The 144,179-nt window shown below is 31.4% G+C and overlaps 14 protein-coding genes, 1 long non-coding RNA gene and 1 pseudogene across 19 annotated transcripts in view; 6 read left to right on the top strand and 10 right to left on the bottom strand.

Annotated features, from left to right (window-relative positions):
* Positions 1-2,101, bottom strand: part of LOC100814971 (dnaJ homolog subfamily B member 5) — a 2,448-nt gene extending 347 nt beyond the window's left edge. The window contains exons 1-2 of the mRNA XM_003517862.5: positions 1,494-2,101; positions 1-319 (exon numbers count right to left, since the gene is read on the bottom strand). The exon at positions 1-319 is cut by the window's left edge and continues 347 nt beyond it. Coding sequence (XP_003517910.1) covers positions 1-319; positions 1,494-1,879 — 705 coding nt within the window. The 5' untranslated portion in view covers positions 1,880-2,101. The remainder of the gene's footprint in view (positions 320-1,493) is intronic.
* Positions 2,102-8,582: 6,481 nt separating this feature from the next.
* Positions 8,583-10,552, bottom strand: LOC100813905 (uncharacterized). The gene is made up of 2 exons (NM_001253143.2): positions 9,815-10,552; positions 8,583-9,141 (listed from the first exon to the last, which is right to left on the bottom strand). The coding sequence occupies exons 1-2, from the start codon at positions 10,363-10,365 to the stop codon at positions 8,727-8,729; spliced, it is 966 nt and encodes a 321-aa protein (NP_001240072.1). The 5' UTR covers positions 10,366-10,552; the 3' UTR covers positions 8,583-8,726.
* Positions 10,553-12,728: 2,176 nt separating this feature from the next.
* LOC100811752 (uncharacterized) lies at positions 12,729-21,665 on the bottom strand. Its single transcript, XM_003517858.5, has 5 exons — positions 21,257-21,665; positions 20,823-21,128; positions 14,801-15,409; positions 13,801-14,080; positions 12,729-13,160 (listed from the first exon to the last, which is right to left on the bottom strand). Exons 1-5 carry the CDS (start codon positions 21,572-21,574, stop codon positions 13,126-13,128), a joined length of 1,548 nt encoding a protein of 515 aa, XP_003517906.1. The 5' UTR covers positions 21,575-21,665; the 3' UTR covers positions 12,729-13,125.
* A 10,805-nt stretch (positions 21,666-32,470) lies between these two features.
* LOC100789977 (tetratricopeptide repeat protein 38) lies at positions 32,471-38,444 on the bottom strand. Its single transcript, XM_003517713.4, has 14 exons — positions 38,175-38,444; positions 37,919-38,071; positions 37,704-37,802; positions 36,189-36,290; positions 35,405-35,548; positions 34,925-35,019; positions 34,720-34,849; positions 34,530-34,634; positions 33,907-34,013; positions 33,773-33,824; positions 33,472-33,561; positions 33,301-33,385; positions 33,154-33,218; positions 32,471-33,046 (listed from the first exon to the last, which is right to left on the bottom strand). The coding sequence occupies exons 1-14, from the start codon at positions 38,265-38,267 to the stop codon at positions 32,957-32,959; spliced, it is 1,410 nt and encodes a 469-aa protein (XP_003517761.1). The 5' UTR covers positions 38,268-38,444; the 3' UTR covers positions 32,471-32,956.
* Positions 38,445-44,198: 5,754 nt separating this feature from the next.
* On the bottom strand, positions 44,199-45,744 carry LOC547576 (glutathione S-transferase GST 5). The gene is made up of 2 exons (NM_001251698.1): positions 45,389-45,744; positions 44,199-44,737 (listed from the first exon to the last, which is right to left on the bottom strand). The coding sequence occupies exons 1-2, from the start codon at positions 45,707-45,709 to the stop codon at positions 44,354-44,356; spliced, it is 705 nt and encodes a 234-aa protein (NP_001238627.1). The 5' UTR covers positions 45,710-45,744; the 3' UTR covers positions 44,199-44,353.
* Positions 45,745-48,604: 2,860 nt separating this feature from the next.
* LOC100789446 (glutathione S-transferase U17) lies at positions 48,605-53,408 on the bottom strand (annotated as a pseudogene).
* Positions 53,409-53,456: 48 nt separating this feature from the next.
* Positions 53,457-55,144, bottom strand: GSTU1 (tau class glutathione S-transferase). Its single transcript, NM_001248839.2, has 2 exons — positions 54,679-55,144; positions 53,457-54,088 (listed from the first exon to the last, which is right to left on the bottom strand). The coding sequence occupies exons 1-2, from the start codon at positions 54,997-54,999 to the stop codon at positions 53,702-53,704; spliced, it is 708 nt and encodes a 235-aa protein (NP_001235768.1). The 5' UTR covers positions 55,000-55,144; the 3' UTR covers positions 53,457-53,701.
* Positions 55,145-56,484: 1,340 nt separating this feature from the next.
* LOC102662102 (uncharacterized) lies at positions 56,485-57,063 on the top strand. The gene has a single exon (XM_006573887.1). The coding sequence runs from the start codon at positions 56,485-56,487 to the stop codon at positions 57,061-57,063; it is 579 nt and encodes a 192-aa protein (XP_006573950.1).
* Positions 57,064-65,573: 8,510 nt separating this feature from the next.
* Positions 65,574-67,318, top strand: LOC100788392 (wall-associated receptor kinase-like 15). The gene is made up of 2 exons (XM_003517711.5): positions 65,574-66,658; positions 67,004-67,318. The coding sequence occupies exons 1-2, from the start codon at positions 65,830-65,832 to the stop codon at positions 67,057-67,059; spliced, it is 885 nt and encodes a 294-aa protein (XP_003517759.1). The 5' UTR covers positions 65,574-65,829; the 3' UTR covers positions 67,060-67,318.
* Positions 67,319-69,729: 2,411 nt separating this feature from the next.
* Positions 69,730-75,052, bottom strand: LOC100803219 (hydroxyproline O-galactosyltransferase GALT6). Its single transcript, XM_041005138.1, has 7 exons — positions 74,278-75,052; positions 73,023-73,255; positions 72,646-72,936; positions 72,419-72,547; positions 72,135-72,305; positions 70,557-70,664; positions 69,730-70,358 (listed from the first exon to the last, which is right to left on the bottom strand). Exons 1-7 carry the CDS (start codon positions 75,050-75,052, stop codon positions 70,149-70,151), a joined length of 1,917 nt encoding a protein of 638 aa, XP_040861072.1. The 3' UTR covers positions 69,730-70,148.
* Positions 75,053-75,300: 248 nt separating this feature from the next.
* LOC100787854 (exocyst complex component EXO84A) lies at positions 75,301-87,233 on the top strand. Its single transcript, XM_014772852.3, has 8 exons — positions 75,301-75,354; positions 81,284-81,427; positions 82,401-82,498; positions 83,623-84,673; positions 84,954-85,433; positions 85,610-85,798; positions 86,080-86,216; positions 86,677-87,233. The coding sequence occupies exons 1-8, from the start codon at positions 75,301-75,303 to the stop codon at positions 86,801-86,803; spliced, it is 2,280 nt and encodes a 759-aa protein (XP_014628338.2). The 3' UTR covers positions 86,804-87,233.
* A 1,804-nt stretch (positions 87,234-89,037) lies between these two features.
* LOC100799647 (probable leucine-rich repeat receptor-like protein kinase) lies at positions 89,038-90,954 on the top strand. The gene has a single exon (NM_001254170.1). It carries the CDS (start codon positions 89,038-89,040, stop codon positions 90,952-90,954), a length of 1,917 nt encoding a protein of 638 aa, NP_001241099.1.
* A 5,505-nt stretch (positions 90,955-96,459) lies between these two features.
* LOC100787325 (uncharacterized) lies at positions 96,460-102,104 on the bottom strand. Of its 3 annotated transcripts, XM_041005135.1 has the most exons (11): positions 101,524-101,947; positions 101,371-101,414; positions 100,989-101,232; positions 99,774-99,854; positions 99,251-99,664; positions 98,846-98,981; positions 98,533-98,695; positions 98,218-98,346; positions 97,706-97,900; positions 96,707-96,829; positions 96,460-96,621 (listed from the first exon to the last, which is right to left on the bottom strand). In XM_041005135.1, exons 3-11 carry the CDS (start codon positions 101,176-101,178, stop codon positions 96,514-96,516), a joined length of 1,539 nt encoding a protein of 512 aa, XP_040861069.1. In that variant the 5' UTR covers positions 101,179-101,232; positions 101,371-101,414; positions 101,524-101,947; the 3' UTR covers positions 96,460-96,513. The 3 variants fall into 3 exon arrangements, with proteins under 3 accessions (XP_040861069.1, XP_003517757.1, XP_006573085.1); XM_003517709.5 differs by having other exon boundaries at positions 101,371-102,104; XM_006573022.4 differs by lacking the exon at positions 101,524-101,947 and having other exon boundaries at positions 101,353-101,446.
* Positions 102,105-116,480: 14,376 nt separating this feature from the next.
* LOC100786247 (myosin-11) lies at positions 116,481-120,922 on the bottom strand. 3 transcript variants are annotated; one of them, XR_001386961.3, is made up of 13 exons: positions 120,847-120,922; positions 120,725-120,769; positions 120,529-120,627; positions 120,318-120,428; positions 119,595-119,769; positions 119,426-119,482; positions 119,147-119,283; positions 118,984-119,043; positions 118,817-118,894; positions 118,306-118,379; positions 117,959-118,030; positions 116,885-116,978; positions 116,481-116,638 (listed from the first exon to the last, which is right to left on the bottom strand). XR_001386961.3 is itself a non-coding variant. In XM_006573021.4 (12 exons), exons 1-11 carry the CDS (start codon positions 120,916-120,918, stop codon positions 117,979-117,981), a joined length of 960 nt encoding a protein of 319 aa, XP_006573084.1. In that variant the 5' UTR covers positions 120,919-120,922; the 3' UTR covers positions 116,481-116,978; positions 117,959-117,978. The 3 variants fall into 3 exon arrangements, 2 of the variants coding, with proteins under 2 accessions (XP_006573084.1, XP_014628230.1); XM_006573021.4 differs by having other exon boundaries at positions 116,481-116,978; XM_014772744.3 differs by having other exon boundaries at positions 116,481-118,231.
* A 12,314-nt stretch (positions 120,923-133,236) lies between these two features.
* On the top strand, positions 133,237-135,064 carry LOC100785733 (auxin-responsive protein IAA27). Its single transcript, XM_014777762.2, has 3 exons — positions 133,237-133,463; positions 134,266-134,495; positions 134,623-135,064. The coding sequence occupies exons 1-3, from the start codon at positions 133,237-133,239 to the stop codon at positions 134,766-134,768; spliced, it is 603 nt and encodes a 200-aa protein (XP_014633248.1). The 3' UTR covers positions 134,769-135,064.
* A 385-nt stretch (positions 135,065-135,449) lies between these two features.
* Positions 135,450-136,726, top strand: LOC106794545 (uncharacterized). The gene is made up of 4 exons (XR_001382610.3): positions 135,450-135,551; positions 135,870-135,924; positions 135,999-136,266; positions 136,461-136,726. It is a non-coding gene; the product is annotated as an uncharacterized lncRNA (long non-coding RNA).
* The last annotated feature ends 7,453 nt before the right edge of the window (positions 136,727-144,179 follow it).

The raw sequence follows: 144,179 nt of genomic DNA, 5'->3' as shown, positions 1-144,179 counted from the left end.
GCCTTCATTTAAGATCACCAGCTCATAGCCAGGTTTCACAATATCAGCCATTTGGATTGTGAGATCTCTTCCATCCAAGGTAGCCAAGTTGAGAGTCTTTCCTATGAGAGCATCTACAAGTAATATCTTCTGGATCGCCACAAGATCATTTCCATCCCTCTTGAAAATAGCATGAGGACTCTCATCCAACACAAATATTAGATCAGCTGGAGCAAATCCTGGTTCTTGGTTGCCTTTCCCAGGAAAAGTGATTTTTGTGCCCTTCTTCCAACCAGGTTTTATGTCTATCTTCAAAATTTCTTCTACAGACTTCAACTCTCTGCCAAAACAAAAAAAAAAAAAAAAAGGGCTCCTAGTGAAAATGAAATGAGGCAAAAATGAAAAATCTATATGCTCCAACGTTTATGTTTTAGATACAAATTTGATCCAAATAGCCAAGTTCAACAGGAAATAAGCCTTATATTCGAATAAACCAAAGAAACATATTTTACAAGCCTGATATTCACACAAACCAATGAAACATATTTTACATACTAACACATAACATCAAGGGGGCAAACGCAAATCCCCAAAACAATTAAATTTCACCTTCCTCTCTTCACTTGTGGGCACAGAATACAGATAAATGTTTAGGTATGCGTGACTGCACAAACGTGCATGATCAAGCCAAATAAGCGTAAAGTCAAAAGAAAAAACCTACCAAAACATAATAATAATGAAGACGACAATAATAATAATGACAACCAAACAAAATGACAGACACCCAAGGCATGGCTAAAGGGTCATCCAACTACCATGTAAACTATCCTAGATTTATCGTACAACAAAAAAAAAATTATATTGTCTTTAATACAATTCCATACTAGCAGCAAATTTTCCTCTTTTTCCAGTACATACAGCTTTGATAACAGTAACACAAAAGTGTTTTTAGTTTTAATATTAGTAAGACAAATACTAATCAATACTTTAGGACATTGATTATGAAATTAAAAGAAAAAAGGTTTTTTTATTGGAATGTGCAAAATTGTAATGTTCATAACTTTTTTTACGATAAATATTTTCTGTTTTAGTTCCTTAACCATTACCTTAAGTACACAGGATAACAGGATCCTATTATTAATATCTCAATTCAAATGCTACCCTTGAAGCCAACACAAACTTGCAATCTTAATCAATGAAAGTAGTCGTATGTACCAGGAATTTACATCGGCCCTTCCAATTCTGTTATGGACAAAGCTTAGATACAGTTCATCAGGTGTTTTTAGTGTTATTTTTCAATCAAAATTAGAGCTTCACCATGCTAATTCACGAAATAAATGTTCATATTAAATGTCAACATAAATTTTATGAAACTTTTCAATTCTGATTGAAGAAGGGCACCAACATACCTAAGAATCAGTATCTAAATTTTGTCCACAGAATTCTGCACCAACAAAAAACACAAATCTCTGCATGCAATGAACTAATTAGAACGGCATGGATTAGTTAATTACCCGAATTCATCAGGAGCAACAATCCTTGAGACCTTCAACTTCTTTTTGCAACCGTTGTAAAGTTCTTCAAGGGTACAAAGCAAGCTGCTTTCAACCACCCCTGCATCCTTCATGTTCCCACCACCATATTCCTTGGTGAAGCGTTGAGAGTTAAGGGGATAGTGACCGTACAAGTCATAGATCTGGCGCTTCTTGGGGTCACTTAGCACATCATAGGCCTCAGAAACTTGTTTAAACTTGGCCTCAAACTCTTCTTTCCTAAGAGGGTCTTCAAGGTTCTTATCTGGGTGCCATTTCATGGCCAACTTTTTATAAGCCTTCTTCAACTCTTCATCCGTGGCATCATGCTTCACCTTCAGTATCCTGTAGTAGTCACCAGCAACCATGTCAATGAATGAAACAAGAACAGAACAACTAGCTCTGCGTCAAAATCAGTGCTTTATGAGGGGAAGAGACTTTGTATGGCTTTGTCAATGACTTTGTATAAGTGGCTGCAAAAGGGTAGGTAGGTAGTAGCGGAAATCACGCTCTGGAAGAAGAGGAGATAAACACTGAAACCACACTCAGACGCGTACTTTCAATTTTCTCTTTTTTTTCGAATTATAGTTAAGAAAACAGTTGCTAGCTGTTAATGCTATTTGATGCTTCACATGACAGCATGTGCAACAAAATGCGTCCAATACACGGATAATGACTGAGAATAATATATTGGTGAAATTACTTACTTGATTCTTTTTTTATTTTTTTAGTTTAATATAGTTTTTTCTCTTTTAAAAAGTTTAATTTGATATTTTATTTTTTTAATTCAGTTTAGTCTTTTATTTTTAAAAAAGATTATTTTGATCATTTATTTTATTTTTTTAATTTAATCATTTAATCTATTTAAGATTCAGGTTGCATTTAAGAATAATTTTTTTTTGGTTAAAAATAAAGTGAAGGAAATGATTAATACATCAATTTCATTAGGAAATGATTGCCTTTTAACAATACATTCTAAAAGGATAATTAGTCGAAAACAATCTTAATTAAATAAATTGAAGAATCACAAACTAAAAAAAAGTAAGATAAAGAATTAAACTAAATCAAAAGATTAAGATAAAAAAACCAAATAATTTTTTTAAAAAGATAAGCTATTAAATTGAATATAAAAAAAATAAAAAATTAAATTAAATTTTTTAAAAGATAAAAGATCAAATTAAATAAAAAATAAGATAAAAGAAATCAAATATATCATTTAACCTAACGCAACTTGATAAGTCAATAGTTGAAATCTTGATAGAATACAAGGGTTAAAAATTGTGATACAATGCTGTTATTTGTTATACAGAGAATGACCGAGAGTAACGGCATGGTTTATCACTATTATTGATTTTTTTCTCTCTCACTATTGTAGATTTTGCTTTTTTGTGTGTGTGAATTAGGGTTTATCCCGTGGTACCACGATCTATTAAACGAATTGACATTTTTCATGCATGAATAAAAATCAAATTTTTAATTACATATTTAAAAAATAGGATAATTTTAATTGTATACTTAAGAAATAAATTATCTGTTAATCACGTTATATTATGGTAAATTTTACTTTTACTTTTTTTAAAAAATTTCAGGAAAGGTTCTCTAAAATATCTAGTGTAGCCTTTACGCGTTGTAGAGTAATTTTGATTTGAAATATAAAGGCATACATAGTATTTTATTTTATGATGTGGAGTATTATTTAATAAGAACCTGACACATGACAATCAGTATTACTGATTAATTAACAATTAATGTTTAATTGTGGTCTAAAGAATTAATATTATATGATTTTATAAAATAAGAGATCAAATTTGAGAATTAAATTATTGAAATTAAATTCAAAATTAAAAATAAATTGGGAAACTAAATTTATTTTACCTTTATTAAATTGAGACTTTTTTATATAAAAATATATTAAATTGTCTGAACGTACAGATGTACTTTGTATGAGATAGACTAAGATACTTTCTAATATTAAAGAGAGTTGAATGAAGGACTGACAAGATAGAATTGAGTCAACTATTTTTTTTTTCACATACTATTTCTGTCCTTTTATATAAAAATATTATATAAAATTAAATTATAACTAGTAGGCAGTTGTAAGGGTACACGCTTTACTTTGGAATTTCTTTTATTATTGACCTGGTTTTCCGTGTAGTGCACTACAATAAACGTACAGTAACTTTTAAGACAGTATTTTTTAGACAATAATAATAAATTTAAAATATTCCTTTTATTATAGATTCATTGAATTTATTTTTGGTTAAATTAATTTTTTAGATTCAACTTGGTCATCTAGTTTTTTTTTTTTAATTTGATCCTCAAATTTTTTAAATTGATCCAATTTGATCTTTTAATTTATATTGTAAGAAATTTTTGTGATGGTTTAAAATCACACTAAGTGATTTTAAAGTGCTATAAAATACATATTTTTTAAAAAAAAATTAAAATTTAGAAGATCAAATTAAACTAAAAAAAACAAAGGAATGGATTTACCCTAAATAATAAATTAGAGAAATAAAAGATTAATTTAACCTTTATTTTTTAATCACTAGTGTGTCATAAAGAAATTTGGTCGATTGAAATTTTAAGTATGTTTTTGTGTGAAAATAATTTAAAATTATAATTAAAACAAATGATATGAATATTATAAGATGTTGAAAGGAAAATTTTAACATAAATGTAGTAAAAATATTGAGTAAATCATAGTTTGATACCTACGGTCTATATATATAAAAAAAATCCTAATTTGACACAGAATCCTTAGGAAACCAAACTAAATAAAAAAAACATATAATATTGTATAGGAACATGTAATTTAGTAAATAAAAAATAAAAAAATACCTTAAATAGGAGAATTTCTTAAATTTTCAACAACTTGCCTCTAGTTTGCATAAAATTTTCAACAAATATTTATAAGAAAAAAAATAAAGAGATAAAATCTGTCAACCATCTTTCATAAATTAAAATCAACTTATATGTATTAATTTTTATAAATTCTAAATGATAATTTTTTTGGAAATATATTATTTTTTTTTTTTATAAATATTTACTGATACTATTTAATATTTATTTAATGCAAAAGATCTGCTTCTGCCCAAGTTCATAGTTCCCCTTTCCTCTGCCCGTAGTAAAGCAAGAAAACAATGGTCCAATTCGTCGCCCAGTTGTTGAGGAGCCCATTTATTGTTAGGTCTATTCGGCCCAAACCATAGCTCATTGATAAAGTGCGTTAAGATAACGCTTATCTTTAGGGACATGCTAGGTGTACCCAGCAATGAACATTGCTGGTGTACCCAGCAATTAGGTGAATGGGTAAAATTATCCTTGTGTCAAAGTTTGAAAATAAAATTAATTTTAAAAAAAATAATTCCTTCTTTCGGAAGAAGTTTCTTCCGGTAGAACAATTTATTCTACCGGAAGAATTTGTTCTACCCGAAGAACCTTCTTCTGGAGAAGCTACCGGAAGAAGTTTTTCCGGTAACTTCTCCGGAAGAAGATTCTTTCGGATGAACAATTTATTCTACCGGAATAACCTTCTTTCGGTAGAAGCTACCGGAAGAACTTCTTTCGGTAACTCCTCCGGAAGAACACAAATTGTTCTTCCGGAAGAAGCTTCCAGAAAAACCTTCTCCTGAAAGAAGAAATTATTTTTTTTAACACAAGGGCAATTTTATCCATTCACCTAATTGCTGGATGCACCAACAATATTTCTGGGTGCACTAGCATGTCCCTTATCTTTAGACATAAAATAGAATAAGGCTTCTCTCACATTCAGTGTCGTTTTCTTTTTTTACTTTTTGGTTTTCTTCCCTTGGTCGTTGGTGTGACAAATACAACGCACGCTGCTAAACAGTATTTAAGTTTGGTAAGTTCTAATTTTTTAACATTGAGATATTAAATTGCTTCATCCATATCTTTGTGTTTGTGAAATTGCACCTGTTTCCTTTTGTGCAAAACAACAGAGAATTGTTCTTGTGCACCTTGTAATTGGACTAGTGCAACAGTTAGTTTATGAGTGGAAATGAAATTGAAGTTGAGGTGGGAATAAATGCATGTTCACTATTTGAGGTGCTTGGAAGAAGACGACGGCAATTTTGTCCAAGATTTTAATTAAACAAACATGTTCATGACACATGATGCAAGAGATGGGTTTAAATGACTTTTTTTTTATTCATTGGAATAATGATAATAACAATTTGTCCTCGCTATTTTAATAAAATGGCTTAAATGTTTTTTATTTTTTATAAATATTCAATTTGTATATTTACTTTTTTAAACTTTTGTTTTATGTTGAGTCTCTTATAAAATAATAATTTTATTTTTTATCTTTGGCATTTTTTTAGTTCCAGATGAATTGGCAAATTTTATGTTTATTTCTTTATTCATCAAGGACTAAAACAAAATATTAAAGAGCAAAAATAAAATTTTTATTTAATTAGAAAGTCAACACAAAACAAAAATTTATTAAAAAAACATAAAAATTAAACATTTATTAGGGATAAAAAAATGTTTAAACCTTTAAAAAATTATTTGTTGAATACTATGAATATTACCAATGACATTATGTTTTGTTGCACAAATTGAATATATTGAAATGCCGTAACAATGCAGGGGTACTGCTGGCACTCTTCAACGTAATAAAATTTAGTTTCTGCGGTGAAAAAGAAAATATTAAGAAAATCCTGAATGTCTTCAAATTAACGAAATGCTGTTGATATTTAATGTTTTCATCGTACTTCAACAAAATACTTTGCAAGCTTCTAAACAACCATATAAGATTTCTTTTCAATCTTTTATGTATTTAGTTATAACTAAGGGGGAGAATGGAGGAAGAGTTTAACCGCTCACACTCTACTCAACTCCTTAAAACATGGTATGGTCCAAATCTAATTAAATCAGTGATGGCTCTTTGTGGGGGTTAAGATTAGGCCTAAGCTTCTTGCACTCCGTGAAAAAAACAAACACCTCATTTATAGTTCGATATGTAAAAATTACATTTCGAATTAGACTTACTGGAATACAGAGAGAGTATTGTTTATTTTATGGAGTGCAAGAAGAAATACCCTTAAGATCAAATTGTAGCCAGGCATGAAGGCCTAACTGAAGAATTTAGTCCAAGAGGAAGATTGAAAAATTTGAGATCAAAAGCATTGAACTTCTTCACAGTCACGTAAAGCATGCATGCATGCATGCATGCATGATTGTTTCGGGGGATGAGTAAGGAAGTGAGGGCAAGTTTATCAGTATCCATATTTCTGGAAACCCTCTCTTCATTGGTAAGCGGTTTTCCATAAGAAACCTTTTATATGCTGAGGACCAGGCCATTTCCAAATAGATTGGAAAATTATGAGCTGAAGAGGCAGAGAAATGAAGAGAGGAAAGAACATTGTTGAGTGATGTGAAAACAAAATCCAATTCTTTTCATGTTGTCATGCATGGTTGAGATATTATACAACTCTAGATTAACATGTAAAGATCCAAAAAGAACTTTTGAAAAGACCCGGCCTTACTGAATCAAAGAAATGTAAGTTAAATACAAAACAAGGAATATATAGTGTAAATTTAAATGCAGTCCCAGGTATGAGGACATGCCCAAGTTACCCAAGAAAAGTCACGATAGTATAATTGCTCAGGCATGTGATTATCCCATTCTTCTTCTGTCTATTCCTGATTTTCTGTGTTATTAAAGATATTAAAACCTTCCTAGAGACTGAAATAGAGGTTTTATGTGTTTTAGCAGCCCTCATATGACTCCTTGGCCTAGTGAAGGACTTGGATATGTGAAGTCATACCGAGTTGGGTTTTGCTAGATTGAACCTAACAGGGTAGACTAAGAATGGGCAGAAACCTCATTCATAGAATTTATCTCACAATGTCCATGGCTTTTGCCAAATATAGAGCAGTAGTAGCACCACATGGGACTTTGACCAAAGTCAATGATAATAATAATTTAGACTTATCATAAATTTCACCAAACTTTTGTTCTAAATCATGAGAAAGTAAAGTTTCTTTAACCTTGTTCTAAGTCTAAAATTCACGATTCACAAGCAGCTTATATATTAGGAGCTGACAATAAAGTTTCAACATGAACATATTAGACATGGATCTACTGATAAACAAAATATTATACATGGATCATGGATATTTTTCTTTAGAGAGGGAGATTCTGAGCAATGGGCAGAAATAATACTCAAATCAGTATCCTTATAATACAACCATAATTGTTAAAAGAAATCAACCTTTACATGTATTATCTCCAAAATCTCCCTAAACTGTTAACCATGATGGAGATTATCAAGACAAAACTTTTCATCCAAAATACAATGAAGTCTGGAGAATCATTGTTTAGAACAACATCTCGGGCTTATTTTATTCACAATAGAACAAAACACTTGGAACATGAACATACCTTAAAGAACTTGAGATTTTGGGATACGGCAAAATAAATATTTAAACAAAAAGTGGAGGTACTTGTTCATAATACTACATGCATATAGGAAAAATAAGTGGACAATTGAGATGCAGAAATTTGATGATTATTCAGATTAGAGATTATTTATCAAATTCCCAACACCAGTAGATCAAAGAGCAAAATAGACTTGAGAAAGATTTAACTTTCGTACACTGTAAATGAATAACTTCTTAACACAGTTGTCGGATAACGTGTGGACAAATCATTAAAGGACTCTGACTATCAGAAAAAACTACCTAAGAGGTCAAACTCTGCCAATATTGCATCAACATACCATTGGATGATAGTGTAAAAAAATTTAAAATAACAAAGGACTAAATTTAGAATCAACTATTCTTTCCTTGACAAATGAGGATGTATTCAATCAGTAATCTACTTTCAAAGCAGAAGACGCAAAGTTATAGCTTAAAGATACTCAGGCTCAGCTTTAATTTAAAGAACAGGATATGGTGTGATCCATCTTAATGCACCACAAAGTTATAATTTAATTAGTTCAAAAGCTTCCCAATTGAAGTTATACTCCACATAAGAAAAGAAAAAATCTCCAACAAGGAATATCAGTCAGCCCATGATTTTTAAAACATCAGAAAAAGGGTATATACAAGACATAAGCCTTTTCATTTTTACATATCACTGAACTAGGATGCTCAATTATGAAAATATAAGAAAATGAAAACCAAGAGAATGAACAACAAAACTAACAATTGTCATCATGTTGGTAAAGGAAAATCAGACATTTCACGTCAATTTGACGAGCTCAAACCTTTTTTAAGATTTCTAAGGACACTCCACATGAATGTGGAAACAAAGAAAAGGATGACACCAGTAATGATGGCATACTTCAGACCAAGGTTCACTAACAAATTTACTAGCAACCCAGCAAATACAACACCAAAGAAATTAGCAGACACAGCAGCCCAAAATGGCATATCAAGAATGGATGCTATAAAGGCTCCGGTCCATGCTCCTGTTCCAGGAAAAGGAACAGCCACAAAGAGCATCAGACCAAGCCACTGAAACTCCTCCACTGGACCAGCCTTCTCTTTGGCATTCTCGAACAGCATGTCAAGGAATCGAGACGCAGAAGGGCTCCTCGCAGCAACGAAAGACGCAATTTTTTTAAGGTAGAGCACGATGAATGGCACAGGGACCATGTTCCTACATTAATTACTCAAAACTGGTTCATCTAACCATGGGAAAATCCCCAATATTACCAAAAGACAATCCAAATTACATCAATGGGCGCTAAGGAAACATCTTCTAAGCTCTAATAGGCCAACAACAAACCCTCTTCTCTCCATGAGTCAAAATTACATAGGAAAATATAGGGCTTGTTTGATTCACTTCTCACATTTTGTTTTAAAAAATGTTTTATTTAATAATTTACACTACTCGGTAATCAAATTCTCATCCAAATTCTACTAAGTCTTGAAATCTGTTTCCAAAACAAGTGTTATAAAAAACAAAAAACAGAAACAACTAGGAGATGTTTTCTCATTCTCTTTTTCATGTGCTATGTTCAACTGTTCAGAGGACAAATCTTTAGAAAACAGAAATGTGTTCATGGGACAAATACTTTCATATATGTTGAGGGGACAAACAAATTTTAGAAAACAGAAAACTGTTAGACCAAGTGAAGGTTCAATCTCTAACATAACTATTCCAAGTGAAGGTGCAATGCCACAACAAGGCAAACACATTAACCAAGAGGGATTCTAGAAAGCCAAGTAAGCAAATGGGTATCATGATTGCAGTGAATTCAAATAGTATCTCACATAAGTCAGCCAAAGAAGGGTGTACTTAAAAGAACTTGAAGAAGAAAAATACTAACCCCAGAATAGATAACACTGTTAAAGTTACAGGGTTAAGTTGCATCCAGTAACCAACAGGTATAGCCCCACGAAGCTCAAGCACAGGAAGAGTGGCAAGGGTGAACACCACAACCCAATCAGGCCAACCCAATTTCCTCAACGAATTGGCAATGTTGAAGCCAAAGCCAGAGGCTTTGATGGAGGATTCAACAGCAGCATTAGCATCCCTTGAAACAGCAAACCAAGCCAGGGACAAAGAGGCCCAAAATATGACCCAGAAAGCAAAATTAACTGGTTTTTCCTCAGAAAGCAGCAACCTTTGGGCTTCACCAGCAGGGTCAAAGCATTCATCAGAGGAAGAAGCTCTTGTTAGGGTCAGTGTGGAAGGAGCAATGGCAATAGGGGGTCTGAAGTGGGGGGAAGCATTCAGGGTTGAGAATGAGAAGTTTGATTTAAGAGATTGTTTACCCTTTTGGATGAGAATGAGAGGATGAGCATTGAGAGGTGAAACCCTGTTGTGGGGTTTTCTGAAATGGAATGGGGATGTTAGTGACAAAGCTGAGGCAGCCATTAATCCAACAAGTGGGGAAAGATGAAAAATTTGTTTGATAAATGATAAGAGAGGGAGTGGGAACTTATGAGTGAGAAAGCTTGGTATTCAGATTCATCGTTAGATTAGAGTGAGTGATGAGGCTGAGGACCTGAGGTTAAATGCTCTCTATGTATACCCACTACTACCCTCCTGTGTAACTGTAAGCAAATATTTTCAAAATATTTTGTTTGAATTGAAGAAAGAAACACATGAGAAAAAAAAATAAATGTCATGATGCATTTCAGTTTTATTTAATTAAATACAAATAAAATTTAGAAATTTTATATAGATAACTATTTAAATTTAAAGTTTAATGTATTGATAATTGGAAAGCAACATTTATTTGAATTTTAAGGTAATTATTACGAAAAATAATATATTTATTTCGTTATCAGATATGTGTGAGAGTTGTTCATTTAAAATATTTTAAAATCAATTTGATAAATAAACTCACACTGTCTTTGGATCATATGTTGCAATCCACCTATGTTTTCACATCCAAAACTCTCATGACACGGAAACACAAGTATTTTTTTTTTTTTTTTAAACTTAGTCCACGTTGAAGCCAGCAAATACCAATCCAAACATGCTATTAATAAAGTTTAATCTAAAAATACACTCAATGATATGTAATATTTATTGAGTTTGGATAGTTGGTAAGAAATTCTAAGATTTGAATCTTCTTGTTGTTTGTACACTAAAAATCTTTTCACTAGTTGTTTTTAAATTAAATTATTTTCTTTTCCAAATATCCGATTAGAAGAAAAAGGGATGTTATCATAGCTTTTTCTTTTTCGCGACATGAACCGATCTCAAATTTCTCTACACAAACAAACAGTTTCGAGGAATTAAAGGAAATAGTAATTAACAAGGATAAATCTTAGATAGACACAAAACGCAATCATCAAGGGGTATTACGTTACAAACAATGGGAGGACTTATCAAAGTGGTTTTTCTGACTGCTGATTTGTTAATATACCTTTTGGGAAGCATAGTTCGAGTGATGTCCAAGAGAAGATTGACCCTTTGATTGAGATGCGGAAAATATTGGGAATGGTCACTGTACAATCAAGTTAAGTTAGCTATCCCTACCAAAAAAAAGTTGAGTTAGTTATTCATTTGTATTTTGTTAATTGCAAGTTTAATGTAGTTTGTATGAAATGATACTACTATAATTTGAACATTTATTAAATTAAATTTATTCTACTTTATGTAACATTACCATGTTAAGAAAAAAAGTGGCAACACAGCTAGAAATTGCTTTTGATGGCATCGCACGATGGAAAACGGTGTCGAACGAAGGAAGAGTTTAGATAAGATGTATAGGATTCCTAATAATGTGCACTCTAGATTAATTCAAAAGCTGTTAATAATAGTACACCATGAGTCACATGGAGTAGTGATGCACCGTAGAACCCATCACAAGTTACTAGTTATCACTACTCTTTTGTAGTTCATTTCGTCCATTTTGTTTTTTTATGATGGATTCAAGAATAATAAAGCATAAATTATATGCATTCCAAGTAGCAAGGTATAAGTTTGAACTTTACACTATTTATGTACATGTACATTATACATTTAGTGTGAGTTTAGATTGGTGGTGAGTGAAACTCATCATGATTTTTTTAAATAAATAAATAAAATCATGATGACTTCATCACAAAAGCAACTACTTGTTGCTTTCAAAATAATAATCATTTAAAACCACCATTAATCCAAATATACGTATACTGAGATTATAAAAAGTAATCGTGAATCCTTTTATAAGTTATTTCAAGAAATACCACCAAAAGTAACTATGAATTAACCAAAAATGCACTCTTTTGGTAAAAATTATTTCCTAGTTCTGGAGAATCGGTTCAGTGTAGGTTTCCCTATTCATAAATAGAAGCATTCCACTTTCATGTAGTACATCTACTAAAAGCTGCTACTTTGAAATGAACTTTGAATAAATATGATGAATGTGTAATGAATAGGCTAACTCCTTCATAGAAGTGAAGCATAGTCCTCAACCAACTACTTTCAAACCTAGATAGTAGAAACATGCTCAACAGAACAATATGCATTCATTATTCTTTTGGGCCAATCTCGATATCATAGTTTTGTAAATTAAATTACCGTTTGGTTACATCGGATGTTCAAAATATGGGTTGTAATGCATACAACCCTTTTGGAATTATCTTCACGTATTCTCTGTTTTGAGTTGTGTAACTATCAGTCATACCACTCACTTCGCTTGAATCCACAAATTTCATTCAGAGACAACTAAGCAAGAAATAAACTCTGATTAAACAAAAATGTTTCTAAATTTCTGAAGAATATTAGAAATTTATATTTATATCTGATAAAAGAAAATCTTCTATTGCTGACAAAACTTATACTATTTACATGCGGTATATCCACCTAGAGAAAAAATCATGAACAAAAAATTACATAAACCATCAAACAACAAAATTCCCGGAATCCACATGCAACACATGCTTATATTGAAGCTGGAGTTAATGAAAAAGAAGCCCCAACAAAATCCACCATCAGAATCGCCTATAACACATGTCATTGATGAAAGGACATTGCTGTTTTGATCCATGCAATGACAACTCTAAGCTTCCCTCACAGGACCATGATGAACTCTGCTTAATAAATGAAATGGACTAGAACATATTCCTAAATTCTGAACTGGCTTCGATCAGTACATAACTACATATACGTAGGCTTTCGTTGCAAAACTCTAAAGGCTTCTCACAGTAAGCCTTGTGCCTCAAAGTCTCTTGCCACTGAAAAGGAAAAGACAGCAAATGTTATTAAGGTAACAAGATAGGACATTTGAAGGAGAGGAAGATATAGATTGGAACAAACAGAAATATGATTGATGTCTAATGTGAATGCAATGCCAGAAGTCAAAGCAGTAACACCAAAACTCTTCTCAAAGTTTAATTACATGATATGTTTCGTAGAAGCTAGAGATGCAAAGTTCTTATTCATCAGGTGCGGAAATTAATCGAATAAGATATTAATTATTAGTTGCATAACATTTCTGACAATTGACGAAGCTTCGCTTAACTAGTTGGTCCACCACGAAATTACCTCTTTCTTCTAATCACTTGGTCCTCCGCACCACAAAACATTTTTCTATGTATGAAGGTTGATGTATAATACCAAGGTGGTGTTCGAATTGTAGTTGGAAACTAAGATTTGTCCCAAAAGAAAAGTAACTTTCTTTCACTTCTCACGAAACATCGTGATCATGTCTAAATACCATTCAACCATAATTTTGACAAATATGAATAAAACAAAGTTTACTTTCTCCAAACTAAAATTTAGGGTATACAATCTTACAAGCCAAACATGTAATAAGCAAGTGAGCATCCAGAAGAAGGAAAAATTCAACAAGAAGGAATAGAAAAGAAAACTCACAATTTGACATGGGAAGAACCAAAACAACCCGCATGGTGACAGTGTTTGGAGGAAGCTGCAAGCGAAGAGGATAAAGCTTTCCATTCAAAGGACTCCGATTACACACAATGATTCCCTCTAGCCCTGTCTCTTCCTCGAACTTTCGAGTCAATTCTTCAACTCCATTCCCTTTGAAAATCAAAGAATACCCCTGCACACCTTCATCCAGCACCTCTCCATTGTCTTCAGCAATATGGTAGTATATAGTTCTCCCTTCCACCTTCGGTGATAAATCATTGGGCTGCAAACAAAACCAAACACAATCAACACCCACACACGCAAAAAATAATAATAATAAAAAGTGACAACTTAGGTTATTTTAATCATAAAAGAGAAAATGCTAATGAACGCATCAATGCTAATGAATCCATTATCGACTCCTTGATTAGCTAATACCAATAAACACTCTTTATGTAACAAGGTCCTCCTAAAATATACGTATTTATATAAATTAGTCCCCAAAAGATAGTACTCACAAACAAATTCATCGTATCAAACTCGTAAACAATTTCATCCCTCAAATAGATAACCAGTTCCTTTCAGATTTTGAATCATTTTTGGTATTATTCATTGTCAATATATTTAATACAAAACTTCATTATGAAAATCAAGGTTCTAAAAAATAATCCACAACTGCAATTTCATATTATGTCAAGAATCAGGACTAAACTGCAACTCAGATCACAATTTGAAACCTTGATGCAAAATTCGCCTGCAATTTCCAGTCATGTCAGGGATTGCGAAAAAACTGCAATCGCGATCACAATTTAAAACATCGATGCAAATTACTATAATAAAACTCAAATTCTGATTAAAGAACACTACTATTTATGAATAAAAGAATAACACCTAAAAAAATGATATGAATTTTGATCATTATGTAATAATCATGCTAAACCAAAGCAAGGACAACCCCGACAAAAACATCAAAGCTTTTCCAAGAATCTTATCTGATACATACCTGTTGCCTTGAAAAGCTAGCAGACACAGTTGGCGGTGGCGGCGGCGGCGCGCTCGCTAGTATGGGAACAGAGTCCTCAACCGGCAACGGCGGAGCGGAGGGTCTATCATGATTCGCGGGAGAGTTCACGTAAATCTCAACAACATCCACGTCCCACAGGATCCAATCCTGCGTGGCGGTCCTGTGCGGAATATCATGAGTAACGGAGTTTCTCCACGGCGGCAACCCGCCATTTGCCCTGAGGAAATTCCCGTAACGGGACTTGAGCTTCACGCGCCCTCCGTCCTTGACGGGTTCCCACTCGACAGAAGAGTCCAGCCTCGAGGGAAGCGTCTGGAGAACCTTGTGGCCCGTCATGCCCAAGAGGAAGAGGTGGTTGGAAGCGGTGAGGTACTTGCCGTAACAGCTCTTCAGGCGAATTATGTTGTCGTATTCGGCCACGTATTCTACCGTCCACCGTGCGCTTTTGGAGGAGCCGTTGCGGTCCTGCGTCACCGACTCCTCGTCCTCCTCCGCGAGGAGGTACTTGTCGTGGTGGCTGCGGAGGCGCACCGCCTTCGCGCGGTGGAAGAAATCCATGCCGCTCCTGAACTTGTTCGAACTTATTGTCTGCATGTGTATGGAGAATAAATTAAAAAAACAAAAGAATAATATATGATCAGAAAGATTGATTTGTGTCGGAAGCAGAGGCTCTGATATGGTTTTGAGTATGAAATGAAAATGGTAGAGGGTATTTATTTGTGAACGTGAATGGGGACCATTTTCTTGGGTTTTGAAATTGTTACGTTGTTACTGTTATTTTTTTCTATGTGTTGGGTAAGAGTTAGTGTGCGTGACTGGTTGACTGGTTTAGGTGTGTTGTTTGGACTGTGAATAGTGAAAAATGGGAAGAGGAAGTCCAACAGTGGCGACTTTGGGGTATAACACGTTTGGGTGCACGCGGGTATTACGTGGGCAAAGAGGGTAGGTAATCTCATTCATCTCTTGTCATGGTTTAGTTTGTGTTCAGTGTTGAGTGCGTCTAACTAGGGGTTAGGGAGTTAAGGGTAGGTGGAAAAAAAAGAGAAAGGTGGGATCGTGGGCATTGATCATTCACATGTGGGTTTAGGAACATTGGGGGGCAGGGGAATGCATCATCAAGTTGAGTTTCTTAACCTGAAAATGAAATATGATAAGACCTCGCAATTATTGAGGTCACTTGAGACCCACTTGTAAGGTTGGATTTTTTGGCAAAAGTAATCCTTGGTAATTTATTTGGTTTTAAGTTGTGAATCCTCATATTATGATACACACACAAAAAAGTAAACAAAAACCCAATATATCTACTTATGGCATAGTAAGACAGCAAGTTAACATGCCAATGATAATTTCACTTCAAAATATAGAAAATAATATCTAATAAGAATTTTGTTCGTGTGTGATTGAGTTGATGATAAAATTACCATTATATTACTTATATAAATTATTAGGCGTGTTTAGAATTAAAAGAATCTATTTTGCTTGATTAATTGAATTAAGTTACATTAAGCGTAAAATTGTAAACTTAGCGTGTTTAACAAATACTAGTATTTGATTCATCCCAAATAAATTTCTTTCACGTTTCCCCCGACATAGTGTGCAACATTTTTTTAATGAACAAAAGCGATCAAGCTCACTTTAATCTTTAGCATAAACCCAATTATTCACCCCAAAAAAAAAGCATAAACCCAATTAGATGTAGGTTAAAAAGTTATAAACAGAATCCATAGCCCAATCCGACTAATCTTTTTACCATTGCTGACTCAACCCAATTAAATAAGGATTCATAATAAGTCAGTGGGTATTGGATATACTATGGCAGCTAGGTTGAATTGCTGACTCAACCCAAATCAATAAAGAGTCCCAATCAGTCACTGGTTTTGGATATACTATGGCATTTGATAATAATATGCGGTTTGTCGCTGCCTTGGCGTGTTTGTGGATACCACAGAAATTAAAAAAAGAGAATCAAAACAAAACGGCCTCTGACTAGAAAGCACCTTACAAAGACCTCAATCCAACAAATAAAAAAAAATAACAAGGGCATAAAGGAAGAGAGACCAATAAAAGAAGGAAAAAAGAAACAATATATACATGGGGTGAAAGCTATATATACGGAGATTTACATAGAGACGAGACAAAAGCCACTTAAAAGTATAAAACTATCGTCTACACAAGATGTCTTAGACAAATAGACAATGTGTTATTGAATAGGTTTCATTTACAGATAAATTAAATTAAATGTTGTTAACTTGTATTTCTCCATTTTACTCCCAATTATTATTGAAAACCCACCATACAAAAAGCTATATTCGGCTTCTAGTCCTTGTCAAGGCAGACGACATGAATGTGTACTTCCAACCCCCTTCCCCCGCCCACATGAATATGCTCTAATCCTCAGATGAAATCAGGTGAAAATCTATTTATCATTCTATATATGTGTGAATGTGTGTGTGTGTGTGCGTGTCTAATCGGTATAGTATTAATATCCTTCTTATCTCACTCAAAAATCTTTTCATCTATACTAATTGTCTTGACGTAGACGTATAACTCCTGATAAGAAGTAGCATATAGACAACTTTAATTAATGTTATATCCGTATAGTATATTTCCAAGTTACTAGGTCACTCCGCGTGTTATTAGTTAGAAACACGCAACCATCTATTGACCTTAATTATTTCAAGTTGAGCTTTATTTTTTTTATTAGATCAGATGTTCAGATTTATACACTTTGATCTTAAGCCCCAAAAAAGAAAAAGAAAAGACTGGGCGTTGGAGAAAGCAATTGATTGCGGGAATAATATTACTCCCACACCAAGGAAATATATTAAGACAACAACTTTGCGATATGCTAGGGATCCATTTTAACAGAACTTTGAAATTTTGTTAAATGTGCACCCCATTTTTCGGGTGAATGGGTATAAGGAAAAGAAGAGATAGAGAGAAAAATACAAAAGAATAAAAAAAATTTGACAAATGATATGATTGAATATGAAGAAAAAAAATATTAAAAAATAAGATAAAGTTAAGTTGTTAAAGAAATTGAATATATGAATACAGTAACTCCACAATTTTTTATTTGATCCGTTATAAGTCCAAAACTTTTATAAAGGAAGAAAAATAAATCAAATTAGTATATAAGCATATCATAATTTAAAAAGAGTGTTTGATTTTTCATTGAAAATCATGTTCAACCGAATTTTTTCACTTTCTAAAACAAGAAGGTAGAAACAAGTTTTGCTTTATAATGAAAGCTAGTTATATTCAACATTATCCAAACACACTCGAAATGTTTGGTAATAATTTTGTGAAAATGACTTATATTTCTCTAATTTGTTATATATAAATCAATTGTTCCAAGAATATTCATTAGGATCAATCTAATGGTAGGGGTTAGAATAGATATATAAGGAGTTAGATTCGATCAATATATATTGTTGTCTTTGTATACCAAAAATTATTCCAAGAATTAAAGTGTGCAGTAAACTGCTATTGTTTCAGTTTCTTCCTTTATGAAAGCTTTTTATTTTTCAATTTTTTTTTGTAAAAAAAAGGGTTAATGTCAAATAACCAATTTTAGTAGTGCGTTTACTGTTTGGACTTTGGAGTGTGAAAGCATTAGTTTATGTATGAAGTGAGTGACTAAATTTTCGTTGGTGGAAAAGAGTTGGTGAAGGCATGAAGCAAACATCGCCTCAAATCCAACCAAGTGTCAATCAAATTGGTAGTGGACGACTCCCATGGTCATATAGGGGTTAGACTAAAACACTCGGCGTGTGAACGTCCTTAATTTTCTTTGGACATATATGAAAGCCAAATAAATCATACTTTATAAAAGCTAATTGGGGCCACATAAATTTTACTGCAATTTGGAAATGAAATAGATATTCGAGTGTTTCTACTATGGAAGTAAACAAAACCCTTCTCATAGACCTAAAGTACCTAAAAACCTAATGTATATGTGCATTACTATCACGGAATAGGATAGGTAACAATGTAACATGTTAAGGAGATATAGCTTAACTCACGTTAGCAGAGATAGGTCGTCAAATTGTTTATTAAATGAGTTAAGACTTTTTAAAGTTATTTAATTAAAAAGATAAGACTTTAGACTATTCAAATAAGACAATTTATTTAGGTAAATAATAATAATGACTAATAAAAAAATAGATTGTTAACTTAAAAAAAATGCATTGTTATGTTTTTAAGATTATATATTATCAATTTATTTAAATATTTAAGCCTACTAATGTATACATAAATTTAGGTTCTTTAGAGACAATTTTTAACTCGTTTAACAGACATTCCAATTAAGTAGAATTTAGAAAACCCAGATTGAAGTATTGAACTAAACCTTCACAAAAGTAAGATACATTTAAAAAAAAGATTATATCAAATCAAATTGGTCAAGTCGTGAATATTTCAATAAAAAAAAGTAGGATAGATGTGGACCTTAAAAAATTTAACTTGCTAGTGCATTTTCAGCCTTATTTCAAAATCACCAATTTGAACTATTTGATTCAAGATTATGTTTTGATACTTTATTTATTGAATTTAATTTAAATTTGCTGAGACCATCTCATCTAATTATTTTAAAATTTTCAAACTAATAAAAATCATTTCATCTAAACTCAACTCCCAATAAATGTATTTTTACTGCAAAATATTTTCTATACGATGACATTACAAGTTTTATACTTACCCATTACATTACTCAACAATTTCACTTCACTTTAGCAAAAGCAAATGCTTATCTAACTTTTATGCGTGTATATTATAATTTTTAAATAAAACAATGTTTATATATATAATTACGTTTTATCAATGGATTATACTGTTTGTATAAAACATATGATACGACAAATATTACAAGGTTATCTTACTAAAAAAAATTAATTAGATCGAATATATTAATACATTTTTTAACATTATTATTCAATCATGAATTGTTATGTTTATTAAGATTATTCAACTAATATGATATTACTTAAAAAAATATTTAAAATTATATCTAATCAATTAATAATATAATTTTTTATATTGATAATATATTAAAATTAAACTAAAAAAGACACTCTGTTTTTGGGCATATTTTGCATTCATTAGAATTTTCGAAGAGAGAATTCAATTACGTTCCCAAAATATCGACGGTTGAAAGTAGTACTCTTTTTCTGTTTGTTCTGTTTTTAGTTTTAGGGGCTTCAATTTGGTCAAGGGAATCAAGAGTCAAGACCGAACAGTGTGAACGTTTGTTTCAGAAAAATAAACACGGTATTCTCTAAATCAGTCAAGCCGTTAAACCATGGAGTAGTCATTTATAACAAAAAACTAGGAACTTTCCCTGAAGTACAGGGGTATTTTAAATTTTCAATAAAGCTTATAAATAAAAATTAAAAAATAATATCAATGATTAATTTTCTTACCAATAGCTAAAATTATTTACGTTACTCTTTCTCAATATTTCACAGGAGCCAAATTTCATAACAATTACACTATTATTCAAAGAATAACAAATTAAAGCAAACACATACTTAACGAAAAACTCTTAATAATAAATATTAAGTAAATGCATACGCTGGATAATCATCTGTGTTTCCTAGATTAAAAAAAATGTACTTACAGTCTTAAATAACAAAAAATTTGAGAATAAAAAAAACATATTAAAATCTCACATTTATTTAAGATAATATCAAAATAAAATATATAAATATAAAATAATTATCATCACAACCCGATTTTATAGATTGATTTAGACTCAAACAAATGTTTTAGATTATTAATTTTTATTAATAATTAAGATTATTTATATTAGTTTTAGTCAAATCACATAGAATTCCACTATTTTTTTAATAGTTGTTAACACGTTTGTTATTATTATTAATTTTAGCACAAATTGTCTCTAGAATCCGTTAGAAAAAAAAAATTCGATCAAACAAAATCAACGCACGAAATTTCACCCCAAAAACGCAAGAAACCAAAAGTCAGTCCACGAAAACATACATACCTGCATCAGCAGCAGCTTGGAGTTCCGTCTAACCGGCGGCGACCGGAGCGAGAAAACCGACATCGGCGACGCCGGCTCCGAATCCACCGATAATACATCATCCGAAGCAAAAGAAGAAACGACGTCGTCGTTCTCACACAAAAACTCATCCACCAGCTCCTCCATGGCCTCCACAGGCTCCACGTCCCACAGAACCCAATCCCTCGTCGCCGAGCTGTGCGGTTCGTCCACTGTCACGGTGTTGCGCCACGGCGGCGTCCCTCCGTTGGCCCTCAGAAACTTCCCGCTCCAGCTCCGCAACCTCACCTGAAACCCATCGAAAGGAGTTATAAGATTGACTTATTGATAAAAAAAAGAATGAAGAGAGAAGAAGTTGTGGTTCCAATCTTTTCACTAACAAAGTAACATTTGTGTATAAATTTTTTTAAAAGAACCTGAAATCCGTCGCGTATCACTTCCCACTCGTGCTTGAAATCCGCGCCGGCCTCGAACTCCGTTTGCAGCACCGTCTTCCCCGTCATGCCTAGCAGAAACGGCGTCTCTGTCGCCGTTAAGAGCCTCCCGTGGCAGCTCCTCAGGCGAACCTTATTATTAATCCCTCCTTCCGCCGCCACTTCCTCCACCGTCCACCACGTCCCCCTGCCGGAGCTCCTCCGGCTCTGGCGGACCCGCGCGCCGTCGGCATCCGCCACGAGGTACTTGTCCAGGTGGCTCCTCAGCTTCACCACGCTCGTTTTCGTGAAAAACTCCATCTTGTGCGTGTTAATCGATGGGCTGATGAAGCTGAAAACTATGACTATATAGATATAGGTGTAAGTGCGAGGAAGAAATCATAACTGTTTTTATATACTACTAATCCAGGTGGTGACTCATTAAAATATAATGAAAAAATTGTAAATTTGATTTTACTATTTTTCTCTTAATTTAATTTTGATTTCCTTATATTTTAATTTACAATTTTACGTTTTTTTTTAATCTGGTTATTTAAGTTTGAAAATGTATTGTTTAGCATTAGGAATAGATGTTGACGGTCAAGTTATGATTTTATCTGAATTTTGATGTTAATTAAATGTACAAAATTAATGTTTAATAAAATTGTGATACCTTAAGTAATAGTGAACATTTAATTTTGAAATTATGACTCAAATGTTTACAAAATTAAATTTATGAATTAAATTATAAAGAATGAAAATCAAATTATAAAATAAATAAAAAAATCAAATTTACAATTAATTTGGCAAAATAGAGGTGTTGTGCTGATGCCTACACAACAGAGTGCAGAAGGATGCACCGGTTCACTTGTAAATTACCTGTTATATCAGGTTTGGGATCATCTTATATAGACTTGAATCTTAAGTTATTGAAAATATAGAATGAGTCCTCTTACTAGTATTTTAAAATGTTTTTCAGTCCTTTTAACATAGCCTACATAAGTGACCTTAATTTTCATTGGTTTTTGCAAAATCTAATTATTTCGCTTTTCCTATAGAGAAATTTTTGCATCAACATAGATTCAATGTTTCATCTTTACACATAATTAATAATAAAAATATTTTAAAATAAAATAAAAAATCAACCAGTGAAATAAGATTTAAAAAAATGTTTACATTTAAAATAAAAAAAATTGCAAGAAATTATAAGATTGACTTAATAATGATAAAAAAAAAACAGAGAGATATTATAGGTGTAAATTTTCCTTTTAATAAAAATTAACAATTAATATTTATTAATAAAATAAAGATTACGGTTATTTCCTCCATCTTTGTGTAAAAAGTGAAAATTATGATTCTTCCCTACATTTATAAATATGTAACCATAAAGTTTGTATGAAAAGCATAAATATACATATGCACTATTACAGTGTCTTATTAGACTTAATTTTATTATATTTCGTCTGCTACGAAAAGAAGAAAGCATAATAACAAAAATGTTTGATTTTAATTTCACATGTTTCAATTATGTCATGTGTTCTCAATATTGCAAATATATGATTTTATTCAATTCTCTTAAATATCCTAATTGCACCAATTAGGTCCCTTAAAAGTGTGCCATTTCTAGTCCCTTTGGCAGTCAAAATGCCTAACATTGATTGATGACATGTCATATGTGGCATTTGTATAATAATGTTATGGATGACTAACATGGCATGCCTTTGTGGTTCCGGATTGAACGTATGCAATTTTAACCTCTCAAGTTTTATAATTATACAATTTTAGTTCTTGAGTTTTTGTGATTTTAGTTTCCTAAATTTTATAATTATGTAATTTAATCTCCCAAATTCCAATTCATTGTGTTTACGCTGTAAACAAAAGTGAGGGGAAATTAAAAAGTACTTATTATTATTATTATTATTATTATTAAATATAATTAATTTTGTTTATTATTAAATGTATTTATTAAAATATAATTTTATAAGTCTTTAAGGTAAATATTAAATATATTTAATAATAAATATTATAAATATTTATTATATTTTAATAAATACTTATATATTTAATTTTAAATATACTCATTTTTAATAAATATATTTCATAATAAATATAAGTATATTCTATACATTATATTATTTTTAATTTATCAATAAGTATAATATAAGAATTCATTGGTTTATAACATAATTTTTATATATATTTATGTTTTACTTTTTGCATAGCCAAACAATGATGATAGACTTGTGAAAAAAAAAATACTTGAATTGAATTAACATGCAGAGGATTGAAATTCTACAAAAATATATCATCATTGATTCAGTTATACTTACAAGACAGAAGTATTAATACATTGCTTGTACCTCTAATTAAGTGTTTATAGTTAATTTTCATAAACACAATTAGATAAGAGGGCCTAAATGAGGGAAAAAAATTCAAAGACCCAATTAAAAAAAATAGAAATATAATTAAAAATTTGATAAAAGTATGAGGTCTAATAGAATAATTAAATCTTCTTTTTATATAGCCTACATAAGTGACTATAATTTTCATTGGTTTTTGTAAAATCTTACAGTATTTCACTTTTATCTGCATGTATTTTAAGGTTGTTTTTGTAGAAATCAAATAATACAATAAATTTTGTTGGGTTTCTTATTTTATCCCATTTTCTTTTCATTTCTTAATAAATATATGTGTAAATTAATTAAATAATAGGAGATGATTAAGGATATAATTTGATAAAAGAATAATTAATGTAATTTTAAAATTTGTAAATAATAGATAAATAGAAGCAAAATTTTTCTAAAAATTTGAAAATTAAAAAGTAACGAATGGTAGTATTAGTATATGCAGTACCCAAAAATCCAAAATTGAACTTAAAACTAAAATTACACCTAAAACTAAACATTTGACATTGTTGAGCAATAAAAGACACAAGGGCAACCAGCACAGCAAAGTGTGACATTATCATCCTTCTTCTGATCCAGAAGTACACTAACAACTAACCAATTCCAATAAAAAAAGATTAATGAATCAGATCAACTCCCTATCTTACGAATCAGAGTTGCTGCAATGAGTGAGAGAGGAATCAATACACACATAAGCACCTGATTAGAGAGTGAATCAAAGATAGTGCTATTTGGTCATTGAATGATCCTAAAATTTAGCATGCGAAGTTACAAAAGAATCAAGCCCCAAAACTCCACTGACTTGTCCTTCAAACATATCACATTGGCAAAAAATTTCTTTAATCATCAGACTAATTGATTTCACAAGTTATTTTTCATAGTTTTTTTTTTAAAAATGTAAATTATATTAAACCTAAAATGATACAATAATAAATGGGACATATCCGCAGCTAGAGAAAATAAAAAATCTCCCTAATACAAGAAGGTCTATATCAAGATACTAAAACAAATGCAACCGATGCGCTTGTCTATACATAAACATTAAAAAAAAATTAAGCGGCCAAACACAAGTTCATACGAAACATAAACATTCTTATTTTATGTAATTAGCCTCTTATGTGGGACATTCATTGAACAAACTTTCCTGCTATGGAATGAAGACAAAAATTAAATGCATTCAGGGTTTACAGAAACCCAATAGCATAAAGTTGAGGTGTACTTTACATAAGTTCCATTTAAACGGAATATATGCCCAATTGACTAAATAAATAAAACTATATAAATTGCTTTTAATTTGCAATATGCTGGGAGAAAATCCAGCAAAGTACAAGTGGAAGGCTGGTAATTCAAATTAACAATGCAAACACCACCATGACCACAAATACACCACACCAAACCCAAACATAAAGCTTCACATTCCATACCCAAATAGAAATGGAAATGGTACCTGTCAACACTAGATCAATGGCATTGCATTTCAATCAAATACAGAGAACTGCAACATACCATATGCCATCCATATTATGGATTATGCTCCCACCTATCTAATCGGCAAAACTAGATTATCAATATGTTAGCAACATTTTGTCTAATCCACATATTCTTTTAAGATAACATTTCAATTTTGTACATGTTCAATTTCATGCTGAGTTATCCAAAATCATGTTAAAATATACCAGCTGTTCTGGAGCTATTTTGGGTCCAGCCACGCGGCATAGGGCCCGTGATAAATATTTAATTACCTTTCCCATCACTTTATCACTATATTAGGTATTTCTTGCTTACAAGTACGTATCAAAATCTCGTTACTCATCTAACACATTTTCTAAATTAATCGTTGGAGTGTTTTTGCAAATTTCATCGCTCACTAGAGATTGCAAAACAACCTCATGTGTCCACCATGTTTGGGTACCAAAATTCTCCCCAAAAGTTATGATTTTAAGTAAATGTTTATATGTTCACTTCTGCATTGAAAAAATGATTTTCAGTTGAAACAATTTTATATAATTTTTCTTTTATCGAAAATTTTATACTGATCTTTACTAGACAAAACGGGAATACTAGGTCACGATTTCAATAGTTCATTAATTATGAAATGTAATTATGATTTTTTTATTTTGTTCCATTTGTAATTTTGGCTATCTCATTTTAAAATTGAGATATTTAATCTTTTTATTTTTAAAAATTTATAATTTTGATCCTTCCATTTTGAAAGAGAGATATTTAGTCCTTATATTTTTAAAAAATTGTAATATTGATCAAATTTTTAATTTTGTCTCTCTTTTATTTCTTTTCTTATGATCCAATTGAACCATAAAATTAACATATTTATTTAAGATATCATCAAAAAATGATTCAATTAATTATAAAGTAAGAAATAAAATTTAGGAAAAATTAAATATCAAAATTGTGGATTATTTAAAATATGGGACCAAAATTACGAATTTTCTAAAATATGAGAACCAAATATTTTGAAATAGAAAATCAAAATTGTGAATTTTTTTAAAATTTAAAAATCAAATATCTTAATTTTAAAATATAGAGATCAATAAAATAAAAATAGCAAAACCTTAATTTATTAATTAGATAACGAAAATGATCTCATGTAGTCATACAATACTTAGACGCGGCATAAATAAACCTTGGTATTAATTAGTGAATTGTACAACGAACATTGGGGTTGAATCTCCGTGGAAATTGCGATGTAGTTTCTACGTTTTTATTATGGTGTTACGTACTTGTTGATGGGATATATATTTTACAGGGTTTTCAAAAATTTAAAAGATAAAATCAGTTTTATATTAATCTACTAATTAAATAAAAATTAATTATTAATATAATGTGATATGATTAACAAATAATCCTGTTCGTTCAATCTGTGATTAGGAATTCAATTCATTCATAATTCCTGCAGCATATACAAAAACATACCTAAAGAGATATCAAACACGTAAATAGATCTCAATATTTTGAAGAATATCCTGTTCACAAATAAAAAAACTCATGAAAATATATTTTAAAATTAAAAAATTAATCATATTTATATTTTTTTTAACATTATAAAGTATATATATAAAAGGTTTGACTTGGTCACTTGTAGCTTGTAAAATAATATCTTTGACTTGATTTCTCACAAAATTTTGAAACTTCTTTTTAATTCGACGACTGTTTTGATTTTCTTTTTAGTCTATTTCTATGTTTAATTAGTTAAACTTTTATCTTATCATAAAAATATCATTAGTTTAACATATTTATTTAGGACTCCGTGTTATTAATTTAACGTTGAAAATAAATCTCTAAGAACAAATAACACGTTAACTGCTCATTTGCAGTGACGAATCCAAGGAGTAGAAACCACGGCCTTGACTTCTCCTTCCTTATCATCTTTTATGTATATATCAAGAAAAAATTAAAGTTAACATTAAAAAGTATTAATAAAAAAATGTATAAAAAATATATTTTTGAGTTAATATATGCTGATTTTTTTAGTAGTAGATCATTATATATATCTAGTTTTATACCTAATTAATAATAAATTTTTTTGTTAAACTTATTATTTATTAGAAGTTAAATATTTAAATAATTATGTAAAAAAAAATTGTCTCCCCTTAATACATTTTTGGATCCTTCTTGCTCATTTGGCTAACATATTTTTCAGTTGTTAAAAAATTAGAGTAATGATGTTGCATATACTTTCGTCACAATGAAAAGGCTAATCAAAAGGTTAATCATGTTCGGCCTTAACTTGTTTGCAAGTGGTATTATGTGATTTTCTTAATTAGTGGATATGATTAGAGATTAAGACAGCAGAAAATATTGAAACGAAAACCTTCTAGTGCGTACGTGGTTGATTCAAAAGAGTAATATAGAGTCTAGAATCGAATAAATATGGTTGACGACAGAGAAGGTTCCAGGTAATACAAATGCTTGAGACCAAGAACAAGAAGATTAATTGCTATCATTTTTGCGTGTGAAAATGAAAGTGGAAAACCAAAAATTGTCAGGGAAGGTGATGGAAGATTTGTAATGGAGCCATGATGACCCAGGTAAAATCAACTCAACCAACTTAAAAATAATTTGAAATTTAATTTCACAATTAATTCCTTCAATTTAATTTATGAACTAAAATTGATAAATTAAATTTAAGTTAAAAATTAAACTCATTAAATAAATAAGTCCAACTTCAATTACTTACCATTTAACTTGATTTCTGAATCGGCTCACACACATATATATATAAATTGATTTTTTATTATGTTATATATACATAGTGCAATAGTTTTCATTAATGTTGACTTTAGTTATAATTATATTTTTGTCATATGATTCAACAAAGCTAATAAAATAAATTTAGTTTTATCTTTTTAAGAAAATTAAATAATTATTTTATCTAAAATTTACTAATAAATTAAAATTTTAAATATATAGGATTTAAAAAATTTGAATGTTGGATTCAGTAAGTCAAGTAAATTAAGAACTAAACTAAATATTAAAGAGCCAAATTATACTAAACTTAACTTCACTCAAGCTCGACTTATTTTATTCATTGTTGGGATCATTGGAGTAGCTTTCATAGAGGGCGGTGTCATTTGCATTAGGGGTTTATTTGATGGGTAAGTTCCAAAAAAGATCTTTCAAATTTATCTTTCTCATAGTTGTTTGTTTAAAAATACTTAATAGTTCTTAAGGAAAAAATCATTCATTACGTGACGGATTCAAAAGTGTATTAAAAAAGTCAAAAATATTTTTTTCTTTCAATATGAATATTATTTGTTTTTACAAATACTTTTTTCTTTTTACGGTCTTCATTGTTAAAATAGTTATTTTTTCCTTTTTTAAACAAAAAATTTGAGTGTTATTTATTTTCTTTTTTAATATTTTTCCTTTTATACTATATTTTAAAGATTATAAATATTTATATTTCTAATCAAATAACTTTATTATCCTTTCTCTTTATATCGATTTGAGAAATTAAATGGTAAGGAACAACTTGAATAGAATACTACACGCAATTTGAATTTTGAGACATACCAATAATTTTTTTTTTATTATTCATATATATCTTTTTGTTTCTCTCATCTGAATTTTGTTCTTATTATTATTTGTTAGTCATCAATCTACTAAACGGAGAAATATAATAAGAGAAAAAAACAGACGTGTGGCAGAACTAATCGTTCTTTTAATACTAAAGATTAGATTAACATAAAACAAGAGGAAAGCAAAGAGAGTTACCAACTATTAGTCTTTTGTTCATTAAGTCCATGTGATCTAGCAATAGTTGTATTGTTATTATTTATTAATTTTATCAAACACTTGGATGCGAGAAGATTAATGGGATTTGTAATCAAAAAATACTTAAAATTGATTGTAGAAAGGCTATTAAAAAACATACTTTGGTGGTCAGGTTAGGTTATCTTTTGCAAAATTGTTTCATCAAAGTGAAAATCTTGGTTAAAAAGTCTATCGGATGTAGGCAAGGTTAATCGGGTTAAACACAATGCGTTGATACTTTTTTCTTTTCTTTTCTTTTCTTTTTGATTGAAGTTCTCTTCTTTTATTTGTTTGTACTAACAGAAGGTAGGATTAATTGTGGAAAACCCTTTTTTTTCTCTCTAGAAAACCAAGGGTTTAAATAAAACTAATTTGCATCAGCTTAGTCTATAGGACAATACTTAATCTTTCATTACAAAAATATTTCTGTTGCTTTGTTTTTAGAATGCTTTTCTCAAAAGATTTTTGATCTGCACAAAAAAGTTTGAAAGATAACAAAACAATATTCTACCCTCGTTTTTGTTTAGTTTCTGCCTTTCAACCTCAGGATTAAACACTTAATAATGTTGAAAAGAAGATCCCAAAGTGACATGGCACATAATAAATAGCTAAAGGGACTTCTATCATCAAACTCATGAGGCCAAGATTGATGCTTAAAATTTAATATACCTTCTTATGACTTATCTAATATTATAAGACATGATTTTATAATAATTTGTACTTTAAATAATGAAATAAGCTTTAAATTGACTATTGTGAGATTACGGTAATTTCTTTTAATCATTTCACCTCCTTACGCACACAAAGCCCCCAACCACCTGCATTCATATATATCTTCCCAAGCCCAACTTTGTTTAGGTGAGTGGAAAAAATTACCCATCTTCTTTCTTTCCCTACAATTCATTCATCCTCTTCACGGTTGCATGCTCCCTTTTCTCAAATTTTCTTATAAAAACCTTGACATTAAATCAGCGTGACACTGCACATTGTAGTAAAAAAGGTTATGAATTTCAGCTACTAGAAGTATTTTCTTTTCAAAAGATAGGTTCTAGTAGGATATTTCATTCTCATAACCTCTCGATAAATTTAAATTCAAGCATGGCCCCTGAGTAACAAATCTTCTTATAAAGTTTGTTAGTTTTTACGTAAATATGCAATTCCCCATGTATTTATTCTGAAGCAGAATTTATATTCCTATTTGGGTTGTAGGTCCAGTGAATTTATATTCCCAATCCAAGCATGGCCCAACCCAGCCCATGAAAACTGTCATAGTGGATGAAAATGAAATGCTATGAAATGGTAAGAACAAGGGAGTTGCTATTGGCCCTAACCCCTTTACTATAGACCCCTATCAGAGTTGTGAAATCCCTCTTTTGCCCACTCACCCTTTCTCTTTCCCCTTCCCCTCAAACTTCTTACCATAACCCCCTCACCGCGCCACCATCAAACGCATCACCACCACACCAACTCTGCCGCAAATCTAAACCCAATGACCCCAATGCCACTGCAACAATGTTGCACGTCGCTCATTGCCCACTGTCCCAACAATCTCATGCATCGCTCCCAACCACTACAACACCGAAACACCGCATGACCCCTTAGCTTTGCACCTCCGTTCGCGCCGTTGTGCATTCTCACCGACATCATGACTAAACACCTCTGATTTGCATCCATCTAGACCCATCGACCCAGATCTTCATCATTATCATCAGATCTATTCTCAACGTGCAAAGGAAGAAAAAGAGGGAAATGGGCAACAAAAACATAGTTGTATTTTTCAGTTAAAAATAACAAATAGAATGTACAATGAAATCATGATTTTATTGTTTATTATTTTTTTTTTTTTTGCACCCCTACAGAAAGCAACAGAAATATAATCCTGTTGTACAATGTGCAACGCAATTTCATTGTTTTTTACCCTTTCAAAAAGCAACAAAAATACAATTACGTTGCACCCTATACAATATAATTGTATTTTGTTGTTTTGAGTTTCTTATTAAAGAGTTAAAGTATTTTAATTTTGATTTTTGAATGTATAAATTGATGATAATTTAGTCTTTGAAAAATAAACATTTTGATTTTGATGTCAAAGTATGACACAAGAATGGATTAAGAAATGATCAAGATAAAATTCAAAATAAAGAAATCACTTTAAAAAATGTATCATTCCATAATTAGTAATGATTTATTAAAACTATTAATATGTTATTTTTTTCCTTTATAATAAAGATATCATATATATCTTTATCATATTTATAGCATTAATTTAGGATTAAGTTAATTAGTGATATTAGAAATATATAATATTTTCTTATTTTCTTTTATTTGGATTTTAAGAAGTTTTATTTTTTATTATATAAAAAAAAACATATGTACTAAAAAGAGTAAGATTATTATTGAATTAAAAGTTTTCTCATTTTTCTCAACCTTTCTATTCTATTGAATCAATCAACAGATCAAATCTATCTTAATCTGGCATCCTTACGAATCAATAAGTCACTTTTGATATTTTTACGAATCAATGAATTGTTAAAATTCCTCAATCGATCTTATCATGTAAGCATCAGATTTAACCTTTGAATATATAAAATTTTATGATAATTTCATTTTACTGTTAGATTTGTAAAACCATTTTATTATAAAATTGTGACAAACATATATAAATTGTTAAAATTAAAAGTTAATCCATCACTAGCCCATATTTTAATTTTAACCTTTATAATAATAGTAGGAAGAATGACTTACTAGTTTTTTTTAACAGTGACTTGCCACTAAAGCATACAAAACATTTTCCGTTCAGAACTAAGGTATGTTATTATAACATCATGATGCACGGTGCTGTTTGAAAATCTTGAAGTAGCTCTTCGTTACGTATAGTCTTTATTGCATTATTACATTATTACATTGTACGAAACTGTACAAAATACTTGCCATAATGTACTTCATAATTTTACCATTAAAGTCGATGCCCATCTATCCATAATTAATATAAAAGATAAATGTTAACAACACACTTTCTAATGGAGAATTTTTTTATATATAAAATAACAATTTTTGTAAATTTTATATTTTTTTACAATTTTATAATTTATAATTAATTTTAATATATCTGTTTGTTAGAACTTAGACCTGTTTGTAATTTGCCGATTTCCAAAATACTTCTGAAAGTAACATTTCGAAATAGCCAAGTTACTTTAGTTTATAAAATTAAAACACAATTCATGGGAGTTCAGGGTACATATGCAATCGTCTTCAAGTTATTGGGAAGACAAAATAGTTGCAACGGAAATATCAAGTTTAATTATTATATATAAATGACAATTTTTGTTCACATGCTTTTAAATAAAACAAATTTAGTTTTAATCCTTTTTTTTCCTAGTGTAATGTTCACTACAAACAGTATCAATGCTTATAAAATGTAATATAAAATATGTTTCTTTTATGAATTTAAAAAACTAAAACTTAAAAAGTTTTATACATAAAAAGAAAAGTATATTTGAACCGTTAATTTACAAAAAAATAAAATGGTTTAAAACAAAAATAGGTGATTAAGTATATATTTGATTTAATTTTATTTAGAAAATTAAAAGAAAGAAACAATTATTTACTAAACATGCACTCAATTCTCTTTTTTTATTTTTACCTCTCATACACTTGAAAATGATGAGTCCTAGCTAGTAGCTTCTTCCTCCACCATCGCGTTGCAAACGGCGTTAGCGATGGAGCTTGCTTTCCGGTGTGTTGCGGCGGATAAGGACGACCGGCGGGAGGTGGTGGAGGAGCTGAAGCGGCTGCGGAACAGAACCATTACGGCGGCGAAGGAGTGAGTTTTTTTTAAAAGCTTTTAGTCTATATAATATAATGGTGAAGGGGAGGTTCTATATTGGTGAAGTTGGTTAAAAAGTCTTGCAAGAAAGAAGCTTTTTTGATGAGGGCATCAACGTTAAAATGATTATTTTACCCAATGAAAGATTGGGTTTTGCAATGGTAAAATGTACACACATGATTTGATTATATGATTATTCCCTTAATTGAAGTAACGACTCTCCAAAGCCGTGGCCTTCTCGTTCGCAATTCTTTCTTCTTCTTCTTTGTTAGCTAGTTTGTATGCCCTCTCCTGAAAAGATATGAATCAATAATAATTGTAATTAGTAACAAGTTAACTCCGGTTGATTATTCTTTAAAACTATAATTAAATTGCTTTGAGAACAAAGCACCACGTACTAGTAGACGCCACAAGTAGGGGACGCCATCTCTCTTCTTGATTTGCTTCTCTAACACTTCAATTGCTGTGATTAAATTCATTTTTCATTGTAAGAGTTAGAGATGATTCGTGGGTTTGAATGTTATGATAAAAGTTCGAGATTTTACCCTTCAACGGTTTTCCAGTATTCAGCAACATGTTATACCAAACTTCATTGAATACGTCGACTTGTTCATCAGATGCCCCAATGATCTTTCACACAATGTAATTGATTTTCTAAGTTCCAAAATCAACAAAAATGAGGCCGCATTACATAAAAATGGTTTGATTAGTACAACCTTGTAATCAGTGGCATCAAAATTTGGATCAAGTAGTTCCAGTCCACGATTGTCGTCATCTCTTCCATAAGCGTAGAGTGCTTCTGCAAGCTGAGTTAAAACAAGGGAAATGGAGGGAAGAGTTTTAAAGCAGTTATATATTGCTGGGAAATAATCTGTTTGAAGTACCAGGTTAAGATTGCATGTGACACGGCTAATTCCTTGTGTTAAAATGAGTGCAACAAATATATCTGAACTATGAACTAGACATACTATCTAAAGAGATTTTCATATATTCATGGAACCAGCTATTGAAGCATACCATCATTCCTCTCTGCATTCGTTGTTGCTTCTTTTTAGTCATCCTCAAAAGCCTACAGTAAGACAACATGAATACATCACAATTCATGCAAACATTGGATCTCAATTGCATTTTGCAAAATATAACACTTCCACCTGTTTTTTAAGCCCTTTAGAAGATCTTCTGCTTTAGAAATTTCTCCGGTCTTTGCCAAAGTCCACACTATCAATACATCAAAGTGCCATTCCATATACCAGTTTTCCTGACAATTTAATATACATCCATGAAATGCACAAGCATAAGAAAGTTTTTCCAACATGATACTTAAGCAAGTGCTCAAAAGTCAAAAGTTGTATCAAAATCAGCACTAAGAAACACATAAAGTACATTTATTTTTAAGAAAAATAATTCAAACTCATGTTTTACGTGTAATGTACATTTCATCTTGAAAATATAAATTTATGGACTTAAAAATAGTTTTATGTTGTTAAATATGTATATTTTTTCTGTTTGGTAAAATTTGTACCTTGCATTCAATTTTCACCTTTTCCTTTTATTTTTTGGTAAAAATTGTGAACTGGCAGCATTGCCAGTTTAATTTAATGTCCAATCTGGTTTAAGATTTTAATACATAGGAAGAGAACACAGATAAGTGTCAACCTGACCAATGTGTACCAGAATTCAAGACTCAGATCAATATTCCAGTTGCATATTGAAGTGTCATACAATATTACCATTTCGTTGATTCATATAGCATGTAGGGTGTATCTTAACCTACTTGATTAGTTAGGCATTCTGATAGAATCTTGAGACGATCACCAACAATATCCAATTCACCACGTACATACAACTGCAAAAGCAGAGCCGCGGCATTTAAGTAAACCTGCATTCAGAGGGATTAGAACTGGTTACAAAAGTAAGAAAGTGAGAAAATTACTGGTAAAGACAAAGCTTATGAAATCACATACGTCTGCACTCATAGAATCATTTCTTTCTAGCTCCTTCCATATATAATTGTCATATATCTCTAGCACTCTTTGTCTCGGAGCATTACCTTCTAAGTAACAAAGTGCTACATGCCACCAATTGTGTGTCAACCTGAAAGAATGAAAATTCTGTAGCTGACTAATGGAAAGCTAGACAAAGCCATGGTTAAATGAATCAAATGCTTACATAAAAGATGAAGAAGAACCCCATGATGATGAACATTCTTCCATGAACTTAACAGCTTCTCTAAAACAGCACTTATACTGAAGGACATGGCATAACTGCAGAACAAAATTCAATTATTACACTAATTATTTAGGTCATCATTTATGAAAAATTATTGTTACAACCAATTTCTGAAATTTGACAGAATAGTGTTTCATAACTTGTGACTTCATTATGCCTAAAACTAAAGCTTGAGATAATCCCCTTATCAATGGTTAATTGCTTGATTTTTCCGCAAACCTATTACTGCTTTCCTTTTTTAGACTCATAAGAAATACAGGGAACTTCTAAGACGTTAAGTGGTATTGCAATGTATGCAAAAAGAACAGGTGGAGGTTTATTCAAAATCTTAATTGTTAACTAAACAACTTGAAAGATAGTAATAAGTACTACTCTAAGGTAGAGTGAATATTCCCATATTTAACAATTACATTGACCTACAGCATGCTGTGACCAGCAGTCTTGCTTATTGATTTCAAATCCCCTTTTGGCAGCTTCCTCAGCTTCCTCCATCCGTCCAAGCTCCAACAAAGGAAAAGCAAGCATGCCATATATATAATTTTCTCCTTCATTGTGAGGCAGAATCTGTAAAACTTTAAAGTATAAGGTACTCACTTTTCATCAATAATAAGAAGCAAGCTACTCAAACAGCCATTTAATAGACAAATAATATAAAGTTGCTTCATGTTTGGATGGCAAAAATTAGTGATCAGGATAGGATAAGAGTGGATTCTGATTTAAGCATATAATATGATGTTCCTGATTCTGGTGTTTGGCCCAACATGACACATTTTCCCCTTGAAAAAATGTCAAATCAATAGAGAATTTTGGGTTAAGAACTAGGGTGATTATATATTCCCATGGCTAACAAATTTAGGCTGGAAGAGCTTCTGCCTTCTAACTCCCAATGTCATCTTAACTTTTTTAGGTAACCCAAACAAAGGAAGCAAAACTAATGGAAGTAAATTCATAGTAACACTCAACTTTTCTACACTCCAATTTAGTGGGCTTGAGATTTACAAACAATTTACTCCTCCACTATATAAATAAAAGAAAAATCTATTATATTAACATTTTGGCAACTTCTTAAACAATATACTGATATACAAGATACAGAAATATTTTAGTAATAAAACTGTACCTTGTTATAGGCCAAGAAAACATTTATTTGTAGAAATCAATTATAGCAGAAATCAAACAGAAATGTTCTCAAATTAGAAGGAACCTGCTGAATAAGAGATAAAGAAAGACCAGGCAGACCCATGTAGAAGCATAAGACTTGTGCTCTCTTTAGAGAAAGCAGATCTCTTGGGAACTCCTTTAGAAGCTTCAAAACAGAAACAAGTTGCATTAATCAAGAGAAATTGAGTAAAAATCAGATGAATCCCAATGCATGGTACAGGCATTACAATTGGCCAAACATGTCTGTAGTCTGAAGTAAGCTCCCCTCTTCAGATAGAACTTTCTAAGTAACAATATGCAAAAGATCATCTAACCTTGTTCAAAATTCAGTTTCCACACATCAGAATAACAAAGGATCAAAGTGTCCTGTACTCCTGTTAAAACAACAACCTCCTTATCCCAATAGGTGAAGTTGGTTCATGGATCACTTGATGTCATTCTGCTTCGTTAAAGACATCAAATTTTCTAAAACCAACATTTAATTTGTATTCCCTTAACTTTTACCTTCTAGGATATACTTTTGGTTCAGGGTTCTTTCTTATTCTCTAGTATACACATTATGCAGTTGATACCAAAACATTCATCAGCTGTCACCACTAACTTTGTAACTAGTAAGAACTCGGAATTATTTTTAACATTGCATCTACAGCATGAACCAATGTTGGCATTTGCATGAAAATAATTAACAAGTCGGCTAGAGTTGAAAGAACAAGAAAAAATCAATAAGGAGGACAGCATAATTAAAGATGCAGGCAAAACCTGAGATTCTATATGAACATTTGTTTATAGATCTTTCATTTGAATGTACAAAATAAGTCTATTGGAGCTTCAATTATGTTTCGGAGCCTTTTTGTAAAGAAGCTACCAGAAAACTAATCTGGACTAGTAGGTACCTATCGGATCCTAGCCTAATGGCACCCACACGATCAACTATCCAATGCCCTAGGGGGCACACCTCCTATACAAGAACACACTAAGGGTGAGGGATACTGCATCAGATATGAGATACCCTAGGCATTTTACTTTTCTACCTACATACTATCCCCCATTTAATTCTAGAATTAACTTGAGTGTCAGAGTATCTTTATAAGCACATAAGCTGTCTCAGACTGATGGATAGCCATTGCCAACCAAAGTAAGGCAGTCTCACACTACCTCCTTAGGTACAGGTAGGAACACCATCCCATAGTAATGCTCATCAACATAATTTTACTTTCAGCAATTTACATATCAATCTTAAGTTAACAAAGAACGAATTTTACACGCAGAGGATGAAAATATACGGAGATCCATTTTAATAGATAAACAAGAAGCAAAACAATGTACACAGTGAAACTATATTCTTGAATATAGAGTAAATACTTGTACTTATCTTGGTCCTGAAAGATATGAGTGTCATCAGTTTAATTAATCATCCAAAAATAAATAAATACACTAGAATTCAAATGACAAACTTTGACATCAACTAAGTTTTCCAATTTTATCTTTCTAAATCAAATTGGCCCTCAAACTGATGAGACTTGAATAATACTGAAAGGGACCTACTGAAGCCACTCACCTTAGAATGCAATTCAACAGCTACATCATCGTCTCTATCTTCAGATAGCATATAACTGATGGCATCGAAAACTAGTTTCTCGTACAAGGTGGCATGTTCCTGTAACAACAGAATTCCAATCATGCATCAAAGGGATTTTATTTTGTATTTTGTTTTTGTATCTGATGGATAGAGTCAGAGAAACAAAACAAAAAGAGAAGCAAATGAGAGGGTACAAGGTGGGACTTAGCGGCATGAAGACAAGTGAGAGCACGAGAAGAACCAGAGGAGTAAAGGAAATGTGCTGCCAAGATGTTGGCCAAGACACAGTGTTTGTCATGTGCCACTGCTTCCAGAATCACAGACCTCTCTCTACCATAGATGAGAACCTTCACACCCCCATTTGAGTATTGGTATCAAGGAGTTTCAACAAAGACAAAAAAATCAAAATCAAAAGTCAGAGAGAGAGAGACATGATGTGAAATGTGGTACCTGATGGTAGTAGGAGTTGATGGCTGAAACGCAGGCCTGAGAAGAAGTTGCAACCTGGTATCCCCATCTGTCCTCCAATTTCACACCTTCCATCGTTCTTCACACTCCTTTCGTCTCTGTCTAATTTCTCAAGTCGAAGTCATTGGTTATGGTTTTCGGGTTTAACTAGGTAAATGATAAAGAAGAGCAACATGGGAAACCGACACAAGTACGAAGTAGATCTTATCTAACAACTAACAAGAACAAGGTATTATTAACACGTGTAATTCCAAGTTAGTATCCACGATAAAAGTTGCTGGCAAAAGTACCAACAGGGTGTAGTTTTTTTTAAAAATTTACCATTTGGATAGATTTTAAATTAATATCCCGTTTAGTAAGCGTGACATAAGTTATGATTTCTCAACAAGTTATGATTTGTGAATTCAACGTCGTAATATTTCATATCATTTTTATTTTTTATTTTATTAAAATATTAAACTCGTAAAATTTTATATGACTTTAATTTTTTTAATACGAAAGTTGTATCAGTTTTTTATTCCGACTTTAAAGTTGTGAAATAAATTATATTTTTTTATATTAAAGTCGTAAATTCTATCATGATTTTAAAGTAGTATTTAAAAAAAATTGAAGTAGTATAAAATTTCACGACTTTAATGTTTTTTTAAGAAAAATAGAAGTCAAGTGTTATGATTTTCAATTTAGAAATTGTCACATTGATTATGATTTATCTCTAGATGGATATTAATTTAAAATTTGTCCTCAAATGGTAATTTTTTTAAAAAAATTACATCTATTGGTAATTCGTTCCTGAAAGATGAAAATTTAAATTTTAGTCTCTAAAAGTGAAAAAGTGTGATAAATTCATTCATTTGTTAACTTTCGTTATGAGTTATTATTAATGAAAGAGCATATGTGATACAAAAAGTTACACAAATGATTATCAATATGGCTGTTGAATAGATTGAACCAAAAGGTCACTAAGTTTTCATTAGACTAATTTGTCCGACTCTAAATTTCGTTTAATTTAAGGGTAAAATATAATTTAATTTTTATATTTTCCCTCATTTGTAATTGAAAAATATTTAATGATTGATACACTGTTATAATATTTATTTTAACACATTGGTAGAATGTTTATTTTTAAAATTTTATTGTGACAATATTAGGTAGTGACAAAATCAAGTTTGATTTTATTTTTTTTATAAGGATTAACTTAATGGTTGTGATTTTTGCTTGGGTTTATATTTTGGGTAAGGTATTGTCAAATTAAAAATTTCATAGCAATAAAAAGATTATGCTTATTATTATGTTTATTTAACTTATGTTTGTTTTCCTATTTTTTAAGTGTTTTACACATTCAATGACACAAATGACTGTTTATCCTAAAAAAATAAAATTATTTTAGTATGTCACATAATTTAAAGTTGTTTAAGATGGAGAGAATTGTTTATGAGTTACTTAATTTTATATTAAATATGAGAGAAATTTTTTTGTAAATGAAACACTTGTTAGTAGAAACTTTTAGGAAAGAAAATTAATTGAATTGTTTAAAAATAAAGTAACATCAATTGAGTTTGCTTATATAAGTATCATTGAAGATACATGTTATGTGTTATTATCGTTTTCAGTAAAATTTCTTTTTTAATTATATTTTTTATTCACATAACTCATGTGTTATTTAAATTTTTAAAATATAATTCCACCAGAATTGATGTGTGTATTGCAATTAAACATTATTTACACATATATTTTACAATTAATCATGGTTGTTGATAGATTTTGTTGAAAGATGTAAATTTCACTTTTATGATCTCTATCATTTGAAGCTTACTCTTTTTTTTATTGTTGCAACATACGGTTGATACTTGATATAAACAAATTTGCACCGGATTCCTCATCCTTAGATATGATAGCGGGGCCTTTTCTTTTTACACCCTGTAAAAGTTATCCTACACTCTCTTCTCATCTAAAATTTCATATGATTCCCAAAACACTATGCATTGCTTATTCTTGATCTTATGTTTCATAATTATTTTTAAATGTATTACAGATTAAGCATTCTTAAAGTATGATATTTCGGTTATGGAATAAGTGTTCCGAAAGAACTACATCTACTGGGAGGTATTCTGGAATACTTTCATAAATATTTTAAATCTATTACGAAATATGCATCCCAAAAGTATGATATTTTGGTTACAAAATATGTGCTTTAGAAGAACTATACATATTCGTAAAGTGTTATGAAATATCTTTTTTTGTAATTATTTTTTAATTTATTATAAAGTAGGCATTCCAAAAGTATGATATTTTGCTTATGAAAAAGGTGTTTTGGAAGAGCAACACCATCCATAAAGTGTTCCCAAATATCTCTTTCGTAACACATTTAAAATACCATTACGGAATATGAATCCAAGAATACATTTAGAGTGTGTTTGGATGGAGAAATTTAAAATTCTGAGAAATTTTAAATTTTAAGAATTTCAAATACTTCAATTGAAATTTTTTTATTTTCAAATTTTGTGTTTGGATGAAAAAAGTTAAAATTATGAGAGTGAAAAAATGAATGAAAAAAAAGAAAAGATATTATTAGTGTGCTAGTTATACGTGTTCCTCTACGTTCTCAGGTCCGATCGATGTTCCACAATCTCAGACGGTATTTTTTGAAGAAGACGGTAAGAAGAGAATTTCAATTTCTCACCTTTTAGAAGAAAATTGAAATTTCAGATTTTTAGTTATTTAAAATTCTATTTTAAAATTCCAAAATTTTAAATTTTTCAAAGAAAAACATTCAAACAATGAATTATAGATTACAGAAATTCAAATTCTCTGATAAATTACTTTCCTCGGTTAAAATTTTCTATCCAAACATACTCTTATATTTATTGAATTATGTATTTGGTAACTAACAAAGAAAAACACATGAAAATTTTTACAGACATACAAGTAATGTTAGTTTAGGGGTTTTGAAAATATTAAAAGAAAAAGGAGGTACAAGGTGAGTTTTAAGTGTGCAGGAAGAAAGACCTTGACACCGGAGTATGATAGCTCAAAGTGAGCTTGGACCAAATAAAAGATATTAAAAAAATTCAAACTATGACCAAAAAATTCAAACTAGTTCTACTCTGCCTGGACCAAAAAATTCAAAAAAAAAAAAAAAAACTATGACCAGCCTACCACACACTACACATGAGATATTGAGATTGGCACAATCAAGTACTTCAGCTGGGTGCACATATTTTCTAATAGTATTTTGAAAGTGGAGGACCCAAGAAGACTAGTGTCATTTTCAAATATTTTCTGTTTGGTTTCACTTTGTACGATTTTATTTTATCAACATCAAGCTTATTCATGTTTTATTATACTTATTTTGTATGGATTTTCATATTAGTATCGGTGCTGATATAACTTTACACAATTCTTAAGGAGTGTTAATTTTGATAAATGATATTTTTAATATTGATATTGATCATAAATAAAAGAAAAACCACAGGGCCAGCCTACTACCTACTTTAGCATGATAATATCGAAATCATGCAGTCCATAAATTAATGCAACTACGACTATTTATCCCAAGTTCTTAAATTAATTTTTTTAATCATAAACACTTTTGTTACTTTAATGGAATTTTTCATGAAGTTTCATCATTTAAATTGGTTATGAAACTAATTATCGATAAGCATAATGTATGATGTGGGGGTGGGGTCAATTCCTTTTCTTTAATTATTTAAATAAGTAGCTTCAAACAAATAATGACTTCCATAAAAAAATTGGTTGGCTTAACATATAAAACTAAAATTCATTTTCATTTCAAACAAAAAAAAAAAAGAAAATTTCCTATTTCAAACTATAAAAAATTCTATAGTCCACAGAATATTAATTATTTTAAAAAAAAATAATGCAATAATTACTTTTTTTTTAAAAAGAAATCGTTGGATAGTATAATAATCACTAAACATATCGTTGAGTACTCTTCACGTCATTCTCAGGTGCATAGTATAATAACAGTCTCAGTATCCAAAAAAAGAAAATAAAATGAAAATGAGGTTTATTGTGCGTATGGACATGGCTCCCGATACTAGAAGCAATCTCGCTTGATTGGTCCTCTGGATTTCTTGTCCCATTCAAGAACCACATCTGACTTGGACTAAGCAAAAACCGAAAGAATGAATCTGCAATTTAATAGAAAATATGCCATGCAAACCATTTGGATTTTTCCTGTTTTGGCATTATAATTGGATTCATTACGGGGAAAATTCGTTTGAGTAATCGAAAATAAATATTTTAATCTTTCATTTTTTTTTATTTTATCAACTATACATAATTTATTTTATTTAGTGGGATAAAATTGTAATTATTATAAATTCTTTTTTATTATACTAACTGTGTTTACACTTTCAACTAGGAGAATAATGAGATTAATTTAGAAAATTATTTGGATTAGTAAGAATGCATTTAGAATGTAAGTTAAAATATTTTAACTTTTTAAAAAATATAATCATTTATGAACTTGAAACAGAAAAATCTTCGATTATATTCACACTAGAAAACTATCTGAAACATATAATTTCACAAATAAAGATATATCGTTGAAGAAATTGAAACATAAATTCTTCGATAATCAGAAAATATGTGAAATAAATATCTTCAAAAATAAAGATATATTATCGATGAAATTGAAAAGGAAATTCTTCGATTGCGTTCACAATAAAAAAAAATTGTGAAGAAGTAAATGTATAATTGTTAGTGTAATCAAAATGTAGTATGAAATGAAAAAAAACTAGCTAAGATTTTGGAGAAAAAATAGAAATGGTAAAGAGTTTAGAGTTTGATCCACCAATCCACATATGATGTGTAAACAATGATATTTGTGTACCTTAGTCACTAAATTGATTAAAAGAAAATGAATGATAGAAAAGTTAAACTTCGTTAATACATTGTTCCTAGAATTGGTAGCCTGTTCCCATGCAGCATGATGATGTAAATGGAACTTGTGTAAATGTTTTTCTCCCTATTAAAAAAATGCCTACCAACATGTTTATTTATAGTTTTTCGATTCAACGGTTGAATTAGAAGGATTATACATGTGTATAACTTATTCAGATAGACTATCTAAGATGTTGACAACTTTCCTTATTTCATTTGTTGAAAATCGTCGATAACTATTTTTAAGTGCGCGATCAAAAGCTACACGTCTTCAATACATTTTTGTTTGTGTCTTTGAATGATTTGTTCTAAAAAATTCTTTTCACATATCAAAATCACCAAACACTTAGAAACTTTTTATATGTTTTATTAGACAAATCTCTTTATTAACTCTCACGTTTTGATTATCCCGAAATGAGCGATACACTTTCTATAAACTTATTTCTCTCTATTAACTTTCACATTTCCATCAAGATGAGCATTGCACCTCCATCAAACTTCTTTTTGATTGTTCAATCGAAATGAACATTCCACCTTTGATAAACTTTCTTTCGAATTGGTAATTAAATCATCATCCATTATTGCAATTGAATGACTTCCAAATCTCACTAAACAAAATATATGCACTTGATTCTAATGTCAATACTTAATCATAACATCAACTTACAAAAATTTGCTTTTGATATAATCAAAATATATTTCTCTTTGAACCATCAATTGAAAACAATATTTTCACATAAATTAAATAAGTCATTTTTAAACATGACATAAAATCTCCACACTTATAAAATTTTACTCACAATTCCAATACAATACTGATGATGACTTTTTTTATTAGTAGGAATTCCAGATAAATATCAAGGATTTTACATTGCTAAATCATCTTAAGTAGACTCTTTATTCAATGTTGATGACTTTGAAACTTTGAATTGAACTGTGTACCCTTTGCAAATATGTTGAATTTGCTTAATTTCAGACATTACAGCTCAAAATGCATGACTCTTACTTTATTATCATAGTAACATTTATTTTGTATTTTTATTTTTTTTATTCATAGGAATAATCGAAGATCATATCAAGTCAAAAGATTTATAATAACTCAAAATTTTTCAACTAACTTACTTAAACTTTCTTAATATTTTACATTTTAAATTTAAAATAACTTTTAAATAAATAAAGTTGCAACAACATAGCCTGAGATAAAAACAACTTGGACAACAATTTTGAAAATACTCTCGCAATTAATTTGATTCCATTTACTTTGCAGCTGCAGCTGCTGCAGCAGTCCATTTTAGCTGAAGAATCTTGGCAAACTCAACAAGCTTATCAGTCTCTGGAAGAATGCCCTTCACAGCAGGATCAGCAGCAAACGTTTCAGCCCATTGGGTCAAACCAGGGTGCTTCTTTTCATCAAGCAATTTTCTTCCACTCATCTCCTCTATGACTCTCATCCAACTCAAGAAGCTCCCAAAACCAATGTCAATGAATCCAATGCTATCTCCTCCGAAATAGGCCTTCCCTTCACTGTACTTGTTGAACACTTCTTCCAACCTCTCAAGCCCTTCTTCTGCTTGCTCAAAGTGTGGCTTCTTTGCCTCATCATCTTCAGCCACTAGAACACTTCTCAAGGACGTAAACCACTACTCCCAGTAGAAAAAAACACACAAAAAATAATTAGATAAATAACTTTATTAATTGTATATAATAAAAGAACAAATGATGCATGCACCAACCCGAGGCCAGAAAAGTTATTAAGCAGTTCAGGATTATCACACCATTTACATGTGTATTATCCCAACTAATATCTACATAACCCATTTAAGTTTTATAGTTTACCTAAAAGAATTAACAACGTAGTGTCACGGGTGAAGATTAGTGAGGATTATAACGTTTTTAGTTCGAAGGCTCAAAAGTATCTTCAACAAGAAAAATTGAAAAAGTATCTTGTTTGGTTTTCAGTTGAGCCTAATTGTAAAGAGTTTTGTCACAATTTTGCCTTGAAACTTAATTTGAAACTTAAGTAAAAGGAGAGTCGCTTTTATAAACTTAATTTGTAAAATAAGATTCATCTAAACTTAAGTTTACAAGCTTTAATAAAACATAATTTATAATATTGATTAAAGATATTAATTTTTATAATAATTATCTTAAATAAAAGTCATGTGATTAATGATTTCTAATTGATTCACATTGTAAACCTTTTTTCCATTGTTAGAAATTAAACTCTTCATATAAATTATTTGTGACATTAGTTAGTAGGAATAAGAATAACATAAAACCAAAAGGAGTACCTTCTCATCAATGTAGGCAAACCAAAATCGAGCATTAGCACGATCATAAGCATTTTGTGGAAGGATGGAGGGAACATTAGTCCAAGCCTCATCAATGTACTCAACTATGATTGCAGATTCACAAATGACTTTATCTCCATGGAAGAAAACTGGGATTTTCTTGTGCACAGGGTTGGACTTAAGAAGCAGGTCACTTTTGGGATTCAAGGTCTCTTCAACAACCTCATATTCTAGACCCTTGAGGTTAAGGGCAATCTGCACCCTCAGGGCAAATGGGCTGAACCAGCCTCCCAAAAGCTTCAAGTCTTCGCTTTTAGACATCACAATAAGAAGTTTTACAAGGGGGCAAAGTTGTGTTTGTTTTGTTGGGGCTATATTTGCTATGGAACGAGGCTTTTATGTATGTGAAGGGAAGGAAGGTGTGAGATGATAACATTTTTGTGGTATGCAGCATGCCAGCTACTAACAATCAATTCGAAAAGTTGGACGGTGGACATAACTGCGTTTGGGACACAATAAATCAGAATGTTATTACAAATTGGGAGGGCTAACTCTATTGTCTATTCATTAAGCAGGCCAGAGTTGATGTGAGGTTCACATTTTCCCGAACCTCAATATTATTACAAAAACCAGAATATAAATCACCACTAATTTGAATAAATCTATTTTCTGATTCGTAATATTTGAATTTGAGTCTTACTCAACATAAATTAAACTTCTTATGTTTTGACTAATAAACATTGATTGACATGTGGTACTTTTGGCTAATGAGTTTGAGATTTCATGTACTAATAAACTAGCTAGCAAGTGTACCTATAGGTAAAAAAAATATTCTTACATGTAATTTTGGTTCTCTATTTCTTTAAATTTATAGTTTTGGTCTTTTTATTTTAAAATAGATATATTTAATCTTTCTATTTTTTAAAATCTGCAATTTTAATTCTTTTATTTTAAAATAGATACATTTAACCTTTTATTTTTTATAAAATCTGTGATTTTGATCCTTCTATTAAACTGAAAGCATTGATGATTAAGAGGTTAATGTTGACTATGATGTAAATTAAATAAATAATCTCATGTCACGTCATTAAATTTTAATCACATTATTAATTTTTGAACAATCAACACCTTTTGAATTGATGGAAGAATCAAAATTACGAATTTTATAAAACTAGATAACTAAATATTTTTATTTTAAATAAGGGGACTAAGATTATATATTTTGAAAAATATGAGGATAAAATGTCTTTATTTTAAAATAGGGAGAAAAATATTGTGGATTTTATGTACTAATAAATTTTTTTCTGGTTAAAGTCTCTCAATTTTTTTTTCATTAAGATTTTATAAAAATAATGGATTGAAACTTTTGTTCAGGAACTAAAAATTTAAATTTTTAAAAATTAAAAGATTTTGACCAGTTAAATAAAAATTTAGAGACTAAAAATATTAATGTAAAAAAGTTAAAGAATTTTAATCAGTCAAATAAAAATTTATGAACTAAAAATTTATTATCGAAAAAATTTAAGTACTAAAAAACTTAGTTAAAAAAAAAAAAAACTAGTAAGTGTACATGTGCATTGGTTACTATTCATACAATAGGTGAGCAATGTGATTGCGTTATTTAAAATGACTAATTGTATGTTACCTTCGTTTTCATTTCAACCATTGCTCTTCTTGTAGTTATTCAAAATGTGACTTGCTACCTTCATTTGTTACTAGGTTTGGGGGAGATTTCAGATTGGTTGTGCCATTTTTTTAAATTCAAAGTGTACCATTACTTCGTGGAAGCATGCGTTACCATTACTTTTTTTTCCTCTAACATTCACATAGTTAGCGATTGTAACCGTTAATATTAGACCTTTTTAAACCATTAATGAAGTTCTTTTTATGCTATTGCCTCCGTTAAATTGTGCTCCAAAAAATAGTCCCAAGATGCAGAAAAAAAATATCTATGCCATGAATGAGTCAAGCATATAAGGTAAAATACCGGCTTGCTTGATCAACTTGATCGCAGGAAGTGAGTCTGAGTGACATTTGATACTATCAAATGAAGTGCTGGGTGAGGTTAATGGCGAAAGGTTTGAGAGTAGTAAATGGAAAGAACAAGGCCTGTGTAACAAAGAGCACATATATGTTTTTTTTTTTCCTTTCTCCTATCTTCCCTGTGTTGAATATTTTTATTTCTTTATTTAATGTGGACTTATTTTTTTTAATGATAATTATATTAGTTTTTATATTTAGTACATTATATTTTAAGTCATGAAATTAAATGAGTTCATTACTTCATTACACTAAAGAGTGAATACTTTTGTTGATATGTTTTGATATAATGGGAATCACATTAAAGTGAATAAATAAGAAACATTGATTATGGTATGGGATATTTTAATTACAAAAGTTTTATTAAGATATTAAGAAACTTAGGTGGAAGAAAATTCATACAATCACAAATATTCTTATTTAGTTGTTCATGATCATGATTATCACGAGTCTTTTAAATCAATAAGGTGATTAATCAATATAGATATATGTATTTATTATAATCCTCAAGAAAAATATACCGTAGATCCTGGTATTTATAGGATGTTTGGTGGCTAAGATATATAACAGGATATCATAAGATAATATAATTATCTTATCATCTTATAATATGTTATTTGTTGCGCCAATGATAGCATTATCATGTTGTTTATCCTATCTGGTTGTTCTAGTGTATTTTTTTTTTCCTGATGGAGAAACAAGTTAAAAAAAGCTATTAAAAAATGCCTAGATGTGAGCGGAGAGGAATCATAATTTTGATGGTTAATATTGTTGTAGCATAAATTCTAGCATTTGTTTTTAATTCATGGCATGTTTGATAGGAGAAATGTTTTTTCATTTCTGAGAATCAGAAATATTGAGAATTATATTTTCCGTGGATGAATAAAAATTGTTTGATTGATCATTGAAATTTTTTAGATAAATTTTCTAGAAACTAAAGAATTATATATATTTTTTACCAATTAAATTATTTATCATATTTATATAATTTAATAAAAAATAATATGATGTTTTTATGGTAGCAAAAGAAAAATTAAACTCAGAAAAGATTCTCACTTTTCCCATAGGAAATTTTTTGTAGAAAACTGATTAAAAAATATTTTCAGAAAACAATTTTTCCCAATTTTTTTTTAAAAAAATACATATTAAACATGAAAATTTTATGATATCTGGAAACCAAAATCTTTCCTCATACCAAACTCTCCCTAAGTAAACTTTAAGCCAAAATAAAGTTAATTAGAACAAACAAACATAGGCTACCAGTGGAAAAAAAAAAACTTAAACAACTTCGAAATTCCATGTCATCTTGCAACTAATATAATTCCATTTACTTTGCAGCATATTTTTTATAAGAGCCTTGGCAAACTCAATAAGTTTGTCTGTCTGTGGTAGAAGGCCCTTTACAACTGGATCAACAAACGTTTCAGCCCATTTAGCCAAAGCAGGGTTCTTCACTTCATCAAGCACTTTTCTTCCATTCATCTCGTCCAACTCAAAAAGCTCCCAAAAGCAATGTCAATAATTTAAATTGTATCCCCTCCAAAATAGGCCTTTCCTTCATTGCACTTGTTGAACACTTCTTCCATCCTCTCAAGTACTTCTTCCATTTCCACAAAGTGTAGCTTCTTTGCCTCCTCATCTTCAGCCAATAGAATATTAAATATGGACTTAAACCACTACTTCCAGTACAAAAATAAAAAAACCCCATAAATATTAGTACTTATTCAATGAAAATCACATGAATGTTTCTACCTTATGATGATAAGCTTTTCCTGCAACTTTCTAAAATAAATTAATTAAAAAAAAACTTATGAAAGGGTCACTGGTAACAACAAAACCCTTAATTTAACTGATTACATAATATCTTAAGTTCAATTAATTTTCAGGCTAAAATTAAACTTTTATTCTTCATCTTTCTTTTTTTCAATTTAGTTTTTAAATTTAAACAGCTTTATTTTAATCTCTTAAAATATCCGTGTTAGACCAAATTCATCATAATATTATTATTATTATTATTAGGTTTAGTTTTGGTTAACATCACAAATGTCCATCAAACATCAAACATGACATCTTTCTTTATATATCACGTGTCATAAAAATTTTGACCAAGTGTCGTAGTAATAAAATGACAGAATGACCAACTTGGTCTAATAAAAACACATGCTTTAAGAGATCACGGTAAAACTTTATAAATAAGAGACTTATTTTAACATTAAGAATAAGCAAAGCCAGAAGGAGTAAAGACACAGAAATATAAATACCTTGTCATCGAGGCAAGCAACCCAAAATCGGGCATTAGCTCGGTCATAAGCATTTGGTGGAAGGAGGGAGGAAGCATTGAACCAAACCTCATCTATGTACTCAACTATGATTGCAGATTCACATGACTTTATTTCCATGGAAGATAACTGGGATTTTCTTGTGCACTGGGTTGGACTTAAGAAGCAGGTCACTTTTGAGATTCAAGATCTCTTCAACAACCTCACAATCTAACCCCTTTTAGATTAAGGGCAATCTGCACCCTCAGGGTAAATGGACTGAACCAAGCACCCAAAAGCCTTAAGTCGTTTTTAGCCATTACTATTCACTATAAGAGATCAAAATTTGTTTTGTTTGGTTACTCACCAAGAACTGATCAGGCGTTATAACATTGTGGAATACGTAGCCACTAACAATCAACTCAAATAGTTGAGCAGTGCACAACTGTGTTTGGGACAATAATTCAAGTGGGGATTGTACTGCGGTTTAATGAACATAGCCAGAATTGGCGTGATCTTTTGTTTTTCTTTCTGTACCTCAATATTAAAAATCCATAGAATAATAATGATCCACGATGGCCATGCTTTTTGAACCTTTGAGATAAAAAGAAAGGCTTAAATTTAAATATACTTTTAGTTCCTGATAAATACATTTTTTGTGTTTGGTGCTGATAAATTTTTTTTTCGGATTGGATCTCTAATATTTCAAAAATTTTGCCTTAGATTTTTATCGTTAGTCTGTAATCGTTAACTGCCTACATCATTGTTAATCGGCCACGCGGGCATACCACCTGTGGTGTCAATTGTGATTTTTCTTTGACTGGGATTACAAGTGAAAAAAATAATTTTTTTAATTAAAAACGACGTTATTCTGCTAGCTCCTTCTTCCTCTTTTCTGTAACCTCTCCACGCACCACCGCCACCATCGAACAACAACCCACACCCAGAACATCCTTTCTTCTCCGGTTGCAAATACAAGCCCAAAACATCTAACTTCCTCGGAACTCCACTCGGATTTCCTCAAAAGGGAATCGAAAAGGACATCGAAAATTGCAAAAAAAATAGAGGAACTTACAGAGTTGTTGTTCGATGTGGAGGGGTTGGTGGTGAAGAGGACTGAAAGGGGTGGCAACGAAAAGAAGAGAAAATATGACAGAGAAGAAGATCTGAAACAAGAACAAGCTACCAAAACTAGAACCACCTCTGCCTCCTCTCGTGGCAATGGAAAGAAGAGAAAATATGACAGAGATGTGAAGGGGTTGGTGGTGGTTTCAGATTTGGTGTGTAGTGATTCGGAGGACAAAACGGTGCGTATTTGGAGAGGGGTTCAAAAGGAGTAATTGTGTTTAGCTGATGCACACTTTCACGACGTCGTTTTGTACCTTTTTTTCTTCTTCTTAAAATCCACGTGTAGTCCTAGTTAGAAAGATCACATGTGACATCACACGTAACATATTTGTGTGGCCGATTAACGACCACATAGACATTAACGATTACGGACTATTTGTGTGGTCGATTAACAACCACATAGACATTAACGATTACGGACCAACGATAAAGATCTAAGGCAAAATTTTTGAAATATTAGGAACTGAATTTGAAAGAAAAATTTATTAAGGACCAAACGTAAAAAACATATATTTCAGGGATCAAAAGTATATTTAACCCAAAAGAAAAAAAAGTGTAAATATAATTGATATTTTTTTTGGGTAACGTAAATATATAATTGATATGGGATAACATTTTTGGTCGGGAAGTTCTAAGGATTAAAATGAAAGGTAAAAGCTTTTCATTTGATCCAGCAAAGGAGGAACATACAACCTATTTCACTCAAGTCACACCCACGGAATTCAAGCACAAGAGACTTGGTCATTGTCATCTTGAAAGAATGCTAAACATGAAAAAAAGGAAATATGCAAAAGAAAATTTGAAGAAGTTTCAAATGGAGGAATACAAATCTGTTAGCACACCAATGAATCAAAAAGAGAAGTTTAACAAGGAAGAAGGTGTTGATAACATTGATGAAGAATATTATAGGAGCTTGATTGGATGTCTAATGTATCTCACTACAACAAGGCCAAACATTCTATTTTCTCAAAAGAATAAAATTGGAATTTTTGTTGACAATCAAGTAGCCATTGCTATTGCAAACAATTCCGTGTGTCATGGGAAGACTAAACATTTCAACATCAAAGTCTACTATTTGATAAAGATGCAACAAAGTGGAGAAGTGAACTTGATTTACTGCAAGTCTAAAGATCAACTGGCTGACATGTTTACAAAATCACTACCTATCAATAAACTTGAACTCAAAGAATTGGAGTTTGCAGTTCCAAAAGTAAGGAGGAGTGTTGAAGATATACTTTTGTAAGTGCATAATATTTTATTTTTTTTAGTTTTTAAAATAGGATTTAGTAAATAAGTTGATTTTCTATATTTTAGGAGTAAGACAGTTTTAATGGATTAGCTTAGTCAATAAGTGGTTGCTATCTTTAAGGAGCAAGTTAGTTTTAATATTCTGTTTTGCTAATATCTTGTTATGTAATTAGTTTATCTTTTGTTATTTATTATATTGCTGCTGAGAACAATTTGAATTAGAATAGAATAATTTTATTTCCTCTTCTCTCTTCTCTTCTCTGTTTTTTATAATTTCCTCCAAAAAATCAACATTTTCTTTTTTCTGGCCCTCATGATTCAAAAACCAGAATAAATCACCACTAATTTGAATAAAAGTCTTGACAATATACGTTATAATTTTTTTTAAACTATATGCATTTTATTTGAGTTGGCATAATAAATTTGTTTTTAAGGTTTTATTAAGAGAAAATAATAATAAAAATTGCAAGACATAAAATGATAGTTTTAAACAAATAACTGAGTCCTCATCACATCTTTTTACTGTGTTTTAAAATTGCAAGACATAATGTACCTTGTGTTATGCAGACGCTGAGTTCTCATGACATCTTCTTACTGTTTTTTTGCCAAACATGTGGCTTTGGCTTGCTGGTACCACTCAATGCTCTTTTTCTGCTTCAAACATGACTGATCTTTGTGCAGCATGTAACAATCAGGGGGGGAGTGCAAACTAAGCAATTTTTCATGGCTGCTGTTACTTACATTGTCTCCATTGTATGGTACTGCAGAAATAAGGCCAAATTTGACAATGTAGCTATCAGTTTAGACTAGGCCAAAAACAATTTTGAATCTGGTGGTGAACCTCCGTTCTAGCTCAATGCAATCATCCATTTAAGATTACAAATTTTAAAAGCATTCAACTTGGACATTCATTCAGGAAAGACTCCTTCTATAATTCAAGTAGATTGGCTTCCTCCTCAACATAACTAGATTAAGTGCAACACGGATTGGCTTCTTGTGAGTATTTTTTGAGACAAAAGTGTTGTGTTCCTTGGCTGCTTCTGTACTTATCTAGGGATTTCTCCTGTCTTCAATGCTGAACTCACTGGTGCTATGCTTGCTACTGAATTAGCCATCGAAAAAGGATGGACTAATCTGGTTTCGTAGTGATTTAGAAATAGATGGTTAAACTATATAGAATTAAATTAGAAAGATTAATTTTAGATACTCACATTTTTAGAGAAGAAAATTAAATTGGCCTATTTTGACATTCATGTACAGAAATTTACTTGGTGGAAAACCCTCCCTAGCTTTATATGGGAGGACTTTCTTCGCAATAGGTATGTATTGCATTTCTTTAGGTTCAAGTAACTTGTCCTGGGTGAGGTTTATGCCACCAAGTTTTTTATTTTTATTTTCTTGCCTTTATAATAAATTTGGTTGTGCTGCATCTTAGCACTCCTTTTTGCTAAATAAAAAAACAGGAGACATGAACTACAAACAAGAGAGAGAGACTCAGTTGCTAGCAGAGACAACCTAGACCTTTTAAAGTAACTTTTAAGCCAACATAAAGTTAGAACAAACATAGTCTACAAGGGAAAAAAAATGAAAAGTAAAACTTCACAATTTCAAGCCCAAGTAATCTAGCAATTAATTTCATTTACTTTGCAGCTGCAGCAGCCCATTTTTGCTTACGAATTTTGGCAAACTCAATAAGCTTTTGAGTCTCTGGAAGAACACCCTTCACAGCAGGATCAGCAGAAAACTTATCAGCCCATTTAGCCAAAGCAGGGTTTTTTGCTTCATCAAACACTTTTCTTCCATTCATCTCCTCTATCACTCTCACCCAACCCCAAAGGCTCCCAAAAGCAATGTCAATAATTCCAATTGTATCTCCTCCAAAATAAGCCCTTCCTTCACTGCACTTGTTGAACACTTCTTCCATCCTCTCAAGAGCTTCTTCCATTCTCACAAAGTGTGGCTTCTTTGCCTCATCATCTTGATCAGCCGCTTCAGCCAAAATAGTATTCCTTATGGACGTATACCACTACTCCCAGTACAAAAAAAATACACCAAAAAGATCAGTACTTATTCAATAAATTAAAATCACATGAAAGCTTATAACTTATGATGACAATTAAGCTTTTCATATATGCAACTTAATTACTAAAACAAATCAAAAAAACTTATGAGAAAACCACATAACTTAACGAAACAAACAATTAAGTGTTACTCAATAACTTAAGTTCAATTAATATAAATTAGGCAAATGATATCCGGTGCCCTTAAGGCTGGTTAAAAAATAAAAAATAAATATTTTTATTAGGATGCAAAAATTTATACTATGACTTTTTTTTTACGTTCCTCTGTTACCACAATAAATTATTGCTAACATTAGTTAGTAGGAATAACTGAATAAGAATAACATTTAATGATCATGCTGGCAGAGATTGTCATCTAATCATACATAATTATGGATGTAAAATTTAAGATAATTATTATAAAAGTTATAACATTATCATACATGATAGTCAGTAATTGAATGATAATGTAAAATTATTTTAAATTAGGGAAAACTTTTTTTCTAGTAAGAATAAGCAAAACCAACTGGGAGTAAAGACCCAGAAATACAAATACCTTGTCATCGATGTAAGAAACCCAAAATCGGGCATTAGCTCGGTCATAAGCATTTTGTGGAAGGATGGAGAGAGCATTGTTGGACCAAACCTCATCTATGTACTCTACTATGATTGCAGATTCACATATGACTTTATCTCCATGGAGTAGAACTGGGATTTTCTTGTGCACAGGGTTGGACTTAAGAAGCAGATCACTTTTGGGATTCAAGGTCTCTTCAACAACCTCATAATCTAGACCCTTGAGGTTAAGGGCAATCTGCACCCTCAGGGCATATGGACTGAACCAAGCACCCAAAAGCCTCAACTCGTTTTTAGCCATTTCTATTCACTATATCAGATCAAAATGCACTGTGTTACTTAACAGGAAATGAGGCGTTTTATGTATATGAAAGAAAGAAGGTGAGATAAAATTTTGGGATGCATCAGATAACAATCAACTCAACAAGTTGAACGGTGACACGTACAACAGTGGTCGCGACACAATAATTCAAGTGGGGCGGACCAATTGTATCATTTGATCTTACGTTAGCACAGCACAGATATCTATTGTACCAATTATTAATAGTTATAAAAGTATTATTTTATTTTTACTATTTTAAAATATTTTAAATTTTCTCCTGAGTTATGTTATTGGTTAATTTAAAAAGATATACTAAAACAATTATTGGAAGAGTTATGAACACGAAATCCAAAATTAATTTTGTTTCAGAGTTAAAATGTTCAAAATTAAATAAAAGAAAAATGGTAGGAAAATTAACAAATAATCATTTTGTAGGCTTTCCTATTTAGTATTCTTGAAGATGTAAATACATGAAATTCTTTCTTGATTATTGAAATAAAAAACACCTCAGCAAATTAATTACAACTTCAAATATATAAGATTCAGGTATGCACACCTAATACTGCTCTTCATCCTTTACTGGATCTACTTCCGAGTGATAGATTAATTATATAAGTTCGGATGCAAAAAATAGACTTCAAATAAGGGATACAGAACATTTTGATGCACACATAAAACTTTTAATTTTAAAATTTTCATTTGATTTAATAATTATTTTTTTTTACCATGATTGGATTCAAATTAGAACCTTTTTTTCGAGGAAGATTGAAACTTGTAACCTCATGCATATTAATAAAAAAATTATTTGATTTGAGTTAATTTAGTAACAATGAAATAATAAAAAAATGACTTTAGTCATCACTGGTATAATAATATTGTATTAATACTCTACAGGAACATGCTGAAACATATTTTTGCTTTTTTTCTTCAAAAAACAGTAGTTAAGAGCTCCCCTAGGGTTTCGATTAGAGATACGGGCCAAAATGATACGACCATGGGTCAATCCACTAAGAACCTAAGTGAAAGATGCTGGAGAAGGGGTCTAGTGGTTGTGATGCAAACATCTTGGAATTCCAAGCAGAAGGAATTGGTAGTAAGGATAAGTCTTATATGGATTCTTTGCTATCAGTGGGCTTCTTCCAATGTTAGCAATAAAATGTTAGTTTCTGATTTTTGGTTAAATGAATTTTTCTATTTTGATTAATATGGTCAATTATTGACCTATTATTTAGGGATGTGGTGCCATGTGTTTTTTTGTTTTTGATCGTAAGGCTATAAAGCCAAAAGTTTGCAATTTGAATAAATAACATGAGATTTCACAAAAACAAAAAAAACCTTATCTTTGTGTTCACAATTGGTGCGAGAATTTTATTGAGTGTGAGAGAAACAGTTGTGGGTGAGTTTGTGAGCGCACCTATGAGTGAAAGAGACCAACAACCCCCTTTATAGAAAAGAAGAAGAAACATGGCAGAATCGAACAACAACAAAAATGTGCAACCTGCAATCCTTATATTTGATGGGCATTATGATCATTGGGCGAAACTCATGGAGAATTTTCTTCGCTCTAAGGAGTATTGGCATTTGGTAGAGCATGGGATCTCCATTGTTACAAATAAAACAACTGCATCAGAAGCTGAACTTAAGGCCATGGAAGAACAACAACTGAATGACATGAAGATAAAGAACTATCTATATCAAGCCATCGATCGTGAAATTTTAGATACTATTCTTAATGATGATACATCCAAAGACATTTGGGACTCTATGAAACAAAAATTTCAAGGGTCTACAAGGGTGAAAAGAGCACAATTGCAAGCTTTGCGTCAAGAATTTGAAATGTTGCAAATGAAGGAAGATGAAACAGTGAATTCATACTTTGCCCGCACCTTGAAAATTGCTAAAAGTATGAAGGCGTGTGAAGAAAGAATGCGAGAGAACATTATTGCTGCAAAAATCTTGCGGTCCATGATTCCGAAATTTAATTATGTTGTGTGCTTGATTGAAGCATCCAATAATTTGGACACTATGACGATCGATCGATGAACTATAGAGTAGTCTTTTAGTTCATGAGCAAAGGATGGTGTGTCATGAAAAGGATGAATAGGCATTGCATATTACACATGAAGATAGGGGAGGAAGAGGACGAGGACGAGGAAGAGGTTCTTTCCGTGGCAGAGGAAGAGGGAGACAATCAATCAACGAAGCTGAAATTGAATGCTTCAAGTGTCACAAACTTGGACATTTTCAATATGAATGTCCTATCTGGGAAAAAATTAAATTATGCTGAGGTGGAAGACAAGGTAAATTAGGAGGATAAACTCTTGCTAATGGCTTATCTTGATTTTAAGCAAGGAACGACAGAGGAATGGTTTCTCGACTCCAGGTGTAGCAACCACATGAGTGGTAACAAAGACTGGTTCTCAGAATTAGATGAGAACTTTAGACATGCAGTAAAACTTGGCAATGACACTCGAATAGTTGTAAAGGGGAAATGAAGTGTCCGATTGAATGTTAATGGAGTCACACATGTAATCTCACATGTGTACTACGTTCCAAAACTGAAGAACAATTTACTAAGCATAAGACAACTCCAAGAGAAAGACTTGTCTATACTAATTCAGAACGGGAGTGTAAAGTCTCTCATCCTGAAAGAGGACAGATTCTGGAAATAGAAATGAAGGGAAATAAGATGTTTGTACTAACAACTACCAAGGCACCCTTGAATTCAACATGTTTTTAGATGGAACTAGAGGAAGGGTCACAGCTTTGGCACAACCGATTTGGTCACTTAAGCTATAGTGGCTTGAAGACACTTTCCTCCAAACAAATGGTGAATGGATTGCCTACTGTCAAAGTTCCAAGAGAGATCTGTACGCACTGTTTGGTTGGGAAGCAGCATCGAAAGCCTATGCCTAGGAAAAGCCTATGGAGAGCATCAAACAAACTTCAACTTGTGCATGCAGACATATGTGGACCTATCAATCCAATATCAAGCAGCAACAAGAGGTATATTTTGAGTTTCATAGATGATTTCTCCCACAAAATCTAGCTTTATTTCCTGAATGAAAAATCAGAAACCTTTTCACTCTTTAAAAGGTTCAAGGTGCTGGTTGAAAAGGAAGTTGGTGTAAGCATTGGATGTTTGAGGACAAATAGAGGAGGTGAATTCACTTCAAATGAATTTGGTGAATTTTGTAAAAACCATGGCATACGTAGGCAGCTGACTGTAGCCTACACACCTCAGCAAAATGGAGTTGTTGAGAGGAAGAACAAAACGGTTATGAATATGGTGCGATCTATGTTGGTTGGAAAACAAGTTCCTAAAATATTTTGGGTCAAAGCTACAAGGTGGTGTGTTCATATTCTGAACAGAAATCCTACAACAGTCGTACAAAACAAAACTCACGAAGAAGCATGGAGTGGAGTGAAGCCTACTGTTGATTACTTTCAAGTATTTGGATGTTTGGCTCATGTCTATATACCAGATCAACACCGAGTAAAACTGGATGATAAAAGAAAGAAATATGTTCTCCTAGGAGTAAGTGATGAATCTAAAGCATATAGATTATTTGATCCTATCAACAAAAAGGTTTTAATCAGCAAAGATGTGGTTTTTGAGGAACAAACAGGTTGGAATTGGAAGCAGAATGCAAAAGAACATCAACAGGATACTCTAGAGTGGGGAGATAATGAAGAGTATGTGAGTGATTCTAAAGAACAGTCTGAAGAAAATGTTGTGGAAAGTACTAGTGCTTAAGAAATCTAAGATCAAAATGAAGATGATGAGAACAGTTCTATAGGTACTGATACTTATCCTAATGACTCTCATATTATTAATTATAATACTCAAGTTGAAGGGGGGGGGGGGGTTACAAGGAATAGGAGAGAACCAGTTTGGATGAAAGATTACGAAAGAGGAGAAGGTCTATCAGATGATAATGGCCTAAATGTAATGATGGTCACCGAGGATGACCCAATCTCATTTGAGGAAGCTATTAAAAGTGAGAAGTGGAGAAATGCAATGATGAAAGAGATGGAATCAATAGAGAAAAACATGAATTGGGAGCTGACTGATCTACCAAGAGGAGTAAAGCCAATTGGAGTCAAATAGATCTTCAAAACCAAATTTAAAGAGACTGGAGAAATAGACAAGTTCAAAGCCAGGTTATTAGCTAAAGGGTATGTGCAACAATATGGAGTGGATTACACAGAGGTATTTGCCCTGGTGGCCAGGCTTGACACAATTCGCTTAATACTTTCTATAGCAGCACAATATAGCTGGAATGTATTTCAGCTAGATGTGAAGAGTGCCTTTCTTCACGATGAACTTAAAGAGGAGATCTATGTGTAGCAACCAAATGGTTTTGTGAAAAAGGGTGAAGAAAAAAAAAGTTTACAAGTTAAAAAAGGCACTTTATGGCCTTAAACAAGCACCGAGAGCTTGGTACAACAAAATAGAGGCCTATTTTGTTCGAAATGGATTTGATAGATGCCTTTGTGAACATACACTGTTTACAAAATCAAAGGAGGGAGGTAAAATTTTAATTTTAAGTCTCTATGTAGATGACTGAATATATATTGCAAATGATAGAAGTATGTGTGATGAGTTTAGATGATCCATGATGACAGAATTTGATATGTTAGATTTAGGCAAAAATGAAGTACTTTCTTGGTATTGAAGTTGTGCAGAATTCAAGTGGAATATTTATGTTAGGGGAAATATGCTCAAGAAGTGTTGTCACGTGTTGGCATGGAAAATGTAATGTAGTCAAGAATCCAATTGTTCCAGGCATAAGATTGTCAAAAAATGATGTAGGAACCAAAGTTGATGCAACTTTGTTCAAATAAGTAGTTGGCAGTCTTATGTATTTGACTGCAACTCGGCCAAATTTAATGTATGGAGTAAGCTTGATCAGCAGGTTTATGTGCAGTCCCACTGAATCTCACTGGTTTGCAGCCAAAAGAATACTAAGGTACTTGAAAGGAATAACTGAACTAGGCATCTACTACAAGAAAGGGGAAAACGCAAAGATTGTAGCATATTCTAATAGTGATTTTGCTGGGGATATAGATGATAGAAGAAGTGCTTCTGGATTTGTATTTTTATTTGGCTCTGGAGCAGTCTCATGGTCCTCAAAGAAACAACCAGTAGTCACATTATCCACCATAGAAGCTGAGTATATAGTTGTTGCCTCTTGTGTGTGTCAATGTATTTGGGTTCAAAGAGTGTTGGAGAAGCTGAGCCTTGAAGAACAGAAGAACACACTGATTCTATGTGACAAAAATTCCACGATACAATTATCAAAGAATCCAGTGTTTCATGGGAGGAGCAAACATATAGACATTAAATTTCATTTTTTAAGAGACTTAGTGAAAGAAAGAATGATCAAGTTAAGTTACTGTAGCTCACAGACTTAGGTTGCTGATATAATGACCAAGCGACTCAAGTTAGAGCAATTCTCAAAGCTGCGGAGGATTAGGCATGTTGAAAACTGCAGAGATAAACTAAATGCCACTACATCTAGTTTAAGGGAGGGAGTGTTAGCAATAAAATGTTAGTTTATGTTTTGATTAATATGGTCAACTGTTGACCTATTATTTAGGGATATAATGCCATGTGTTTAGAAAACCGCCCACGAATTCATACGTGGAGTTAGTGGGTGCAGAGTCAATTTTTTTGTTTTTGATTGTAAGGCTATAAAGACAAAAAGTCTGCAATTTGAATGAATAACATGAGATTTCACAAAAACAAAGAAAACCTTACCTTTGTGTTCACACTTCCAAGGTTATGATCATGAAGAACCCATGGGTGAAAAGGACCCGCGTGGTGTGGAGGAAAGTGGCAAGGAGAAAGATATGGTGGACCAAGGAAATTTTGTTTCATGCCCGGTAGTTCCAATATCAGACTCATAATTCGCTCAATGGTATGCCCTATGGAAAGGCTTCCTTGTTTTTCATGTCCTAGGGAAAAGTGTTAGATTCAAGTTTATTGAGTACGAGCTTCAAAGGGATTGGGAAAAAGCTAGAAAGATATGTGTTGTTGACATGTCAGATGGCTTTTTCTTGGTACAATTCATTGCAGAAGATGATTATAAGCATGCTCTATTTGATGGTCCATGGATGATTACAGACCATTATATTATTGTCCAAAGATGGAGGTCAACTTTTTTAGAAAGCATGAAAATGATGAAGAAAGTGGTTGTTTGGGTAAGGTTTCCCCGTTTGCCAATGGAACTATACCATGGTACGTTTCTTCAAATGGCGGGGTCAATGTTGGAAATTGTCTTGAAAATTGATAAGTTTACGTCAATTCATTCAAGAGGGAAATTCTTGAGAATCTATGTTGAGGTTGATCTGTAGAAACAACTTGTGTCAAGGATTGAAGCAAGAGGGCGTATGTACTTTGTGGAGTACGAGGGATTACTAGTGATATGTTTCTAGTGTGGGAGATATGGTCATAAGGCGATATAATGTACTAATCAAGGAAAAGGCATTGCAGAGAAGGTGAATAATGGTAGTGATTATACAACTCTGGTGGAAACACCACCAATAGCCATGCTTGTTGCAACAGAGGGAGTTAATGGAGACAAAACCATTAATGTTGGTATCAATATTAACACTAACGGGGCCACTAATGATGGGGAGAATGTAATTGAAACTGTGGTTACCGAAATTAAAATGGATACACAACCCCATGATTTTAGCCCAATGGATAACACTAACATGTTCCTCAATGCGATTATAATGTTATTATGAAGTGTAAAGTGATGGCATTGGGTTGTGAGCTATGAACTGTACAATCACACAACTGTAAAACCCTTTAAGGACGATGAGTTAATGCGCAATGAGTATTGTAATGGGATCCATTGTGGGAATCCAACGAGTTGAATCACTTTGAGACACGACGAGTTAAAATGATTTTGAAAATAATTGAGTAGTTGCGTGTATTGCATAGTTCAAACTCTAGTGACACATATATGATTTTAAATGTTTATTTAATGAGATGATTAGTCATATGAACATAACATATTAATATTATTACTATGTGATATGTATATGATGCATGAGGCGTGATAACATGATGTCTTGGGATTATGATAGTGTGATAAACTGTGTAAATGACAAGTTGAGTATATGTTAAATTGTGAGATCACACGTATATTGAGATGTTGTATGCATTGAGTTATGAGTTATAAATCATACAATCACACGACTGTAAGATCCTTTAAGGGTGACGAGTTGAATCACTTTGAGGCACGATGTGTTAAAATTATTTTGAGAACAATTGATGAGTTGTGTGTTTTGTATAATTCATAGATGGAGTCTGCGCGCTAAAATGTTTTTTGGGTTAGACCTAAATCAGAAGGGAGAGGCCCTAACGGACTCTTCGGAGTCTAGACCTTGGGGGTAATGAAATATATCTGGTTTGAGTGCTCCTTTAAGCATGTGCTAATCTCATGTGGTTTGAGCATTCTCGTAAAATAATATGACCCTGACTAGTCTCCCTATGATTTTACCTAGTGAGAGTGACCTGACTTACCAGTGAGTGGTCTGTCATGTCATATACTCATAGGCGCCCGACGAGGTTTTTCATTGACATGGTACCACATTACATATAGGATTGAGTTTTAATGTATTTGTTGCATAACGCCTGTGTAATGACCATTGTGACTTGTTATGTGATGGTGTGTAATGGATTGTGTAAATGTGAGATGTGGTATTGTATTTGAGATGTGTTGTCTTGAATATGTGATTAATCGTGAAGGCGTGGAATGTGATTTGTGATTAAATTATAGGACAAGTGATGTTACGTGTTGAGTGTTGAAATGATGTGAACTGTGCCAAAGTCGAGCCTTGTTATATTTATATTGTTGTTATAATTATATTATTGTTATATTTATATCATACTTGTATGCTTTTGTTTATCTCTATTTGTTGAGAAATGTGATGACTCACTCCCTATGTGTTGTTTGTGTTTGGATCCTGTGATGATCTCGAACCTTGTGTTAGTGAGAGCAGATGACTAGTTGAATTGCTTTAAGGAACCTCGTGCTAGAAAACACCAAGACACAATGCTCTAATAGAATGTGATATTGGGGCATGAGTTTCTATTTTAATTGCATGATGTTCTGAACATGTTATTTTACTTTATTTTATTTTGCTACTTAACTAGAGTTTTTTTTGTAAACTTGAACGACCTTATTTTGAGCCAGAAATATTTCTAGAAATTTTTATTTGGTAACAATGAAATGAATGTGGATCTTTTATCCATGTGAATTTACTTACGATTTTATTGAATAAAATTGATTTAATTATATTTCACTTTTTATATGTTTTTTTTCATTTATATGTATGTTGAGGTAGATGGTGTCACATAAAAAATTAGTTTCGAATATCTACCATCAATCATGCGATCTTCAAAGATGAAATGAAGATTTTAAATGAAATTTTAAAGTACATTAAAGGTATTTAAAATTTTATTTTACATTCTAAATTATCAAAATTAATAATAAAATATTCAAAATTACTTACTAGAGATATTGAAAGTTATAAAAAAATATAAAATATTATTGGGAGACACTTTCACGATTTTTCACTTTTGTTCATTCATTGAAAAAAGATTATAGTGTAATTTGTATTCATTTATAGATAAATACATAGTTAACACAAGAGAATAATTAAAGATCCATTAAAACTGACTTAGTGGTGGAGGATTTGGATAACTTGATATCTTAAGTTTTAATCTCATTTTTGCTATTATAAAAAGAAAGAAAAAATATAAAGAGAGGATAAAAGAATAGTTCAAGCATCTTAAAAGAGAGGAGTACGTGTAGTTTATTTTGTTTTCATTGCACGTATATTTTTTGTAGTGAGCTTCTAGATCTGAGCAATTCAAAGATATAATATGGAAATTGTTAAGCAAAACTTATCACATATAGAGAAAATCTTCAGCAAGAATTGGTGCCAACAAAGAATAAACGTGCATGTGATGTCGAGAAGATTCACATGGAGAACCAGTAGAAATATTGTATCAGGACCATTGACTACATAAGAAATATTCATATAATTAACTTGGGTTCGGTAGTAGGAGATGGATAACAGAATCTGCGGTAAACAAATAAAGTGGAAAGATATGATTATAGATGAGATAAAAAAATGTAAATATAGATGAATATATTCTCTTAAAAGTTATTTGCATTTTAAATATTCTTCCTTCCACCAACTTTAGTCCAAATGTCTGCAGGCGCGATGTAATTGATTAGTGGATGATATATAATTGGATAGTAATAACAAGAAAAAAATACAGGGATTGGAGAAAAGTATAAATGTAATCATTACTACATTATTCTATTCATATATTTTAGTTTTATTCCCTTTTACTTGTTATAATTAAGCAACAAGTGCGTCGGCAATCATCGTAAGCCTTCAAAAGCATAAACGTTTGGCCAAGCTTGTTTTGGGGACTGAAGAGTGAAGAGTGAAGAGTGAAGAAGTAGGTATCTATTGATTCTTTTATGAAATCTTTCCTTATTATTTATATAAAAGTAATAACAAATAATAAACATCAATCCTAAAATATTTGGAAAAAAAAGTGTTCTATAAAATTACACATTACACACTTTATAGATTTTAAAAAATTGAATTGTAGGTCGACCCTTTTAACTCGCAGGTCTAACTAATTTAATCCAATATCTAAATGTACTAAACCAAAGAAAGCTTACATTTAAACAGTATAAGTTTTTCTTGATCCTAATCTACGCGAATGAAGGTTTATATATGCCCAGCTTTTATTTAGAAATGAGAAATACTCAACGTACATACATTTGTTTCTTCTTCTAGCCTACTTTTACCTCATTTGTCTTTCTCTCATTCTCTTTTCATATAATTTATTTGTAACATCTATCATTTCATTTTATTTTTCTCTCTTTATCTTTCTCTTATTTTCACTCATACATCCAAAAAATGGAGTTTATGTTTATTATTCGCTTTAGATATAGTATAATGAAAGCCAAAGGTTTTAGACTCCAAGCACATTTGCCTGTGACTTGTGTAAGGTCGTAACGTGGCTGCTCGAGCACATGATCATGTGATTTCTTAGTGAGAGATTTGAAACAATTAATGTGCTCTAACATCTTATCAATTTTTTCACTTTAAATTAAACACAATATATGAAGGTGGAGATCGGCCAGAAGAAAAATAAAGCCCGTTCCATCATAATTCTAGTATGGTACTGACAAAAAACACTGATGATAACTAGTAGATCACCGAACCATCTAATTAATCTTTAATCTAATACTAATAAAAGAATGGACAAAACTTATATATTACTTTAAGTGTTTTTGGTGTTGTTTCCTTATCAGAATTTGAGTTTCATTTTAGTAATTAACATAATAGATGTTTGCAGATGAAACTTTAATTTTTATGAAACACAAAACTAAAACATTTATGAACCTCCATGTAAGTTTTATCCTTAAATAAAATATATAACAAAATGTTAAATAGCATATCATGACAAAAGATCTAACTCATTAGGTAAAGTGCACGAGTTATTATAAATTCTGTAGTATTTATCTTCAATGTCTATGGATAAAAAAATAGCATACCGTGAAAAGTGTTAAGGAAATTCTTACACAACAAAAACTCAAGTTCCTTATACCTTCTTCTCAGAAAGTCATTATTCATCTGCTAGCTAGCTAGAGGCTAGAACCCTTCAAACAATTCAATAAATAGTTAACACCAGCATCAAACTTATTAGTCCCTCATCTTCTTGCTTCACCACTTTCCGTATCCCTCAGCTTCACAACAACAATGGATTTCACTTACCCTTCACTTCTCTCCATTTTCCTTCTCCTACTACTTCCTTCTCTGATCTCATCACAAATCTGCCAGAAAAACTGTGGCAAAGAAACTGTCAAGTACCCTTTTGGCAGTGGTCCTGGTTGTGGAGACCCTCGTTTCCAACCACATGTGACATGTAGCAACCAAAAGCTCACATTCACCACTCACACAGGCTCCTACCCTGTTACCTCAATTGACTACACCAACCAAGTCATATACATCTCAGATCCCACCATGTCAACATGCTCTTGCACTGTCCCTAGCAAAGGCTTTGGCCTTAACTGGGATGCACCATTTACCTTTGCTGATAGCACCATCTTTGCTCTAGTAGATTGCTCAATGAACTCATCATCCATATGCCAATCAAATGGCTATGATGATGGGAGCAATTCTAAGCTTTTATGTGATCAAGGGACACCAATTTGTAGTCTTCTATATTCATGCAGACCTATTAGCACCATCAACCTTCCAATCTCAACGTGCTGCGTTTACACGCCGGTTAATCTCGGTCCGGCTTTTGAGATGGATCTGCAGAAGCTGCAATGCCCTTCTTACACGGGGTTCTACAACTTCAATGATCAACAAACGGATCCTGAAAAGTGGAACTATGGAATAGCACTCAAATACAAGTTCAGTGTCACAAATGACTATCCTGGCTCGTGTGATGCGTGTGAAAGGAGCCATGGTGTGTGTGGGTATGGTGGAGCCTATAACTCGTTTGTCTGCAATTGTCCTAATGGGATTAACACTACAACAGATTGTTTCTTCATATCATCTTATAACAAGGGTTTTAGAAATGGTAAGCAGAATTGTCCCTTATTATCTCTTGTCAATTGTAGCCTTATCTATTATTTAAAGCTTGTTCGGGTAAACTTATTTGTCAGTACTTATTGGAGAAGAAAATAAAGATGAAATGAATTTAACTCTAATAAATTAAAATTGACTTATGCACTTAACTTTTATAGAAACTCTTTCATCTAACTTTTCCAAGAGTTAAAGTGCACAAGTTAATTTTAGCTTACGAGAAAAACTCAATTCATTTTTTCTTTTTCCCTTTGATTATTTACGGAAAAATTTATCTAAACAATACCTTATTCATTTGTAATGAGCAACACTAAAATTGTTTTGGCCCTTCTGTTTTCAGGGGTTGCTTGGTTGATCTATCCTGTAGCATGGTTTCTTGTTTGGTTTTTCTTGTAAGTTATCTTGGATGGTACTTCTACAATCTAGCTCGTGACCCAGCAAGTAACAAATCAAAATATTTCTGAAGGTTGTGACAAGTTTTATTGTTGGGAACTTTCGTGGTTTGGGGGGAAATTATGTCTGACTTTCATGGTTTGGGGGCAAATTATGTATGACTTTCTCGGGTTAAAGAATTTGGCCTTTAATTAATGGTGTCCTACTGTGGCAGATGTGTGCACATGCAACCTGTAATGTGAATCTCCTCTCAGTTCATTTATGTTCAGAATTCAGTGAATGCCAATTTTATTTTTTTATGGAATTTATAATAGATTGCTTGCATGTCAATTACCATAGTTCAAGTGGTAAAGAGTTTGATTCCTCTTATAACGATTTAATTTGGAGTTTAAGTAATTTTCGATGTAAAAGATAGACATTAGATAGCTTTCCTCTCTCACTGGATCTATACGACTTCTATTAGTCGTAGCCTAAGTAAATTAATTCAACAACCAACAAATTCTGTTCCCAGAAGTGTCTATCAAAAAAATTAAAAACACTTTATAAAAGAAGTAAAATCTGACTCTGTAATGTTTATATATCAAAAGCATTAAGTTGCAGCTGTTATACACTTGACATATAAAAAGAAAATATAAAAAAAAAAACATTTTTCAACCAGAGTCTTTGACTCAGACCCTAAGGTATTGTCACAACTCACAAACTTCAGTCCATTAAATTGACTACAGAATTTATTCTCGATCTAAGATTTAATCATAAGTAAAGTTTCTTATCTCTCTAAACATATGTTCTGCAGCAAAGGAAACCATGACTTTCCCCACAATTGAACCACACTCTTTGCTAAAAATATTAGCATGATATATAGAAACCAGTTGAGCAGTAAAAAATCACGATTAGGACGTAAAAATTATAATTTTTAGCTTTTTAAAATCACATCTCAAAATATGAGACCAAAAGTACTATAAATAACATTAACTCAACTCAATTTTGACCATATGAATTTTTTGCACCTCATTTTTAAAAAAAATAAAGGTAAGCAATTATGTTATATATAAAGGTGGAAGCTTCGTGGGCCATCATCAGCAATTGAGTTAGTGATATACAGCCAGTACATTAGTGAATCTCTAAAGTGTGAACATGTAGAAGTAGAAGACTAGGAGCCTGTTTGGATCTAAGGTTAGAAGTGTTTTTAAGAGTTTATTTATTAAAAAATAATCTATATTTCTAATAGAAAAAATGTCAAAAGTATTTATGATTTGTATCCAAACAGATCTTAGGTGGATTGGTAAAAACAATATGGGATATGGAATGGAATTCCCAGCCTTTAGTCTCTATCCACTAACAAAGAATCTCCAACTTTATCAAGACCCTTTTTTGCTTTTTCTCTATTACCTGAGAAGGTGCAGCAAGCTTTAAGCCTACATGTTTATTCTCACAGCAATAGGGCACTGGCCTCACGGTTAGAAGTTTCATATATAAAGCACCGAACCGATTAAGATATACATCTAGAAAGTACGGATATGATTAATATATATAGCACATACACAAGAATGCCACAAATTTTGACACACTTATAACAGAACATATAAAATTATCTTGTTTAGATAAATTTCTCAAATCCTTATAAGAAAAAAATACAGCAAATAAGTTTTTTTTTATAAACTAATTTGTAAAAATTTTCTCATTAATTTTTCTAAAAATAAATTTCAATTTACACGAGTCAATTTTAATTTATGAAAAAAGTTTATTTTATTTTTTTCTTATTTTTTATAAGTACATATGAATAAATTTATCCAAACAAAGCTATAAAATTAATTTTAAAATCTAAAGAGCGGATTAATGTCTTAAATATAAACATGAATTATTATAAATACAATAAAATTTATAATTCATCAAGTTATTTTTTCATGTATTAGTATAAAAATTAAAAATAAAGAATTATAATACACAATTAAAAATATTCAACCTGAATAAATGTTCAAAAACAGCAAATGTGTGGATACATGAATGTTTTAACTTAATTAATGATTTTAACTTTGTGTCATAAGTATATACTGTGTAATTATATTAAATATTTAAAAAGAGAAATTTGATGTCAAAAAGCAATAAATTATTGTTCATCAATTAAAAAAGATCACTGATGGCAATTTTAAGAATTATGTTGAATAAATATGGTTAAAGTTAAAATTAAATTTACCTTTTCATAATATTAAAAATTAATTTAAGTAATAATATAGATATTAGATATATTCTACTTAATGGTGTTCCAAGATTTCCCACTTGAGTTCTTGCCTTGGAGTTTTTGGGTCATTATGAAAACCTTTTGTTTTTTAGGTTCACATGTTAACATTTATCTTATTCACTGGCACATAATTTATACTTGAGACTATAAGTGCAGGATAACAAGTTCTACTGTCTCGCTCCTATTTCGTCCTTGTTTCCATCTTAAGTAACACAGATTTTTGTGATTGTTTGGAGATAATAAATCATACTGTTTGGCACAAAGCAATAATACATTATATATGTTATGATTTGATATTTTACTTCTATTCTTTGGTTCTTTCTTTGGTATTTTCTCATAGGCTTATTGATATTAAGAAACTAAATACAAAATCAATTAGCAAAATATAAGAATTAAGAAAATCAAGTAATTCGAGACAAGACACAAAATACCTCTTCACGGTGAAGACAGCAACTTCTTTAATGCATGAAAGAACATAGGAAAATGAAGTCAAAGCAGAAAAAAGTAATTTTATTCTGCTTCTGCACAATTTTGCTCTACGTTACAAACCATAGGTTTGTTCCTTTACCTGCTCCTGTAGTATCCAACTTTAACTCTATCTAAGATGATATACCTACACCATCTATTCTTTTAGCTAAAGGAGGGTGGGTGATGGATCAAAATAGGGGGGAACCATAAGCATAGAAACATGGCACAAGCATCCTCACCATTTCAAAGTAACCCTCCCCCCCACCAAAAAAAAAAGTGCTTTTATATACTGAGATATATATTATGATCATAGAACTTGCCTAGTTAGCTGTGCATGTTTCTTTTTCCCTTGTTGTACACATCACCTATACCTACCCTCATTTTGTCATCTCATGTTGCAACAGAGTGGTTTTCCTTGATGTTGCAATTTTTCCCACATGCATGTCATTTGTCTTGGTGATTGGTAGTGTGCAGTGTAGTACTCTTCAAAGCACCCAAATTGGCAGAACTTCAAGTTGTGCACATACTCCACTGGTCTTGTGCTGTTGAACTGCTCCACCCACATTCCCATGCTCACATCCTCCATTTTGAATAACTGCACCACGTCAAAAATTGGTTAAGTGTGTCATCAACAGCCAACAACTTCCTTCAGTGTATGTCAGAAAACAAACTGAGATATTAATAAATCCATATGCATGAATGCAGGTGTGTTCACACATACACCAAAGTAGAGAGGTAGAGATTGGCAGATAGAAACCAGGAATAGATGAAAAAAGATGGTTTGCAAACATACTTTTAATTTGCGCTTCTCAAATTCAGATACAATGAACTGAGCTATGTCAGCTGAGACTATGTAACCTGGACCATTAGCATAGATGGGATATTCTTCCTCTACCCATTCCTGAAAGTTAAGGGCAAAGAAAAAATAAACAAACATAGGTCAGAAGTGCCTCCACAAAGTGAACATGAGATGACAATCTAGAGTCACAGAAGAAACTGCAAGTCCATAACAACAAATGCCATAATTTCAATGTGTGAAAGTTGAAGTCATTGAATTGAAAGCATATTATGTGAAAGTTGAAACTCTGCCTGTCATACACCAAAATGGAAAGGCTAATCTGTTAGTAAACATTTATTAATCATCCAATCAGAATATCACTGCAAGCTCAAAAAATAAGTTGCAGAATTTTAGTTGATGACCAAGAAACTCAAATGTTTCAACTATCAGAGAATTTGTCAGAGACAACAATGCCAAATGGAAGTCTTAAACCATTAAATAAAGCTGACCACTGTTCATATTTATTAATCTCATATGATATAGACAAATAGTGGCACATAACAACCAACTCAAAAAACACTAGTGGTATGGCACATAGTAAGATGACCACTATTTGAATTTAGATATACAGATTGATTAGTTTATACTATTTTACATATAAATGCTCAAGAATTTTAAAAAAAGAAATACTCAATTCATGACATGTTCATAATTAACAATAAAATGTCATAGGTTTTAAGCAAAACACACAAGCAAATAGCAATAAAATAAAAGTCAAGGAAATAAACAAAATTCAAAAAGACATTCATATTTCAAATACAAGGCATCTGTAACATTCAATAAAAAGTGAGAGTGGGTGTTGCACAGAGAAAAGAACACAGAAGGTTGAGGGATCAGAATAGGGGTGATCCGGAGTTTAGAGTGCAGAAATGAATGGAGGGTGGGTGTTGCCAGAAATACTACTGGAGACTAGAGATGGGTGGGTGACGATTGAACAGTGTGGGTGTTGTACAGTAGATAGAAGCATGGAAAATTACACCCAATTAGCAATTTTTTATATTTTAAAGAGGGACGGAAATCTCAACTTTGTCCCTAAGAAATCCCCCCAAAATGATGCTGTTTTGAGGGCACAAATTGATTGTTGAAAAGTCTCCCTCTAGTGCTGCAATGGCTGCTATTTGAAAATGGACCATTATTCAAACTTTGTAGTTTGCAGTGGCCCATGGCCACTCAACAACTATAACATAGTGCCCTATTGATAACTACGGCACCAGTAAATTGATTTTATATGAAAGGAAAAAAAAATATGAGCACCAGCATTCATAACACAAATAAAAGTGGTACTTAAAAAAAAAAAAAACTCAACCGCAAACAGTAAGCCTAAAACAAGTAATGGAAAGTTCAAATTCAGCTACACTGTTCAAAAGTAGACAAATCAACAAAATTAAATAATTAATTGGACCACTGATACAATATTTCATGATGATTACACACACATGGTATCAGTAGCTAACTGCATATGATAAATTGAAACAGATTTTAAAATATAGACAAGCACTTCAAAAAGAAGAGAAATCAAGATGAAATTCATACCTCATAAGTTACAGCCCATTTCCCATGGCGAAGAGGCCTGTGGTGATAATTCATATTTCCCATGTAGAGACTTCTACTTTGAATTTGTCTTGCTTCGTTTATGATAGAATCCACTCTGACAAATGTGTCATCATCACATTTCATGATATACTTAGAAGCCACAGTATGAATCTGCAACATGCACATTCAATAACTAACAGTCAGTGATAATGCAAGCTAAAAGAGAATAAAATATTAAAATGTGGGCATAAATAAGCAACATTAACTCATCTCCCATCACTCACCCCATATTCACAGATAGCTATGGTCTTCAACACAACAAGGTCATAATGATCCATGTATGGGACTATAATCATATCACCAAAATACTCTGCTTCTTTCTTTATGTCCACATTTATATCCTTCCTTGCATGCTATCATATGAGAAATGGAAAAATAGTAAGTACAAAGCATTATGTAATTGTGAATTTTTTATCATTATTTAGGAGTGGATGATGCAGTGACCCTTTACCAAGGCTACAAAAAATCGAGCCACAACATGTGAAGATTGGATTAGCTTATGCTGCATCCAGGACTTCCTCACTGCCATCCGTTCAGCAAAATGGTTTCCAGCAGAAAGGATACCAATGAAAAGCTCCACATTCATATTGCGAAGAGGAAGAGCTTTCCACTGAGGAAGCAATTCAAGATGCATCTGTGGAGCAAAGCTAGGATGTGATGTAGGTAAGGAAGCAGCAAATATAGAGTGCACATCAACATCCCCATTAATAGATAGTCCAGTAGCATCCTCAAGAGCAAATCCCTGCAAAATGTGAATATAACACAAACATATAAGAAAATACAATATTCCTGCATGCATACAGAAGGAGATATGATTTGGGTATGCACCGTGCGATAGGGAAAGGATGTCACATGCCTCCCATCCACACTAACATGGTAACCTTCCAAGCCAGCACTTATGGTGAGAACAAATAACTTGCCCTCAGCAAAAGGATATGGCCAGTCTACCGTCACCTTCTTTTTTCGCCCTATCAATCTGTTTAACCACCATGTCGCCTTCCACTCTTCAGAACGATTATTGTCATCACGAATCCACTTTTCACATTTCACATGTCCATCAACTTCACAAAAATAAGAAATTCAGCAAAGAGAGACAATGTCCCTTGAAATAAGACATGCAAAAGTAAAAAAAAAAATACAAAAAAAAGAGAAGCAAGCTTGCAAGATGTCCACATTCACAAAAGATAAGGAAAATGACCGTACAGAATGAAAATCTTCTCTTTTTTCTCCTTTTAATTTAAATTTGATCCCCAATAAAATTCATCAAGTCAGGCTTTCCATATAGCTGTCATCATAGTCAACAACAATAACAAACATCATATTTCACTAGGTGAGTTCAGCTACATGGATCACCCAATGACCTTCAATTCAGTTAAAGACCAAGTCATGATGGTCAAACTTTAATACTTTGGAAAAACACCACAGTTTAATAATGTTAAAAGATAGGATCAAAACTAGAGCCTTTTTCTTTTTTCCAACTCACAGCACAGACAGTCCCCACTCCAAAATCAACTCCAATGTAAAAGAGTGCCCCCTTTGTCAAAACCAACAGAAATTTTATCCCGCTGGGTGAGGACGTTGGGTCAACTACATGGATCACATAACGCCACTCAGCTCAGTTAAAAACCAAGTCATGATAGTCAACCTTTAATAATTTAGCAAAACACAACGATTCAATAATGTAAAAAGATGGGATCAAAACTAAAGCCTTTTTTTCCTTTTTCCAACTCACAGCACAGACAATCCCCACTTCAAAATCAACTCCAATGAACTAAAGGGTACCCCCGTTGTCATTTACAACAAAAACTCCAAAATCAACTTCCTAACCCCCAAAGTAACCGAATCTCCATACATATATAACAACCCCCTTATCCTAAAAGATTTGACATTAAACGTCAACACGCATTATCGTGGTGAAACTCCAATTCTAATCAGAGATCAACACCAAAAACACAAACAACAACACTACACCTAACTTTAAGTTTTATCCTATCCTAAATTCAATTAACAAACTCATGATGATAATAAACTAACAATGAACTAACAACACATTTTAAAAGCATATAAACAACAACCAACTAACCAGTTTCTTCATCCGCACGAGACTTCCACCCCTCACACCTGAGAGCAGAACCCCACTGCATCCTATAACAAGTGTTCTGCTCAATCACTGGCTTCCCACTCCAATCACCTCTCAGCCTCGGATTGAAATGCAGAATCCTCGGCGGCTCCTCCTTGTCCACGGCCTTCAAGCCTTGCAACTCCATCATGAACTGCGACACCATCACCGCCTCGCCCCCGTCCCTCACCACCGCAATCTTCGGGTCCCTCTCGGCGTGCGCCCACCGTGGCGTCCCCACCACCGTCACGTGCGACCAGAGCGTCAGCCCGCACGGCAGCACCATCACCCCCTTGTCGCGGAACCCCGCCCCGGACACCGACACCGAATTCGGGCACGAGTCCGACCCGTTTTCGACCTTAATTTTCACGAAGCTCTCCACTTCCCCCCAGAGCTTCTCCCCCGCGACCCACGCGTGCCGCGCCACCTTGTGCAGCTCCGAACCCTCCGAGAAGCTCTCGTTGAACCTCAAGGTGGAAACTTTCTCCAACTTCAGCCCTCTGGGTGCTCTAATTTCGACCCTGTTGTGTGATTCTTCGAGCAAGAGCGGCATGGGCATGGGCAATGCGTCGGTGAGGAAAACGGCGCCGTTTTCGGTACCTAGCCCGGCTCTGAAAGCGAGAGGGATTTCGAAGCTTATGAAGAGAAGGTAAAGGAGCATCACCACCATGAAAATCTGAAGCAGTGTCAGCCTGTTGGGTAGCACAAAGGGGTCTACTTTACTACTACCCCTCTTCATGGCGTTCTGTTCCGTTTCTCTGGGTTTGTTCAACTTTTTTCGAAGCTCGTAAATCCTAAGGAAGAGAGAACGGAACTTTGGGCAGGGAAGAAAAGTGGAAAAGCCTTCTTCTTCTTGTTGCAATCACATGCAGAAAACAGAGGGGAATGAATGAATGAATGAATGAAATTGAAGCTTTTGTTGTGTTTTGTGTATAAAGTTTTGAAGTGTTATTTATATTATTAATAATTTATTATTATTACTATGCCATGGAAAGTAAAGGGAGAGGAGATCGCAGTGGCTATGGCATGGAGCTGAAGGAGGTTAGCATCGTTCATTAGTTCAGTTTGGAAGCTGAAAACGACATCGTCAGAGGAATGGTGGGGTCCACACGACACTGCGATGCAGACATGGAATGCGGATTTCATAATCAGAATCTTTTATCCCAATTTTTTAATTTAATTTAACTGGTTTTGTAAATCAAAATTAACTTTTTTTATGAGTAGGAAAATTAACAAGAAACAAAAACTTGGAAGCATTTAAAAATTAGTACTAAATGTATGTACACTAACAAAAATGAATACCACTGCTGTATCAATTAATTGTATAAAAATATTAATATTAATTAGTATCATATCTCTCATCATGCACATCTATCTCATATCATATGTAAGATATATGTAAGATTGATGATTGAGTATAATACATAAATTATTGTAATTATTTTTTTATATTTGTTATCATATTTTTATAAATAAAAAAATATTATATCTTAAAAAAATGTAAGAAAGACAATTTTCTAGGATAAATTTTATTTATATGCAGTTAATTGTAAAATTAAAATTTTAAAAATGAAATATAATAAATTATGAGAGAAAGATAAAAAATTTTATATAAAATATAAAATATTTTATGAATACAGAACTATTTGGCTTTAAATATATATCTTGTGTGTCTCTAAATAGAATATGGCAAAAGTAAATATTGAAATTTTTTTTATTAAAATATTTATTATTTTCTAAATATAAAATATGATAAATTCTAATCATAGCTAAGAAATTAAAAAGAGAAAAAAATAATTGGATGTATAAAATTGTATTATGTATAATTTTTTTATAGTTCGTATCGTTATTATAATAAATATTTTTTTTTATTTTAGTTTCTTAATCAACAGGTAATACTCTACAAATATTTAATACTTAATTTTTAAAAATATTTAATACAGTTTGAATGTATTCACGCAATGTAAAAATCTTTAATTAATTGTGATATCAAACTTACCTTTCTTTGAATACAATTTTTTTAATTAATTAATTATGGCAAGAAACTTTCCTTTCATTGAATAGCCGCACAAGTGGCCATGAACCACACACACACCCCGTTCTCCTATTGCCATTTAGGTCGGTGGTTGTCAACTTTTCATTCTTTCATTCTTTCTCAAAGGAATATTATGGTTATCGTACTAATAAAATATGGGTTCCTTTGCACTTTAGTTAGTGTTATACTCTTTTTATATAAAAAAAATCATCCCAAAAAGTGTACTATTTATTATACTGAATACATAAATATTTTTTACTTGTATTCTTAAAATCTTAATAAATATTTTAAGGAGAAGTATTAGTATTAATTTGCTATAAAATATCTAGTTGTTTTTCTTGTGTATAAATATTACTTTAAAATAATATTTTTATTATTATGTTATTGACATGTAATATTTATTAGATTTATCGATGATTAATATTTATTAGATAATTTGATTAATTATCTTTAATAATATTTTTTATCCGTAAGACTTAAATCTAAGATCATGATTAAGAGAATTAAATCAAGTATAGGTCATCATAACAAACTTATATTTACTTAGAAGAAATTACAATTATTAATGAAAAAAAATGAAAGATTAAAATGGTTTTGGTTTGAGTGGAAGACCGTTTGAAGAAGGACTTGAATTAGAAGTGGCGTGGGTCGTGGTCGCACGATGTGTTAGTGATGTATTCATTCACTTTTTAGTATTGACTCGTCGCGTATGGATTTATTATAGCTCACGTTCAGGTTTGTACCATCTATACCTATTGGTACATCAAAGCATGTCTCCAAACCTATTATTCCTATCTCATTTACGAATTAGGAAAAGTTAAGATCAACCTAATATTGACGGGTCAATGAGATTTAAAATAAATTTTAAGAATATTTTTTTTATTAAAATATCATTAATTTTGATTTTTGGATTTTATCAACACTGTAATTTTAATCTATGAATTTAACGATAAAAATAATTTTTTTAAGAGATAAAAATTGGTTTCTTAAGATTGTAATTCGTTATGTACATTAGTTTCCTTTATTTTATTTTATTTTGAAGTTTAATAAATGTGTCTACATAATATGTTTGTATAGTTTGCATGTGTATGAAACTTTTTCAAAAAGTTTAAAGTTAAATATGAAAAGTTGTAAGTTCTCCTATTTAGTTGTGAACTCAAATTATCATATTAACTCTTGACAAAATTAAATATAAAAAGATTGAAATTACATGATAGAGTCCCTCAATATATGTCAAATTGAAGGTAATTGTCTTGTACCTACACAGGTACTAAGGTAAGTTCTTCCTCTCCGATGTAGTGTCGCTTCCTCTTTCTATTATGTGAACTCCTTTTTTAATGTGACAAAGGTGGATATATGAAAAAACACATCAACACTTAAGTTAGTCATATCCCTAAATATATTAAATGTGAGTAAAAAATAAGAATGAATAATGTGTATTACCTCTGGAATTTCACTCTTTATTATATACATATTAATGGGACTTGGATCCATGGGCCTTACTTTTAAGGTTAGTGTGGATGTTAATCCATGATTATCTACTGATGAGGTCTTAATGGTGATTATATTACTTTTAAGTAATTTTTTCCTCTTAATCCCTAATAAGCTCCCTGCATTGCTATAATTGAGGAGCGTTCAACCTTGAACAAGAGGGTGTTCTATTCTGGCTAAAGGGTGTTCATCAATTATAATTAAAGGTGTTTGGTTATGGGTGAGAGGATATCTATCGATCCTGGTGATATCATCCTTTTGAGATGGGTACATGTCTCTTCCACTTAGTAGGTTATACAAATAAAATTCTTTACCTTAATTATGTTCTTGAGTTTTTTCCTCTCTCAAAAGGAGTGCGAGAAAGGAAGATGAATTTCTATGAAAAATAAAATAAAAAAAGAATTAGAATAATTTGTCTAAAGTTTTATACCTCTCAAATGGATATATTTGGCTATTAGGGATATTAGACTAGACCATCAACTTTAGCCTTACAGGGTACATGAATTAGAAGATTCTCCATTAATTGAATCAAAGAAGTTTAGCACGAAGGTTTATTCCAACTTGCATAACTTGAATATTATTTTCCATAACTCTTAATTGTTTAACATTTATACACTGTTTGGCAGCAATAAAATAAATAGGATAGATGATAATAGGTAAGAGAGAAATGCACAAAGGAAAAAAAAACATGATAGATTTTTGGTTTGTTTGAATTGAGAAAAAAGTAAAATTGGAAAGAAATAATATTGGTGTTGTTTGGTTTAGGATGAATGAGAGGAGAGAAATAAGATTAAAAATAGAAATATTATTTTATTCCTATATTACATGTTCACAAATTATTATTGTATTTAGGATGGTGACGGGACAATATAAAAAATATTGAAAATCAAAAGAATCGTCACCAATATTTATTTAAGAAAAGATTAGAAAAAACCTTTAAAAGAAAATGATTTAAAAATCAAATTTTGGATTCAAGAATCAATCACATGGAGAAAATGTGTTAATACCCCTATGACATTCGTCCTAAAAGAGTTATTTTCTAATCAAATATGCAAATTTGAATAATTTTAAAATTATTTAATTTATCCCTCAAAACAAAAAAGAATATTTTTAATAAAATAAAAACTTTAGAAAAGAAATTTAAAAACAAAAGTGTCTTAGATATCAATGCACCAAAAACAGTGTATGCAACTTCCTATTATTCTTTCACATATCTACTTTAAAAACAAAATGCATAATTCACCAAAACAAAGAGATAGAAAACTAAAGAAAAGAAGGAAAAGACACGATCAAAGACTTGTCATACACACAGGGTCTAAGATTAGGAAGCTGAAGCTCACACGAGTAGTAAGTAATAAAATATAAAAAAGGAAGACGCATGGAACACAACAAGATTCAATTAACAGTAACCAAATTTTAGAAGTAGTGAAGCAAAACATAACGTACAGACTCAGCTATGCACACACATACATGAGCAGATGACATAAAAAAGACAATGGTAAAGACAAATGGAAAAACAAGGAACTGATCAGCTGCACACAAAAAAATAATGGATGTGTCACATATCATATATGTATATTGTTTGTGTGCAAGAATTATTTTTAAAAATTTAAGGTTAGATAAAATAAAGTTGTAAATTCTTCTATTTAATCCCTGAATTTGACATACGTACGTTGTTATATTAACTCCTAAATTTGACGAAATTAAAAAATAGTTTCTGAATTTGTATGTCATAGTTTACAATACTCCAAATATTTACTCATGTATGTTATCTAATTTAATGGAATTTCCTAGTTGGCACCTTAAGTACGTACCTTGATGACACACATGTAGAATGATCTTCATGTTCTAATAAGCAAGGACCAAGGTTCAACACCTTCATAGTACTGTTATATCTCTATTCTGTGTTGTTTATGACTACCATCTCCATTTCTGGGGTTCGAAAAGGTTTGAAACTAAAAGGACATCCCCCAACTTGAATAACAAATTAACCAATTTTAATATTTATTTTGTAGGCTTTCATCAAGATCTTGTTATTCTTCCTATGTACAATTTTGTACAACCTTAGAAAATTCTGAAACTACAAAAAGACTGGAATCACAGATTGATACATGTTAAATTGAAGGTAGATTTCACCACCACTTAGTAGGCTACACAAATGTGGAATCATCTACCCTGACCTTATTATTGAGTTTGTTTTAAAGAGAGTGTAAGAACCTAAGAAGGAAAGACAAATGCACTTGCTGATGTATTGTGTAGAAATTAAGTGATAGGCAACCTTGCCCACTTCCTTGAAACTAGGAGGGCCAATAATGAAGGAGTCTGATCAGGATCACGTAGCAATTGTAGAGAAAGCTTTGAAACCATGTACGAGGCCACTTTTAATACATGTTCAAGTTCATTCAACCTTGGCAAACAATATTAAGGAAAATCAAGATAATGATTCCCACTTGAGAACAATACAAAAGATGCTCAAGCAAGCAAAAAAATTTATTTCAGGAAATAATAACCCAATTAAGTGCAGATTGATTTTTCAAATAAAAAATTTAATCTCATAAATTAAATATTAATTAGCAAAAATTTCATTTAAAAAATTACTAATAGCTGTACTTCTTTGTATAATTTTTCTTCTTTGTCGTATGAAGATTTTTGAGACTTTAAAGATAGTACTTAGCTCTTCAAATGATTCGAATGAACGTCACAATATTTTCTAAGGGTAACACACATAGTGATTCTTCAGTCATTTAGTGAGTCAAATATTACCTTTAAATTAAAATCTCATAGATCCTCATACAACAAAGAAGTAGAATATTAAGAGTACCCTTGTGCAAGTACAAAAGAGATTTATACCATTAACACGTGAAAATAAAATAAAATAATTAAATTATAACTAATATATATACATATATGTCATTTATTTAAGATAAATAATAAATAATAATGTTTCTTGAGCACAACTTGTGCTTGAGTTTTATTCTTTAATAAAATTTGATCTCTTAGCTTTTAAAGAAAAACTTAAGATAAATAATAACATATTAATTTGATAGCAATCCAACATATTTATATTAAATATTTCAAATAAAATTTAAATATATCGTATACAATGATTATGAAATGTTTTAGTTTAGATAATTAAATAGACAGCATTACATTTACGAGTCCTATGAAATGGTTGCAGTGCATGTTTGTCGCGCCTCTCTTCTCTTTTGCATACACACAACATTCCCTAGTCCGTCACATCACATGTATCAATCTGATTATTATGACTTCCATTAGATTTTCTGCACTTTCATTTCGTCGATCATTAATCCTCCATAGCCAATTGGATTGAACCTTCTGCGGCAACGTGGTGTTTTCGCAATTGCATGCATACAACATAACATAGACAACCACGTACGACAACAACAACAACGTAAAATGGATCAGTCACCATTCCTGGCTCAGAGAGGATCTGTGTCATCCAGCCTTGGAAACTCTGCAGAACTTGATGCCAATCTCACACTCAGCGATAAGCTCAAGGTTTTCAAAAGCTCCACCTTTGATCCCAATAACTATGTTGCCTCCAAATCCCGCAGCATGAACGAGAAGGTCACTCTCTCTTTACCTTAACATTAATTTCATGTTTTTAATGAGTTCCATTGCAATATTGGATAAATGGGTCTATTTGTTGATGACTGATCATGTGTTGAATGAAAGAAAAATTCTATGGAATCCTTAGAAAATTTAAGGGTTTTGGTTTATGGAGAAAATCTCTCCTCTTCTTTCTCGTGTGGCATGTCTAAACTCATTCAACTATTTGCTCGCTGTATCAAAACCCTTAGATTTTTGGAAAATAATCCATGGACACTTAACACTAGATGTCACCCAGAGAGAGAAAGAGAGAGAAGTATAGGTATGATAGCCTATATAATATGATAACAAGAGTGATAGAGAAATAATAATTATTGATGGAGTATATGATATATATAAGTGTCTATATATATCATCACTGTTGGGTACCATTGCAACTCTCAAAATGATATCTTGGTGAGTGTAGGACAGACATGATACCCACGAGTCCCTGATGTGAATGTGAGAAGTGTGACTATGTATATGAAAAATTAAAAAGCTGAGTTTTTAGTTGTTTGAAAAGTGTTGTGCTTAAAAATACTGTTAGATGTTAGAAACAATCCGAGAGGCAATCTATTTTTTTTTCTTTAATCGAGAAAACCATTTGTTGCAACTTGCAAGATCTAGCTAGTTTAGACTCCTGCAGTTTACAAATTTGTGATGTAAAAGTGTTAGACATTCATCCTATTCCTTGTAACAGGGAAATGCAGGCTGGTTAAGTAATCCCAAACTTTTTAGAATTAAACAAGTTTCTTATGCTTTGAAAATGTAATGATAATTGTAATTTTTATTCCATGTCGTTCTTATGCAATGCATGCCAAGTTCCAAAATGATTCTTTGTAAATGAAGTCAGGGAATTATGGAAAAATAAAATTGTACTGTTTTTTTCTCCATTTGATTGAAGAAATCTTGCTTCCTTCCTATTTCATCAATTTCTGTACACCGTTTACAGGAGATAAGACACTTGTGTGCTTATCTTGTTGATCTGAAGAAGGCTTCGGCAGAAGAAATGCGCAAAAGTGTTCTTGCTAATTACTCAGCCTTCATACGGTGAGTACACACACCCCAAAATTGCTAACTACATATCTTAGCTTTGCTGCTACGATTTCAAATTCTTATGCATCTAATCTGAACATTTGAAGAGATTTAAGCATTTCCATTTCATGAATTTTTCGTTACGATGAGAATTGATCCAATGCCTTCCCTTTCAGAAGTTACTGCAGATTGCATCATTGTCAACATGTCAAGTGGTTGTATGAAATTTAGAAACAGGTGTTTGTTCCAATGTTCTGTCCCCATTTAAGTTTTGGTACGGGATAGATTTCTTAGATGTTTGTAACTCTTTACCCCTTTTGTAGTACATGAAAAAACAATGTCTGATGCCAGCAGGCAGCTACCAGAATAAACTCCAAGAAGCTTTCAGGCTTCTTCAATGAGGGAGGGACACATTCTGAAAATATTTTTCACTGATTTCTAGTACACTGGAAGAGTAAGTAGATGAGAGGAAGTAAGAAGCTGAGCTGACTTTCAATTCTGTTACACAAGCTTTTTTGTTCTGTTAGTAGAAAATTAGACATGGAAGTTAATTGGAGTGAAAAAAAAGGGGGGAAAGAAAACATATTCTGTTGCATTAGTTGAGTATAAAATTGTAAGATATGATTGTTAGGGGATTGAACAAAATTATCAATGTGAAATTTGGATTTCATTCCTTGGTTAGTTTTCTAAAGGTAATATTTCTAATATTTGAACATAACATTGTCCTATATCTGCTGATAGTGTTTGCCACTAACAATTCCATCATTTTTTGCTGTGTTTTATTTGGTATAAGATTTGCAACTTAAGCTTTTAGGTAAGGGTCCAAATCCAATAATGTTTTTTATAACTTTTCCTTTCTTATAAACACTGACCATGTATGACCCATAATTCATGATTTTTATAACATCCTTATACTGTGGATGTCAATGATTAAACTTCAGACCACTTAGTCAGCAATATATAAACATCAATTCAAGGATCCAATTAAGAAATTTAAATTTTTGAACAAGAGGCCGAGAAGGTTTTGTGATTCTACCGAAAACTGACAAATCTATTGTTGTCTGAAAATTAGGATAGCTACTATCTGTAATCATGATTATTACTGTCTTCATGACTATCTCTGCAATACTTTTATGCAGTACATCCAAAGAGATTTCAGATCTTGAGGGAGAGCTGCTTTCCATGAGAAATCTTCTAAACACCCAGGCTGCTTTGGTTCATGGTTTAGCAGAAGGGTGCATGCTTAGTTCCATGATTAGTGGAAATGAAGATTCAGACATGGATGATTTACTAGCTGAAAAAACAGATATATCCAATACAGAAAAATGGCTAATAGGATATTTAGAAACCCTTGAAGTTCTATTAGCAGAGAAAAGAGTGGATGAAGCTATGACTGCATTGGACGAAGGAGAAAAAATGGCAAAAGAAATTAGTGAAGGGAAAACTTTAAGTCCAAGTTTATTCCAGGCATTGCAAGATGCCATTAATGAACACAGAAAAAAACTGGCTGATCAGCTAGCAGAAACTATCTGCCAGCCATCGACTCACAGTGCAGAGATTCGATCAACAGCATTGGCATTGAAAAATCTTGGGGACGGTCCTCGTGCTCATACATTACTACTAAATTCTCACCAAGAAACGTTGCAACGTAACATGAAAAACCTTCAATCCAGCAATTCTGGTGGAGTTGGAGCATTTACTGCTACCCTTTCTCAGCTTGTATTTTCAACCATTTCACAAGCAGCATCAGATTCTTTGTCAGTGTTTGCTGAAGAAGAACCTGCCTATACATCTGAGCTAGTAACTTGGGCAGTAACACAGGCTGAGAAATATGCTGTTCTCCTTAAGAAATGCATTCTTGCCTCTACAGCTGCGGCAGGAGGTTTGAGAGTTGCATCTGAATGTGTTCATGTTTGCATGAGTCACTGTTATCAGCTAGAGGCTAGTGGGCTGGCCCTTTCCCCAATCCTAATAAAATATTTTAGGCCCTTTGTCAAGCAAGCACTGAACACAAATTTGAGAAGAATTGAACAAAGTAGTTCTGCACTAGCTGCTGCAGATGATTGGTTTCTTGCTTATGCACCAACCAGCAGCAGGCATTCTGGCCTACCTCCATCTTCTTCTCACAGTAACTTAAGTTTTCAACCAAAGCTTTCAAGAAGTGCTCACAAATTCAACTCAATGGTTCAGGTAATTACTTACTTTTTGGTTCTCATATCTATTTTCGTTGTTGTAATTGTAAGCTCTTTTAACATGATTTCACAATTGTGTCCATTTGAATTTTTTTTTCAAAAATCCATTGCTCAGTATCCTATATTTATTTGAAAGTATTGATGTTACTAAAAGTTAAGATAGCCAACTGAGAGAGTATAATATTGTGAAAAATTATCATGAAGCTTCTTTCTTTCACTCCTTGACTTCATATATCTTTGCTCAAGATACTTAATAAAGTTTTTTGTTATGTGAATAGGAGCTATTTGAAGATGTAGGACCTCTTGAAATACTACAATTGGACGTTCTTGCAGTTGAAGGCCTTCTACAAGTGTTCAACTTCTATGTCAATTTGCTAATAAATGCATTGCCAGGTTCAGTGGTAACTGAGAATCTGGAAGGGCACAAAATTGTTAAGATTGCTGAGACCGAAGAACAGCAGATAGCATTGCTGGCTAATGCAATGTTGCTGGCAGATGAGCTTCTCCCGCGTGCTGTCATCAAACTTTCAAATAGCACCAGAGGTGATGACTCTCACAGGAGAGGATCAGACAAACAGCGTGAACTGAAGAAAAGGCTCCAACGTGAAGTTGATCGCCTGCGGGACAGCTTTTGCCGGCAACATGCTCTTGAACTTATCTTCACAGAAGAAGGAGAAGCTCGTCTAAATGCATTAATATATTTGGGAATGGATGGTAATGTAGAACAACCTGAATGGTTTCCTTCTCCAATTTTTCAGGTAATATATGTAACACAAAAGGATGCTTCCTTTGATGCTATGTTGTTAAATGTTATGCCTTTGAATCATTATAATATGCTTTTTCTTTAGTACTCAAATACAAGCATCAATAGAAACATAGTAGTAGTATCTTTGTTTAATTATAAGGTTTATCTTTTCCTTCGTATATTGTTCAGGAGATTTTTGCAAAGCTTACGGATGTGGCAAGCATTGCAGCAGATCTGTTTGTGGGAAGGGAAAGATTTGCCACTGTTTTATTGATGAGACTCGCAGAAACAGTGATCCTGTGGCTTTCTGATGATCAAACCTTCTGGGAAGAGGTTGAGACAGGATCAACACCTTTAGGTCCCATCGGCCTTCAACAGGTAGTCACTTGAACATGAGTTTTATAGAGTGTGACTGGTTCCAACTTAATGTAAATTAAAGCTTTGTTGGTGCTCTATGTAAAGCTGCTACAATATTGGAAATTAATTTATAAGTTAATGTTAGAGGCCAGTAAAAATAATTTCTTCTATAAACATTTAAAAAGTTGCTTTTGAGACCTGTTTTTAGAAGGTAGTTATATTGAAGACATTTATTTAATGCTTAGGAATTAAGATCACTTACCAAAATTAATATCAGACTCATTGTTTGATCATTCGTGCAGCTTTATTTGGATATGCAATTTGTGATGATATTTTCATCCCAAGGCCGTTACTTATCTCGTCATTTGCATCAAGCTATTAAAAACATTATTGAAAGGGCTATTAATGCTGTTGCCGCTACAGGTCTGGATCCCAACAGGTACATCTATTCAGCTTAATACTATGTTTGAATATCTAATGCTAAGTAAAATGAAGTGGATTAGATTAGAATGCAATGAAGCTACGATTCTCTTGTTTGGATATTTTATGGCGAAATGGGTAATAGAAAATTGCTCCATTACATATCTCCCAAATTCGAGGGAAAGAGAAAGAAAAAGAGGGATATTGGATGGAAGAAGATGGAATTCATCATATCATATCCCAATCCTATTTCAAACAATCAAAATAAAGGAATCTAGTATCAATACATTCTGTTTTGCTCCATTCCAAACATGTGTGTATATATAATTATATACTCATATTGAATATCAATAGAAAGAAACTAGAGAGAAAAAAAGGAAAAATATGTCTTGACCAACACCATATAAATACATTTATGATGGAATTAACCATCTCTGTTGTATACTGCTTCATACTAATTAATAACCTTTGAATGACAGTGTCTTGCCGGAGGATGAATGGTTTGTTGAAGTTTGCGAAATAGCTATAAAGATGTTAACTGGGAGAGCAGCCTTTGACAACGTAGAGGATGATGTTGCTAGCCCCACTTCATCTGTCCAAACATAATCAGTCTCATTAGTCTATTCTCATGGAAAGGATTAAAGTTCATCCACTTGTACATCTTGACACATTCTAGAGAACAGAAGGGAAAGAAGACATTGAAGTGAAAGAGCTTCATGTTTATCATCTATGCCGCTACATGATCACATTACTATGATAAATGGTGCTTGTTATTGAGGTGCTTTTCAGTGTTCAAGGAATGTGTTTCACTTCAAACTTGTGAGGATGAATTGTATTACATCAGTGTGCATTCCCACGCTACATGTGTCATACATTGCAGGTATGCTAAAGGATGAAGGAGATCAAGATTTAATTTTGGTCCAGCCATACCATCTTGTGAAATTTGGTTGATAAATCACCAGATTTTCTAGAAACCAAAACTGCTACCAGGGCCTTCAGGTTTTGGATTCATTGTAGCTACTTGTATATTATTTTTTCCAATATAACCATAGCCAATTGATTAGTTTTAGAGATTTCAGGCATTACTTTTCTGTTGATAAAAAATTTGGACCTATTGATTAGTTTTAGAGGATGAATGGTTTGTTGAAGTCTGTGAAATAGCTATAAAGATGTTAACTGGTAGAGCTGGCATTATCAAGGGAATCAGAAACTAGGATTCCTTGTGCCTATGTCTATGTAAGAGTGTATCTTGATCCTATCAAACTTCAGCAGTGAATCTTTTGAGAAGTTTGCCTGCTCTTTTTATAAGACTCCTTCTACGTTAAATTCTTTTTTTAAGAAAAATACTCTTAATTACTTAACATTTTTTACACAATAAACAATAAATACAGTAAATCAATTTGTTGAACTCTTTTCATAAGTATAGGAGAAAATCACAAGCCAAAACTATTTCTGTAATATCCTTTACTTGTTTTTATGAAATATAAAAAATTGTTAGTTAAGATACTTTAAGTAGGTAGAAAGAGTTTAAGAGATTGAGGTAACAATAATTTTAAGAGCAATTGTTTAAAAATAACGTTAGATATATGAAATTGCTGACAAATTTAATACTATTAACCAAATTAACTAAATTAATTTTATTAAAGTGACTAAAGCATCCATATGTAAAAGATTAAAATCTATATTAGAAGAGATATCCATATTTACTATCAAACAGTGTTTTGAACATGATTGTCTACAAAGGAAATTATGTGAGAAACTAAAAAATGGTTATTTATATGACCAGAGGGAGCAAACGACAATGAAACTGAAATAGCCCTTCATAAGAAAATCCCAAGCCGACACTACTATGTCAAGGTAAACGATTGAGGATTTTGGTTGCTCTGCAGTGATTTTTCCCATCTTAAAAATATCTGTTGTGACAGATATCTTCAAAAGAAGCACCTAGTTTGATTTTATATTTTTCCTTTTAAAGAAAAGATAACAAGACCCCTGTACAGTGTAGATATATTTCTTTTTGCAAAACTGTTGCTTTCTGGGTGACATTGTCAATGACAAATAATTGGTACTCGAAATTGGGATAATCTTATGCATAAAAATAATGAAGTGTGCAGTGGTGGAGCATAGAAGGCTCACAAATTTAAGTAAGATGCCACTTGGAATTTCAAATTATGGAGAGAGATCACTCCTTGAGTCATTGAAGTACATAAAAATTACAATAACCAATGTATCTCCTGATTTCTCAACAAGGAAGTCATAAAGGAAGAGTTTTATGAGAACATGGAATTTGACAAACTCCCAAAAGAGAAACTTCCAAATGTGCACAACCACCAAACTCTCACCATTATCAGATTAATCCTTACCATGTGCTTGGCCATCTGTCATGCTTCAAAGTTCAAACAGAGAAATTTGGTTTTCAACTACTACATTATAGTTGCACCTTTCTAATAGAGAATTTTTATATTTCGTAAAAGCACAGGGGCCAAGGTTTAGTTTAATCCAAATCATGTACGGGTACGAGAATTCTGGCGCTTATCCAGACAATCAAATGGGCCAGTCTATGAAATCTATCACTCTTAAGTACTGTTAAGGAAATCATGATTCAGACAAATGTGCTTTCCAGCTTTGAAATTTAAAAGAAAAGTGGCCAAAAGGAAAGTGAAAAAAAGTTGGATCTCGAAAGCAATGATACTTGTTTGTATCTGCATCTCGTGAAATGTGGATTATTTGCCAAAAATACCCAAGCCAACATTCTTAAGGGGCATTTTTCAGTTGTAAGAAAGCATTGCATAAGATAAGATAAGTAAGAAACACTTCCATTGGGCAGAGCAACCAGCACCATGAATTATGAGCTGCTACAGATAGTTGCACTGCTGACAGTGATAGCATTTGGAGGAGCATTAAGGAAAGCAACAGGAGCATGCGGTTCAGATGACTTGGAAGGTTTGATGGGCTTCAAGAATGGCATTCAGATGGATACATCTGGCAGGTTGGCAAAGTGGGTGGGTAGGAGCTGCTGCGAATGGGAAGGTGTTGTGTGTGACAATGCAACCACTAGAGTGACACAGATCAATCTCCCAGGTCTCATTGAAAAAGACTTGTTTCAAACCCAAATGGTTGGCCAGCTTTCTCCTTCCATAACACTCCTCACTTCCCTTGAAATCCTTGATCTTGGTGGCTTAGTAGGCCTCACTGGGACAATTCCACAAACAATTGGCTTGCAAATGCCAAACCTCCAAAAGCTTTACCTTTATGGCAACAATTTAACTGGACCAGTACCAGAAAGCATTGGTGACTTGCCAAGACTCCAGGAACTGGCACTGCATGAAAATAAGATATCTGGGTCAATCCCTTCTACCATTGGAAGCTTAAAAAAGCTCAAAAGTTTGCTGCTTTACTCAAACCAAATTTCAGGTACAATACCCTTCTCACTTGGGAATTTGACCAATTTGGTAGAATTGGATGTTCATGATAATGCCATTATGGGTCAAGTACCCAATAGCATAGGTCAGATGCAGGCTCTGGAGAAGCTTGATCTTTCAAGCAATATGCTTAGTGGAAGCATACCTTCTTCACTAACCAATTTAACTGCCATTTCAGTTTTGTACATGGACACCAACTATCTTGAGGGAACCATCCCATTTCCCTCAAGATCTGGTGAAATGCCTTCTCTGGGTTTCTTAAGACTCCACAATAACCACCTGAGTGGAAATATACCCCCCAGTTTTGGCTACCTAGTTTCTCTTAAAAGAGTTTCATTATCAAACAACAAAATTGAAGGAGCATTGCCTTCAAGTTTGGGCAATTTGCATTCTTTGACAGAGCTTTACCTAAGTGACAACTCCTTTTCTGGCCAAATACCAAAATCAATAGGCCAACTCTCTCAGCTCATAATGTTGAACATTTCCAGTAATTTGATTGAATGGCCATTGCCTCAAGAGATATCTTCCCTTCAAAACCTTCAAACCCTTGATCTCTCTTTCAACCCTTTGAACCTCTCTTCCATTCCACCCTGGCTAACAAGCATATCATCGCTTTCCCGCATATCCCTTGCTGGCTGTGGCATCAAGGGCCAAATTCCAGACTCATTGCAAACAACACAGAGTCCAATACAAGAACTGGACTTATCAGGGAACCTTCTCAGTGGATCCATACCATCATGGATAGGATCACTCAGTCAGCTCTACTTGCTAAACCTCTCAAGCAATTCACTTGATTCACACATACCTGAATCCCTCACAAACTTGCCTGATCTTGGTGTTCTTGATCTTCACTCAAATAAGTTAACAGGCTCGATAGCTGGAGTATTTGACACTGAACAAGGTACACTAACATACATTGATCTTTCTGATAACAACTTCTCAAGTGGAGTTGAGGCAATTGGTGTGGGAGAGCAGTTAAACATTCAGTACCTGAATTTGTCTCATAACCTTCTGAAGGGTACATTGCCAAGTTCTCTTGGAAAACTGAATTCCATTCACAGCTTGGATTTGAGCTTCAATGAATTAGCCTCCAACTTGCCAGAGATGCTGGCAAAGTTGACCTTGTTGGAGAGACTGAAGCTGCAAGGCAATCACTTCAGTGGTAAAATACCAAGTGGATTTCTCAAGTTGAAAAAGCTGAAGGAATTGGATTTATCAGATAATGTGCTTGAAGGGGAAATTCCAGAGGGTAAGCCTCTAACTGACTTTCCTGGGAGCACTTATTCTGGAAACAAAGGTTTGTGTGGGAAGCCTCTTAATCCCTGTAAAGAGTAAACTTTGAGAATTGTAAGATATGATTGGAAACCCGTGAAATCAATTGAGTTTTGGCTGCATATCATTGTGAAATATTTGCTTCTATTTTCGTGGTGTAAAATCATAAAGTAGGACATTCACTAGTTTCATTTCACTATGGAAAGTAGAGAATCTCATGTGTTCCTTAACCTATCTTCTTGCATCCCTCTAGAAATAGAAACTTGTGAGTTGTGACAAATGTTGGATTTTCCTTTTGCAGCTACTGAGCTACTTTGAACCAAATTTAGAATCCCAGTATATATTCATATTGAATATCCCATAATTCCCCCGACACGCACACACAAAATGGAAATTATTAGGTGCTTAGAAGCATATAATAGTATCCCAAATTTTCTAATAACTATATGACAAGCTAGAATCATCAAAATGTTCAAAAAAAATGGCATTCTTGTGCCATTTTATTTTCCTGTCAAGTATCAACTTAGCAATTCTAAAACAATCTTCAATTAATTCTATTAGAATATCTCCAACGGTACTTGAATCTTAAGTCGCGGTCATGTCTCGCCCCCAGATAGTGACCGATTCCATGTTTCCCCGAATTTCATCAGTTCCAGGCTTTCAACACTTTTTCTTGCTTTACCAAGGAACGGTGATAAATTAGATATTTAGATTCCAATTTGAATTGGCAGCAAACACATGTTAGTAGAAAAGAAGTTTTTGGTTTCCTAATAATCATAGTCTGGAAACTTAGTTTTACATATTTGGTTTGCATTTTAAAACAATAACATTATTGGGAAAAGATATTTTCGGGGAAATATTTTTTAATCAATTTCTCACAAAAACTTTTTTATGAAAAACGTGAGAATCAAACTTTTTCAAGTTTAATTTTTAGTTTACTAGATTATTCTTTATTAAATTATATAACGCAATAAATAATTAAAATAAACGGTAAAAATATGTATGACTCTTTAATTTTTAAGAAATTTAGGTAAAGATTAAACAATGATCAATCAATCAAATAAATTTTATTTATTTCCATGAAACACAATTATCATGAATCATAATTTATGAACATGAAAAAATTTCTCTCCTACTAAACATCCTGAAATAAAGAGCATTATTCATGGGTTTTTAACATTATTGCAAACACAATTTTATACAACAATTGCTATATTTATATAAGCAACCGTTCTTAACATTATTGCATTATTAAAGACAAAACTTGTTAAAATTCTTAAATTACATATAGTATTGTAAGACTCACCAAAAGTGACCACTAGGGTGGCTTAGTGATGGGAGATTTGGATAGTATGAGTCATATACAAGTTTAAACTTTAATATGATGATTGTAAAAAAAACTCATCAAAAGTGAATTAAATAACTTCATTAAAAATGTTATATTTTGTTTCAAATTGCAATACAAATTTTAATTTTTGTTAAGTATTTTGTATGATTTTGTTGTCTTTACCCCAACCATTCTTTTTTTTGAATCGGCAAAGAATTATATTAAGGTAAGCAAGGTACCAGTAGTATCACAATCATTCTATTTTGTTTCTGATTTCATTCTATTGAAACATCCGAAGTGAAACTTTGAATTTCAACTTGGCCGAATTAACATCTAATCTTTATTAATGGTAGCTTATTTAAGCTACAATTGCTTAATCAAAAACGTATCTAAGAATCTGAGAGCAAGAAAGAGACGGAGATTGAAGTTGGAGACTCTGCAGCATAGGGAGGAGCTGGTCTGGCTGAGAAGAAAGGAGAGAAGGTGGGTCGGCGGGTAGAGGAGAGACGGCTGGAGTAGGGACCACAGGTGGAGGAGCGACTGGTGGAACATCGAGAGTGGCTTGAGCCCTGACCCGGGGAAGACGATGGAAGGATTTGTAGATTCCAGTTGTTCTTCCGAATGTAGGCCAAATTGATCACTGGGCTCAGTGAATCGAAGGTCAGGGAGTCAAAGGTAACCGCCTTTGCATCGCAAAGAGTTATGATCAGCACAGGGAAGCCCAACTGCAATAAACTGGGCTGGGCAATCTGTGTAATCTGGAAAGAGATGAGGCTGCCCAAATCCAAGTCCATCTTCATCACAAGCCCATATATCAGGCGGGCACAATCGACGTTGAGGTCAGAGGTGTGGGAGGTAGGGGCCAGGTTGAAGTAAGAAAAGACACTCCACGTTTATGCAAGTGTGGTTTGGTCCTTCCTTAGAATCTTCCATGGAGCCCCGTCAGCAGTCAAAATAAACTTACCACCCAAAGTGCATAGCATCACCGTGATGGTGTGATGGTCGAGGTAGGTGTGGAGGTACTGGGCGTAAGAGGCTAGTTGCTCCCCTTTTGGAATGATGATCGGGGTCTCAAGGAAAGCGTTCAATGTCTGAGCGTCAAACTTAATGAGTTTCCCCTTAACCCTGCACTACTTCGGGGAGCCATCCTTTGGATCATATATGTTGGAGTATAACTCCTTTACCAGTGCCACATCGATGTGTTTTTCTAACAAGCTGGTGAGTCACTGGTGTCACTGCCTCCGCTTCAGCTCATCGTAGAATTCATCATACTGATTAGGCGAGAGCTCCACGCTCTGCTCTAGAATAATGTTACAAAGGTAAATGTTGTCTTGGTATCGATGTCATGCAACCTCAAAGACAAAACGGGTGGAGTCCCATGCGGGCTCTGCCCCCTAAGGTTGACTGGGACCCGCCCTACGCTTCTTGGAGGCCATTTGCAAAAAGAAAATACAAAAGACAAGACCAATAAGATAAACAAAAACATGAATTAGTAAAGAATAATGTTAATCAAAGCAAAGCAAAAAAAATAGTTGAGGCATTAAGCTGCCATGTTGGCGCTTAGCGCCACCCCAACAAAAAAGAGGATGAGGACATTACCATCAAATTTCTTCTCATATGTCACAAACTAATGTCTGTGTGGACACATGATAAGAACAACCTGAGTCCAGTACCCATTGTTCAAAATGTTGTTGTAGTTGTTCACCAACAACCAAAACCAAATCGCTTTTCGATGAGGAGTCATTTTAAACAAGAGCAACTACATAATCTTTCTTTGCTTTCTTTGGACAGTCTCACTTCCAATGACCCGACTCTTTACAGTAATTGCATATGTCCTTAGGATAAGCTTTGCTTTTCTTACCACATTTGTCTTTCTTCTCCTTCTGTCCTTTAGAAGAATTAGTCACCAATAGTTCGAACGTAAAGGCTTCATCACCATTCCTAAACGCCTTTAGTCGAAGCTCTCTAAAATAAAGACTAGACTTGACTTCTTCAAGTGTAATAGAGTACTTACCTATACTAAAAGAACTCACAAAATTCTCATAAAAAGGAGGAAGAGAGACCAATAGAATCGTTGTTAGATCTTCATCTTCTATCTTGACATCAATGTTGCGTAGTTCCATCAAAACAAAGTTTAGCTCATGAAGATGTTCCTTCAATGGTGTACCTTCCTTATTCAGAGGCCAAACAAACATTGTTTCATAAGCTACTTGTTGCAGATTGATTTCATCATAAAGAATTTCTCCAATTTGAGCCAAAGCCCAACAACAGTCAGTTCTTCAAAAACTTTATAAAGAACCTCATCAGATAGAGATAAGAGAATTAGTGAATTCGCCTCTTCCTCTTGTAACCCAAGGGTTGACTTATCAATCTTCAACAATTGACCGAAGAAAGGAGCCCAGATGCCTTGTTCTTTCAACAAGGCTCGCATCTTGATGTGTCGAAGGTCAAATTTATTCTTCCCTGTGAATTTCTCAATCTTGATTTTGTTGACCATGTTCTTGATAGAATCTTGAAAACCCAACACAAACAGATAACAAACAAAATGTTTGATCGCTAATGACTTCATCAACCACGAAACGGATGCGAAACAGATCTTGAACAGAAGATCTAATACCAATATGTTAGGAAGATTCAAGAAATTATATTCAAATAGGAAAGGAAAAATGATAGAAGGAGAATAGAGATATCACGCAAAATTGTTAATTTTATTACAAATAATAGAATTTGCAATGAAAGGTTTCGAAGCACTATCTAGCTCTCTAAACCCAAAGAACAAAACTCCTAATAAAGGAGACTACAAATAATTGTCTAAACAAAAACGGTTATAACAGAAAAATAAAAAATATTTATGGTTACAACACAATCTATGTTAATAAACTTCTAGATTGGATGTTCCACCAAATTACAGGAGATTGGATGACCTATATAAAAGATAAGAGTGTCGAATTAGATGACTAATATTATCATTCATCCTATCTCTATCGTCCATTGTCCAACAATCAACAAGTTACATAACTGATAATATGTAATAAATAGATATTTTTTGTCGTATCTTAAGAGGAAATGTGTGTTCCTAAAGGAGTAAAATGGGCATTTGCTTCATCTCCATTTTTTTTCTTATTATTTACCTACTACTTTAATTCAAAATTTTCATCTCTTTTATCTTTCAATCAAATAACCTAACTTTCTTTCATCTCTTTCCATTCCTCACATTTTCATATATTTTTATCCCGCTCTACTAAACACACCCTGCAGCACTCAACTAGTATTTACTGCCTATAGATATGAATGGGACAAATTTTTCAAATACATGTATGAAAAACGAGTACTATACTCTTTCAAACCTCCCCTAGATCAAACTGACCCAACTACGTTATCAAATTGGCTAGACCGACCCAATTAATATGAACAAGTTGACCCAAACTTGCCCACATCTCTACTGTTTTTTAATGCTCTTCCCAATTAGTATCATTCAATTTTACTCATTTAAAGTGGAAACTTCTTTATCAACAAAAAAAACGTGAAATTTTACTTAAAGGGATTATTTTAAAGGGAAAAAACAAAACTATACCTGTTAATTGCACAATCAATTAATGCAAATGCATTACAAATTAAAAATTATCGAAGCTTACTCTTTTTAAATTGTTCAATTGACAGGTATATCATATATGAACCCAAATCCATAAATATTTCCGGCTGTCAAGGGGAAGATTCCACCACTAGTTGCATTCAATCACTATGCACACGTTCAACTAGTAACGCTGTACTACATTTTTCACTTATAGTAGTTGTACAATCAGAAATGACCCCCATAAATATATAAAAAAAAAAGGACATTCTCTGATCAGAACTCACGCGTCCACATTTATGTTGGTTTATTTCTCCTTGCTCTGATAATAAATGTTTTGTTCAAAGAATGAGTAAATGCAAAAGTATGGACCCTTCATGTCCGAAATTCAAGTAGGCGTAGGTAGGTCCATGTTTCTATTGTTGTGCTAGTGACCCCTCCTTAATTTGAAGCTGGCATCTTACACAAAGTTGCCACATCTTTAATCACACGCATGTTGTCTACATGATTGATAAAATAAAAAATAAAAAAAATCCTAATAACAATTTTTAACGTACTTTTTATTATTAAATAAAATTCACATGATTGAGTTTTATTCATTTTCTAATAAAACTCACGTGAATTTTATGCAATAAAAAAAAGTATACACGGAAAGAATCGCTTATAGAAATGACTATAATTAATCATAAATTGAAAGATTGCAAATGCTTTTGTTATTTTTATATTAGAGGGGGTCCTGAGTTAGCCCCAGTTGTTGGTAATTCATGTAGTCAATGCCGTTTAATCTAATACAACATAACACATGCTCTGGTAGCTCCTCCTGTTTGTTCCCCTGCTACACAAAATGTTATACAAAAAATCAATAGGAGCATCAGAGAAAATAAAATCGTTTTTTGGCACAAGAGAAAACTACTTGCCTGAATTGTGAGGCCAACATCTAGAGTGCAAACCTTTAATCTGTCCAAGAAAGCTTCAAACCCTTTCCTGGAGATATAACTGAATCTATGCATATCCAAATCAATCTCAAAGTAATTTTCCCCCTGAAAAAGATAATTAAATAAGAGATATATTAATCATACGCAACACTTGTTGTTTGTATCTCTTTTCATCACATCATTTATTACATCTCAGTATTTTTCTCTCTATCTCTTTTAGTTGTAAAATTTATTGTACAATTTGGGGTACAGATAACATTTTTCATTAAATAATTAGGTAAATCATAGTGGTTAGCTGATTGGAAAGAAGTGTCACAAATTGAAAAATACTGCATGTGGAGGTCCCGTGTCTTTTATGATGAAATGACGCCACTGAATTGCGGGCCAATGATATAAAGGTAAGAAAACCAAGCAATCCATAAAGATGCAACCAAAGAGTACACACATCAACAAGGAGAAGGAGCCCCACATGAAAACTTGAACTTTACCTTTCACTTTTTCAAAGTCTAAATTTCATGATATACATTTTTTGTTTTTCTCGGCTTGATTGACCATTCTGAATTCACTACTAGATAACATTCAAGACTTAATCATGCTGGCACTAACTGCCATATAATCACAGAATGACATGAATGTGGACACATGCAGGACCATTTTATCTTTAAAGTAAAACACGTATGCATGTATGGAACTTCACGTTCAGATTTCACTGAGAAACAAAATAGACCTGTGACATCAATGGGGACATCCAATACCTTATATAGAGACTCATAAAGATAATACAAAGATAGTCATATCCAGCTTCAAGATGGTATTAAATGAAATAATGGAGTGAGTAAATGAAAATATATAAGTACTATAGCAGCAATTACTGTCATCCAAGAACTGATTGCTCATTACCAGGTTGAGTGAGCAGTTATAACTTGACAAGTTTATTGAAAGAAAACATTGCAATCAGTGGATGAGATCATGATGACAAACCATGTAAAACTCATGTTGGGGACGCGAAAGAACAGGTTTCTCATTGTAAGCCTGCATAAGCTTCCTTTCTGCAGCACTCAAATGAAGATCTTCCAGGTTGATGACACGGCCTAATATTTTCAACCTTTCCCTGAAGGGTGCAATTGTATCTACAGGAAAACCCTTTACCTTTTCAACTTCATCATCCATCAATCTCTGTAGAAAGACATAGGTAGATGTTATTTCATCACCTACACATAGGACAGTAAAAACAAGTAATAGAGCTTTCCTCAAATTAACAGACAAAAAGGCAACAATATGGTAATTCAATAGGAGACCATACAACTAGAGGACTATAAGGGAATATTTGGTCATTGCATATATCTATTACTTGGCAATTTTTATCTTATGGATAATGAAACAACTAATATTAAAGTAACCAAGAAAAATAGAAATGACAGCAATTTTAGCAGGATGTATAAGACTATCAGGAATATTAAGCACTAAATTGACACATGAAGGCTCCATCTTACTCTGATGCTTTCTTGAAAAGTCTGTGGAAGTTCCTTGGAGTAACTTTCCGAAAGTTTAAAGTACAAAACAATGCTCATTCCTTCACCATCAGTTTCTCCTTGAAAAAGTGTGGCAGGATAGAGTGGAACCTGAAATCCACAAAACAAAAATTATAAGAATATGCAGCATAAATTTTATAAATTGTTCTGTTGACAATGTGCCATATTAAGGAAAAGACAAAAAAATAATTAAGGAATCCCTGTATGAAATACAAAAATAAATACAATAATACTATAAAGTACTACTATAACTAAATTTCAGAAAAGTAGGAGTACCTGAACGTTTACAACTAGTATGGGAGGAAATTTCGCGGAGGAACTCATAACAGGAAGTTCCACAAACCGAGCTATATGGTCAACTTTCCGTGGAGACAAGAAAACATCTACACCAAATGGGTAATATGCAGGATAATTAGGAGCAAAGTCCTTTTTCTTGTCCCTGTCATAACAATAGCCAAGTCAAACATTGTCTGTGGATATGTATGTAAAACATCTCACTTTGACTTCATAGTGTAAAATATTTGTGCATTTATTTGCACATGGATGCACATGCACTGTCAAACAAATTACAGACAAATCTTAATCTTACTTGAAATAATTTACTCCTCGAACTTTGAAAGTGCTTGCATCAATTTGTGACCAACAATCAAGCATTTTCTTCTCAATTGGACAAAACGGCACTTGAGAACCAGCAATTGGTCTTTGTAGAAGCATCTTTGAGGAAACTGAAAACCAGAAAAAGGAACAGAATAAGAATTACTACAATTGTATTTTCTCACAATTACATGACAAGATAAATGCATTCTCCTTGAAAAACTGCAATTTATTAAATCAACTTTAGCAATGTAATTGATAAATTAACTCTAAATGCATATGAAAAAATAGAGTTATTCCTTCCAGCTATTAGACAAAACTTTTAAGATGATTTACAATGGTTTAAGATAAAATAAAACCATAGAGTCACAAGAATAATGTTTCAAGAATTTCAACTCACATAGAGTAGCATTCCCATGTCCTTCTTTCCATTTAAAGGAAAGTTTTGTTGTAGGCTTCTTCCTTGCATTAGGAGGACTAGAACTTGTTGATCTTCTCTTCTCAACAGAAGGAATGGTAGATACAAGACATGGCAAACAATTGTTCGGAAGAATCCCACAATTATCCAAAAGTCCATCATCCTTGTTGGAGTTCGCGTCCACTGAGGAAATTTCATCAAGGAACACGGGCTCATGTTGAGAATCAATGGCATCTACCACAAAATATTGGACATCTGAACTTCTGGCTGCTTCGGATCCTGCCAACAACTCCTTCTGTTTCTGAACATGATCTGTGGAAACTCCATGGTTGGCATCTCCTGAAGATGGAAAACTTGATACAGATCCACCTTCAATCCCACTCAGAGATACAACATCTGCAAATATCAATTGTATTTAATAATAATTTTTTAGGGTAAGAATATCTTATTCATCAAAGAAGTAGGAAGTAGACTATATCTAAATTTTAAAAAATTTAAATCAAACCATCAGGAACACTCTGATAATCATCATCACAGTCAGAGTCAAATACTGCAACCGAATCAAACCATGCCTCTTCAATACTTCCTGTTGCCACAAATTAAAATTCCAATAACACGTTAGCAATAATAAAAGTCATACAAAAGCTCACTAGAATTTCAGAAAAAAGAAAAAATGTTTTATGCAGTAGCTATAGTTAAAATAGATGTTATATTGCAAGCTGATGAAAATGTATCTGAGAAGAGAAAATAAACAATCATCCACAGAAGAAGCAGATCTACAGGGTCAGAGAACTGAAATATTACATTGAGTTTTTTTTCAATAAAGATGACTTAGGTCGGAAATGAAATCCCTAATGATAGAAATTAACATGTACATTCAGTTCCCATTTCAAAATTTTCATTTACACTGCTTAAAATAGTAAAATTCATGCAATTATAACTTATAAGTACTAATTCTGCAACCTGTCCCTCCATGTCTGTGATAATAAGGACCTAATTCCAGCAACAAATGCTAGTTTTAAGTCCCATTATTGATCAAGCCTCAAAGCAAAGCTGAAAAGGCTAGAGGCATATCATAAATGCACAACTCACCAACTACAATTGTGCTCATAATCAACCTCTCACGCATAGACATCATCTCAGTATTATAGTATTACCCCAAATTTCAACACCACTTTCTCACCGGAAGTCTTATTGCGTTCATCACACTCCAAAAGTTGAATTTCAACACCTCCCTTACAGAAAATGAAACTAGTTGAGCTAAGCCTGCAAACATATCACTAACACAAAATATTGACAATGCTTTCGGTTGCAAATGACAATAATTTGCACCAATTATTAGCATCCACTCCATCCACCTAAACTATTGCTTCGCTTCGCTTTAGCCGTGACTTCAAATTTCCAGAGTATACACTACCAATCCTATACACACAAAGTGATCAACTCCACCAACAACATTCCCCAGTGTGTAAAACTCCAATTCTCCAACTACCCCAAAAGCACAAAAACAATTGGCAAACTCACCATAAAAAGAAGGGGGGAAAAAACGTTAAAAGGATTCCGAGTTTCTAACAAAAAATTGAAATTGCAATTCAAAACAAAACAAGACCAAACATCTCTCAGCTCTCTCATTTACAACCTTTCCAGAATCATTTCACAGAAATGCAACCCAGAAGACCAAACAAAAAGATTAAAAGAAAAAATGTAATAAAAAATCAACCTTGGAAAGTGGGATTGGCAAAGGAACAATCAGGCAACCCTGCCACATCAATTTTCTCCAATGATTCCTTACACAACCGAGAAGTAACTCTTCTTCTGAGTCCCTCTCTCCTCCTCTTCCTGGTTTTCTTCTTGGAAGAGCTCAACCTCCCTCCCACGCAACCTTGTGGAGTTGAAACACACGCTCCCATATCATCAACACCTTTGCCTAAGATCCCTCAGCAACACCAACACCCCAGAGAGTTCTGTCATATAGACACAATGATAAGGAAAACACAGACACAAAAAAAAAAAAAAAAACAATGAAACCAAATAGAAAAAGAAAAAGAGAGAAAATAAACAAATGAATAAAAAAAAGAGAGAACTTGAATTGAAGAAGCTACCCGCTGAGGCTGTTTGTTGAAGTTACAAGAAAGAAAGACTCTCGCTGTTGTTTGCCCCCCATAGTCATAATGAAACCAATAAATATAAGCTACCCCAGAAGAACAGAACACAAAAATTCAAAAACCAAAAAAAAAAAAGTCAAAATTTTCAACCTTATGATGAGTCTGAGAAAAATAAAAACAAAACAATAATATTGTACAGAGACGGTAGTTCTTGTAGTTGGCAGGACCGTAAAGGGTCCCCCAGGTGCCACGTGGCGCGAGATGATTAGGCGAACGTGTGGAAGAGTGGTACAAAAATGAAGAGATTGTGGACCAAGTTCTACGTCGTTGTTGTTGTTGTTGCTGGGTACTGTACTTTTGGCGTTTATCTGACGCCGTTTCACACACTCACGTAAAGTTCTCAGTATCTTTATCCACGTCCGTGTATTGCGTGTAGTCAATCCAAATGTGTGTTCATAGTCGCTGAATATGAGTGGCACTGGATTTAGATTTTCCAGATACAAAAAATGAGATTTCATCAAAAGTAATTAGCTATATTTTCTGACGAAGATGAGAATCTTCCGTAAAAAAAAATGTAACAAATCAAACTCGATGGGTTGAGACACCTATTCATATTAGTACCCTTTTCCTCAATTACAACATGGGACCCCTCAAGCTCAGATTTTAATGATGTGTGCTGGATCTGAATCACAAATTAGATCTGTAGTAGTACCAGGCAAATGAACCCTTTCTTCGTGACTTTTTATTTCTCCTTTGAAATTCTCGGATTTTATTGGTGAAATGTAATTTGAATTCGGGTGTGGTTGTTTATGACATGTGGTGAGAACATGCATTATATCTTTAGTTTAGGAAAGAAAATTTTAATTTATTTTTTAAGAATTTATGATTTGTTTTAAATCTTTAGGATATTATTTAGATTTAAAAATATATAATTTTTAGGATATTGTTTGGATTTAAAGATATTATTGGTAAATAATTAAGAATTTATTTTCTCTCTTTAAAAACGTATCTGATATTTTTAGTTTAGGAAAGAATAATTTAATTTATTTTTAAGAATTTGTTATTTGTTTTAAGTTTTTAAGATATTATTTAGATTTAAAGATATTATATTAAAATAAATAGGAATGCATGTGTTTCCTCTTTTTATGATAGGATGTTAAATCTGAAACGGTTATTTTTTATATGATAAGAATCAGTCAACCTATAAAGGGATCACCAACCAATCTCAAGAGAGGATCATAAACAAAAGATTTGCAAGTTTTTCTTAAAACTTGTAATGAAGATTATGTCTACGGGTTTATAAATTTTTCATAAAAATTTATAATAAAGATGAATAAAATATTGATGATACTCCTTTGCAGAATATATCTCCTTTTACGAATATATTTATTAAAAAAAAAACACCTTCAACATGTTGTTTGGACTTTGGAGTTGGGAAATTCTGTCCTAGTGAGTTTGTTCTCGATAATCAGCATTATTTTAAGATCTTGTTCATGATATTGTACAAACAGGTTGCAGTCTAGCAGCTTTTGTATCACTTGAACTTGAACGTCTCTTGTGGATGGTAGTAATTATCTTATTTAATGGTTTGAGTATACAGCATAAAATTAGATATGGGTGTAGAATTGATTCATGCATGAACATCATTCTTTACCCTGCTTACATAAAAGTAATTTAATTGCATTTCCACAACGTTTTTTTACACGAAAAAAAAAAAGAGAGAAAGAGAAGGAAAGAGGAAAAAATATATAAAATAAGATGAATAATGTAATGGAAAGATATATAAAAAAAGTCAGCTGTGGAATGGTATTTTAAAAAGGTAAAATATGAATAATATAACTCATTTTGAAATTGTTTTATTTGATTTTGAGTCATAATCAAAACATGGTCATATTTAATTTAAATATGATATTTCAAGATTAATTGAAATTTGGATATTTTTTTTAATGACATGCATGTTATACATGTATTAGAAAAACGTTACAAAAAATATGACTCAATGTTAAAAATTAAAAGACAATAGTATTATAAAGTAAAATCAAAGTGAGTTAAGGGAAATAATACTTTTTTAAACAAGAACTTAGTTAATTTTTTTAAATGATTATTTTTCAATAAAAATTAATTTTATTATTTTAATAATACAATAAATTTAACATAGTAAAATAAAATACATCAAAGTAAAGGAACCATATTATAGCTTTATAAAAGTGGGAGACTTGTCCTAAATTGTATTTGATTTGTTAAAATTTATGATATTAGGAAGTACAAATATTTTTATTATTTCATGGTTGATTTTAAAAAAAATATAGAACAACACAAAATTAATCAAATCAAATGAAGACACAATAAAAATTTAACTTCTTGTTATTCAAGAAAATATAAATTATATTATTTTGTTTGTGTTGTCCATTGTTAATCAAACAATACATATGATAAAAAGTTATCTTGTAACTCAAGTATTTATTTTGTATTATTCTCTTTGTTATCTAATTGTGCATAACAAAACCAATCTAAGTGTAACATATCCATAGAAAGAGAAGAAAAAAAATTGACTTGATGGTTAAAAGAAGAAAGAGAAGAAAAAAATAGTTAGTTCAAAACTCTCTCATTAACAAAAAAAATTTAATAATTAAAAAATTAACGACTAATATTTACCTACATAAAAAAATTACAAAAGTTAACATTTTAGTTGAGATTTACGAAATTCAAAATACGTGAGTCGTATAATAGAATTGCTGAAGGGGAAAAAGAAACCTTTTTGGTTATGGCAGATATTAGTTATACGAATGCAGATTATGGCTGGCTGCTGGACCTGGTACAGCTGCGAGAGAGAAATTAAATACAGCTGCTAAAGCACACGAGAGAAATGATCAAACTTTTTTGTCACAAAAATAGGGCCAAATGTCATTATCATACCAAAATGTTTAATTAGGACAAGGTTGAGTTTGGGGACAAATGAACCTCTCCTTAAAATGTCCTTAATTAATGAATTTTCACCTAACCAATAATAATATCCGATTCCGTGGTGACTAGCCAGAGTTTATATTAATGTTCAATAATTATCAATTAAATCAACTTGATAAAGCAAGTTCCCCGTCGAAAGAATATGGAATTTTTAAAGGAGACATTTTTATGGTCCATATAGAAACTTCACTATTCCAAGTACACGATTTAAGGTAGATACTTGGGAAAATTTGTTGAAATAAAGTTCAACTTCTATTTTATATTGATTTTATTTTGTACAATGCCTGATCAATTTTTTCTTTCTTTTTTTGACTGATCTAGTGTTGATAATATTTTTCATTTCTGAGCTTTTCTATCAAAGCTTAACAAAGGCCAATAACTTTTTTTTCCCAAAAATTTCGTCATTTATTCGTAGATTGTCTAATAAGCCAATAACAAAACGTCAAGCTAGATAACATCAGAATTGACCATTCTGGCTGATAAAAAAAAAATGAAAATTGACCACTCTACGAGGTCAACAATACCTTGCACAAATTTAAATTTTGATTTCCGTACTTAGCTATACAATTATCAAATAAAAATATCACTCAACAAAAAAATATATTCCTAGTACTTTATGTGAATTTATATATTGTTTAAAGTATTATGCGAGTTTTAAGTTTTTAAGAAAATAAACATGAACAAGTCAAAATATAAACAAGTTGCTATATTACTAAGCGAATGGATTCTCTAGAGTTAAATGAAAACTGCATGGCGTGCATGCGCAGTTCTAAATTTCACGGCTCAATATTTGTGACTAGAGTTTATAAATTATATTTCTATAACATAGAAAATGAAGACATAGATCGTCTAAAGTTTAATTAAAACTTTAGAAGAACCAAAACATTAATTAAGTAACATGTGAAATGTGACCCATTAAAATATAGAATTAGACTACTTTTGTACTTGGTTTATATTGGTGTGATTATGATTAGGCTGGTAGACAAGAAGTTGGGTGCATAAAAAATTCAAAATGTGAAAGTGTTCAATATATTGAAAGAAAAGCTGTGCATTATTTATAATTTGTTTTCTAAAGGGAAATGTTAAGAATCTTATGATCATTTCTGTATGAAAATAATATCAGTACCAGCTCAAAAAAATATATATTATTCATGATTAAATTTAAGATATTTTTTTAAAAAAAAAAATGGAGGAAGGAGAAGCTAAGGAAGTCACCTCTGAAACTCCCTAGAGCAAAAAATAGGGTAGTTTCCCATGATGTAGAAACTAGAATTAATAGCTAAATTAGCTAGTTTGCTAGTACATATGCTACATTCTCTATAAATAGGACTCCAAACTGCACAAAAGTAATTCTATACAAGTAATTTAATCACCTATTTCTAATAGAATGGGGAACCAAATAGGTTTTAGAGAATGTTTGGACTAAAAAGAAGAGTCACATTCGAGCCAGACTTTACTCCAGCCCTTGCTAATGGCATGCTCCAAAGAAAGAATAGTAGCCATTGAAGAGGGGGATGCCAAAGCACCTAAAGAATGATAGGACATTATATTGTTGATTTCAGCAACCAAGTTGGGGTAAAGATGAGGCCAATCTTGAGGGATTAACCAGCTAGCCCATGCAAGTTAGAAATAAAATTGCTAATTTTGCACCTAAAGAAGGTTGCTAACCTTAGGAGGGATTCGAAGACTTTTGGAAATAGGCTCTGTGAGCCAAGCATCCTTCCAAAAATCAATGGTGTTGCCATCCCCCAACACCCAAGAGCTATTGTCGATGACATGCTGAAAGTTCTTTTTCATTCCGGGCCAAATGGAGTATATAATAACATTACAATACAGTTTTTTATTTATATATAAATTATTTACTACCTCTCTACCACTTAAGCTATGTTAAAAAAACTCGTTTTCCTACCTCTCAAAGTACATTTTTAAAAAAATAGAAATAACAATAATAAGTTTTTTTTAAAGTCAAAAATATATAGTAATAACAATAATAGTAACATAGGTATACTAGTATATGCTTAATAATAACAATAGGGGTTACTTTCATGAATAAATGTTAAGCTTCCTTCCAACATTTACCCGAATATATGCTTAATATATATAGTCGCAATAGTGAATATATGACAAATATGGAAGAAATAGACGAGGGAAAAAAAAAGCAATATTCTCTTTCTATTTGTTTAACTAAAAAGGAAAAAAATGGATGGGTGAGTCATGTAATTTAATATAATATAATATAACATGATATAATAATATAATAATAACAATAACAATAATAATAATAATAATAATAATAATAATAATAATAATAATAATTATTATTATTATTATTATTATTATTATTATAAGCGTCTTATTGTATCATTATTTCATTGATTTTTAGCGCATTTGCACAAATAATTTTTTGAAATTTTAAAATATAATATTATTTAATAAAATAAAATAAATAAATATTTATTTATTTGTGCACATATTGTATTTTTTTTCTTTTCTCTTTATATTATAAGAAAAAACTTCAAATCAATCTCAAATTTTACATGAAATTGGTTCATATCGTAGTCAATGACAGCAAACATTTTTTTACTGAATGACAGCAAACATATATCCTAGTTTAAATTACACTAATATCTCCACACAAAAATACAATAATATTAATTTTTTACATAATTCGGAATATTATAACTTACTACCCGGTTAATTTAATGTAATGTATCATATTAATTAAAAAAACTATCCAACTGCCATGAAAAAGAGGTAATTGAGTGTAATTGCAGTACATGATTATTCTTTGCCATCATATTGTGACAGTGTTGATAAGTCTAAAACATCACTCAATCCTTATTAAAAATTGATTCTTAGCAACCAATTAAAAAAAACAATGTGCATGTCTTATGCACAAGCACAATTGCACAAACACACCTTAACAAAATTTTGATGAGTTATATAGACACCAAAACAAAATCCATCCCCCAAAAAACGGAACACGTGCATTCATAGTTATAGGCATTAGTTAATTTTCTGATTACTACAGACACCAAAAAGAAAAGAACAATGGAGTTAAATAAAATGAGTTGTATGCAGTTCAAGTTTGGATTAACATCTTTCATCTAAGTTTGGTCAAATTTTTATGTCAAGATATATCAAAAGTAATTAAAAGTTATTTTTTGATTCACGTTTAAGTTGTGTGGATAAGAATTTAAACACGCTAGTAATATAAATCGTCCCGTTTATCATACACACACTAACAAAACAAATTTAAACAAACTAAAATGAAGACAAGATTATACTAAGATAGAAGTCAAACTCTGATAGAAAAAAGTACTGATACAAAAATTTAAGGTCTTAATTAGTTAGAATGCATTTTTCCAAATAACTTAATTAAGATACATTCAATTTCCAAATGAAAAACCTCATTCAAAGGTTTGGTAAAATGAAACATAGCCTGCATATTGTTTTATAATTTGGATAAAAAAAATTAATGTCTATACAATAATAGTATAAAATAGTTTATTAATGATATGTGATTTGATGATAATGTAAAATAATTTTATATTATAATCAAATCATAAATTAATATTTAAATTATTTTAAGATAATTATTTTTAAAATTAATAAATTTAACATATATATTGAATGATTATGTAAAATTTTGTATATTGTCAATATATAACTCTTTTCTCAATAAAAAAAATACAAGAAAAAACTTGGCCTAAAATGGAAAAAGACTTGCAATCTAAGACAGTTTAATTAGATGAGGAATTAAATTGAAACAGAGAATTAAGAGGACAAAACTGATAACCAAAGCCAAATTCCAAGAAAATGGGAGAAGCACAAAGTCTAATTATATTACTGGAAAGAATGAAAAATAATCGATCTCTTTTCCCAACGAATTTTCTGGTTGTCTAATTCTGAGCGAGTGTAATTTGTAAACACTAAACAGTAAACAGAATGAGACGCACACGGCACACTTATTTATTTCTCAGCAATTCCTCTGAGTCTGACTAATCAAACCCAATAGTAGAATCTTAATCATTCCCTGGTTCTTTCCCCATTACTTTCTTTTCTTTTTCATATGAACCAAACAAAAGTGTTGCTTACAAATTTAATTTCAGCTGACCAAATAGAGAAGTAATTCATTTTCTTTCTACTCAAATCATGTGTTGGAATTGATCAATACTATCATGTTCAAACACACAGCTCTATCATAATTTTGTCAAATACTACATGTTATTTATAAATAAAGTTCAGTTACACTCAATAAACTAAAATTAGGTTCCCCAAATTATAATTTAAGCATGCCACTCTAGCCTCTGGATTGTCCAAGACTTGTCCCACAACTACATGCACAATAGTTTTCACTATTTTTTTTTAAGAAGATATTCTGAGAGTCAAAAATTATGAAACTAACCGTAAAGATATAAAAATTATTAAAGTAAATTTTATCTTTTTCAATAGAATTTTTTTCATACACGATCAGAAAATTAAATCACTATCAGCATACTTAAGAAATTTAACCATCATCTATCAATTATGTTGTTCTTTGTTAATATAGTCTATGTTTATCTTTACAAACTAATTAAAATAAATTATTTTATTATTATTATTACATAGTTAGAAAGTTTATGTATAACTCAGTTAAAAGTTACCAATACTTATATAGGTAAATGTTTGATGAGTCAACATGATAAAAACGAATGTTGCTTTTATTAATATAATGTACGTTTAAATTGGATGATGAATGTATTCGAAAGGCTGATAAAAAAAAATGTATTCGAAAGAGTTATTAAAGAAATAAAGGTGGGTCCTTAAAAAAGAAAAGGTAGGAAATTTTTATTTGAAAACACTTGCTTAATAAGATTCTTTGATATGTTCACATAATTAAATTTATCTGACAGCATTAAATTGTTTTTTCTTTAGGAGTGGGAAAATAAGAGAGAAGAGGATAAAAAGAAGGATTTTGATGGCATTTAATAAACAAAGCCACCATAGAGAATCAATTAAATGCAATTTTTGAAAGCCTTCGAAAATTTAGGATAGAATTTTGTTGACGAGTGTTTATAAAAAAAAATTGATTAAGAAATAAATAAATATTACAATAGTTATGATAAAAAATACATTAAAAATCATCTTAAGTGTAAAACTTTTTGTTTCAAAATTATCAACTAATACTGTAAAAACATTTATCGTCCTTCTCCCTTAATTAATTAAAATAGGATAAAACTTAAATGAAGTTACTTAATTACTAGGATGTGTTTTTGTTGTTTTTTAATCAAAATTGTAGTTTATTTATACTTATTTTTAATGCAAAATTATTTTTATTATACAATTACTTAGGTGAAATTAATTTTAATTCTAACCGAACAGCAGTACTAACAGCATATGGGTAATTAATTGCATTTAAATCTTTATAATAAAAAAATTGCATCTAAAATTTTTTCATTAAAATATGATACGATGTTCCGTGGTTACCCAAGAGGATTATATGATATACTAGATTCTTTTTTTTTTTTTCTTTCCGTCTAAGGAATTAAGGATTATGGTAACACTTGCAGGACATGCTTGTCTTGAAGTATGCTTTTTTAGGTCATTTAACGTCTCAACCAACAAGTTGATTCATAAGTGTGGATCCAAGTTAAGGTTCTTTGTACAAAGTCTTAAATAAGGGTCTTGTATTAAAATTAAAAAAAAAAGTCTTACTAATTACTAGTAGTATCTAGAAAGACATTGATTATATAATTAACATAAAAAATACGGAATTTATTCTTCCTTTTTATCGCAAATTAAAGCGTGTTGAAATGGTAATAATATGCTTATCAGGTAACCAGGTGCATTTGCTCACTGATGATTCTTCTCCTTATTCAAAGGCAAATGTTAGTTGGGAATGAGAATATTTTTCTTTTGGGGTAAACGGGGAATAAAATACTTCTCTTTTAATTATTTTTTTACCAATTTGGTATTAGGTATACAAATTAAGAAATACTAAACATATTAATTACTTAAAATAAGTATTAAGTACTTTCTATTTTAATATATACTGGAATAATTAAATTTTTAATAAAAATAATCATTTACATTGTAGTGCAAATTAACACAAAGTCTCTACTAAACCAAAACATAAACCCCTAAGAATATGTTTGGATAGAGAATTTTAATTGAGAAAAATAATTTATCAAAGAATTTAAAATTTTATAATCTAAAATTCATTATTTGGATGTTTTCTTTAGAATTTAAATTTTTAGAATTTTAAAACAGAATTTTAAATAACTAAAAATATAGAATTTCAATTTCCTTCTAAAATATGAGAAATTGAAATTCTCTTATTGATAGAAGAATCTTTTAAAATATTTGTGTATTTTCTTTATAACCTTCTTTTTCTCTTCCATCTGAAAGTTCTCGAAATCTCATTTTCGAACTCGTGACTCTTTTTCTGATGATCTTTTTCTTCAAGAAATATCGAACTCGTGGAGCATCAATCAGGTGTGGGCGTAGGGAGACACGTAGAACTCCACCCGCCAATCAGGGGAGCAGCCGTCGCTATCCATCACGCGACAGAGGTGTTCGCCGAGATGAAGGGTCTGGGTCATGCCTTGTGCCATTGACTGAATGTTGTGATCAGATGTGGCGGTGTAATCATTGTGTTCCAGTTCCCTACGACTCCTTTCCATGCCACATCAGTATTTTTCTCTTTGAAAGCACACTAATCATATATTCTCTTCTCTTTACATTTATTTTCTTTCATCTTCATAATTTTTTTTTGCCCAAACACAAAATTTTAAAAGTAAAAAAAATTCAATTAAAAAATTTAAAATTCTTAAAATTTAAAAGTTCTCAAAATTTTAAATTCTCTCCTTCAAACACTCTCTAAATATTTTTAAACTAAATTTATTCTAAACAAAAACAAACACTTGAGAGTGAAGCATAAAAGTAAAACTAGTGTCTTTTCGTTATTAGTGAGAAACGAGTGCATGGTGGAGATAAAGATGAGGTAGCTAACACAAAGTTGAGTTGGGAGAGGACGACTGTGGATAAAATTCTTTTATTATCACCCATTTATATATTCAAGAAGTAAATTAAAATTTTATTATTTTATTATAACCCATTTACATATTCAAGAAGTAAATGAAAATTTATGATTTTCTTTACGAAGATCCGAATCCTCCGTTCATTTATTGGTTTTTGTATTTTTTAGGGTCATTTATTGTTACTATTAATGCATTGCAAATTACAACTCCATACTTCCTTTGGCAACCTCCCATCATTAGTTTCTGCTCACCATTACCAAAGTGGCTCTTAAATATATGTAGGAGTACCATTTAATTATTCAGTGCATTAATTGGTTTGACTCGATGTATGCACGTACCGTCGTCTCGTCTCTCGTGCTTTTAATAAAGTTAGAATAGAATGATGAGGCATCAAACATTTGAATTTTAATGTGTGCAAGTAAAACAGTTCTTGTATTGTCAAATAATTATCACATTTTCTATACCAAAACAAATTAAGCTCAAATAACAATTTAATACTTATAAAATACCCTATCCTTTTATTATTGTTTTAAAATGTATTTTATTTTAGTCATACACAATTTAAAATGTTTGATTTATTCTTTATTATTAAATAATAAGGTATAATTATTTTATCATATCTTCAAGGAAGTTAACATAATAGTTATATTATCTTTTTCTTATAAACTATATTTTTAATCTATCATTAATTAATTTAGTATTTATCAACTGTTATGAATAAATAAAAATTTAAAAATATAATTTACAAAAAAATCTACACATAATTATCACATCAAACTTGTTGATGATATAATAAGTTAATAGATTATCGATATAATTATATATCACATCATATTATTACTTAATAAAATAATTACTTGTATATTATTTTTATAAATTGCTTTGTTAATTATTCACTAACAAGTTTGATATGATTAACTATTTTAAACATAAAAAAATACCTAATTGTCTTTTCATATTTCTTGATGAAGTAACAAATAATAAACTTTTAATATCATTATTACATTATCCATCAACGTTATTACTTTATGATATGGACTAAAATAAAAAAAAAGAATTTAACAATGATTAAAACTTAAAAAATAAAAATTGAAGGGCTAAAACCTTAAATAGAATACTTTATTGAGATTAATTTATAAGAAAAAAATTATCATTTTAATAATTTCTAAATTATTTACTCTCTTCAAACTCAAATATAAGATAAAATCATGATGCTCATAAGTGGGAACATCAAACTATGTCATAAATCGATCATGGAGTTGGAGCAACAATTAGTGAATAGTATTACTTACCACTTTTGATGTAAAAGTTTACCAAACTATAACCTGTTCGTCTTCACTAGTAGTAATAACTTTTTTTTTAGTTACTTTTTCTTCACGGAAGTTATCTCCTTGTTGACTTTACCTTCGTAAATATCAAAATTGTTATTGTCTTATAGATGGTGTAAGATATGGGGCAAATGTTAGATTATTAAAATACTCCATGATTTGTGGAAACAATTTTAGCTCGAATCTCGAAGTCGTCCTCCCATTTTCTTAAATTAGAGCAATTTAATTTTTAATATATTTTTTTATTAAATAACGTATTTAGAGTAATTTTTAATTTCAAAGTCAAATTCCTTTGTAATACAATCACGCATATCCTTCTTTTCAAAAAAATTTATGGTCTTCTCAATTTTAAACATATCTATCTCTAATATTTGCTTTACATTTTTCTCTTTTAGTGTGTGATATTATCAATATCATATTAAGGAGTACTATTAGGATTCAGTCTAGCAGAAAAAATTAATTTCCTATAATATGATAAATCAATATTCAATTTCCTACTTCTAGAGACATTTACATTTAATATCCAATTGTGTTTCAAATATAATTATTTATGAAGGCAGATACTTATGAGAAATTAAAATAAAATAAAATTCTTAAGGACTGATTAATGCCATCGATAAAAAAAAACTTATTAAAAATGTATTTATTAAATTAGTATGAAATTATTAATTTCCTTTTTACAATAGTATGTTTTAGTCTTGAGCGTTTAATAACAATAACGCTTTAAATGTTAGCATGAAATGGCAACATGCTCTATTACACAGTTTGTCCTAAAAGAAAAACTCTCATTAAGGCAAACATGTTATAATTGAAATATATGATATTAACTTTGAGATATAAAAATTATTAAAGTTTTATCTTTTCCGACAAAATCTTCTCCATATATTTTATACTAGTACTATCACAGTTAAAATATGCTCTTTAACATCCGTTTTCAGAGGACTGATTAAAAGAAAAACTAATTATTAGAATAAAAAAAAAAAAGGAACAAATGAGTGGTGGCATCATGCATTAAAACAGTTTGTCTTAAAAGAAAAGGCCTCACAAAGAAAAACAAGTTACAATTGTATTTGACGAATTATTATTGATCATCGAAACTCGAAATCCTACAAATTTGAGTGGTTTTTGGCAATAGCAGCATCGTAGCAACATGGTTACGTTTTTCTTGGTACCTCAGAATCTAATGCCTATGTATTGAGCTAACCCTATGTATTGTACTTACCCCCTGTTATCCCATGCAAACAGGGTAGGGAGTTCTTGTTTTTGCTTGATAAAATTATATGAAAAGTTAAGCGAAAATTAAAAAATTAATTGATGATTGAAAAGTAATTAAAAGTTAAAAAATTATCTTATTGAATTATAAGTATTTGATAAAATTATCTGTTAAAGTAGTTGAAAAATATAAAATTATATGAATAAATATATTTATGCAATATTTTTTATTCAAAATTTAATTTAATTTTCTTGATAAAAATATATATTTGTAGTATTTATAATTTTGGCATTAAATTAATTTTAAACACTTGTAACTTTTTATTTATAAAATATCCAAAAAAAACCTACATAAACTTATTATTATGTATCACTATCAATATCGTATATAATAAAAAGATAAAAATGAGAAAATTATATCATATGTAAAAAAAGGTAAAAATAATAAAATTTTACGTTAAATGAAAAAGATTAAAAAAGAAATGTAATAAATATCTAAAGACAAAAAGAGAATAAAAATAAAAAATTAGAAGTTAGAGTTTTAAAATTTTTATTCCAAATAATTTCTAAAAAATATTAAAAATTATTAAAAAATTATTTATCAAATAAATTTTTCAACTAATAAAAAAATTAAAAATTAATTAAAATATCTTCTCAAACACACTATTACTAACGTGATCAACGGCCCAACCCTATAGAATATGGCCCACCAATGAAAGCGCTAAAGTCTGTGCACTAAGTAAGGTGTAGATTGATTTGGCTTTGGATTTAGAGGAAAAAAAAATCTAAACTCATTAAAATTAATCAATTCAAGTTATTTTTTATTTGAGGCAGTTGCTTCGTGCACTTCAATTTTGCTTCATGCGTCTTGTAAGTTTTCTGAATGCAAAATTATATTTCAGAAAGGTTTTCTAGAATGTAAATTTTTACATTCCGAAAAAGGTCTTTACATTTCGGATTAGGTGCAGGAAACAATTTAAAGGTGCTGGAAATAATTGGCTAGATTTTATTTGATTTGATTTTTAAAAAAGAAATCGAATCAAACTAAGCTTAATGTCATGTAAAACAATTTTACACCATCTTTTAATCACAAATCACTATTTAAATTATTTTATAATAATTATTTTAAAAGTCAACAAATTTATCATACATGGTAAATTGTAATTGAATGATTGTGTATAACTTTTTACACTGTTAGTTCATAACCCTTCTTCTCTCAAACTAATCCCATGAAAAATAGGTTAATTTAGTTCTAGTCATCAAATGAACAACCTACAAATACGGTTTAAATTTTAATTCAAAATAAAGAAAAATCATAAATTTGTCATCAAAATACACAAATTATCATTAAAAAAAATGGTCTATTATTTTTGGTAAGCTAAATCATTTCATTAGCAAAACAAACTTGACACAAGTAGTGATCAAGTTTAGTAAAAAATGAGGTACAAAAGAAGAGTTCATAACATACCCTTCCACACCAAATAAACAAAAGAAAAATAAACTCCCACCCTTACAAAATGATATAACCAAATCATCACATTCAAATATGGTCTAATAGTTTACTTTATAATAGTAGATCTTATTCCCAATTCAATAAATTGATACGAAGCTTAAGAATTTGAGGCAAACCAATTGTATTTGTGGGTCTTGATCCATAGTTTCAAAAGAAGTGAAGAAAGTTACTTTTCAATTGGACCAAACCATGGTTTGTCTACAATAAAAGGATGATAAATACAAAATTCAGAAGCTGGACAACCCTTCATCCCGTTAGAACTTGTGAAAGGGTGACAAACTGACAATTACAAAAGTAATGATATATCTTCTTATCATATCATCCTATTAATTCTCTTACTAAAATAAGCATTAAATGAAAAAAATACAATTTAATATTTCAAACACGTAAAATACATTAAATTATTTCTTTGTTTAATGGTTGGATTTGTTTAAACTTAAAAAAAAACAACTTTAAAATAAACTCTTTTTATATAAGCACTTTTTTAATAAGTAAATAGGATTTCCTTCACGAAAAAATAGAAAACTACTTGTTTTAAATAAAAACAGTTTAGACAAACACATCATAAAATTATAAAATTATTTATTTTATTTTTAAAAACACTTATTTTAAAAATAAGTTTAAACAAACTAACCCAATAAATAAGATATTTATTCTTACTAAAAGGCAAATGAAAGTACCAAACGTTAGTCAGATAATATCAAAGATTGAATTTGGTTTAGGTTACTGCATTCGTAAATACAACTACACAACATTCCAATCCTAGAAATTATTTTATTTGAATAGAAAGTAGCTAAATAATCCCATCGTGAAACATAAGACAAATATTGTTTAATTGTTCGGTTTTCCACTATTATTTCCATCCTTTTGTGTAAATAACTCAATATTAATTTACAATCAATAACATCTTTACCATCTAGAGTAACAATAGAACATCGTGCATTAATCAGTGCTGAGGGCTCAAATTGTATATCATGAAATATTTTCTTGTAGTTGAGATATTCATAGATTTTCCTGAATCCATTCTCCTAAGAATCGCTTAAAAAAAGTTCATCAAAATTCAAGATCTAATAAATTGAATAATTGAATATTACTCTTCAATTTAACAATCGTAAGAAAATTTAAAAAATTGACAATCGAACCATGCTTTCAAGTGGCATTACATGTACAATCTCATACTTCCTGCCCACTTGAGCTAAATATCCAACTTAATCAAAATAGGATGTCTGTTAAAAAAAAATCAAAATAGGATGTCTGAGTAAACAAATATTGATCAGGTAAGTAACCTATTTGCATTGTTGAACACCAACACTTATTGCATAATTATCCCATACACTAAAGAATATGGTCAGACATTAGCGGAAGGGGTTGAAAAACAGTTTGAAGTGCTCAAAAACTTAAATTATTTATGAGCACATCTTTCAATTTTCTATGCATTCACACACCCTGTACAAGCAGAAAGAAACTCATACCAGTCCGCCAGTTATCAGAGATGCAGATGGCTGTGTAGTGAACCATTCTGTTGATCATTTGGTCTCAATCCATCGTCAGCCCAAAACATTTCCACTACACAATAAAACAAATGCATACCACACTTGCCTTCAAAGTAGTGATTGTGCTCATTGACTGAAATAAATTACTGAAGAATAACAAGCATGAAATAAACTAAAGCTTCATTTCAAAACATCAAATGTCCACAGCCAACTTAGAAGAAACAGGGAGGAGGGTGATTAGATCGAGCAGAAAACAGAAAAATACTTCAAACCTTTGAAAGTTTGTGCCTATAGATTTTAATATTTATGTCAGATATTGCCCATACATAATGAAGTCGCTAATTACCTTTCTAACCTCATGTGAAGGTTCTATTTCGATGGTCTTCTAATCACTGTGTCATTGAACTTTTTCTATTTCTTTCCTTTCCTCCATTACAAGATCTATGGATTATAGTCACAGTATTGATTACCCAGTCTCAAACTTCTCACTCAAAAAGACTCAAGAGAGAACCTTTTGCACTAGTTTGCCAGCAGCTTCGCCTTTTATTCATTTATTTATGATGACCTCTCTTAGATTTTTTTGATAATTCTGCATTTGGCTACATATCTTAAGCACATGGATGATGTTCATTTTATATTTTGTGGTTTTTGAAATAACTCAAGGAAATTGAACTCTCTTTGCAAGTTGCAACAATAAACTGATGAGTTTCTCTCTTCAAATTTGAAATGTTGAAGAATACACAACAAATCTTAAACTAAGAATTTTCCGTTCTCAAGTTCAATTGTGAAAACAGCAATTTGGTGCTTCTTTGGCTATTTGTGGACCAGGTTAATCAACCAATTCCTCACAATAAAGTCTAAGATGAAACTTGAAAGTATAAAAAAATTTCTTCTTCAAGAAAAATGTGTTCTTTATTGATTACCATGGTTCAAAGTTACTCTTCCTCATGTCAAAAACAAATGAAGCTATAAACAATATGGATTGTTGTGAATATAGTCAGTTCCAATCAATATGGCTACAGTGTTTACAAACAAATGAAAGACTGAATTAACCTGTGCCTTTAAGAGAGCAATCAAGTAGGTTCCTGAGTCTTCTCTTCATTGTTTTGAACAACATCTTCCATCCTAGGTAAGTGATGAATATTTTAATGAGAATGAAATAATTTAATTATTCATCTATAAGGCTAGAAATGAAGGAAAGCCCAATATCTTCTCTTCATTCATTATCAGGTACAATTCACATGCTAACTAGAATGGACAATGACCAACAATGAACCAGCTGTCTAGGAAAGACATGTCCATCTCCATGAGATTTTTTCTCTCTCCCTGTATTAAGCCTATAAATTCAGACAGTAATTTCTAAGAGTTAACAGATGTACCATTAAATAAATTAACCTTACCCGTTATCTACAATCTCCATATCCGTTACAATTGCTTCTTTATGTTGCAAAATTGATGAGAATAACCTTTTGTCCTGGAATAAAAATAAGCATCATAGATTAGATTGTGCTGATATAATCATATAAACAAAAATAAAATAGAATATGCTCCTTGGATGCTGTCTAGAAACAGTGGAATAAGAATTATTTGTGAAACTGACTATACAGACAACCCTAAGTTATGAAGCAGATGAAGAATTTTACAACTATTCATTGAAACAGAAACCAGCATACTTGTGTAGTTGTGTCTTTCTACAACAAAGTGCAAGGTGAAAATATTATAATTGGAAAAATGTGCTTCCAGAGTTTCAGTGCCAGGAAAATAGTATTTTTTATTGTCCTCATATACTTTTGTAATTTACAATATATAGATAGTTTAAAAAAGAGGACTAAATACACACATTAGATTTAAGTCAGAAATTGTGTTGAAAAATCAAATCATTCTACCTAGAAAATGATGGATTCCATTTACCTCTTCATTCATATTTGTGACAGTATCCTGAATCCTCTGTAAGACAAGTCTTAAGCTTCCAACTTCATAATGTAAAACCTTTGGATTATTTTTAAAAAAAAATGATTAGAAATCATAAGGACTTTCAATCAGAAGTCATAATATAATGAAGAAATTAAATATTAAACCTCTTTGTCTGAAATTAAATTCTGTATCTCTGCATCCTTTGCAGATAAAGTTTTCTGAATGTGAGGATGGTTAAGAAAATATTAAAAAAGAATCCATAGATGAAAGTGCAAATAAACTTTATGGTATTTGATAAAGACAAATATTCAATGCAGGTATGGATATATCTTCCATTTTAGCTAGGTTGTGGTTGCAAACTTTTGCCACATCCAGCTTTGCTTCAAGTTCTGAGATGATTCTATCCTTTCTTCTTAATTCAGCCTCATTGTTTTCCAGTTTATTTCTTAGATCAGAGATATTTTCTGCAACAAAAAGGAAGGATTTTTCAGTTGAAAAAACTTAGACGGTATGTAACACAGTGCATATATACAGCTATTATTTATATCATACTAAGTATTACCATGTTTTAAAATGTAGGACAGGTTAACAGGATTTCTAGATTACCAACAAATTCTTTTTCAGATGCAGAGACCCAATCCATTTTGTTTCTCAAGCTGGCCACTGAACAAAGGAAATAAAAAATAATTGAATCAGCACTTAAATTTCTATTGTTTGTATGGATATCCACAAATGAGCACACTTTAGAGACAGTACTAGTTAGGAAACTACTTACCAATGCCCTCTCTATCATTGACAACATTCTGGACTTTATCCACAATTTGCTTGATAGAAAACGCCTCCTTCTCTATTGAATCAAACAATGCTACATAAGAGCTTATTTTCTCTGAAAGTACACCGAGCATCCTATCTTTGGCTTCAATTGAACGTTTCATTTGAGAAGTAGATTCCTGTATAACCCATTATTCAAACCCAAATAAACAATCAATTGCAGTCCATAATTAGGAGAGTTCCAAGTTCCAACATTTATTAGTTCCCCGATAAAGTAGGAGCCTTCATTGTGTTGGTTGTATTTCAGTTATGCTCAAACATGTTGATTAGGAACAAGTAATAATAGCTATATTAGGAGACGCACAGAACTGACAATGAAATAAACGGCCCAAAGCTTCCAGCTGTGGCCCCTTCAGAAGATTCAAACAAACACACTCAAGACAATTACTTATGGTAACAAGTAACATAATTTCCTTTCAAGCTAACCAAGTGTGTATGTTTGTTTGTTTCTTCTTTTCTTTTTGACAGATGTCTGCACGGGGTGGGGTGGGGTGGGGCTCTTACTTTCATCAGTAGGAAAATGTTTGCATGAAATTTTATGCATTAGTAGCAAAATGTTGTGGGAAGATATTGCATTACTCACTAGTACCCCTTAACTTGAAAGTTACCACGGTTTATGCGGTAACATAAATATCAGATAATAAAAGCACCAATCACACACAATAACCTCGTAAGCATTCACAAAGTTTTCCCTAGACTGAAGTAAATTATTCAGCGTTCCCTTCAACTCTTTCTGCTTGTTCTCAAGCAGCACATTATCGTTCTCAAGATAAATCACCTGCATTACAATTTACAAACACAATTCAATTAATTTTTCCATCTTTTTATGCAGAAAAAAAAAACTTCAACAATTGCACAAACATTAAATTCCCCCAAACCTTTCTCTCCAGTTTCTGGCGTTCCTCTTTTACAGAAGCCAACTCGTCCTGCAATTCCTGTATCTTTCTGCCGCACTCTTCCTCGTTCCGCTTCAGCTTCTGCTCTCAAACGTGGCAAACCGAATCAGCGTGAAAATACAGAAAGCGCTACGCTACGCGACGAAGAAACTTGACCTAATTGAAGGGAATCGAAAACCTGGATTAGAAGGTGGTGCTGCTCGGTGGCGGAGCGCTCCCTGTCCTGAAAGTGCGAAGGTTAGTGGAAGAGGAAACGGCTTTGGCGAATTAGCGATTGGTATTGGAGACGGAGATTGTTACCCTGAGATCACGAACTTCGGCGACGAGGGCTTGTAGTTGGAGCTTCAGCTTCGAAAGCTTGAGCAATTCCATCACTGTTTTTCTTCATTGCATTTCAAATTCGTCAGCTTTTTATAGCCAGGGGGTCTCCTTGTGAAACGACGTCGTTTCACTGCAGTTGGTGTTGAGCATTATTTTGGATTAAAATATTATTACCATACACATATTTACCATCACTGCTTTTTTATTAAAAATAAAAATAAAAATTGGTAGGGCAAGGGAATCAAGGAAAGACTAAATAGAGCTCTGGGCCAATATGAAGTGGAGGGTGCAATTCTTGGATGCTACTCTTTTCTTACTCTTGAGTTAGATTCTGAAAGTTTGCTCAAATGTTTTTCCTTATAATAATCAAAACACTAGTAGAAGATCCTTCAAATTTCTTACTATTTGTATATTTAAAATATTTTATCTTTAGTGATTTTAACTATAAAAATTTGGCTTAATTTTAGTTTCATAAATCATCCTAATGAGCTAATCCCAATTAAATTTAAAAGCCTTATAATTATTCTTAATCATGTAGAAGCAAAGTTTCATGATGAATCAAGATTGATTTGATTCAAAGATGTTTTGATGATAACAAAGATGATAACAAAAGATGATGATAAAGATGATGACAAAAAGCTCAAAGGTCAATCAAAGAATGAGTTCAAAATATTCAAGATAGAATCAAGAACACTTCAAGATTCAAGAGGAAAGTTGATTTCAAGAATCAAGATTCAAGAGATCAAGATTCAAGAATCAAGAAAATGCTTAATCAAGATAAGAATGAAAAGGTTTTTCCAAAAACTGAGTAGCACATGGATTTTTCTCAAAAACATGTTTACCAAAGAGTGTTTACTCTCTAGTAATCGATTACCAGATTGTTGTAATCGATTACCAGTAGCAAAATGGATTTGAAAAAGTTTTCAACTGAATTTACAACGTTCCTATTGATTTCAAAAAGCTGTAATCGATTACAATGTTTTGGTAATCGATTATCAGTGCATTTGAACGTTGAAATTCAAATTCAAATGTGAAGAGTCACATCCTTTCACATAAAAGCTTGTGTAAACGATTACACTGTTTTGGTAATCGATTACCAGTGATTGTTTCTGAATAAATCAAAAGATGTAACTCTTCAAATGAGTTTTGACTTTTTCAAATTGGTTTTAAGTTTTTCTAAAAGTTATAACTCTTCAAAATGGTCCTCTTGACAAGACATGAAGAGTCTATAAAAGCAAGACTTTGTTTTGGATTCAATTTATTCATTCAATCTTTCAAAGAATCTTTCTATCCAATCAATTCATTACAATCCTTTACAAGCCTTGAATCTCTTTGAACTTCTTCTTCTTCTTTGTGTCAAAAGCTTTCCAAAGTTTTCTGGTTTTTCTAAACCTTGAAAACTTGTGCTATTCTTTCTTTTCATCTCTTCTCCCTTTGCCAAAAAGAATTCACCAAGGACTAACCGCCTGAATTCTTTTTGTGTCTCTCTTCTTCCTTTTCCAAAAGAACGAAGGAACTGCCTGAATTCTTTTGTGTCTCCCTTCTTCCTTGTCAAAGAATTCAAAACGACACAGTCTGAGAATTCTTTTGATTTTTCCCTTTCCCTTATACAAAAGTTTTCAAAGGACTAACCGCCTGAGAATTCTTTTGTATCCCCATTCACAAAGTATCAAAGGTTTAACCGCCTGAGATCTTTGTCTTAACACATTGGAGGATACATCCTTTGTGGTACAAGTAAAGGGTACATCTACTTGGGTTGTTGACTGAGAACAAGAGAGGGTACATCTTTTGTAGATCAGTTCTAGTGGAGGATACATCCATTAGGTTCAAAGAGAACAAGGGAGGGTACATCCCTTGTGGATCTTTGCTTGTAAAAGGATTTTTACAAGGTTGAAAAGAAATCTCAAGGATCGCAGACTGCTTAGGGACTGGATGTAGGCACGGGTTGTTGCCGAACCAGTATAAAAACTCTTGTGTGTTTGTCTCCTTCTTCCCTACTCTTTTATTTTCCGCTGTGCATTTTAATTTCTGCTTTTACTTTTGGTTAAGTTTCTCTTCTACTCCTTATTCTCTTAACAACATAAGTAAAAGCCTTAGAAGAGTAAATTTTTAATTAGTAAAGGTTTAGGAATAATTAATTCAACCCCCCTTTCTTAATTATTCTGAGGCCACTTGATCCAACAAATCAGGTATATAATTCATTCATACGAGTTATCTTCATCAAAACCTTTAAACCTCAACAACAAATCAAGTTCAACATTTTTTTAGTCTAGATCAACACTTACCTCAAAAAGACAAACTCATAGATAGTCGGCAAAAAAGGAACTCATTACTATAATGCTGGTAAAGTAGGAGTGTGAATGGACGATAGGATAAACTCTATTACGTAAAAGATAAGATTAATATTAGCATTAATAGTTATTTTCATTCTTCAATTTATAAATTATTGATAAATTTATCTTTAAAAGATTAAAATTCAAAATTTAGTCATCAAGAGTATAAAAAGTACGACAAATTTTTTTGATTGTTAACTTTCATCCGTTATAGTTAATAAAATAATCTACGTGACACATATACACGAATTTGTCACAAAATAGATTATCAATGTGGTTATACTGAATAAATTTGACTAAAATGTCAATAAGTTATCATTATTGGACCTAAATGTCAGTAATTTTTTGTTGGACTAAAATGTCAGTAATTTTTTTTTGAACAAAAATGTCAGTAATTTTTTTATCAAAATACTAGTACGTTTTCATTGGGAAAAAATGTCAGTAAGTTAGCATTATTAGACTAAAATGTCAATAATTTTTCATTGTATCAAAATGTCAGTAATTTTTTATTAGATGTAAATATCAATAATTTTTTGTATAACCAAAATGTCAGTACGCCCAATAAAAATTACCGACATTTTGATATAATAGAAAATTACTGACATTTTGGTCCAATAAGGATAACTTAGTGACATTTTTGTTCAATGGAAACGTACTGACATTATGGTCTAAAACAAAAATTACTGACATTTTCGTTCAAAAAAATTAGTGACATTTAGGTCTAATAATGGTAACTTACTGACATTTAGGTTCAATCTATTCAGCATAGTCATGTTGACAATCAATTTTGTGACAAATTCGTCCCTTTATGTCATGTGGGCTATTTTATTAATAGTAACGGACTCAAGTTAATAGCTGGATAAATTTATCGCACTTTTTACACTTTCGGGGACTAAAATTTGAATTTTAATATTTCAGGAATGAATTTATCAGCGATTTACACATTCAAGGACGAAAATGACTAATTACCCTTACTACTACTATGAAAATTAGGGGACTAAAATACTACTGTTAGTGTAGCAATAAAATTTGGAGACTAAAATAGTAAAATTACAAAAATTAAGAACTAAATCACAATTATGAAATTTGATGATTAAAATTGTACATGTCAAATCAAAGGTCGACATGTTAATTTAGATATCATGTCGGCATGACATTATACACACAAATCATGTAAGTATCACATCAACAAATTTTTACAAACAAAAGGACTAAAATTATACAATTGTGATACTTAAAAGTTTAAGAATTTCGCTAATGTAGATCTTATTTTAAGATCTTAAGTCATTTTTTGGTGGATTTTGTATTGTCATATAGGATTCAAGATCTCTTTCATTAGTGGTAAATCTCACTTTAAGACATTAAGTCACTTTTTTAGGTCCTACAATGGACCTATCTTTTAAATTTTTATTTAAAAAATAGTTTAAAATAAATATAAATAATTAATTATATAAACTTTAATTATCAAAAAATATTAAGAAATAGAAAATAAGAAAAACAATAGTGCAATTTTTATTTTTTTTAAACAAAATCTTTTCACACAGACATCATTTACACATCCATTCTTCCCCTTCACGCTCAAACACAGACAACACTTATACCCTATCTTCTTCTTCATGCTCCTCTTTACAAAATAGTAGAGGGGGGTGGGGGGGGTGGGAGGGGTGAAAGGTCTCGTTGGGGAAGGGCTAATGATGCCGATGATGGTTTGTCATAGCCACAACAAAGGTGCTCAATGTGGTGTTCATTGGCCACACATAGAGGGAGGTGAAGGACCTCCTCAAGAAAGGAGTGATGCGGCTTGCTGTGGTTTGAATTGTCATTGTTAACATATTTTTTTTTAATTTATTTTATTTTTTCTTTCTTATCTTAAAACTTGTTATTGTTCTGAATTTGTTCATAATTGAAACTTGTTATTATTGTTTGGGATCTATTCATATTCTGGATTTGATTGTTATTTTTTATTCTCTTGTTTTCATTTTCATTGCTTCCGACTTGAAGCTGTTAGAAATAAAGACATTAAAAAACCTGTTTAAACAAAAGCAAATATGTAGAGTTCTTCCACAAGAACTCATCATCCACACTGAATATCCGAAATCAATGTCTAGTTATAAATCTTGTGAAGAATAGATCTTGAGTTCAAGAATCCAATTTAAGATCCAACATTAAAAATACTTTAAGTTGACACAAATAGAACATGAGAAACTAAAATTACACATTTATGATACTTAAAAAAAACTTAATTGTCCCATTGAAACTTGAAAGATTAAAATTACATAATTACAATACCTAAAAAACTAAGAGTACAATTAAAGTCAACCCACTGGCCAAAAATCAAGTTAAACATTATAATTTTCCATTTGTAACTCTTATTTTTCCTTTTAAGTTAAGTTTTTTTTTTTCATTCACGTTATTAAGTTACCTTTACCTAAAATACTAAAAGTACAATTACATTTTTTTTATTGACAATGTGTTTTCTTTATTCGTGATTTTCTCTAACTCTTGTTTAATTTCTTTTATTTTAATTTTCAATTTAATCAAACAAACGAAAATAAATTATTTTTTCTTTCTTTCCTAATTATATTAATGCAAACATCACACATTTTTATTTTAAACTCATTTTTATTTCATTTTTTTTCTATTTCTTTCATCTCAATGTATTTCCTTTGTATTTTATTCATTGTCCAAACATAGTGTTTTTGCTCAATGTTATATGTGTAGTTGTGATCAAATAAAACTTTTCTAATAATTTAGGCAATTGTAATAATTCTCTCAGATGGACCTTTGACAATTTCCTCAGCATGCTAATATATTACTTCCTATTACTTTATGAAACTTAGAAAAATCAATGTTATTGAACCGGTCCAAACCAGTAGGATTGGATATACATATATAACTTTGTACGAATCGAACAGATTTAGCATGATTTGGCTTTAAATTGTGACGTGATTGACTTGGTGAGTCATACACTTTTAGTTTTTTTCTTACAATTGAATCAGATCACTCATATAAAAAAAACTCAATTCATATATTATACTTGTGTTATTTACAATTTTTTTTTTATCAAGTATAACCATATCTTACAATTTCAAACGATAAAGATGTTGTGACATCCAATTTTTTCTTAGCATAAAAATAGTTTATATTGTACTTTATTTTTTTTTCTAAGAAACAAGCATTCATTATTATTTAACATTTTTATATTTTGAAAATAGTAAATTATTAATGATTTTTTAATTTTTCTTTTACGTTAAATTTTAATATTAAGATTTTAATTTTAATAATTTTTATCTTTCCGTAAAAAATATATATTTTTCATCTTAAATTATAATTAAATTAGTTCTTTTCAATCTTTTAATTTTCCTTTTTCTCAAACTTTAAATCATTATATTTTTATTTAAATTAAAAATATTTATATAAAAACTAGATATTTATTAATTTAATATAAATTAAAACTCTTCAAATAATAAATAATTTAAAATGAAAATAATATTAATAATTGTAAGACAACGAGATCAAATCTTTAAAATTTGTTTTGCGGTTGGTGATCATCGAGATGGGTCAATATGTTGTTAAAAAAATTAAATTAGTTTTTTTCTCTGATTGATTTTTTAAGTTTAATTTGGTTTTTTATTTTTTTCGGAATTAATTTGATTCTCTAATTTTAAAAATTAGTTGATTTAGTTCTTTAATTTTTTTTGTTTAATTTAATTTTCTAATTTTTAAAATCAATTCAATTTAATCTCACCATCTAAATTAATTTATGTGATCTTATAATTTAAATTTTCTTACGGTCTAAATATGAATTTTATAATGATTTAAAATTATCATTAAATAATTTTAAGTCGTTACAAAATGTGATTTCTTAATATTATTAGTTCAACTTTGATAACACGATAAATTGAATTGATTTTAAAAATTAAAAAAATAAATTAAATTCCAAAAAAAAGTTAAAAAATCAATAAACTAATTTGACCTAGAAAAAAGTTGTCCTAGCCAAAGGTGGATCATTCTAATTAAATCAGGCCAGTTTTTTTTTCAAGGTGATCGTTGATTACATGCCTTCCATCATGATTGGATTGCAGCTGTTTCCCTGTCACTTTGATACTGGTTTGTGTCCTTAACTAAAATAGCAGAATATCACTTCTCACATCAATGCTACTAATACCATTTTTTACAATTTTAATTAAGTTGTTTATAACATAAATTGGTGGTTTGTTGTTTTATTTTTCTGTGAATAAATGGTGTCTATTTTAAACATTGATAGTGTTATTTACACAGATGTGTTGTTTTTATATTATTTTAAAGAATGTGACATTTTACTATTTATTTAAATCTCAATTTTGTATATATTAATTTATCTTAATTTTTATGTGATATCTTATCATAATTAATCTTGTTTATAGTATTTATATATGTGTATTTGAATAACGTAATACAATGTATGTTATATTAATATTTTATTTGTTAATATATGTTTTTGATTGATGTAATTATATTTGATAAATATTTCATGAAATAATACACTCAACATGCGAATTATTTAAATGTTATAATAATCTTTTATTACATTTTTATCCTACATGATTTTTTTATTAAAATTTTAACAAAACACATTCTTAGATCGACATCCAAGATAAAATATTATGAATAATCTATTAGTGGTTGTTGGTATTTTTTATTATCTTTTATAATTTTTCTTTATTTATATTTATTTTTTATATCTTCTCAAATTATCTTTATACTATAAATAGGAATAGGCTACTCCTATGGGAAGAATATATACAATTCTCTTCTTCTTTACTTTTCTTTTTATTTTTCTGCCCCGAATTTTATTTTATTTAACAAGAAATATATTTTATATGTCCATAAATAACTAAAACATATTCCATCCATGGAGAATAAATATTGGTTGAACATTAAATTATGTTTTTTATGAATAAAATATACCCAAAATTAATTATTTTGTTACTTTGTAATAAATTTGGTATAATTTTTTTCATTTATGTATTTTTCAGACTAAAAAAATATTCGTGAAACAAATATTTTTTTAGTATTTAAGAATGTGCACGAATAAAATACTTTTTATTTTCAAATTTAATCTTGATTTTTTTTTTACTGCCAGATTATCTTTTTCTTATTTACCTTTATCACCAGCTATTTCATAAAAATATTACTCATAGTCTCGCGTAGAATCATTATACGTAATTTAATAAATTGGAAAGTCCATTTTTGTTTAAAGGCAAAAGAACTGAACTGTTAATAATTGATGATTTCGCCACAAAAGAAAATGACAAAATACGTATTTAATCCACTATTAGTGTGCTCATTTTCATTCTTCCTGCAGCTAAGTTTTTCAATCTAATCTCTAATTAATCAATGTGTTCCTTTCGCAATTAAATTTGACAGAATTAAATTCATCTCAAGAATTTAAAAGTTGTAGATTGTGATCAGTCATCAGAGTGAGACTAATTAATTTATGAAGGACTAAATAAAAAACAAACACATTAATGCAGGACTATTTTGTTTTCTTAAAAAAAATGGTGATAGATTATAGCTCAAGCTAAAATCTTAATTTATTATCCAGTGTTAAAAATCTCACATTGAGTAGTTAATAAATATAATAAGTATTTATATAGTTGGATAGGTCATCCTTTATAAATTAATTTTTAAAGAGACCTTTCAGATATTTTAACTATACTAACCGATTCATAATAAAGTGACCTACACAATCAAAATATTCAAGAAATCCTTCATATAACAATAATCTTTTTTAACTATTCAGTAGTATTCACAAGGTCCTTAGAAAAAGGAAAAAAGAAGGTATCTCTAAAAACATTGATAAGACTGATGACGACCTTGGCCTAGGTTTCTACCTTGTTTTATAGCCCATAATAATTATTTTAATATCATATTATTACTTTAAAAGTTATTTTCTTATAATAAAGTCTAAGTTCCACCTCATATACATGTTCTTATTACACTTTGTTGATTTGTAGCTAAATACTCCTTTCAGTCCTTTGTGTATATTACTTTTATATTTGATCCTCCAAATACAATATCTTACATTATTTTAAGCCATTTCAACAATAAAGTATATGAACCTTTAAAAGTATAATGTAATTTGCCAATATATATAGCTGGCCGGGTCTCTTATGCATCATCAGTGGTCCACTTATTTAGATTTCCATGATAACCAATGCCTGAAATAAATTAATAACTTAGATTGAAAACTCATTAAAAAATAAATTATTTTTTTAAATAACTGTTTTTTTTTATAATAAATAAGATTGCAAAGCTCGAAATACTTGAAGCCACTGATCTTGCAATTGACTTATCCTTTGTGCTCCCTAAAGTTATAGTTTGTAGGACAGTTGCCAGCTAACTAAGGCTAGAAAAATTTGTTCACTATCATTGAAGACGATGAGTAGCTAAATGTCATTTAGAAGTAAGGACATCACTTCTGTCTAACTGTACCTAGCAAGGACATACAATTTTAAAACTATTGCACATCACTATATCCCATCCATGCCAATTTGCATAAGAGATTCTTTTTTTAATGTAAGAGATTACTTTTTTGAAGAAAAAAAAATTGTTAAACCAATCTCACTTTGATGTTGTTCCTTCCTTTGCATCGCTTCATATGTTTCTTCTATTTGTTTCCTCGTGATTTTTAATTTAGTATTCATTTAGGGATGTCAGCCCGTCTCTCAAAAAAAAAAAAAATCATTAAACCAATTTGTATGATCATTTAGGATATCTTAAATTTATTAAAAATTATAAAATTTATAGTCCCATTTATTTAATAAATCTCACTCATGATTTGTAGTTTTTAATTGATTTAATCTATAATACAAAAAAGTGTTAGAATAATGAGCGTGTTAAAAAAGTATTACATGCCAAACCCTCTTTTCAAAAATTAAGTGAAATAATTTTACAAAATAAATTGCACACCTTAGACTTTTTCTCCATCTCGCTGTGACCTAATCGATTTGGACAAATAACATTTTTATTTTTTTTACTTTTAAAGGAGCTTTTAAGATAAAATTCTCATATAAATTCAATTTTATCTTTAAAACTCTTGTTAAGCATAAAACCTATGCGAAGTACGGGTGGATTTGATTCTCCCCACCCCATCTCCCAAACACAAGTTCAGGATCAAATTTAGGTGAGGTTGAGATAAAAGAAATTAAACTCAACTCTATTAATTTTTTCGAGTTTTATTGAATTTAAAGAAATTTACCTCGCATCATTTTAAATTTTAATTATTCATATATTTTTAAACAAATAGCATATTAGGTTATTATTATTTTAAATTATTTGACTATTGAATAATTTATTTAAATTTTAATAATTGTAAAAAATAAAAAAATATGAAAAATAAAACCTCAAATAATATATTTTATTTGGAAATGACCTTATTTATTTTATGTATTATTCCAGTCCCTACGATTTTTTTATATTAAAAGCTATATTTATATATCTTTTATTTCATGTTTAACTTTTACACATCAATTAATTTATTTCATATGAATATAAGAGTAATGAGCACTGTTTTTAAAATAAAATAAATCTATAAAAAAAACTTATATTCTAAGCTTAGGATGTAATGGTTGGTAAATTAGGTCAAATAAGATCAGAGCCACCAAACAATATTTATTTCGACGAGCTCTGCTATAGCTTACAGTTTGCAACAATTCACTACTATAAAATGACGGGATCAATTAATGGAACCCATATAATCAAAGATAAAATGAAAATTATTACCACCACTATGGTTTCCTAAGTTATTTGTATATAAGTTGTTTGTCCTTTTGCTTGATCATTTTGGAGAAACTTCTCCCACTTCAATGCTTTTAATATAGATGGTGCCTAGTGCCTATCTATAAAGTTTGCGAGGTACTTCACTTTTCAACTATTAAACCGTCAGAATCTTTTATCGGAATAAAAAGGACAAGGGCAGCACCAAACCCAAAAATGAGAAAAACTTCATGATGGGAAAAAGGACATACAAGGTTAATGGAATAACTAAATGAAAAAAAAATGATTTTTTTATTAAATTCATTCTAGAAAAACCAAATGTGTAGTCATTTTGACTAATAAATTAATTTTTTTAAAGAAATAAGATACTTATAATCATGCTGGAGAGATATTGATGATGCTGAAAAAAAATGAATTGGCAAAATATAACAACCAAACTGTTCATATTATCATAAGTAGCCAGAGACTTTTACCATATGATGATGGAAATTATTAACACATAGGGGACTTCATGGTGGAAAATTCCCCACTGCAAAACGCGAATTATCCCATACAAGTCATGCATTTTTCACATGTTATGAAAAGGCAAACAAAACCATAGTGAAACGTGCCCAAAATTCAACTAATTGCAACCACAATCACCTACATGTGCAGAAACAAGTTAAGTGCGCGAGTATAATTTATGGGGTGTTATCTAAAGCAAGAAATAAGGTAACTTTCTGGCCATTATCAATGCCTAACCGAATTTGATATCAGATATGGCACAAGGCGTTTGGCGTGGCCAACGGATGAATCAATGTCACTTTGATAAACGGTACTTTTGCATTTAACTAGAGGCACCAAATTAGGTCAGGCCCAATAATGTGTATATATTGTAAACTAAATGACAAAAACATTAAAAGGAAAAATAAAAGGATAGAAAGGATGGTAGCTAGCATCCAAAATGCATTTTACAATTGGACCAGATGGAAGTGTAACATATAAATGAAAGGGAGGGTTCGAAAGGAAGATAGATTAGAAACGTGTCTCTAAGTTGAGCATAGGTTTATAATTGGGAGAGGATGATTCAGATGTTGACTTAGAAGTATGTTCCGTCCTTTTCATTGTTGGTATAGAGCTAGGTACCCTTTCATTTGACATTGCCATTTATCTTTTCTTTTTACAGGAATATATAGAGGATTCTCTAGTGCATTTGATGAATAATTTTTTTTTTGTCAATTTATTTTTCCATCAATGCCAGCTTCAAAGCAGGTTTTTCTTACAATTAACTGATGCACTTATAAACAGGTTGAAATCGTGCATGAAAAAAAATGACATTGTGTAAGAATTTCACACGTAAAACTTTAGTTGATGCAGTGGTGTATCGGGCGACGTGGATCATTGGGTTGAAGTCATTCTAAGTAATAGGAATACTTACAAAAAAAATAATTGTTAGTCGATAGAAGGCTGAGTCGATGACTCGATATGCACTCAAGCTTCTGTCTCCCAAGGAATCTAAAAGAATAAAAAATGAGAAATTATTGTGTTAGTGGTGATTATTCAGTAATAAGGACACTAATACATTTTTATGAATTTACCACACGCAGTAACAATCACGATGCCTGAAAAAACGTCGTTGAAGGATCGCGGTGGTAATTTTGTAATTTTTAGGACTTCATACAACGACGGTGGTTGAATAACCGATTTGGAAAGCAGGTTTATATGATGACAATGACAGCTTTATTCAGACCGTTGTAGTTGTAACAATTTACAAAGATGAGTTTACCATACTCACCGTCTTTGAATAATAAACTTTTATTAAATTAAATTTTTTCCCCAAATCAGAAAATAATTAACAAGGTGTCCTCAGTTGAAGGTTGTCGCGCGCGCATTTTCGGGCTGGTTGTTTGAAAGCTTTCGTTCATCGTTGTCGGCATAGTTGTGGCTCTGTATCAACCTCGAAGGTTTGTATTCAATGCATTAGCTCACATGTTTTCCGTTTGTCTTCCACATGACCCTGATGTGCTTGACATTTGTGACCCTCGAAGGTCATTCTCACAGTTGTGCTTGACGTCAGCCTCGAAGTCGTCTCTCACTAAAGCTTAGCCTGGGTCGTCTCTGAGTTGAAGGTGTTCGAAGATACGACAGACCACTTCATCTGTCAACTCCTTAAAAGGTATGAACCCTAGCAGTGTTGATTCCAGTTTGTTGTTAGCCGAAAGCGTGTGCTTATGTTGTTTAGTCTTTGTTTTTTACTTTTAAATTGATCAATTTTTTTATTTCTTTGATGCCATTGATGGAAAATGGAATGGTGGTGGATCTGAAAAAAGATGTTGCTACCTTGTTTTGTCCAACTTCAAGGGGTGTTGTTCCTGTTAGTGTTGCCAAGTCTGTCACTTTCACTGCAACAGACTGCACCAACCAACCAACTGCTTTGGGTGCTTCTGTTCTCAGGGAAACTATTCCACACTCTCCAAAACCATTACATGAGAATAAGCCCCAGATTTCTGTTGCAACTGCAAAGTAAATACTTTACTTCACTTTCTCCTTGATATGTAGTATTACATGATTGTGTTTGTGTGTGTTTCATATTTAGTTTTTCTTGTCTACTTTTGTTTGGCTTATTAGGTAGTTGATGTTGGTTATGCCTTCATGAAAGTATTTTATTTATTTGTCTTGTCTCTATTTAGTGCTTATAGTTTCTCTATGTGTTTTTAGCTAGTTGGGAGCAAGATGTTTCTTTTCGTGTTGAGTGATTGGGTAGGCATGCAAATGATTCAGGGGAAGAGGAAAGTTCCTTTTTTTCCCCTCTTTTTGTTTAGTCTTTAATCGAGCCTAATATGTAACTGAACCTTAGCTAGTGGATAAACCTGCTTTGTTGTTGTTGTTTATATTTTTATCAGTTGGAATTTAAACTTAAATGAATCAACTCAACCTGTTGCTGATTACTCTCATGTTAGCCTCAAGCGTTAAACAAAGTGTTATTACTTGTGTTCTTTGTAATTTAGAGGATATTCCTTCTATGTTATTAATCATCGTATAGTTACTTTGTTTGTTCCATTATTTTTCTCCTATGTCTTGGTTGTCTATGATCTTGTTGTTATGGTATGTGATTTGGGATTTGAGCTCCTCCAATTATCATTTTCTGTGATTTCTGATCCTGATGCTGAAAGATTTTGACCTTATAGATAAGGATACAAATCTCTATTAGCTAGATTCCTTTTTTTAGAAGAATTTAATCACTGGCTCTGAAAATTGAAAGTTTTTATGAATTTGGTGCCAATAATAGAGTGATTAAATAATGAATTGTTATTATGTGAATCAGGGCGCAAGTTGTGGGATGGCCACCAATCCGTTCATTCAGGAAGAACTCAATGGCTTCTCAGCCTCAGAAGAATGATGTTGCTGCTAATGCAGAAGCCAAGTCTGGATGCCTTTATGTTAAAGTCAACATGGAAGGCTCCCCATACTTAAGGAAAGTGGATCTGAATAGTTTTACCACTTACAAGGACCTCTCTTTGGCACTTGAAAAGATGTTTAGTTGTTTTACACTCAGTAAGTTCCTATGTTTAGCTTTTGGTTGGTGGCATGAATTTGTTTGTATAGTGTTTCAATGGCATAGACTCATATAACTGAATAATATGCATGTATTATTCTGATTATGTTTTATTAACAAGTTTAGGTCAATGTGGCTCATATGGGGTTTCTAGTCGGGAAAATTTAAGTGAAAGTAGATTGATGGATCTCCTTCATGGTTCAAAATATGTTCTTATCTATGAAGACAAGGATGGAGATTGGATGCTAGTTGGTGATGTTCTGTGGGAGTAAGTGCATTTTCTCACTTAATTTCAAAGAGAATGTTTCGAATTTTCACTAATTTGATAGACAACAATTTCTATATTAATTTTCTTTGCTGTTTTAAGAGGTGGAGACCTCTTATTTTCCAATCTTTTTTTTTCTAATATGAAATTATAATAGTTAAAGAGAAAATGTTAATTTTTTGTTTTTTCTTTGAGGGAACAATAATGTTATTGCCCCACTTATTAGATTAGCAATTGAAATCTATGTAAGTTCATATTTAGTTCATTATCTCTTACGGCCAAAAATGGGTGATTAGATCCCAAGGATCAGCTGCTTACATCAGTTGGCACATGGCCTCATGGTTTGGAGAGTTTACACTAGGAAGAATAAAGGAAGGAATGGCAGAATGCTAAGTTGATAGAGAGAGAAATAAAGGAAGATGGTTGTTAATGATTTGGAGTTTATGGTAGTATATAGGTGGGAATGTTGGGTACTGGGGGTGATCATTGAAAACATTATGATAATTCTGAATGGAGAAAAATAGCTCTCTGTAGTAGCTTGGCTTTAACAGTAGAAGATTTCTTCCACTATATTACTTTTATTAATTCTTAGACTTAATATGTGCTAATTTCTTCTTGTTGAATTAATTTCTATGTAACAAATCTTTGGCTTGACCCATTTGAATTGGGTTTTCTCATCTTGTTAGGGGGAAGGTTCATTAATCTACTTGTTGATTTTATCTTGGCCACTTGGTTTATCTACATTGGTGGTATGCTCCATATTAGCAACAGTTATGTTACGTTATGGAAGGTAAGCTCTTGATTGACTAGTTGAGGCAACATGTCTCATGGTGAAAATATCAACCATAATATGCATCAATTCCCATCATGTCAACTTGTTCTTAATTAATTCAATTAGTTGACTCTAAATAATTGTCATTTCTATATAATATGTCACTCTGTAAAAGCTAAAGGAATCTTTGCCTTATCCTTACCTAGTGGGATAAGGCTTTATAGTTGTTATAAAAAATAAATTTTGATGCTTGTGTTTCCTTTTAGGCTTCTACCTCATTCCTTGTTTGTCTCCTTTATATCACTGGTATTGATTTGGTCATATATTTCTGCATAGGTACCAGAAAAAGGCAGCAAGGTTGATCCAAGAAGTCACTGCTTCTGCAAATGATGTAGAATAAGATACCTTATACTTTAATTCATTTTATATTTCCTAAATGCAATTGTGATGAAAATTTTCTCATAGGTAGCCCAAGAGACATTCTCTCTTATTAGAATTGTGCGAGTTTATGGAACAGAAGAAGAAGAACATGGAAGGTGATGATGCTATTACAATTATGTGATATTTATTATATTTTCATTCCTGTTATTTTGTTGTATTCTCATGCATGTTGTCCATTTGTATCTGCAAGTATAAGTGGTGGCTGGAGAAATTAGCTAACATAAGCTTGCGACAAAGTGCTGCATATGAAGTTTGGAATTTTAGCTTTAACATTCTTTATCATTCAACTCAGGTTAGCCAAGGGTTTCTTAAATCACGTATTTATCAGTTTTTATTAATTTATTTATTTCCATTTTTTTCTCCTTTAAGCCTATAATTTTACTCTTGGAAGAAAGTCTGCTAGGATTTGTAATCGATAAATTTTTTGAAGTTTAATTAAACCTTTAATATTGACTTGTGTTTTTATTGAAACATTAAATCTCATAGGTTATCGCTGTGCTATTTGGAGGAATGTCTATTCTAGCGGGTCATATCACAGTTGAGAAACTTACCAAGTTTATATTATACAGTGAATGGTTAATTTATTCTACCTGGTGGGTGGGAGACAATATATCCAATTTGATGCAATCGGTTGGGGCTAGCGAAAAAGTATTCCACTTAATGGATCTCTCACCTAGCAGCCAATCCATAGAAAGAGGAAAACATTTTTTTGCTCAAATATTTCATATGAATAAACACCTTCATATTAGTTTAGTCCTTTTTGTGCTTCTTTTTATTTTGTCAAGTCATCACCTATCTCGAGACTGCATGGTCCCTGCATGTTCAATTCTTATTCTACCAATAGATTGAGCATGGATACTTCCCCAAGAATTATGTGGGATAATTATAATTTTCTTAAGCTATGCATTAAACAAACTCTGTAGTTTACTTATTTGCTTGTTAGGAATAAGGTTGCTCACACTGATACAACAACAAAGTCTTATCTTATCCCATTAGCTAGGATTGCTCACACTAATAGTAACTATAAGTGTTTTAAAACTTTAGATACTTTCTACGATTCTTGATACTGGTTGTTACAAGCAATATTGGAATTTTATTTTTAAAGAAAAATAGAATTTTGTTATTGAACTAGACAAAATGTTTCATTGATTGAAATAGAAGTATAGAAAAGTTAATTACAAAAGAAAGTAAAAAGAAAGTGATTAGCTATTTATAGAGGCACAATGATAACTAAAATCTAACAAAGTGTAACTAACTACACACAATCCTAACAACACAAAATCCTAATTAAAAAATCTCTTAAGTTAGTCTTGAGTCGAACTCTTCACTAGTTTTTCTTCGGTATGATTTGCCACTGCTATTTGCTCTCATTCTTACTTCTTTAACAAATATTTGATGACTTAGATTAGTTAGTTTCATGTAGGTTTTTTTTTAATTTCAGTTTAAAATCTATAAATATGAATTTGTGGAATTTTTAAATATTTGTTTAATGTAGTGTTTTTTTTTGTTTTTTCAGCTTTTCTTTGTGTATGCTGTAAGAGATAATATCATCGATCCTGTCAAAGACAAGGTACCTGGTCCTCTGAACTTTTCTAGAAAAATCATTATTTAATTTAGGATTTTGTCATTGGAATTATAATAACTTTATATAAAAAATTATAATAAGTTGTATTTTGTATGAAATTGTCTTAAGAATTTTTATTTTGTTACACTCTTGTAATTAATATTAAAATTTATTTATAAAATTAATATTTAAATGATAGATTAAATATAAATAATTTGTGAACATCTTATTTTCATTTAATCTATCATTTAAATATTTATTTAATAAATAAGTTTTACTAATAATATTAATTACAATGCTAACGTAAATTATTTTTATTTTTTCTGATGGGATATCATTCAGGAAAAATATCAATAACTAAAAATAATATTTAATTCAAAGACGGTGCTAACGTAAGCACCCTTAAAGACGATGTTGATGTAAGCACCGTCTTTAATGTAAGCACCATATTTGAAAGTTGATCCCTTTCTAAGACGGTGATTTTTGACCCGTCGTTGAAAGGTTTAACTTTCCATGACATCGGCTTCTATGACAATCAACGACTGTCGTTGTATCTTCTTTTTGACCGTCTTAGAAAAGTTTTTTTCTAGTAGTGGGAAGATAATAATTAGAGAATTTCAAGGTGTGGGTATACATTAAGACATTAAGTTCATCAATTTTATATAAATTGCATACAAGAGGTACAATATATAGCGATTTTTTTAAGCAAAAAGAGATTATCCCAACTAGGTTGATATCACAACAAATAGAAGCCCAAACAACAAACCCTATATCCATTAATAGATGAAGAAAAAGAAAAAAATAGGAGCTTGGGGGAATAGAGCCTGACCCAAAAGAAGCCGAAACAAAGTTCTTGTATAATCTATAACAGGAAAGATTTTTCTATCCTATACAAAAAAAATTGTGATAAAAGTTGGTATAAAATCCCATCAATAAAACTTATCTATACTAGTGCCATGGGAGATCAACCTATTTGCCCAGGTGTTCTCCTCTCGAAAAATGTGACCAAATGATTTTGGGTGCAAATTTTACCTTATTAAAAAGATAATTTTATTAGCTTCAATTTGAAAAAAGTACAACTAAATCTTGTTTTGGGAAAGGTTAGAAAAATGTATACCTTTGAAATCAATGTTTTCAGTATTTTTTGAAAAAAGTGAAAATATGGTGGTACTTTAAAGTACTTTCTTCTCGATACATGTATTCTAAATCTTGAAAATTTGAAAATGAATACTCAAGCTAAGTGTCACCTTATTGCTTGAAAATCCTTTACTAATTTTAATTGGAGCATTTTTTGTTTTGTTTTTCTAGGAGTTTAGGATTTGGAGTTTTCCTTCTTTAATCATGAAATGAAATTGTTATTTTTGCTAAGTGTATAAATTGTTTATATGGCTTATGAGGAAATGTTGATTTACTATTTCAAGTTAATTGGAGGACCCCAAAAGTGTAAATTTTGGGAAAATGTTAATTTATGCATGCAATGTATTTATTTTAATTTAACTGTATTGAAGACTAGGAGGAGTGTGAACCTCAAGTACTAAAAATTGTATGTGCATGTGATTGTTTGTATGATACAATTGATTTTCAACCATAGTGTGAAATTGTTAGCATTATGATTTTGTTTGTGGTAGTTTCACATGGACTTGGGTGCGAGTACTTGTGCTGACTAGAGAATGGGGTATAGAGGGTAGGAAGTGAAATTTGAGTTGGAGGACAGAGTGGTTTGAGTGGGAAAAAACAATGATGGAATGTTTTGAAAAGGAAATGTTAGGGGTGCATTTGGTGAAGGATGTTTTGGACACAAAGAGATGGTTGCATAGTGATTCCAAGTCTTACACGGTTCACTTTGCATATTTGACAGTGAACAATTTTGATGCAATGCTTGATTTAGATGAGGTATTTGTACAAATATGGAATTTGTTGGTGTCACCAAAGTTTCATGTATTTCTGTGCAAATTGATGAAAAACAAATTACCAAACAAGGGTTAATTTGAGGAGAAAAGGTATTGAGCTAGGTGTGACTAGTGTTCAATGCCTATTTTGTGTTGTTGAGGAAGAAAATTTGGACCATGTTTTGTTATGTCGTCCACGTGTGGAGGGCATTTGGAAAAGATGGTATAGTTGGTTATAGATTAAAACCACATTGCCTAAATGTGGTAATATGCATTTTAGCCAACATGTGCTTTTTTATGTGAACCAATTGGTTAATGCTAGATGTATATTGGTAGTCATCACTTGGGTCTTATGGAATTAGAGAAACAATATGATCTTTAATGGAAAAAGTTTCGACCATCATGAAATTTTGTAGTAGATCTTGTTCTAAGCATGGTCTTGGATTCAAAATTATTATGCTGCTTCTGAAGCTTGCTTTGCTCAATGGTGCATTAACCCTAGGATTTGTATGTTGGGGTGACAGATGTAACATCTCATTTTTCATAAAATAAACTAAAAATGATTTTATTGAAAATTAAAGCGTTTTAGGAAAATAATAAGGATTTTGTAATTAAATAAATAAGGGAAAATATTTTTTATTAATTAAAATAATGGTTTTAAGGTAAATAAAATAAATATATGTTCTTAGAAAATAAAAAAGATATTTTATTTATTCATTTGATAGGGAATAAAATTGAGTTTCTTTTTATAAAATAAAATAAAGAAAAATAGAGTAAATAATAGACTGAGAGTATCCTAACTATAAATAGAGACATATTAGGTCAGTTTTACATTCTTTACGCTCTCTCATCCTCTTAAATTCGTTTTCCCTTCATCATTTCCCAAAACTCTCTCTTTTTCTCACATACACTCAAATCTATCCCAGTAAAACTACAATCTCGGACTCGTTAACCATTGGATCATCATGAAATTTGAACAACAAGTTTGGAATTTATTTCCACAGACTCCTATCGTTGGGATTTGCGAAATAAGGTCCTTGGATAGAGAAACGTCCTTTGCATGGAGACAGTGAAATGAAGGTTTCAATTCCTTCTCCTTCTTTCTAACGCTTGAAAATCCTAACAGAGCAACCAAAGAAAAATCTTGAGGAATCCTAGGGAACTGTTAGAGATGCTACTATCGTTGCCGGACTAGACACTTGAGTCCGCTTAGAGATAAAAGATGAGTTTATCGCATTTTGGGTTAGAATGAACATGTGTAAGAATTGTTAGAGGATCAAATTGAGATTTAATTTGGGATGCTAATTGTATTGTGATTCTTCCTTTATGATTATAATTACGAGATTGTTGTGTTTGATAGGCCAATTGATGTCCTTATGCGAATTGGTTGATAAAATTGAGTGCTCTTGGTGTTTTCATGTTTTTGACCTATGATTTTGATTACTTTGATTTTGATATGATTATGTGAAATTTTTTGAGGAGTTTAATCATATGAACATAACATATTAATATTATTATTGTGTGACATATATGTAATGCATGAGGCGTGATAACGTGTTATCTTGGGATTATGAAAGTGTGATGAACTATGTATAAGTGACAAATTGAGTATGTATTAAATTATGAGATCACACATGTGTATTAAGATGTTGTGTGCATTGAGTTGTGAGCTATGAATCGTACAATCACATGACTATAAGATCTTTTAAGGGCAACGAGTTAATGCGCGACGAGTATTGTGATGAGATCCACTGTGGGAACCCAACGAGTTTAATCACTTTGAGGCACAACGAGTTAAAATTGTTTTGAGAAAATTGAGGAGTCGTGTGTTTTGTATAGTTCATAGATAGAGTCTGCGTGCTAAAATATTTTCTGGGTTGGACCTGAATCAAGAGGGAGAGATCCTGACAGACTCTTCAGAGTGTAGGCCTTAGGGGTAAATACACTCAGTTTGAATGTTCCTTGAAGCCTACGTTGATCCCATATGGTTAGAGCGTTCTTGCAAAATAGAGTGACCCTAACTGGTCTCCTTATGATTTTACCAAATGAGAGTTACTTGACTTACTAGTGTGTTGTTTGTCTTGTCATGTACTCCTAGGTGCCCAATGAGATTTTTCACTGACATGGTACCACATTGCATATAGGATTGAGTCTTAGTATATTTGTTGCATAACGCTTGTATATTGATCGATATTGATTGGTTGAGTGATATCTTGTTTTGATTCTTGAGTACATGAATGATATGGAAATGTGTGAGACGTGTAGTGTTGAGATGTGATGTCATGCGATAAGTGGTGGAAAATGACGTGAGTTGTATTTAAGTAAACTATATTTCATTTATATGATATGTATATCTATGTTATTTTGTTTCTCTCTATTAGTTAGGAATGTGATAATTCACTCTCGGTATATTGTTTATATTTAGATCCTGTGATGATCTCAAACTTTGTATTTGTGGGAGTAGATGGTTAGGTGGATAACTATAGAGAATCTCATGCTAGAGGATGTGGGAACACAATACTCTGATAGGATGTGACATTGCGACATGAGTTTCAGTATTATTTGCATAATATTTTGAACATGTTATTTCGCTGCTCAACTTGTTTCCTTTTGTTAAAAAAAATTGGATGACCTTGTTTTGGGCCAAAAATGTTTTCATACCCTTATTCGATAAGTTTTTAATTTGGTGATTAACATGAATGTGAACCTTTTACCCATGTGAGCTCTTTTCTGTTTATTAAATAAAATCATTTTAATTAATTCTGTGTTTTCATGTATGATATTATATAAACATGTATGTCAGGGTAGAGGATGTCACAATAGGTTTGCTAGTGGGTGGAATATGGATATGCAGGCTTTTAAGGAAAATGGTGATACTCGTTGCATATTTTAGGGGATTAATATTCTACAAGTGATTCTAGATGCATGTTGATTCATTGCTTTGCTTAACGAGTATAGTTATTGTTGTGGACATAGTGATGTTTTGATATTATGAAGGCTTGACTTCTGGGATTTGTTAATGGCTAATTTGGTGGGATGTAGTTAATGCTAGTTAGTGGGTGGTTGTTCAGTATTTTAGAGATATTAATGCCATAATATTGCAAACCACTTATTCATATAACCATGAAGGATTTTTTGTTGGAACACATACATTGTATATGGGTTGGCACCCTAGTGATTTTTATAATATATTAGAATTTTAGCTAATAATAAAAATTGTGATGACTAAAACTCCGTTATAGTAATTTTAGTACAATGACGAGTACGTGACGAGACACGAAAAGTATGAGATGAAGAAAGTCACATGGGGAATTCTAGCTATAAATATGTTGGAGATCATGAAAACAAAGGTCAAATGACAATGCTCACCTAAAGTGGTGAAGAGGACATAGGTCCTTAAAATGATATGATTATGGAGCTTGAAGAGATGTCTCAAGCTCATGTGCCAGTTCGTTATCGTTTGACACTAAAAGTAGCAAAACCCCACCGTGACAAAGAAAGGACACTCTGAGTAAGGAGAATTGTTGAGTAGTCAATCCTTAAAGTTGTTGGATGACCACGGTTGATACTTGGGCAATGATCGTAGGACATGAATCTTTGGGATGAGACCAAGTTGTGACTAATGTCAACGAACCAACTTGGTAACCCTGACTAACTATGAGTCATTATCAATTGGTGGGAGTCTACCATTGTACCATGATAAAAGCTATACTCTCAATAGTCATCCAAACTAGAATGTTGTAAGACCATTGAATTCTGGGAATTTTAGTGGCAACTTGCCAATGTGAAATGATTACGAAATTAGAAAATGTAAACAATTTGAATGTGAGTGAGACCAATAGACAACCACATTGTCATGGTTAGTAGAACTGTATATGACTTCTTAATTCCTTATATGTGTCGTTAGACAAAGTTGGAAGATTCACTCTTATTTATTTCTTAGGATTAGACAGTAGCACTTTTGGAGATCACAGAGACATTGTCTTGTTCACATTCGTCATTCTCGCCACCATTATTTTTCTTTTGAGGTTTAGTTTGACATGCAGAATTGAGATTAGTAATGACTACTTTAAGTGTAGAATCTTTTATTCTATATATATATATATATATATATATATATATTAATATTAGTAGACCTAGACTTTATAACTTTTAGCATATATAAATTTAGTTATCACACTTTATCACTACATGTATTTATGTTATACTTTGAGATTGTACCTATTACCTTATCCAAGAAAAACATATATATTATGATACTTTTTACCTCATGTATATATGTATATCTTGTAAATTAGAGATATCTTTTTTATTTCATCTTGTCTTACTCGTTTTAAATGAAAGGTTCTAGGCAAGACAATACTAAGCTTTTTAAAAAAAAATTCAAATGATATGTTTTTTTTATTACGTGGTATCAACTTTCTGAGTTAATTAATAAAAAGTTTTTAAAAAAATTATGTAACAGTTTTTGAGTAATTAAAATGGAAGTAATACGTTTATCAAATTAAAATAAGATTAAATACTGATTATATGTAAACAAGGAATTACGGTGTTAAAGGGATTACATCCAAGGAGGTAAATTCCAACTGCCATTACTAATGAAGTCAACGAGTGTGGCCTACAGATTGCAGAGAACGTCCTCCGAGATATTGACAACAAAGGCAATTGGTTGGGATGTGAATGTTTTAGTGTTCAATAGTTTAAAGCTAATAATGATAAGGTATTTTTTTAACAAATTTATCTGTTAAAAAA

Source organism: Glycine max, chromosome 1 (assembly GCF_000004515.6).
Source record: "Glycine max cultivar Williams 82 chromosome 1, Glycine_max_v4.0, whole genome shotgun sequence".
In the NCBI taxonomy this organism is placed as follows: domain Eukaryota; kingdom Viridiplantae; phylum Streptophyta; class Magnoliopsida; order Fabales; family Fabaceae; genus Glycine; species Glycine max.
The sequence above is the reverse complement of the archived record's forward strand: the minus strand, read 5'-3'. Positions and strand labels throughout refer to the sequence as shown.

Bases quoted from the DNA above. Each gene is read 5' to 3' on its own strand.
- LOC100811752 (XM_003517858.5), bottom strand. From the start codon at position 21,574: ATGGAGTTTTTCACGAAAACGAGCGTGGTGAAGCTGAGGAGCCACCTG. The intron at 21,129-21,256 runs GTTCTTTTAAAA...GATGGGTTTCAG, and splicing joins TGATACGCGACGGATTTCAG to GTGAGGTTGCGGAGCTGGAG. The intron at 13,161-13,800 runs GTGAGTTTTCTT...TTTCCTTTTCAG, and splicing joins GGTTCTTCCCATGTCAAATT to TGGCAAGAGACTTTGAGGCA.
- LOC100786247 (XM_006573021.4), bottom strand. From the start codon at position 120,918: ATGGAATTGCTCAAGCTTTCGAAGCTGAAGCTCCAACTACAAGCCCTC. The intron at 119,770-120,317 runs GTTATTGTGTGT...TGGGTTATACAG, and splicing joins ACTTTGTGAATGCTTACGAG to GAATCTACTTCTCAAATGAA. The intron at 119,284-119,425 runs GTAATCTAGAAA...TTTTTGTTGCAG, and splicing joins ATCTGAAAAAGAATTTGTTG to AAAATATCTCTGATCTAAGA.
- LOC100787854 (XM_014772852.3), top strand. From the start codon at position 75,301: ATGGAAAGTAAAGGGAGAGGAGATCGCAGTGGCTATGGCATGGAGCTG. The intron at 85,434-85,609 runs GTAATATATGTA...TATATTGTTCAG, and splicing joins TTCCTTCTCCAATTTTTCAG to GAGATTTTTGCAAAGCTTAC. The intron at 85,799-86,079 runs GTAGTCACTTGA...TCATTCGTGCAG, and splicing joins GTCCCATCGGCCTTCAACAG to CTTTATTTGGATATGCAATT.
- GSTU1 (NM_001248839.2), bottom strand. From the start codon at position 54,999: ATGGCTAAAAACGAGTTGAGGCTTTTGGGTGCTTGGTTCAGTCCATAT. The intron at 54,089-54,678 runs GTATTTGTATTT...TACTGGGAGTAG, and splicing joins TTTCTTACATCGATGACAAG to TGGTATACGTCCATAAGGAA.
- LOC102662102 (XM_006573887.1), top strand. From the start codon at position 56,485: ATGGCAGAATCGAACAACAACAAAAATGTGCAACCTGCAATCCTTATA.
- LOC547576 (NM_001251698.1), bottom strand. From the start codon at position 45,709: ATGTCTAAAAGCGAAGACTTGAAGCTTTTGGGAGGCTGGTTCAGCCCA. The intron at 44,738-45,388 runs GTACTCCTTTTG...TACTGGGAGTAG, and splicing joins TTGCCTACATTGATGAGAAG to TGGTTTACGTCCTTGAGAAG.
- LOC100785733 (XM_014777762.2), top strand. From the start codon at position 133,237: ATGGAAAATGGAATGGTGGTGGATCTGAAAAAAGATGTTGCTACCTTG. The intron at 133,464-134,265 runs GTAAATACTTTA...TATGTGAATCAG, and splicing joins ATTTCTGTTGCAACTGCAAA to GGCGCAAGTTGTGGGATGGC. The intron at 134,496-134,622 runs GTAAGTTCCTAT...TAACAAGTTTAG, and splicing joins GTTTAGTTGTTTTACACTCA to GTCAATGTGGCTCATATGGG.
- LOC100789977 (XM_003517713.4), bottom strand. From the start codon at position 38,267: ATGGAAGGTGTGAAATTGGAGGACAGATGGGGATACCAGGTTGCAACT. The intron at 35,549-36,188 runs GTTCCTTCTAAT...AAAGTTTTACAG, and splicing joins CTTTATCTCTTATTCAGCAG to ATTCTGCCTCACAATGAAGG. The intron at 34,850-34,924 runs GTAAGCATTTGA...TCATTCTTTCAG, and splicing joins GGTTCTTCTTCATCTTTTAT to GTTGACACACAATTGGTGGC.
- LOC100813905 (NM_001253143.2), bottom strand. From the start codon at position 10,365: ATGGCTGCCTCAGCTTTGTCACTAACATCCCCATTCCATTTCAGAAAA. The intron at 9,142-9,814 runs GTTAGTATTTTT...TAATTAATGTAG, and splicing joins ACAGTGTTATCTATTCTGGG to GAACATGGTCCCTGTGCCAT.
- LOC100799647 (NM_001254170.1), top strand. From the start codon at position 89,038: ATGAATTATGAGCTGCTACAGATAGTTGCACTGCTGACAGTGATAGCA.
- LOC100787325 (XM_003517709.5), bottom strand. From the start codon at position 101,178: ATGGGAGCGTGTGTTTCAACTCCACAAGGTTGCGTGGGAGGGAGGTTG. The intron at 98,696-98,845 runs GTAAGATTAAGA...TTGTTATGACAG, and splicing joins CGAGGAGTAAATTATTTCAA to GGACAAGAAAAAGGACTTTG. The intron at 96,830-97,705 runs GTTTGTCATCAT...TATCTTTTTCAG, and splicing joins CCCAACATGAGTTTTACATG to GGGGAAAATTACTTTGAGAT.
- LOC100803219 (XM_041005138.1), bottom strand. From the start codon at position 75,052: ATGAAGAGGGGTAGTAGTAAAGTAGACCCCTTTGTGCTACCCAACAGG. The intron at 72,548-72,645 runs GTAAAGGGTCAC...CTCATATGATAG, and splicing joins CTCGATTTTTTGTAGCCTTG to CATGCAAGGAAGGATATAAA. The intron at 70,665-72,134 runs GTATGAATTTCA...CTTAACTTTCAG, and splicing joins AATGGGCTGTAACTTATGAG to GAATGGGTAGAGGAAGAATA.
- LOC100788392 (XM_003517711.5), top strand. From the start codon at position 65,830: ATGGATTTCACTTACCCTTCACTTCTCTCCATTTTCCTTCTCCTACTA. The intron at 66,659-67,003 runs GTAAGCAGAATT...TTCTGTTTTCAG, and splicing joins TAACAAGGGTTTTAGAAATG to GGGTTGCTTGGTTGATCTAT.